Source organism: Ascidiella aspersa, chromosome 3 (assembly GCF_963924565.1).
Source record: "Ascidiella aspersa chromosome 3, kaAscAspe10.2, whole genome shotgun sequence".
NCBI classification, from domain to species: Eukaryota; Metazoa; Chordata; class Ascidiacea; order Phlebobranchia; family Ascidiidae; genus Ascidiella; species Ascidiella aspersa.
Genome location: NC_139449.1, coordinates 26,957,823 through 27,065,372, shown reverse-complemented (window position 1 = coordinate 27,065,372; position 107,550 = coordinate 26,957,823). Strand labels below are relative to the sequence as shown.

General features: G+C 39.0%; 10 protein-coding genes across 11 annotated transcripts; 6 read left to right on the top strand and 4 right to left on the bottom strand.

The window, feature by feature from the left end:
- The first annotated feature begins 9,403 nt into the window (after positions 1-9,403).
- Positions 9,404-14,777, top strand: LOC146161255 (lysosomal phospholipase A and acyltransferase-like). Its single transcript, XM_083384295.1, has 7 exons — positions 9,404-9,640; positions 10,335-10,488; positions 10,675-10,793; positions 11,057-11,161; positions 11,427-11,654; positions 12,775-13,076; positions 13,561-14,777. Exons 1-7 carry the CDS (start codon positions 9,484-9,486, stop codon positions 13,780-13,782), a joined length of 1,287 nt encoding a protein of 428 aa, XP_083240421.1. The 5' UTR covers positions 9,404-9,483; the 3' UTR covers positions 13,783-14,777.
- A 9,254-nt stretch (positions 14,778-24,031) lies between these two features.
- On the bottom strand, positions 24,032-29,306 carry LOC146161254 (E3 ubiquitin-protein ligase Mdm2-like). Its single transcript, XM_083383903.1, has 8 exons — positions 28,910-29,306; positions 28,593-28,685; positions 27,868-28,001; positions 27,522-27,603; positions 27,209-27,301; positions 26,291-26,431; positions 25,849-25,935; positions 24,032-24,983 (listed from the first exon to the last, which is right to left on the bottom strand). Exons 1-8 carry the CDS (start codon positions 28,910-28,912, stop codon positions 24,378-24,380), a joined length of 1,239 nt encoding a protein of 412 aa, XP_083240029.1. The 5' UTR covers positions 28,913-29,306; the 3' UTR covers positions 24,032-24,377.
- Positions 29,307-37,900: 8,594 nt separating this feature from the next.
- Positions 37,901-40,570, top strand: LOC146161253 (solute carrier family 66 member 2-like). The gene is made up of 4 exons (XM_083383384.1): positions 37,901-38,213; positions 38,896-39,029; positions 39,286-39,502; positions 39,711-40,570. Exons 1-4 carry the CDS (start codon positions 38,008-38,010, stop codon positions 39,892-39,894), a joined length of 741 nt encoding a protein of 246 aa, XP_083239510.1. The 5' UTR covers positions 37,901-38,007; the 3' UTR covers positions 39,895-40,570.
- On the bottom strand, positions 40,526-41,826 carry LOC146161252 (uncharacterized). The gene has a single exon (XM_083383382.1). It carries the CDS (start codon positions 41,693-41,695, stop codon positions 40,829-40,831), a length of 867 nt encoding a protein of 288 aa, XP_083239508.1. The 5' UTR covers positions 41,696-41,826; the 3' UTR covers positions 40,526-40,828.
- LOC146161251 (cytochrome c oxidase assembly factor 7B-like) lies at positions 41,722-42,706 on the bottom strand. Its single transcript, XM_083383383.1, has one exon. It carries the CDS (start codon positions 42,587-42,589, stop codon positions 41,828-41,830), a length of 762 nt encoding a protein of 253 aa, XP_083239509.1. The 5' UTR covers positions 42,590-42,706; the 3' UTR covers positions 41,722-41,827.
- A 516-nt stretch (positions 42,707-43,222) lies between these two features.
- Positions 43,223-44,396, top strand: LOC146161250 (RNA 3'-terminal phosphate cyclase-like protein). The gene has a single exon (XM_083385983.1). It carries the CDS (start codon positions 43,261-43,263, stop codon positions 44,368-44,370), a length of 1,110 nt encoding a protein of 369 aa, XP_083242109.1. The 5' UTR covers positions 43,223-43,260; the 3' UTR covers positions 44,371-44,396.
- A 137-nt stretch (positions 44,397-44,533) lies between these two features.
- LOC146161249 (U4/U6 small nuclear ribonucleoprotein Prp31-like) lies at positions 44,534-56,339 on the top strand. The gene is made up of 10 exons (XM_083385982.1): positions 44,534-44,784; positions 46,179-46,361; positions 46,738-46,864; positions 51,340-51,538; positions 52,103-52,246; positions 52,528-52,607; positions 52,894-53,016; positions 53,693-53,908; positions 55,366-55,534; positions 55,904-56,339. Exons 1-10 carry the CDS (start codon positions 44,606-44,608, stop codon positions 56,032-56,034), a joined length of 1,551 nt encoding a protein of 516 aa, XP_083242108.1. The 5' UTR covers positions 44,534-44,605; the 3' UTR covers positions 56,035-56,339.
- Positions 56,340-81,515: 25,176 nt separating this feature from the next.
- LOC146161248 (uncharacterized) lies at positions 81,516-85,225 on the top strand. Its single transcript, XM_083385403.1, has 2 exons — positions 81,516-82,001; positions 83,101-85,225. Exons 1-2 carry the CDS (start codon positions 81,522-81,524, stop codon positions 84,106-84,108), a joined length of 1,488 nt encoding a protein of 495 aa, XP_083241529.1. The 5' UTR covers positions 81,516-81,521; the 3' UTR covers positions 84,109-85,225.
- Positions 85,226-93,792: 8,567 nt separating this feature from the next.
- Positions 93,793-102,397, top strand: LOC146161247 (uncharacterized). Of its 2 annotated transcripts, XM_083384322.1 has the most exons (8): positions 93,793-94,069; positions 94,899-94,967; positions 95,063-95,142; positions 95,361-95,865; positions 97,088-97,171; positions 97,644-97,764; positions 98,256-98,399; positions 100,967-102,397. In XM_083384322.1, the coding sequence occupies exons 1-8, from the start codon at positions 93,918-93,920 to the stop codon at positions 101,084-101,086; spliced, it is 1,275 nt and encodes a 424-aa protein (XP_083240448.1). In that variant the 5' UTR covers positions 93,793-93,917; the 3' UTR covers positions 101,087-102,397. The 2 variants fall into 2 exon arrangements, with proteins under 2 accessions (XP_083240448.1, XP_083240449.1); XM_083384323.1 differs by lacking the exon at positions 94,899-94,967.
- Positions 102,398-104,144: 1,747 nt separating this feature from the next.
- On the bottom strand, positions 104,145-105,407 carry LOC146161246 (neo-calmodulin-like). Its single transcript, XM_083385796.1, has 2 exons — positions 105,017-105,407; positions 104,145-104,505 (listed from the first exon to the last, which is right to left on the bottom strand). Exons 1-2 carry the CDS (start codon positions 105,311-105,313, stop codon positions 104,329-104,331), a joined length of 474 nt encoding a protein of 157 aa, XP_083241922.1. The 5' UTR covers positions 105,314-105,407; the 3' UTR covers positions 104,145-104,328.
- Between the last annotated feature and the right edge of the window lie 2,143 nt (positions 105,408-107,550).

Genomic DNA, 107,550 nt, shown 5'->3' with positions numbered 1-107,550 from the left:
CGAAGATGCAACTCCAACGGCGTCACATTGAAGTTCAATCGCCCTTCTCTCAGTCACTTTCGCAAGTTGTGTTGCAAGTCCATTTCCGTGATAATCCGGTCGAACGCAAACTGTTCCAAACTCTAAGATCGTGTCGTCATTTTTGCCAAGCCATGCTTGTTCGACTAATGCTAAAAAACGAAACGTTCGCCGGAATTTTTCTGGTACTTCGTCTACTTTAATACTTGGTACCTTTTCTCGTATTTTGTTGATGCAAAGAGCTACGAGTTTTGAAGAAGATTTTTCACGAAATCCGTAAGACGCTTTTAGTTCCAGGGTAGTTTCCAAGTCTTCCATATAGTATTTGTAAATATCCTCACAGTAGCTGCGCGTGAAATTAGCCGATCGAAAAAATGGCGATTTTAAATGATTTTCACAAACAAACTTTAAGATTTCTTGAGATTCGTTGGCTTTCAATTCAACCAACGATACAGCGTTCATCTTGTTTTTTTTTTAATTGTAGAAATTAATATTAGAATTTAACCTTATTTCGTTGTACAGTAGGCTATATAGGTCCTGTCTATAGAACAGACAAAAATCTTAGGTAAAGTAAAGCTAGTCATTGAGTATTCATATGAACTCCTATCAATGAAGCCTGACGTTATACCAGACAAGTTGTTTTTGCAGTAGACGCTTAAAAAAACATGGTAATATTAATCACGTAATAGGTGCATATACCCGACGTCGTGAACCCAGGAATCCAATGCTGCACAGTCGCCTAACATCAATCCAAATAGACCCCCGAGTCCGACCCCGGCCCCCAAAAATAAACACGAAACTTTTCCTATCAAGTTGCCGACTCCATCGAGTCCCTAGTCTGGCCCCGACTCTACAGCAATTATTCCAGCTATTTACTTAACTTAAACAGGGTGGATATACAGCAATCCATTCCAAAAGGATTGTATAACACAGTGCTTTTCAACCGGGTGTATCGTACAACCCAGGGTGTACCATACTTTTTAAAGGGTGTACAACTTTGACGAGGTGTAAAGGGGTTTACCAGACAGACTTGGACAACTAGATAAATCTAGTTTTCTAATTCCATGATTAGAGCAAAAAGCGCTAATTCTAATTTTTACCATTCACGTTCTTATTAGAATAATTTTTGAAATTTTATTTTTTGGGAATTTGGTAATTGTAATTCTAATCTAATTTGAAAAAGCTAAAATAAATCTAGTTGTCTAAGTCTTGTGACGTGACTTTGTCGCTATTCGACATAAACGGTGTTAATGTAAGCAGTTTTGCTTTACACGATTAAGGTGTGCCAGCACAAAATAATAACTTAAGGATATCTTAATTAAAAGTTTGTGACACACTAGTTAGAGCAAAATATGGTTGCCCTAAAGCAATTTCAAAAGCCTACAACTGGAATGTTTGTGGTGCTCCGCGGGTCAAAAACCAAAGCACACCCAAAGCAAATACTTAAATCTCAGTGAAAAAAGCGATTTTCATTCTTGTTCGCTTGCCCATGAAGATCAAAGATTTTCTGCTCTGGTTGAAATTAAAACCCAAAAAGAAATTCTATCAAGGATGTTTATACGCTTATGAGAGAAGCACTCGAAACAAGGCTACTGCCTCGGTTCCTTCAACTGACCGAAAAAATTAACAGCAACCCTCACTTCAAATGACTGATGAAATTTTATATTTGTATATGCTACGGATTTGCTATACTTCAGCCGTGCTTGTACTTATTTCGATTAGGATTACTACAGATTCGGTGTATTGCGTGGACTGGGGTGTATCAGTTTTTAGTAAACGTAAAAAGGGTGTACCATTCCGAAAAAGGTTGACAAGCACTGGTATAACACACCCAAAATATTTCACCATATGCCATTCCACCTTACAATTTACACTATATGTGGTTAGCAATTTGATTCTGCGCATGCGCAGTTCAGACTTAGGACTCGCTCTACGTGGTCACACATGAATCCCGAGTCCGTAGTCCGATTCCACAACGCCATGCAGGAACTCGTGAATGCCGCGATCGCCGGTCGTAGTCGGTCTGTCGTATCAGAAAGCTTTTATGAACGCGCAATACAAGGACTGAGTGACGAGTTAACGGCGCAGCCATTTAGTTTAGCAGCGCCCAGTAGTGGTTTCATTATCAACTGCACGTGCATTCGTGCAACTTTCTAATTTTATTTGTTTCGTTTCCGCTTCGTTGCGAAAAAGCATTGCCTACACAAAGAACTCTGAATAGAAGCGAAAGATATTCTTCTACCAAGAGTTTTGGATGGCAAAACTATATTTGGAGAGACTAAATTAGTTATACCCAAAATTTATACAAAAAAAGTTCCTCCATGACATTATGTCAATCAGCATATCTGAAAAACAGTAAATTATGTGCATTTAGCATAAATCTAGGATGCCTATTTTAAATTAATGGCATGGCTCAATGGCAAAGCATGTTTAATTAACAGTAAAACGAAAAAGCCGAAACCCAAAACTTGGTTTAAATCTTGTCTGTTAAAAATACTATTTTATTCCAGGGCATCATCGTAGCCTACAGCATGGGGTCGCAAATAATTTTTTGCACGACTCAAAATAATAGTCCTAAGGTTGTACCCCTCAAATATTTCGCGGGTTGAAACATAATTCAGATTCGTGAGAAGCGCTAAACTTTTTTGCATTTTAGTAATGAAAATAGGCAAAATAATCTGGGGAATAGGACGTAGACACGTTCGTGTTTTTTTTGCTTGAATATTAACTCAAACAAGACAAATCTATATTACATTTATTGCAACCAATCATGAATCACAAGTAAAGTATAAAGCGTTCGTTCCAGCGCCGAATGTTGGGATCCATGTAATCACGTTTTACAGAAAGAGCGTGCTTTTCACAACACGTGGATGGGCTTGCAACTGGTTGGGGAGGTCGAAATGTACAAGCAAGCTTCTACCTCCTGTTCTTTAGCATCATTCATCCTGTATAAGTGCGGGGTTCGACAGCACAGTTGACGAATATCTTCGTATGTTATCAGTAGGGCCCGCAAAAGTCAATAAAAGTTAAAATTTTTTAAGGAACTCGTCTGTCCACGAAACAAAGAATAAAGTTGTTTTCAGCACCTAGGGGACTGTTTCTAAGAAGTTTATAGGTTAAAATAAAGTAAAAATTTGCAATAAAGTTAAAATTTTGTAATAAAGTTAAAATTTGTCAAATTATGGCATTTGACAAAGTTTTTGTGTTTCTTGGGAGTAATTTTTTCTAAAAATCGTCGTGGAAGCATTGTAAATTGGGAACTGCGACACAATTAATCCATATTAACCCATAAAAGCAGTAATATGTCACAATGCCCACTAGGATCAGCAGTAACTTTTATCGCAAATTGTCCATTGTTTATTCATTGTTACGTATTTAAATAATTCTTATAAAACAATTCCTCTTCATAAACGTGGTCTTTTCGAAGATTAACAGTTTGGATTTTAGAAATAGCCTACTAACATTGTGTAATACAAAAATGCCTAAGCAAGCTAGATCGTCTTCAGCAAAAGTTAGACAGATCTGTAGAGATTTTCCTGATGAATTTAATGCAACTCCCGGAGGTGATTTAAGGTGCAATTTTTGCGAGGTCTTAGTGAAGTTCGATAAAAATCATTTTGTTGAAAGCCACAGGAATAGAAAACGCCATCAAGCTGGATTGGAGCAAAAAAAAGCATCGCAATCAAGGCAAACTTTTATTGAACAAGCCCCAACGAAAAAATTTACTGACATGGTAGTTTCTGCATTTTTATCCGCTGACATTCCTCTGCATTTATTCATCGCTTAATCATCCAGCTTTAAAATCCTTGTTTACCACTGCAGGAAAGAATTTGCCTTCTGAGACTGCTGCTCGAGCTAGCGTTGCCACGCTAGCAAGGCAAAAAGAAAATGAAATCCGTGATTAAGTATATGATAAAAAAATTTTCATGGTCGTATAGATGAGGCGGATGTGGCTGGGCAAAAGTACATCAACGTGCTTGTAGGAAGTCTAAAAACTCCTACTCAAACCTTCCTGATTGATTGTCTTGCTCGTGATGGTAGCATTAACAGCAGAAGCATTATTCACACTGTGGACGATGTTTTACGACAACTCGGTACTAAGCGTGAACATTTTGCTTTGCTTTTGACGGATGCTGCGAGATACATGATTCTTGCCGGCAGGACACTCAAAGAATTTTATCCCTATCTACTTCACGTCACTTGCTTAGCACACTTACTGCACAACTGCGCAATGCGAGTGCGTGCGTACTTCAAAAACATAGACGAAGTCGTAGCAACAGTAAAGGCGGCAACAGTTAAAAACAAAGACCGGTCCAAAGATTTTCGTGATGCCGGCTTACCGCCGCCTCCGTTACCTGTGGTTACGAGATGGGCAACCTGGCTTAGAGCTGCTTTTTACTACAGTGAGCACCTTCCTGCTGTTCGTGCCATTGTAAACAACTGGGCAAGCGGTGGAATTTTGGTCACCAGGGCAATGGAGGCTATAAACGAAAATCAGCTGGCATCAGACCTTGTCCTTCTTTCAAACTATCAGTCGCTTACAAACAACGTCGAACTCTTGGAAGCTAGTGACTGCAGCATGGAAGAAGCATTCAAGGTATTAAAAACATGCAGTTTCACGAGGATCCCTGTTCAATTCGAGATTACATCGAGCAACGGTTAGCCAATTCAGGTGTGGAAACAATAATGTGCTGTTCAAACTCGAGCATTCCACCAGCCACTTATGCGTTACTGCAAAAAGCTCAGCCAACATCAGCTACAGTTGAACGCTCATTTTCTATGCTTAAAAAGCTATTGAGAAAAGACAGAAATTTCAAGCCTGAAAATGTTAAAAATTACGTGATGCTGTATTACAATAAATAAGTTGAAACACTTTTCTGTAGTGATTTCTTTATAGCCGCGTGAAGGGGGTTACACTACTTCATCCCTGTTTAATTTGCTGTTTATTATAATTTACCATGTGGAGAAAATCGAAGCAAAGTGCCCTTTCAACAAGGACAAAATAACACAAGCTACCTAAATTTATCGCCAAAAAACACGACGCACTTTTGATAATCCATAAAACCCCTTGACTTTTCGACATAATATTACGCTTGGGTCTGAAATCGACGTAATATTATGTTTGGGTAACTGTTATCAATTCAAGGAAGAACTGTAACTGTGGCCTCTACAAACAAGCAATTTCGTATAAAAATGGCCCTAGTTATCAGCGTTCGGTCGTCGGGTCACTCGCCAACTAAATCCAGCAGTACTAGTGCCAGGACGAAAAAGTTGGAATCCGCTGACTGTAAATTAAAGAAGAGTTTTAAGCGATATGTAATATCGAATCAGAAAACTTACAACTGAAAATAGTTTTACCTTCACGTTTATAGTCGACCGCATGGAGCCGGAGACGCATGAGACCAGGTTGCACTTGCGACCAAGAATAAGTTGCAGCGATGCTTAGGCTCGTCCTGAATTCGAAATATCTTCTTCCTTGTTAAAACTCTCTGCATGTTTGCTATTTAATCTTCCTCTTTCTTCCTATCGGTTTTGTTATGTTGTAAAATGTTGAAGACGCTATGGGAATTGGAGACTTAATTTCAGGCAGCGCTTCAAGCGCACCAGTGAAATTTTTCGGTTTAATGTGATTTTTAGGCTTCGAAGCTTAGATATAAGTCGTCGTGGATTACTTGGTTTGCCAAGGCTTGCTGGCGACCGTTTAAACATTAGAGGAAGTTAGATGCTTTATGAGAGCTGATACCAGTAGACAATTTAGAGGTTTGCTAACCTTCATCGATGTTTTGATTGTGACCGGTGTCCCAAGTTTGGAGTGACATCCAGCAGCAGCAAGTATTTCTGTGTTGGATGATTTCCCAAGATTTGCAAGGGAGGACAATCTATCCTCTGTGTCCTCTCATTTGTTAAAGCCTGTCTTCTGTGCCATCGCTATGCGTCCACTTTTAGTTCCTCTTCGTAATACCGATTCAATCCTCTTCAGTCGGGGATTGACGGACGCTTTCTTCCTTTGGTAGTTTGTTAAGGGCTTTCATAACATCCGGAAATGTACTTTTTCTCGGTGTGCCCCCAAGATTTGAAGGAAAGGAAGATTTGTTCTATGTTGAATTTTTATGATCTGCCTTCTTCGCGATTCGCTGTACATCCACATTGCCCTGTCCTGCCCACCTCCTTCTCATAGAATCGCCTTGAATCGTTGTAGCGCGCTACTGTTTATGTGCGCCATAGATTGGTCATTCCTGCTTTATTCATCGCACTGGGAAACAGTTCGTTGATTCCATTTATATAGCGTACCTTTATGATTCTGTCATAGTCTATCTCACGGGTGCCCAAACTACTGCCAGCGCCCTAATGATTGCCCCCAATATGCACAAAATACAGTTGAAATGCTGTCGGATACAATTCTAAACTAAATTTTGATGAAATTATAAGCTGAACGAATATTTTGATAAAGCTCTATTCTTTTCTTTAACAATTATTTCGTTTAATCAATTTAATAAAGTTTGACACAAAATTTTATATCCGACCCTCGATCGTCAATACTTGGACTTATCAAGCCCTTATGAAGAAAGTTATGTGACCCATGGTCCATGTAGTCTTCATGTTTAAATGTGGCATATCTCAGTTGGGATTAGGGTTCGGTTTGAACATACTTCAGATTTATAAACATATAGTAGGCAACGTAGGGTTAGATTTATAGAAAAAAAAGCATGCAACTAAGCCACAATTAAAGGGTAGGGCACATAGCCAAAAACGTTTCATTTTATTTTTACTCTCTCGCGTCGTTTGAAGTGCAGGTTCTTTAATGTGAGCGTACAGCATTTATCAAAATAACAACATACAAAATTTATTATATTTGGTAATTTATAACTCATTTACCTTTGCACGAGGAAACATCTACCCTTGAAGAGTATAATGAACACCATCACACTGAGCTGACGAACAGCAAAATGCTGTTAAAAGCCATGTTGGTCTTTAGTTCTTTCGCTGTATAAGGAACCACTGAATAGAAACATTTCTGCAAAGCCTGAAAATCCTTCGAATGATGCTTTGGTTCGATTTCGAACTTAACGGCGAACAATCCATTGAAGGGTGCAAGTAGTTTTGAGTCCATGCGAAAAAAAACATACTTTCGCTTCTGCCTTCTGCCATTACCTTTTGTCGTTTACGACAAAAAGCATTCAACAAATGTGTAAAAATATTAAAAAATATTTGCTTTACTAAAAGGCCATTGTTTTACGTCGCTTATTACGTAACAGAATCTTTGAAAAACTTGCCTAAATCGAATAAACTTTTTGATAAATGTAACCTAACAAATATAATACTATAACACCAAATCGTCTTCAATACCGTAATTAAACAATTCAAATTTCACGTTCAATTCACAAATGTGGTTAAACATGGGGTATTGTTGATTGAAAGATTAAAAGTAATCAGACATGAAGTTGTGCGCTGCATTCAAAAACCTGTCATATGTTATGTTTTAAATTGACATTTTGTATTTAACACTGACTGGTTAGTACTATATAATGAACTTATTCTTGCTTATATATTTTCCTTTTATAACAGGCCGGTCATGTTTGTCTGTCCCTCTATAGTCTGCCATTGTCTTTCATTCTAGTTCTACCCCCGATTAATCGAGTAGTGAACGCACTGTAATAATTACTGGCATATTGGGTTGTAATACTTTTCGGTCGTACGATCCTCGGTTGTGACCCCAGTAAACTCTACTATGGGGCGCGCAGGGTAAGATCCAGAAGATTCGAGGAAACGTGAAAAAAGTCCAAAGATGGCGTCACGAAGTTACGCCATGCCCTGAAAAACATGTTATCCAATCAGAAAAAAGCGCCTGTTGTATTGTTTAAGACAAGTTGACAAAACCTTCGCTTTTGATGATGCAAAGAATAACACGTTTTTATTTCATTTACGTAGTTTCCTTGAGTCCCGTCGTGTTTTACAATATTAACTTGAGATAACGTTTTCAGCTCAAAAAAAAGATTTCTCTCGTTATTATATTTTTTGTTATTAAAACCAAAAGACTTAGTGCGTTAGTTGCTTAAGCTTTTAACAAGACTTTTACGCGAGACGTTGTATTTATTTCCCAAAAAAATACAATAGCCATTGAACATGCTGAATTGCCGGTTTAAAACAGATTTTGCAACAAATTGCCCTACGAGACCTACCTTCTTGATTGTTATTGCAAACATTGCGCCCGAAAAATGGCAACAGAACCTCACATTTAATGAGGCAAGGTGTGAGTTATGTAGCCCCAGCCTACTATCAGTGTAAAACTAAAAAAAAATTCAAGCTCCGCGCGAAACTTCTGCTGTGTTCCACTTTTGTTAACTTTATTAGCACAAAGTCTCTTTGAGTGCCATTGCATGCTTTCAAGTGATCGAAGGTATAGCAACCCTATTTAACTATAATTTTGCTAACTTATAGATAAACTATAAAAGTCATAATTGGATAACAGGGGGACTCAAACTTTTTTGCGCGAATCCATAATGTTTTTGCAATATTGCCGTTGTATTGTGTGTCGTCACATCTTTTGAAACGCGATAACACAAAGTTTAAGTTTGCGCTTGACACTTTTATTTGCGCTCGACATCACAGTCTTACAACAGCTGAGTAAATGCTATCACAAAACGTGCACGAGCAATTTGTTGTGTGCCCAATGCAAAAAGCCTTCTGAATTTACAGTTTAGCGCCAATTCAACCAATTAAACTTAATTTTTTTTCGACAACAAACTTCACTATTATCAGGTTGTCTTAGTGATATTTAATTGAAAATGCCGAATTGCTTTTTGCAGGCATACAGGGGGGCGCAAGGCACAGGAAAATTACCAAAGGTGTCGAAAACTATTTACAATTTCTGTAGGGTGCCGCAACGGCGCAACCAATAAGGTTGGGAACCACTGCTTTTGTTTCGATAGTGCTCAGGTCGTGATAATTCTATGGTCAAAAACAAACAAAGCATTGATGAGCCGCGATTGGATGCTGACAAATAGGCTGGTCAGACCGTTTTCATTCAAGCGTGGCGCGAAAGGTTACTCTTGGTCATCAGAGAAAGGAAAAGCGTACAGAGAGAGAGGTTATTACTGTTCATTTCTTTCAGTAAGTCAACAAACCGAAGAAATGCGTTTGCTTTTTTCTGCCATTCTTTTCATCCGAGGCAGATGTTTACATGGTTACGAAAAAGTTATATAACAAATTTAAAACTCAGTGTTAAGAGAATCAGGCAACCTTAGAAATAAAGTTTGTGAGAAAGTATAACTATTTAGATGTTGTTTTGTTTTTTTATAGCTAGGTGATTGTGTTAATGAGATAATGAGGTATTACACAATCTTTGAAGTGGTATTATTTTGATGAGAATCTTTACTTTCAAAACAAAAATTGTTTTCTGTTTTTAAGGTTATTTTAGGACGCCAGTTAAGTTTGACATTTTGAAAAAATAAATACCAAAAATTAATGGCAAGAGAGATTGCAATTTGTTTCTTTTTTACACTTTTCCTGCAATGTTTGTTTTTGATCACTGATCAAACTAGAATCTTTGAAAAGCCTCCATATTGGAAAAATGTTGTGTGCAAGTCTCCTGATTGTTATCACCGCAAACCTGTTGTGATGGGTATGTATAAGTTTGATTTATTCATAAGCAAGATATTTTAAAAATTGTCGCTAGTCTAGATCAAACAATTATTAAATCAACGCACAATATTTGATTAGGTACAACTAATTTATGGAATGATGAATGGTCGGAGTGGTCGGAACGCTCACAGTTGACCCACCTTCACCCAAACGCTAACCCCCACCCTAACTCAAATATTGTGCGTTGGTTTAATAATTGTTTTAACGGGGTAACACTTAAATTAGTGAGTGTTCCGACCATTCCGTAAATTAGTATTACCCAGTTAGCGTTTGGGTGTGGGTGAGTCAAGTATTGATATATTTGTATTTATTACTATTCTTGACCTACCCAAACCAAACAGCCAACCCACGCCCTAACCCAAATAATAATGTGCATTTGGATAGGATTCTAGACCAGCCAAAAAATTCTCTAAACCGGATTTGCAGGGGGATGTATTTCCCAAAAAATAAATATTTTGGTTAGGGGTGGGCCTTCTTTAAAGCTACTTAACATAAAGTAAGTTTTTTAATTTTGCAATTTTTACCGGTGGTTGTACTGTGATATGACACTAAACAACAATATTTAGCAATACGTCTGAACTGCAGCAAACTAATTACATGGACTATATAAATGTATATGTCTTACATATTTAACCAGTTTATTCCATCAATTGATTTATTCTTATGCTTTGCAGTGCCAGGAGTTCTTGGAACCCAGCTTTTAGCAAAACTGGATAAGCCTAGTGTTACTCATTTTTATTGTGCAAAGCATGCTGATTGGTTCAGCCTCTGGTTGAATCTTGAAGAACTATTACCAGATGTTGTTGACTGTTGGCTTGACAACCTAAGGTACAAATTATTATTTGGCTTGAAGGTTTATACAGGAAATTTTAAAGGTGTAACTGGGTAAAAGTTGGTGTTTCTACCTTCCCTTGACTAAAAACACTATATTCTTAGGCTTTAACCTTTGCTACACTTTTCAAATAGAAATATATTGTAAACAAGGTTTTAAAAAAACAATTTATTGTTTTTTAGAATGTTATACAACACAACCACAAGACAAGTTACGAACAACATAGGCGTACAAACACGTGTTCCAAAGTTTGGTTCCACAGAAGGTTTTGAGTATCTCGACACTAATCATTATGAAGTTGGTAGGTTGTTTCACAAATACTTTGTTAGACATGGTTCTGTTAGTATCATGTTGTTCTAGGTTTCAAAATAAATTTCAATATCGTTCATAATATGCTTTATGTTAAATGATATAAAATAGACATAAAGATATCTGTGTTTTTGTTTGTACACCTAATGCTAAGCCTAATTATATGGTCTTATAACATAAAAATGTCTGATTGTTTCACTTTGTAGACCGATATAGACTCAAGTTATGTAAATTTGCAACCTAATTTTTTTCTAGGAAGCGATTACTTTGCACCACTGGTAAACTACCATATCAAGAAGTTGGGATACAAAAGAGAAGTAGACTTGTGGGGAGCACCGTTTGACTGGCGTCTTGCACCTGGTTAGTTAATGTTAAGTTTAAAGGGTAGCTGGTTTAATGTACAAACAATCGATTTTAACTGGAAAATATACAGTTTAGACATCTTATGAATTTTCAACAAATATTAAAAAAAGTTGTTTATATAAAAAAATGTTAACACTTAAAGTGTTAAATTTATATTTTTCTTAGTATCAAAGTGCACTAAGTATTATTTTCTACTAAACTACGATATGCTTGTTGATTTATTGTGAAAATCATTTTTTTATTGCAAAAACCATTGTTTTAGCTCAGCATGAAATCTTCTTAAAGAATCTGACGCTCTTGGTAGAAACGGCGTACCAAGCAAATAACAATCAGAAAGTGGTCATTATGGGCCATAGCATGGGAAACATGTTCATCTACTATTGGCTGAAAAAACAACCCGAACAATGGAAGAACAAGTTTATAGATAGTTTTGTATCAATTTGTGGACCCTACCTTGGCTCTGTGAAATCTATCAAGGCAGTTACATCAGGTTTGTCACAGTGCTTTACTTACTATTTTTTGTATAAACAATTGTTTCGTAACCTTTTTTACCTCGTGGTACACCTCTAGACCTCTAAAAATGTGGCTGCACACCTGATAAGTGATGCCAGTTATGAATATTTAGTTATACCGGAGTTTCTTATGATTTGCTTTAAAAAGCTTTATTACACAGCCTACACAGGCCATAGTTGTGCATCTTAACCACCGTGGGCAATTATAAAACATAAGTGCCTTATGTTTTTGAATATTACTTCTTTTCCCCACTGAACACCTAGCAACCTTTCATGGCGTTCCTGTTGAAAAGCACTGGTTTAAACTGTAAACAAACAGTTTTTGATTTAAACTTTAGTCAACTAAAGTCACCTGTTGGTGATTTGTAACTGCTTTCTACTGGATTTCAAATAGCATATTTTAGTTTAAAACTGATTGGCTATATCATTTTTTTTGTGGCAATGATTTATTATAATTTAAAATGGTAAGTACTGGGATGAACCAGGCCTTTGGCCAAATAAGTCCACAATAGCGCTTGCATATGACTTGTTTCCCACCAATACAAGATCTACATAGCGGCACTTTATAGTATTATGCAATAAAAAATAAATAAATATGTATGTATATAATACATTATATGTATATAACACATATATAAATTAAACACATATATATAAAGTAATAATTATAAAGCGTTTATCATTGTGTTTTATCATTTTCGGTTCGATGTAAAACTAAAAACTTTCCATTCGCCGATCCCTTATCACTGCTTCGAGAACCCCAAACTTTGATTACCCCTGGTCCAACGCATTTTGTAAACCGACGAACAGTGTTTTTTTTAAGGTGTTTTGGGAATTTCTCCAGCAGTTTCCCAAAATTTGGACATAGACACAGTGTTCCAAAATTTTGGGAATGCGTCTGTTTTGTTGCATGAGATAGAACCTGAAAAATTTGTTCTGTGATTGTGCACTGCCAGTAGCCTAATAAATAATTCGTTTAAGCAAATATGGCTATTTTTGGTATTTAAATAAAACACTTGCGGTCTCTTAAAACTACTTAGCGGTCACCAAAACCAAACCTTAAAAACACCCTGCACTCGAATGTGACGCTTTTTGCAGGCGAGACGGAGGGTCACGACTGGGCGCTGCCTCGACTCAAGCTGCGCGACGCTGTGCGGACCGCTCCTGCCTTCCCCTTCATGTTCCCGCGTCCGAACCTCTGGCCCAAGGACAAGCAAACGATCGTTGTGACCGTTGAGCGCAACTTCACCGTGTTCGACTACCCGGAGCTCTTCAAACGCATCGGATGCAAATGGTGCCTGGACCTTTGGCTTGACAACGGCAAGACCCTGGGCGCGGTGTCCGAGGCGCCGTCTGTTCCCGTCCACTGCATTTACTCGTCACAGGTGCCAACTGCCGAGGTAAGCATTGGCCGAACGAATTTTGGTGGTATTTTTGTAGATTCTGGTCGTTTTATATGTCAATTTTTTACCGAAACTGTGCCCAGGTTTTTTTATAGATTGCCTGTTAACGGTGGTTTGTTGATGTTGTTGGTGGCGGTGCGGAAATGACGGGGTTTTGGCGAAACTTGCTGCGATTACTGACGAATCAAGGTCGCTTTTATATTTAAAGCTTGTCTTGGTTTGCGGCGCCTTTTTTGTTTGCATCGTATGACGTTTAGGGATTTTTTTCACGAATAAAATATTTCGGCTAAATCCCAGTAAAAAATTACGTAAATTGCCTTAATAAACTCCCGTCAAGTCGTATCCAAATCGCTTATTTGCAAAAAAATATTCGGGAAGATCTTCTTGTAATAAATCGAGTTTGCTTGGACAACGCGATCAGCCAAAATTTTTCATCACATATTAACCTAAAAAAAATTAAAAAAAAAAAAAATTTGAACAGACGCTCCTGTACGACGAGGACATGTTCCCCGACCAGTCTCCCAGTCTGGTGGACGGCAGCGGCGACGGCACGGTTAACATTTGGAGCGGCTCGGCCTGTCTCCAGTGGCGCCAGGGCCAGACGCAGCCGGTTCACGACGTCGAACTTCCCGGCAACTCGCACGTCAAGATCCTCTGGAACTCGACTTTGCACGAGTACATCAAGGGCGTCGTGCTCACGTGACCCAGTGACCAGGTGCCCAAAGTCGTTTTCGCTCCGTTGTTTCCTTTTTTTGTTCGTTCTCTCGCTTTTAGCCTTAATTTCTCTTCGCTATAAACGCCGCGGTCGCTCGGTTGGAAATTGCGAATACCTCACTTTGCGAACACATATAACTACACAAGTGGAATATTTTTCAAAAAAATCTAACTGATGACGACCTGTAATTAGGGTGCTGCTGATTACGGTAAGATGATTACGTATAGTTAAGTTTTTATCTTCCTTAATGTGTTTAAAGTGTGTTTTTCATGTTATCGATTTCTTTTGCGCACTGCCGCGCAAAACACACTCTACAAAGCCGGCCTTGGGAATGTGAAAATCATTCACTTACGTAACACAACCCAGAGTCGTAACGTTCATACAAATATTGAAATCGACGCTATGTGGATTTAAGCACTTTTTTCACCGACACAAACCCTATTTAACGTGTACTGTACATACGTTAGTATAGTTTTATTGTCTGATTAGTAGAAAAGCAATTACTTTTGTACAGGGATCGAAAATCGTCGTAAGGCCGTCTTTGCACTCTTGCGGTCAACCGATAATCATTTTCGTTTAATTCCACAGACGTTCATTCGTTTTATGCAATTGTTTTCTCTTTGTTTGGTGCGTCAGGTGTTATCTAGCCGCTTTGTTTGGAATTCGTCACACCGGCGCACCAACATTTTGCGCTTAACTGTGTTCTTTTGTTGCGAATTCAAGATGTGCGCGCGCCTGTCACAAGGAGAAAGGGCTTTAATTGCAGCCCGAATCGTCACCGAAGATATCATTAGATTCTCTTTTTTAAATGATAGGGCGTCGTTTTGTTTGTTTGGGGTTTTGAGGATTTTTCTCTGTCTCTCGAGTTTTACAGCCTGGTGCGTTGAGTATATATTTTAATCATATGCTTTTGCGCTGTGTGCGAATCTCGTTTATTGCAAACGATACCCCGTTGAAATCCCCATTGTATAATAAATCGTCAATTACAATTTTGTCGATTTAATGTGAGTTACAAACTGGTCAGTTCGTATTAGAAGTAATTTGCTACACGTTTGTTAGCCTTATTTACTGGTTGTTTCTGACAGCCTGCGTCTATAGTTTCCAACTCCCGAAAACTGCGATATACACACTGCTCCATCATAGTAAACTAAAAAAAATATTTTGGGATATATTTGTTTGTCCAACGTTTCGGCTAACTATTAAAAAAGCCTTTATCAGGTAATGGCACACGCGGCCAACAGAACGCAAAGTAGAATGCCACAAAAAGTAAAATAACACGAAAGTAAAATGTGTGTGTCATTCCCTGATAAATGCTTTCTGAATAATTAGTCGAAACGTTGGACAAACAAGTATATACCAGAAGAACTTATTTTAGTAGTGCCCAATCATCATACAGCATTGTGTCAAGCCCGGCCCACTACTAAGTCCGGTTGACCCAAAGTTGCCCTAGATTCTTGTTCACAGATGACGAGCTGTGCCATGCAAGCACGATTGCACGTGTCGTGCTGAATTGACAGTTACATAACTACTGCGACAGACTTTGCTCGAGTTAAAATGCAAAGCCGCGCTTTTCATATTCATCATTAACAGTTACGCCAGCAACTGTAGCGTTGCTTTTGTTGACATTACGGTATGAGCGAGATATCCGTCCCGCTACGTAGATCCGTGTGCTATTGTTTGGCTTTAAATCTACAGCCTGGTGTATTTACCAAGCAGCCGCCGACGTATGAATCAGCAAATATTGTTGTGTTTTAGCGGCATAACTCGATACTTCTCAACAAAGGGAACTGACATGATAAAATCATTTTGTCACGTCGTTACAAAGGATCGTTATATCTTGGGGTTTTGCAGCAAACATTTTTGCTGTGTCAATTAAAGCTACTCAGGGACTTTACAAACTGACGGCATACAGTAAACCTGGGCTCGGCCACCTATGACCCGCGGGTCAATTAACTCTTACAAACTGGAATGAGGCTATGCCTTTGTTTTTGGCTATTTTAACCTACCAAAAACAAAAATATGCGCCTCCTGCAACCATTTTTCATTTTTTAATATATCTTTATGCAAGTGGATTTTATCAGTTTAAACGCGCCGTGCGCATAAAAACTCTCTAAGTGAAAACTATATTACATAAACCTCTCCTAAAAATTAAAGTTTTCCGGACTTAATCTTACTAATTTTATTCGGATGCTCTCCGTCGTTTATAAAAAAACGTATAACGGCGAGCATTCTGTGCGTAAATTTTGTGTGTCCAATGGTTCTCGACTACCTAATTTATTTCATTTCTACTTCAAACCAAACAAACGTGTTTTTGCGCTTCACGTGTTGCTTTCGACTTAATGGATGTTAGATTAGTTTTTAGTTGGATAAAAATCTATATGCACCAACTTAAGGGTTATAAAATGATATGCTGTTTAAAACTAAGTGGAAATTTATTACGGCCCGTCAAGAACTTGCAGATTTCGGTTTTGTACGCGACTATAGCAAAAGGTTGCCAACCACTGGCACATCAACGGTTCGCGATTGTTACTCGCATGCAATTAAGCAAAGGTAGCTCAATCCTATCAGGGTTTCGTCGAAACGACGCTTTCCGCCCTTTGCATTGTTGCCAGCTTTTAAGGTTAGAACGTCATCCTTTGCCAGACTTTTGTTTTTCCCTGTGTTAATTTGTCTCCTTGACACCCTTCGGTGAAATTGTGCCAAAGCGATTAAAATCATTTGCAGGCCTTTTCCTGTAAATGCAGGCGCTGAATTACTAGACAAGGCGCGATTTCCTTTTGTTGTGGCCTCTAAGTCGGGGACAATACTTCGGTTTAGCAGAAAAGTTGCGATAACCTCTTAACGACGTTTCTCCAGTTATTTGGTGCAGCTGTTTCTCGCCATAACGAATCTGTCAAAATACGCACATATTTTTACAGACACTGACCACATTTTCACAGGCTCGTGGTTTTCAAGCAAGCTTTCACCAACAGAAAAAAACAAAATACGTTCTGTTAAGCAGAAAAGTTGCGATAACCTCTTAAGGTTGACGTAAACTGTCGTAAGATTGTATAATAATATTGAAGGGTATTTTCTCCGAATTATACAGGGTGTGACTAATATGCGACGAGAAAAATCGATTTTGAACATTCAATTTATGGATGTCAAACAAAATTTGGCAACGGCCAAAATTAGTGGCATGTTTTTATAAATGTAGATATACATAAATACATTTCTGGAGCAACACATGACGCGTCTTATAACCATTTATTGTCCGGAAGTCTGATTCACGTGATGTCACGTGTTTGATACGCAAGAGTGTTGCGTAACAGAAAAAGTCTGAAAATATGGCAACGGCAGAACTTTGTTGTTCTGCAGTTATATCTCTCGTGGCATATTTTTTATAGCGGTATCAATTTACAACGATACTTCGGGTATAGAAAATAAAAGGAGAACAAAAGCAAATGAGGCGTTGCTGAAGTAAAAAAGCTTAACGAGTGGTATCATTTTTGAACCTTTAAAGAGTTTTCTTTAAAATGTCCTATCTTGGTAGTATATCATATTTAAACATATTATACAGCAAAGCTCAGTAACAGGTTTTACGTGCGAATTAGCCTCATCTAAAAATCGTCTGAAACTTAAGGATCGAATACAACAACAACCCCGGTTTAAGCTCGCTTTTTTATTACAAAAATCGCCCACTGCGACTGTGCGAGTTCGGCGGCGTTTCTACAGAAGCGCGTTATGAGTCGAGTTACGAGCAATCGATGGCTCCACGACCCCTCTACAGGTCGCACTCCCTCGGCGCCTTCTTGACTTTCTTTTTGACGTATTTGCGCCTCGCCGTGCTCAGTGACGTCGGCACCACCTTGCTCTGGCGAACCCGGAACTGTCGCTCGCAGTGCTCAAGCCACAAGGTGATCTCGGCTGCGAGTCAAGCATAGAAACGTTATACACAAGAAAAACAGACACTGATCATGATACAAGTAGTACGCCTATAAATATTTACATCACCCAAACAATGAGGTCAATTTCGCCTTTTTAGTGGCAATTTTAGTGTTATCAAAAGACTATTTATTGTTTTTAAAAAAAGACCAATATTAGACCTATAGTTTTAAGTGAATAACAGTGTTGTAAACAAGACTTTAATCCCAAGTCAAGTCATTTTCAACGAGTAGCCAGTTGATTCCAACTCAATAGTTACTTAACCTCATAGCTATACCAAGTCTCATAATTTCCACCAAAATACATTTTAAACTTACAACATCAGTTAACACGATACATTATGTACAGTATTTCGCATAAAAAACACAAAAATGAAACAAATAACAAGTTATAAGATTTTTACATTTAATAATCACTATACACTTAATTGACTTATTTCAAGTGAAGTAATTTTGCCCACAATACATAAGTTCGATCATTGGAAACAGCGACTCAAGTGATTTTTTTATTCAAGTCAGTATAAGGGTCGTAACTTGATGTATGCGCCATATATTTGAATTCCACCTTTCTAATTTGTTTTGAATTGTAACAAAATGTAACCAGCCTAATTTTTAGTTCCTAAATATGGTAAATTTCGGTGATGTTTTACGTATTTCAGGCACCAATTCATATAAACGTACCGTAGCCTACCATAAAGTTATCACTAATGTTTAGCAATCTGAAAAAATGTAATCTTTTCAACTACTTTGAAAAGTTATCTAAAGTTATCGTATTCACGTCGTCTTTCCTACGTTAACCTATATATACGTTTTATTCTAATTGCTAAAAAATACTACAATAGTGATAGAATAAGTGCGGACTGCGCTTAAGCATGAAACTCGACAACAAAGTTAAACAAAAATAGTGATTATGAAAAGACATATTTTTCTACAAGAATTTACAGAATACAAAATAGGCGAAACTTGCCGTGCTGTAAATGACGTGTTGTTCGGCGACAGGTCAGTAAATATACAATCATTATATCCACCAACCAGCAGAAGTTGTTATAAAAACGCGAGATTACTTTTTTTAAAAAAGAAACAAACTTGCATTCAAAATGTACGCATTGCTTTGTCAGCGTTTAGTTTTGCTGAAAAAAAAAATGCGCACCAGAGTTACTCCTAGTACACCTGGACGAATAAGTACAGAATGAAATACTTGTTGTGGCACTGGTATCGCCATTACAGAAGCACATACACAGGGCTACAAATTTAGATTCGTCATGTTAATTAATGAGACGCCAATGAAGCCATTAAAGGGTCTGAAAATTACAAAAAACTCAATTAAAGCTGTGGACTAGTTATCTTACATAACGTAACTTACATAAAAGATATACCGGGAGCCTTCAAGGAGATAATTAAAAACCTATCAACAAATTAAGGTTTTTTTAACCAGGGTCAGTTGTTTCCAAAGTGGCCCTGCGGACATTTGGCGACCGGAAGGAATTTTAGCTGCGAATAAAACTTTTAGGCCCTGCTCGTACTTCCCACTTATTTTTCAATTCCCACCTATTCCGTTGATCTCCATGTCTTATTTCCCGCTCTAGTGGCACCTTTTCCAATGTAAAAACTAACATTTCCGTTAGCTTTCCTATCCGCCCTCCTCCACCTATTTTTAAACTCCCACCTATTCCGCTGGTCTCCTCCGCCGAGTCGGCGATCCCGTTGCGGATGACCCGGACGATCTCGGACACCTTATCGGCGAATTCGTCCGCCTCCGCCTCATCCTCTCGCGTCCACTCCCGAGAGGAGAGGAGGGGGAAGAGCGCCAGGTCGGCCAGGAGCGCTCCGAACTCGAACAGCGCCTTGTGCCACTGCTGCTCCTTGGTCAGCTCCATGCAGTAGAGAAGGTGCTCATGCAGCTCGCCGCCCGGATCGATGCTAACCTGCGATTCGGCAGTGTTTTAAAAAAGTCATTTTGAAATGACTTCAGCACCAGTCAAGTAATTTGAAAAATAACTGAAATACAAGTCAAAAAGTATTTTGCAAAAATAACAAGTCAAGTCCCAGTCCAAGTCACCGGTTGACAAGTCAATTTCAAGTCGTGTCACTGGCATAAAAGTAATCTGTTAAACCATTAAAATTGGTAAAGTCGTCCGATTATGAGCAACAATTTAACTAAGAAATAACATAAACGCAATATACAGCAATAAAATTGTTCGATGTACACAACTTGAGATAAATTTTAATGAAAAACAATTAATTTAATCCCAATACATTTGACAAGTTGACTTTAGTCCAGGTAAAGTCATTTGTCCAAAAGACTTAAGTCAAGTCAAATCATTCGGGTCAAAAGACTCAAGTCATTTGAAAACGGTGACTGAAGTGCACTTTAATTAAGTCACTGACTTAAGTCATTTCAACACTGCGATCGGTGTCAAATTCAGTGCTATATTTGCTTTAGGAGCAAGGTCGACAGACTGCGCGTTAAAAAATTCTGCACGAGACTTATATGACAGAATGGGCAAAGCAAACATACCAACACTGTCAGACTGCTGTAGAACCGTTTATCATACCAACACTAGGCCTATATTTACAGTACCCTAGTATCGCACTTATTCAGGCCCTCAGCCCTAAACCCTCCAGTGTGATCCACTCACGTGCGGGCTGGTGGCGTTAATAAAGGCGGCAGCTTCCCAGACCTCCCTGGCCGCCCGCAGGTTGAAGGGACGCGTCTCGGCCAGGTCCCACTCGATGTCCTGCGGCAGCTTAGCGAAGTAGCGCGCCACGGCGTCCGGCTCCCTGAAGCTGTACGCCTGCCGGTGACTGACCGTCGACGCAAAGAACGACACGTCGGTTCCGGCCAGGGGCGCCCAATGCACCGCGCCAGCTTCTAAAATGCGTTGAAAGCGGCTGTTGTTTAATCCGATATCGACAGAAGTAATTTCGTCATTCAGTCTAACATGACAATACTTTTATTTTTAAGCTCGATAAATGCTTTATATGTGATAAATTAGGAAAGACCGAGGTACTGAGCTATACTGCTTTTGTTTGATGTAGATAACGATTTAGCATTGATTGTAAACTGTGTTTGATAAACAAAGTAACGCAACGTGTTTATTTTAGATCGAAAACCAATACTCCGATATCTTTAAAACTAAAATTTGATAAAATATGAATTCTACGACCTTTTGTCGTGAATTGTCTTACCCCAAACGATTAGCGATATAAGCTAATTTACGGTGCCTTTTGAAAATGAAATTGTATGTTTGTGTAGCAAAAATAATTTGACCAAAGCCTTTAACCATGAAAAACAAAAATGCAACACTGTCAGGCCAGATAATGTACCAGAATGTATCAAGCAGTTGAACGTGGGGTTGACTTCCAGAATGATCTGCGACATAGCTTCCGCTTGTTGGTGCAGGTCCAAGTGCGAGAGATTCGGAACCGATATGTACAACGCCTGGAAAGAAATGTTTGAATCGATTGACGAGCAAATTATACGCAGAAAGAAATATTTTAAAAGCCAAGGCAACACAAACCCTTACGAAAGGCTTCAATAGCTATAACACAGACAAAAAACAAAAGGTAGCCAACTCAAGGATAAAAACGAATATATAACTGCGACCTAGGATAGGAATTACAAGCATTCTTAAAAAACGTCCCCGCTTTCAAATCCCTTCAGTGAGACAGCTGTAGAACCGTTTACTATTAGTTATAAGTTTTCGGAAAAGAACGGTGTTAGTCTAACGAGCCACACCTTGTGCTGTGGAACTATATTAGAATAAAACTAAATAAACGGGGTCCATTTAAAAGGAACTATATTAGAACCAAACTAAATAAACGGTGTCCATGTAAAAGTGTGTTTTTACTCTCTATATTTGATACGCTATGTGCAAACACGAATACCTTCACATTCGTCATCTTTTTTCCCGATTCTTCGGAGACAGCCTTCCAATATTGGTTGATGACGCACTGCTCGTGCTCCAGGAACGCACACGCGTTAGGGTTCACGGCTGACGCGGCTACGTACAACGTCATGCTCTTGAGCGCCGCATGCGGACGCTTGCGACGCCGATAGCCGATCGCGCGCCACAAGTGCGACATCGGGTGGTGGTGAGGTGTTTCCGCAATGCATCTGGATCGTGAAAACGCGTTTGTTTTTTCGTTATTTTATTTAATTGTCCTTGAATGAGCTTTAACTTCGATGAAGACTAACTCTCTCATCTCCAAACTTATAATAAATTCCTGTTAATTAGTAAGGTGTTGATGCTTTTCTTTGATTGTTAGCGTATTTAATCTTTTGTTTATATATTATCTTTGTTAATAATATTTAAAAAACAGCTTTTCTGGGATTTGTAATTCTTCAAGACTATATTTTCCATTTTATCGTCGAATATTATTGATCAATTTTTATCATTTATCATGTTAAAACGTTACATCGCGTGTTCGAAACACTTACAGCTGAGAGTGCTTAATCGCCAGCACAGGATTGTTTTTGAGCAGCTGACAGAAGGCGATTCGTTCGTGAACCAAACCTCGCACGAATAACACAGCGGCAATGGGGAGATGCTCTTCGGAATCGGTAAATGTTATAGTCTTGAAAAAATTGGCGAAACGTTAAGCAGTTTGCTTTTAATTAGCGCGCTATAAATGTAACAGTTGCTTTACCGTATTAACATCTAACTTAAACTTAATCTCTCATTAAAAAAAAAACTGGTATTTTCTGTCAGCGATCTTTCTTAAATCCGCGTAACCATTTCTGTATTGCGTTGCCCTATTTAATGTATTTATGGTTCGTTTTCATCAGTTTTTGCGATTGGCAAAAAAGACAACAAATTAGTATATATATACCTGTATAAAAAGTAGGATACTTTTAAACCTGGCGATTGCTATCCCGTACTGACCGTTGAGAAGCAAGCTTTGCGCTTCGAAGAGTAGGGGCAGGCAGTCCACCAACGCAATGGGCGGTAGCATTTTCGCTACAAGGTAAACATATTGTAAAGTAAATAGCAATGCGGATTTTTTAGCCAAGTTTTCATGTTGAGCAACACAAAACGAGCTAAATATTTATAAATTATCCGACAGCGTTCACTTACCTAGCGAAAACCGCAGAATCAGGTTTTCTAATCGAGTGATATCATCCGATTCAAGAATTGATCGAAAGAGGCACCAATGCTTCTTTTTCGCATCATTCTCCAACTTTGTATGGACAGAGTCGCTGAATATGTCGCGACATACCGGCGCTAAAGGGGTCGTAGTACTGCTTACCAAAGCCATTTTCACAAATATATTCCCGTGAGCTTTAAAACGAATTTCAGCTCTTTCATTTCATTTCTGTTTGCCGTTGTTTGGGCAAGTTGGTTGGCTTTATGACGTCATTATCACGGAAATGCCATGCTACTGTTTTTGTTATATTGTAGATCAGGGGTCGGAAACCTTTTCACCTAAGGGAGCCCTAAAAGCGGAATACTTTTGGTTGTATTTCGATGAGAGTCGTATATAACCTGTTTCAACATCTACTTTAGATTGAAACAAAATGGTGATTTGAATGAAACTGTTTGTTCTGTTCTTATTCAAAATACTGGGCATATTAAGCGTGAAAAAGTGCATTGGCTATGTTTAGAAAACTTTAATTACAGAATGTCATGATACTAACATGACCTTTGGAACAATAAGAGATTTCGTCAAACGGACTATAACAGCCACCAATAGAAATAGAATTCGCGTGAAGCGCTAAAAAAGTTGCCACTCGTCTTGTTTTATAAAATTAAAAGTACAGTTTAGAAAGAAACCATGGCCGCGTGTAGTTTTATTCACATCATGCTAGCAAGATTGCTTTGTTTTATCTGCGGGCAAAATTTCCTCATCAAAAGAGCCATATTGGGTCACCAAAAGAGCTATATATGGCTCGCGAGAAATAGGTTCTCCACCGCTGTTGTAGATAACACAATTTACAAAATATGGGAAGTAGCCTACACTGACACTCCTATCCCATAGTGATCCCAGTACACCCTTGGCCGGGTCTTATAGCAAGAAATGAAGTTTTGTTTAGTTTTCAGTTCAATACAACACACTAAAATCTCCCAAGCATTACCAGCAAAACATCTTGATTCTGGAGATCATAAATCGCCTTAGGCAAAAACAGTCTGGCATATAGAAATGTTCAAACATGTTGTGTTAGGATTTCAATGCCGAATTTTTTACTTAACGAAGCAGTACCATATTCGCTGTTTTAAATATATTGCACAGTAAAGGGTGTACAATACTTAAAAGTTGCCCAATGCATTTAGGCAATTCACATCAAAAAAATGTTAACCAAAGCAAGAGTGCCATTCGTTGCCTAAGTGGTAATAATGATTTGTTCAGATCGCATTACCCGCTTCACTTAGTTGCATTCTCCGGAGAGTTAAAACTACATGAATGGCGTTTAACGTCTGTGATTTCGTTTCCTTAAACTAGGCGCACCGCAAAATCTTACAGCGCGTCCAGTTTTCCAAATCCTGGTAGTCAGCACCCGACAACTTAATTCTAGCTGAATTTATATGAACTTCATTAAGCAAATTTTCCAGAAGCTGTCAAAACGGAACGGTTCTTATGTGCACTGTTTATCAGTAAAACAACGTGAAAGAACGAAATAATCAACGAAAAAGTAAGTACCGAATACGAAAAAAACGACGCCTAAAACTGCACGATAAAATTCTTAATAATCAGCACGATGGGCTGTCGGCAAACCGGACACGCCTTGCCGCGTCGTCGCAGCCGCTTGGCGCATTTGTAACAGCAGAACTGGTGTCCGCTGTTGCCGTGTACGATGGTAGCGTTGTTGGGGTTGTTGCGGCAAATATTGCACAGCCCTGGGCAACTCGAGTCAGTTGACATGCCGCTAGAAGCACTGTCCAGCCGCGAAACATCGGAATCGGTGTCGAGGTGCGTCTTTTTCGCTTGCGGTTCGCCGAATGTCACGGCTTCGGGCTTGTGCGTGTCCTGTGCGAACGGCAGAATCGGGGTGATTTGCGAAGTCCCGACCAGCATGCTTTCGGCGAAGTTCGCTGTACGACGAACGCCGTCCGGCACGTCAAGGCTACGAGAGCGGTCGAGTTTATCCGGGTCACTAGGGTCGTTGCAGCGAGCGGATACCGGGTCGGTGAGGGAGCGGCGCAGGGGGTCGCCGGGGGGCAGGGTGTCGTTCGCGTTCACCCAGCCCTTACGGTGCACCCAGCAGCGCTGGCAGTAGCCGAAGGTGGGTCGGTTTGGGGTGCCGCATTCGTGACAAGTCCAGTGTTCCTGCGTTGTGAGGAATGAACTTCGGTTAAACACAGTTCAAAATGTACACGCTGCATGGTCAAGAAGAAAGCTGTTATATTTTCCATTGGCTCTTTGACTTAAAAAAGTTAAATACTGGGTAGAAATTAGTGGTTGGCTATATTAATATGCAGTAATGGACAAGCTGGTCTGTTTTCTACAAGCCTTTTGACTAATAAAAGTTTTTTTGCACACTAGGAAAACCAAATAATATTAGTGGCACACTTCCAACAAAACAGTAATATCATGACTTGACAATTTTTCTAATTACACAGCCAATAAGTGAATACTTTATTATCATCAGTTATCTTATGGAAAATGTGAAATAAGTCTTGACTGCTAGCCTGTAGGCCTATTTGTAGTACGAACAATTTATTTTCCAAAGCCACAAAAAGTTTCGCGCTACACCACAATTTGAGAATCACTGGTATAAATAACTAATGCGGTACCAAATTGTAGCGTCAGTTAATTACTACTGATTTACAATATTGCTGGAATTAGCTATTTAATTTATTATTTTTATTTTATAATTTGCAAATGGTGAGAACGATTTATTGCACGACCCAACTGCTGTTCAGCCATTATCTTATATAAATATAGTAGCAAACCAACAAAAACAAACAATACCCAGACCTCTTTACAAAACAACTGGCAACGATCTCGGACACATTTCAGAGCAGTCTAACAAAGAAAAATGTTATTTGCTAGGTGATGTCGAACGAACATAAAACAAACGTAAAATAGTCCTAAAATAAAATAGAACCCTTTTTAGGCATTGTTAAGGTATTTTTGTTTAGTAGGGGATGTTTACTAATAAATAAGGATTTTTAAACTATCAATAACTCACATCCAGCATAATGTCAGAATCCATGCTGAAGTCGGTTGTAGTTGTTTCTTCATCAGTATCAGATTGAAGTGGTATAAGGTTAAACATCTGAAAAAAGAATCAATAAACATTTTTTAAATCATTATCTTATTTAAAAACACTGAAACCTTTAAAAGTACAACAACAGGGTTGCCACATGATTTTCCAAAAAAATGTCAAAGACAGGAATTTTACCACCTAATTTCTCGACATTTTTAAATTTAAATCAAAAACAAAACAGCATAAATACTATGGTCAACAGTCAACACAATACCACATAGTTTAATAATTGTGTTTACAACAGAATTTTTTTTAGCTGATCACAAAATAAATTCACAACTTTTACAGATTCTAAGATGGCAAACCTCAAAAATAAGGTATTTAAAAATAATCAATGCAAAATTATGTGTTATGAAGGGCATACATTGGGGTCCTCGTCCTCCGAAGAAATTGGTTCTGTAGCATCAGATTCTGCTTCAGATTCACTGTACACCGGTTCATACTCCAGGGTGTCTTCTCTATCGGTGTCATACTCACTGTCTTGTACTCCAATAGTTTCCTTACCCTAAAACACACAAATACTTGATTAACCAAAAATGTTTCCACTACAAAATGGAACCATGTCTAGATATACATAAGTCATACTTTGTTCAAAATTCCAATTTCCTTAATCTTACCCGATTAATCTTACCCGTTGCAAAAAAAAATTGTATTGATTGAACAACATAACATAAATACATACATACATTTATATAGAGATTACCCTGATAAATAAAACACTATTAGAAAGGTATAAAGTTTGTTGGTCGCTAGAATTTTGATATTTTGACACCCTGGCTTAAGAATCAAACAACACTGGTCATGTCAAAGTATATAACAAGATACTTTCTTTCTGGATATCTGGTACTGAGAATAGGTTATAAGTGGAACCATGGAACAAAAACCATCCATCCATCTGATGCCAAGGTCATGTCAAAGTCAAGTTGTTTTTCTGTAAATGGTTGGTAGAACTCAAGAGTAATGTCAGTCAAAAATCAAACATCAGAGGTGAGTTTGTAGATTTTTTTTCTTCTTTTTTTTTGCTCACCGCAAAACAAGGAGCTTATTTTTAAACAAATAATCTAGCAAATTTTAAATAGTAATGAAGAAAATGGATCAAGTATTTATAACAGGGTTTTCATTAGGGATACACAACTGCCTGCTAGTCAAGACCAGCTCTTCTCCATTGAGTGGCTGTTTTTCTTAAAACTCAAATTTGTACTAATTAAATTGTACTGAGGCATTTATAAAAAACCTAGTGAAACCCTGTTAAAATCCAGTAATCCTAATAAAAGTAACTTACAGCATAGCTGCCAGCATCAGTTTCGTCATCAGTTTGACGGCGTGTGCGACTCACAAAATGCCACCACGGTAACTCATTTGTACTGGACTCACCCTGCAACAAAAAACACAAATAGTATTTGTTGTGCTTAGAACTGGAAAAATAAAAGAAATAACTTATCTAATATACAACAATCAACAGTAAATGCGAGATTTTTTGGCGCTGGTCTAAATCCTAACACATTTGTCTATATTTAATTTTCCATATATATTTATTGCAATATCAATTTTGACAACACGTTTCAGTACTGGTAAAAAAGTGTTAGGGTCTTGACCTGTTCTTGAACTAATTTTGTAGTGGATATTTCCTTCTTTGTCGCTGGTACAAGGCATGGAAACACCAGCTTCCAAAGATTTCTGCGCAGAAATCATGCAATAAGCAAATTTATACAGCAGAAAACTTGTAATGTGTTTTCCCATAAAACCTGCAACCCAAATTCCTGTATGTTACACTAGTGGGTTGCACTTTTACCCTTTGGTGCACCCTATTGGCCATCACCAGATTTTTTGGGCCATTCAATCGCAAGATCTCATTAAGATCTTTCATACTTTTCAGACGGGATAACTTGTAAATGTTATAAAAAGCAGAAGTTACCATATAATCAAAAAAACAACTCCTACTTGAAATCAGTGACGGTAAAGCTTTTTACTTGCAAGACTTCTCCTAGGAGATCTGACTCGCAGCATATGTTGCGTTTATTGGATGGGTCATATAATTGCTGTTTCTCAATATACTTGCCGAGAAAGTAAACAACCTGCAAAAAAAAAACAAGTTTAAAACAAATGTAAAACAAAAATAGGACTACAATTTGTCTTTTTTACGGATTTTTTCACTTTCTAGAAACGGGATAAAAAATGAAAATTCAGGAAAATCCTGACAAAATGTCAGTGTGCTAAATTACATCAAATTATGATGTTGAAAATTACTTTATAGTAGCTCCAAGCATTTAAATAAGTTCACTTGAAATGTTCTTTAGTATTGCTTCTGCAATCTTATACAAGACCTTCTTGTATTTAAGGCTACACCCTAATTTGTTGTATATAGAAAACAAGGACATGCAGGGCGCATTTTTAGTGGTAAAATAAATCAAATTAAGTTTTTCCGCTGGTAAGCGCGAATAAAGCAACTCAGGCAACGACTTTAAAAAGTTTGAAAATTTTTTTTTCTTTATATTAGTCAAGAATGACAAGTTTTTTAAAGTTTTGTTATGTTGTCGAATAACCAGGATTATAACAAAACATCCCAAGATTCAGATCATTATTTCGAGGGAAATCCTGGAAATGTTCAGTTGAAACATTCTTGGAAAGGAGCTGTAATTAGGACATTCCAAGAATTAATATTGAACCTGCTCAGCAGTGAAGAGTTGACCCCTGGCTCCTCCCATCTGAAGTATTGCTAAAAGTTTTGGCCTTGTGTTGAAATACTGTTGATTTGTTGTCTGTAGAAACAAACAATATTTGAGAATAGATTTTGGTGCCCAGCAGAACAACACCCTAATCATGAAGATTTTTAACAACACTCATTTTTTAACTAAGTATTTATTCATGAAATAAAACAACATTATTAAGTATTTATTCATGAAATAAAACAACATTATTAAGTATTTATTCATGAAATAAAACAACATTAAACAGTAAAATCTAAAATAAGCCAACTTCTTACCATGGTGAACAATTGATCAATTGTGCAAAATAAAGTTGAACACTGTTTATCAGTCTTTAGAAAAAATAAACACTGATGGATACATAAAAAAAGACAACTTTGTATTTAATTAAAACAAAAAGTAAACAAACAAAATACTATTTTAGATTCAATTTTAGGACTAGCAACCGGCGGACATAACACTGGGAAGTCCCTAAAATGTACCGCTGTGGTACTTTTTCCGTCTACAGCAGTATATACAAGTTGGCCGACGACGAAAGGCAGCCATGTTTATGGGCCACTTCTGAACAGCCTGTTCCCTGACGTCCTGCACGCTTTTAAACCTCAGGCGCTAAAGGCAAGCTATACATATATCAGCCAGGCGAAACTTGTCCAATAAACGCAACAACTGCATAGTTATCCCGCTATCGTTCTTTATATGGGCTTCAGCGCTATGACTAACAACAGATCTTACACCACGGGCCTGTTCAGCGCGCAATCGTAAATTCCCGAGCTGGCGGACAAGCCCGGGCAAGTCTGACAAGAGGCGTGTTTGCGCACCACACAGCAAGCGATTTGCGCTCACAACGATCTAGGCGTTTAAGCTAGCACGGTGGAGAAGAACCTACACGAGTACGCGTGTGCCGGACGGCGGTCTTGTCAGGACTTGCTCTATCACTTGCCGCCCGCTGTAAATCGGCGGGATCGGCATTTCATAGAAACTTCAGCATAGGCTTGTTAGCGAAATGCGGAAAAGGCGTGACATCAGTATATTGCTATTAACATTTTTACGAGCTTTTTGGTTTGATGCAAAGTTTACAATACACCTTTTTCAGAAGTATATTAAGTCCCGCCAATGAGTAGGAAAATGCCGGGCAAGGGATAAATGCTATTTTCCGGGTTTTACAAAATATTTTTTGATGAGTATGGTGGCAACCGAAAGGTCTTACTGAAGTTACTCCTTTGCTGAAATAAAAACAACTTAAAGAAGCATGCCTTCTGAATAAATTACCCTACTTGCCGATTTTTGCCTGGGGCAAAACGGACCCCCTGGCGGGAAAAAACAAACTCCAGTAATAAAATATAATTTAATTGCCTTATGTGGAAATGCCGGATCGATTTTTGTTGAGGGGCGCATACAGAGATATTTTCACAAAGTTGCGTCACAATGTGACGTCATAATACAAGTAATGATATACATGGCGCCATTGGTTGAAAATATTTTACAAAAGTAGGCCGCGTAAGGCCGTACAAAAACTGCCTTAGGCCTACATTTCTCTTATGCCAGTGCTTTCCAACCTTTTTCAGTTTGCAACCCCCTTTAAATGCAAGTTTATTGGGCGACCCACAATGAGATATGCCCAAACGAATGAAAGACAAATTAATGAGAAAAGATACAATGTGTAGGCCTACGAAACTTGAGCTGGCATATAGATCAAGTCGAGGCTCGATTGGAGACAAGCAACTTTTGTGACTATAAAAAGAATCAAACAAAATTAGAGAGTTCGAATAAATTACATTAACCCTTGTTTAGCAAGAATAATTTAAAATGTAACTAATTGGAAATAAGATTAACATTTACATAAAGCCTGCACCTTTACTACAGGCGTACGTACTGAAATACTTAATGCGACACAATAGCCTACAGCAGGGGTTCTTAAACTGAGGTCCATGGACCCCTTGGGGGCCGTGAACTAATTTCAGGGGGTCCATGAAGGCCAAATTAAAATATTAGTGTACGTTTAAAAAGTAATCAAATTAAAAAAAAAGAGTTTAATTAAAAATAAAACGTTTTACCACTGAATGTTAGACTCCTTTTCACTTAAACCATCAGCATTTTTCTGACAGGCTATTTGATTGTGACGTCAATTTATGAGATTTTTTAATAATTTCTTGCCTACAGGGGTCCACGTGAAGCAAAAAATAATTTTAGGGGTCCGCGGTAAAATAAGTTTAAGAACCCCTGGCTTACAGTATCTAATTGGTACATATTTGTTACATTGTTGCTTAAAGGTTACGCAATGATAATGCAATATAAAACCCTAATTACTTATCTTTAAAGTTAAAAAATCCAACTGTCGGATTAACAAATAGGTCCTTATCTATAAATTAATCAGCAAAAAAGTAACTTCGCCTTTACTTGAATTTTAGTAACAAACGCATAATTTTAGCCTACTGTTCTATCTTTATATCAACATCCCCAAAACACATTTTCTCCCCTCCCTGAATTGTGCAAAATCTAATCTGCCTAATTTGTGGTCACGAAAATAATTTTGACGATAGTCACTGTTGAGTAAAGAAATTAACGCTGCCACATTTTCGTTAACGCGAAAAGTGAGGAGCCCGATTTGCCCCGCTTTCACCTATCAATTAAAATTCATTGGTCCCTGGTACTGTTTTTCTATTTTATATTTTGTTGCGTAATAATATGAAATGGTAAGTTGAGTCTAATACTCAAGTAGTTATTTAAAAACAATTAATAATACATCGTCACTATTTACTATTTCTTGACGTTCCCTAGATTAGAGTGGCCTATAGCAGTGGTTCTCAACCTTTTTTAGCTTACGGACCGGTAAAATTTTAAAACAAATTTTGCGGACCAGTGGTCCTTCAAAAATCAAAATTAACCCAAAATGCAAATATGACAAAAGTATAAACTTAAAAGCAAAGAATGTAAACTTAAATTCAATGAGTTTTTCACATACAACTGGTCCTAAAATTTAAGACTTACACGATCTGTAGCCTACTTTTAAACAGTTGGGCACAACATTTGCATTGTGTCGTACGACGTACGATAAAGTCCAAAGTAGACCATTAACTCTTTGTTACGTCACAATGTTGCAAATTACGAAGCTGGTGAAGTTCTAAATTTGTTTGACAAGCCTTGAGCATCTTGCACAGGGTTTCTCAACCGTGGCCCTCGGCGCCCCTAGGGGGCCACAGAGCTGTCAATGGGGGGTCACAAGCATAAGTCTCTAGCAATGTCGTGGTATTGCAAAACCTGTGTCACTATTTTTATTTTTTTTTAGATAAACTCAAACTTAGTGTTAAACCTTCTTTAGCCTATAACGCATTTTTTCTTACACGATACTACTTGCTATTCGTGAGATTTGCAACAGTCGATGTCAAGCTTGCTATTCTTTATCTGCTCGCCGAATTGCCAAACATTGTTACGTTACATAAACTAACATCTGTGTTTTTCTAGTTCACTCAGTATTAACCATACTTTCAGAGAAGTTTACTATGGAAAGTACGTTTTTACACAAAGCATAAACAAGGTTTTATGTTATCGAATTGGCAAATGGTGTGATAGTTACATTTTATTTGGCTTCACAAAAGTAAGACGAGACGAAAGTGATTGTGCGCAAAGTGTGCACTGCTCGGTAGTGAGGTTAAATGCGATATTACGACCCTCCAAACTTAAAAATCATTGTGATAAAAAGCATCCCCGAAGAAAGAATGATGATGCCGACGTTATTTCTGCCGAAAGAATACGATTCGACCAGGAAGCGACTTTACCTGATTTCGGATTTTAAGTGCAATTAATTGTTGGCTTTCGTTCAATGGAAGTGTTTTTTATTAACCTGGTGAAATTAAATAAGTGAACACACGTTAAACACACTTATAGCTATTTTTTATAGTCGGTGGGCCACGAGCATTAAAAGCCTTTCGAAGGGGGCCACGAGGCACGAAAGGTTGAGAACCTCTGATCTTGCATTTTGTAGTTGAGATTTAAGATTGTAATATATTTGGCGGACCAGCAGAAAAGTTGACGCGGACCGGTGGTTGAGAACCACTGGCCTATAGCCTACCTGGTTCGGAAATTTAGTATTGAGGTGCGCTTTTTGCGTTTCGTTTCGCTGCGTATAGGCTATATTATAATGCACGTTTATAATATGCACTGTTGTGGTAATTATTTCTTTATTTAAACCCAGGAGTTACTTTATAGTCTCACCGAATGTGTATTACCTCCTAAGGCTGTGGTTCTCAAAGTATGGGTCGCGTAGGGTCAAAAAATGAGACTGGTGTAAGCGGTAGCCGCACAGTTACTTTACTTTTTTTAGAAGATTATTCGGCATTGGTCTAGAATCCTACAACAGCGTTTAAACAATTACTAAATTGCCGCACAATGTTTGAGTTAGGGTGAGGGTTAGCGTTTGGGCGTGGGTGGGTCAAGCATTACTATATTTACTAACCCTAATGCTAACCCGCACCCTAACCCAAATGATGCGAGCTATAGTTTCGTTTCTTTTGATGCGAGCTATAGTTTCGTTTCTTTTGATGCGAGCTTTAGGTTCGTTTCTTTTGATGCGAGCTATAGGTTTGTTTCTTTTGATGCGAGCTGTAGATTCGTTTCTTTTGATGCGAGCTATGGTTTCGTTTCTTTTGATGCGAGCTATAGTTTCGTTTCTTTTGATGCGAGCTTTAGGTTCGTTTCTTTTGATGCGAGCTATAGGTTTGTTTCTTTTGATGCGAGCTATAGGTTCGTTTCTTTTAAAGCGAGCTATAGGCTCGTTTGTTTTGATGCGAGCTTTAGGTTCGTTTCTTTTGATGCGAGCTATAGGTTTGTTTCTTTTGATGCGAGCTGTAGGTTTGTTTCTTTTGATGCGAGCTGTAGGTTCGTTTCTTTTAATGCGAGCTATATAGGTTCATTTTTTTCGATGCGTGCTATATAGGCAGGGTTGCAATACCGTGCTTTTCTAAGATTTGTGCTTATTTTTGGGTGCAGTGTCTTAGAAAACACAAATGTGCTTATCTCTAAGAAACGTGCTTATTTTAGAGTTTTGTGCTTAGTTTGTCTTATTTTAGTTTTTAAAAGCGTTCTTTGTCAATTCTTTTAACATTGACGGAGGAGTGAGAGACTTCATTTATTTATATTTACCAAGTTCTTTAACCCAGATTATAACAAAATGCATTAAATCACATAATAACAATGGATTGTGATTGTTTATTCTAAATCTAAAAAGTACATCGTAGCCTATAGAAGTGTGGTAGCTTGCTTTAGCAATCAAGTAAACTTTCGGCTTGACGTTAGGACTGGCATTTGTGTGTCAGTACAGACAAAATGTTATTAAGAGAATAAGTCTGCATAAGCCCGTTTTTGGTGATAAACATGAAAATGAATTTTTTAATGTCAAACCAAGTCGAAAGGAAAAGAGCTACGATCATTGCTGTTATTGTGATTGTAAAATCAGCGCTGAGGCTATGGAAAACTACAAAATCGCTAGAAGCATTACAGTAAAATAGTAAATCATTCAATAAATAATTTTATTACAAACCAAACTCCGCCAAGTGAACTAAACTTAACTACCAGGCAGAGTCAGCTGCAGGCGTTTTATGCTGCCATGCACCACGGTTTAAAACAGGGGTCGGCAAACTACGGCCCGCGGGCCGGATCCGGTCCGCCAGTGAAAATTATCCGGCCCGCGACCTGCTTCACAAGCTGGCAGTGGACACGGCCAATCGGCCATGCCTCATATTTTTAACTATGTTAAATAGAAAATTGCAAAAAAATTCGCGCGAGTCGTATTTCCCTTCCCCTTTAGGTATATTTGCGTTTTTGAGAGGGCTTCTCAGACCAAGGGCGACGTGCGCATGGTAGCTATATCGAAAAGGAAATTATTTGTAGCGTGAAACTCTCTAAATTAAATTTTCATTAAACTTAATCCATGATTTTTTTGCTGTTGCATTCCGTCTTTTATGATAAAGGAAATCCATTCAGGCACGCCGAGAACTTACTGAGTTTGGTTTGGCCCGCGACTAGAAAAAGGTTGCCGACCTCTGGTTTAAAAGGTGTACAAATGCGCTCTGACTGCGCTTTGACGCAAAAAAGTTGACAAAGCTTGCATTCCATATTGGTGGTTAACTTGCCAATTTCAACCAAATAAACGCATTTTGTCGCGCTTCGCGCGATTAAGGTACGTTTTGCGCATACAAAAATAGCTGTTTTTCAAGTTTTTATTTTATTTTAGAACGTTATTCCTGAAAGCATGGATTTCACCCCCGGAATCCTGGTTCTGCCCTTGGTCTTCAGTAGCGTGTTTCTTTTTTTGTCTGAGCAGATGGCAACCCTGTATATAGGTTCGTTTTTTCGATGCGAGCTATAGTTTCGTTTCTTTCGATGCGAGCTATAGGTTCGTTTCTTTCGATGCGAGCTATAGGTTCGTTTCTTTTGAAGCAGTGGTTCTCAACTTTTTGTTCTCGCGACCCCTTTTGAGTTTTCGATAACTTTCGCGACCCCCCAATTATAGTGTGTGATACATAAACCTGAGTAAATAAAAAAAACATTTTAAAATTGGCAAAATTCGAATAGGAAAAAAATCTAGACTAGGATTGCATCAAAATTTGGCTAAAATGTGCTATGCACATTGCACAACAAGCTAAAGTTACGGTTTGAGCCAGCAGGGTTGTCAGATGATGGGTTAAATATTAGGACACTGTTGGTGTGAAATTCAGATATTTTAGGTCAAATAATTTTAAGCATGTACCTAGTGCGGGAGTAAAAAGAATCAATGGAGGTAACTGTTCTTGGTGAGCAACCAAAATTCCTTACAAATTTACAAAAAAACGGTTAGTCGTTAACGGTAGTCCAATAATAAAGCTTTTTGTAAATTCTATTTCCTTTTGCTAAAACGACAACACCAAAATGTTATTACCTGAATTCTGTTGATGTTTTAGAAAAGGCCATGTAAAAGTTATGATACCCTGACAAGTAGAAATACTTTGCCTGTCACCTATTGTAAACCTAGCACAAATTTTATTGTAAGTTGGCCTAAATTTAAATTTGGTACTAAAGTGCCCTATACTTCACCTGACGCTTTTATGCTGCACAGAAAAATTGTCGAAATACGCCACATAATCGCGCGAAGCGAAAATATTTTTGATTTTTCGTTGGTAAAGTTGGTATAAACAATTTTGAAGGCCTCTTGAGCCCGTGGATTTACTTCATCCCACAAAGTTTCAAATAAATTCGGCCAAATAGAACAGAAAGCTTACTGTCCTAATAATTTAAAAACCGCCGGACACAGCAGTTAAAATTAAGACAATTTATCGTTTTTGGCCCGAATTTTGTAATTTTGACGTCATAAACGCTACAGATTCACTGCAGCAAAAGCCACACAAAGACAAATGTTATAGACTGTCGTTGCTTTTGTGCATTCTATACTGCTAAACTTTTGGTTCATATTGCTTGTTTCTTATGAAGTTTTTCTTTATCAAACACTACACGGCGACCCCCCCAGACAAGCTCTTGCGACCCCCAGGTTGAGAACCACTGTTTTAAAGCGAGCTATAGGTTCATTTATTTTAAAGCGAGCTATAGGTTCATTTATTTTAAAGCGAGCTATAGGTTCGTTTCTTTTGATGCGAGCTATGGGTTTGTTCCTTTCAACTATAGGTCATTATTGCAGGTAGTATTGTTAAAAGTTAAAATCAATCCTTTTTTGTAATAATAAATCTTTGTTTCATAGAATTGTGGAGAGTATCTGGTTGTTCTATTTCATGCATGTCAGAAAAATACATTTTTTTGATGTTTGAGGCTTGGGTCGTGAGATGTTCATAGAACTCCGATTTGGGTTGCGCTCAAAAAAGTTTAAGAACCACTGCCCTGAGGGGTGCACCATCCTTGTGGGTGCGAGCCACTAATATATCCGCTTTTTCTGTTTTACGTTTAATGATCCGAAAATCTACACAATTGTATTACGGTATCATAAGAATTGAAGTCTCGTTCGGGTCTTTATAAGCACGATTGGCAAAGCTAATTATTTACCAGGGTTAATAATTACCACGGGCTATATAGGTCGACCAGTCTGCTAGCAAATTTGTTCAGGGCCCCTGCTCTCAAATCGGCTGCGGGATTACAATGTTGCAACTCGCAGTATCGCGTGTGATGTCACACCTTTGGCGATTGCACTCAATATTGTAAAAGCATCAACAAGGGGTCCGGCAAACGATCGGCCGCGTAATATCTTGACATGTTTACATAACCACACAATTTAACTTTTTGTTTATGTAAAACACGAATGTATTTTGTATATAGTTATAAAATTGCCAAGGTGGCTTAAACCTTTTAATCTATAGCAGGGGTGGGCAAATGCATATGTTGGAAGAGCCATTTGCAGAAAATACAAGCACCAAAGAGCCTCAAAATTATTTCAATACTAAAACGGTAAACAATGCAAGGGGCCGCAGTGATAACAGAATTGTAATATAACAAAATGGAAATAATCAACATAGTAATAACGGTAATAGCAAAATAACACGCACAATATTTATTAATATCAGTCTTTTGTTAACTAACTCTCGGACTCTATGTCTCGTGTAACGTCATAAACGAAATACTGGCCTAAATAAAGAAAAGAAAAAGAGAGAAACGTTTCTAAACGGTATTCTTGGTAACCTTTACAATTTTTTTGAAATTTTACGAATCAACTAGAAGAGCCACAAAACACATGCCGGAGAGCCGCATGCGCCTCGCGAGCCGCGGTTTGCCTACCCCTGATCTATAGTTTTTGCAACGTGTTTAACAATACGAACATAAAACTACCAACAGTATTCTACAAGCAGGAGCGGATCTACGATTTTTTCGTTGGGTGGCCATGAAAAAAATATTCTGGGGTGACAATAAAAAGTTACGTCAGTTTTTTGTAAAGATATGGTAAACCTTAACATTTTTGGCATTAAAACACAGAAAACGCTCGCGTGCAGCATAAAAATTCCCTTTTTACAATGTTGGCCGTCCAAATGTTGATTTAAGCGCAATAATTCCCAACTTGAGGGTCGTGTCCCTGCCACTCGCGTTAAATCCAGAAAAATAGTAAATTTGTTCTTGTTTATGATTTTACGTAACAATCCATAAAAACAGCTGATTGCGATTCGCTTCGTTGACTATCAATAATTGGCTTACGTCAAAGAATATTGTGAAACTCAGTCGGTTGTAATTGATGAGTGTACTTCAGCAAATAATGCGGTTTTCTATTTTTACTTTAAAGAAAATAATGAAATGTAGTTTGTTTACAGACTAAAATAGAGGACCTTCACTGTGTTTAACAGCACTAAAGCCTAACAAAAGTTATCGTAAATGAATTTTGATATCTGTTTGTAATCTAAAAAATGATCTGATGGATAGTTCGTTGAGTTTCTGGAGCGCAACAACGATTGTGCAAAATGTAGTGAAATGGATAGCATCTGGAGCGATGGTTTTCGGAGGATTAGTACCCTACATTCCACAATATCGTGACATCAAACGAACAGAAAACTCTGAAGGGTTTTCCACATACGTATGTCTTCTGCTTCTGATTGCGAATTCCCTTCGAATACTTTTTTGGTAGGTTTGAAAATTGTTTTAGGGTGCCATTTGCGCATTATTAGATTTATAGATTGATCCAGAGCTAGACTTTTTTAAATTTGTGAAAATGTGGGTGTGGGGATAAATATCAAAACATGGCTCTTATTATTTAAATTTGAATTTATTTATGCCATTCGTATTGTGTTTTGCTCACTTATAGTATTTTGGGCGCTGCAAAATGTTAAAAGCAATTTTAAATATGGCACGGGTCATACCTATAACTAATAATTATTCTATCACTATTATAAACCGTATCAAACAAACAAACAAACAAATGCTGCTGACCTAAAATACATATATTCAAAGTATCATTTATATAAACATGACAGCTGTCAGGTTCAAAATTATCATTATTTTATTGATTGTTGTTTTTTGCACTGCACAGAGTGATTTCCAATATAACATTAAAAGCCTCCTTTGTGATATTTAGTAACTTATTTTTCTAAAACGTCACTAGGGCTGGTTTGAATTTTTTGAAGCCTATAGAAGGGGGACACCTTGCAAAAAAGAGAACCATTGTTGTAGGTATAAATTTCATGATATAAAAACCCACAAAACAAAAAAAACTTATTATGTTTGCACATTGCGGGTAAAGTAAATGATATTTTTTTACAGTTTATGGTTACACTTTACACTTATTTCTTGATTATTCTCTTTATAGGTTTGGTCGCCATTTTGAGCTTCCTCTTCTTCTACAGAGTATAATTATGATTCTGACCATGATGGTCATGTTGAATTTGTGCATTCGGGTACAAAACAATCATGATTTAAGTAGCAGAAGAAGAGCATTTATAGGTAAATGATGTGACATGGGTTGCAGTTTGAATAAAAATCAGAGATTTACCTTAAAAATATAAATAACACTGTCAAGTCATTAAAAATATTAATCAAAAAGATCTATTTCATAACCCTATTTTATATGGAATATCAATTAATATTGTGTAGTTTGATTCACATCCTAAGTAAGTAGCTGCAAAAATTACCTGTCTTTTTAAAGGCAAATTAAAATTTACATTAAAAGTTTTATCAAGATTTTCATATATTTTGTTAGATTTTGAATGGCGGTTCTTCTGGAAATGGAATCGATTTTCCGATTACGTCCAAGCAGTCCTCTTATTTGCAGCTGTAGGAAGCTACCTCACCTATGTTTTCAATGAATCTGTTATTTACATTGAAACAATCGGATTTCTTGCTGTTTTTATTGAAGCAATGCTTGGTGCACCCCAGTTTTATAGAAACTATGAAAACAAATCAACATTTGGTATGAGGTAAGAACGGGAATATTGGCAAATACTTGTTTTTCAAAATTTCAGTTCCTATTTGTAAGATCGCAATAGTAAAGTGCGCATTTCTTTATTGATCTTTGTCAAACAAATCAACTTATCTTAAAACAACGATAACACTTTATTTTCCCATTAATTTATCTTGTTCTGTATTTTAGTTTGGGACTTACAATAGTGAAAATATTTTTTGCAGTGTACAAATGGTTCTTATGTGGACCAGTGGCGATGTTTTCAAGTGTACATACTTTATTGCCAACCATGCACCTATACAATTTCTGGTTTGTGGTCTTTTGCAAGTCTGCCTGGACATAGCAATACTGTTACAGGTTTGGTATTACAAAAAATATCCCCAACCAATCAGAAAAGCAGCATTGTGATAAAATAATTTTATGTGAAGCGTTTATGGCCAGTTATGTTTTTTTCGCTTTTATGAAATTGTTTAGCAAAAAATGTATTATTATAAATGCAAGTCAGACCTTTTTGCGTGCTGCTGATCGCTTTTTATTATGTGTGATATGGCTAGTGCTTTGACATATTGTACCTTGTTTTATGTTTCTTTTAACTAGCTGTGGTACTAATATTGCATGTTTAATCATCATAAATTTAACCAGAAAATTATGCTTAAACATGAAGCATTAAACTCTATACAGCTCAAGTCAAAAAAGTATATTTTATAACCATTATTACACCTGATTAATAGATGTTTCAAAGGCAATGAAAACAATGCATTTTACACATATACTATTTTTTCAATTTTGTCCTTTCTATTTCCTCAAACTCTTTATAATAATCAACATGTTTTTCATTGAGGAAAGTTGGCATGCTCGTTTTTAAGCAAAGACATATTTTTATATGTTTTAATGGATACAGGTACAGCTGGTGTCACTAAAATTATGTGCCTTTTATTGTTTACATGTTACATTTCCATAGAATGACTCTTTTTGAATACTTTTGTTGAGCAAATAAAGTGTGCCTTCTTAAATTGACCAGACCGGATACTTAAGAATATTTGTTTTTTATTGTATAATCCATGAAAAGTAAATTCCATTTAGCACTCAATAGTGATGACTAATGTTTTATGTAGCAGATAGATACATAAATACCCAGCAAAAATAGTCCTATATTCAAGTTGTGGTCAAAATCCACTACAATCTTTCTTAAAAGAAAAAAAATTATAAACAGAAAAAAACCTTTTTAAACTTAAAACAAGTTATTACTTTATATTTGGGTTTGGCTGGAATGATAAAACCTGATGAAATTCAATATACACCTAAATTTAACTTGTGTTAAGGTTAAAGTACTTATTTTTATCTATTCCACACAATCTGGCAATAATAATGGATGCAAGTTTACAAGGGCTGCAGATATAAGAACAAGGCGGTCAATGTAACGGAATTCATTGATATTTTGTGAAAATATGGCAAAAGTTTGCAGTTTATCTATGGCCTTCAGAATGGCGTGCTTAACATAGGAAAACCCCATCATATCATTTATATGCTTAATTGTTTGTGAAAACTTTACTCCACGTTGTCCAGATCTTGTAGCAATGTGAACTTCCCCAGTTTTTAAGTCTAATATACGGTCTTTTGATCTAATATTTCGAAGGAATGTTTCATCTTCCAAGAGTGATATCGATGCAAACGGATCTACGTTAGACACATGACAAATTGACCCACTACTTGTAAAAACAACTGCAACTGTGAGGGATAACTTCACTGTAAAGTACTTTACAAAATAGTCAATTGGTCTTCCTTCTTTTGGGGGCCATCTTATTAGTCGGAACAGTGAATCTTCAAGTTGGGGCAGCCACATTGATAAAACCTCAGTGACATTGGTGCCGCGAAACAGAGCTCTCAAGTAGACATCTGGAACATGTAGTTTGACCTTCATGAGAGTTAACAGCAACTGGTTAGCTGGTGAAAGTGGTTTTCGCTGGGAGTGGGGAACATTAATGCTTTCAACCAATGAAATAAAAATTCCATATGAGCTACAGCCAGTGAGGTATTCCACAGTTTTGTCATCCACCTCGAAGAGCTTGTGACCCCATCTGTGCTTTTGGATTCGCTGATGAAGCTTCAGGTTTTCTGTCTTTAATTTATTTAAATGTTCAAACAGAAAATCATTTTGCTTTTGGAGCATCAGCACCACATCATCACTCAACTCCAAATTAGAAGCCATAAATATATTTAATTGTCTATAATTTGTTTATATTTTGTTGTTCTACATAAAAAAAAACATGTCAATCATAGGCAATTTGACCATTAACATATTGTAATTAGATCGAGTAATATTTTAAACTAATGCTTTATACTATTTATCACCAAAGCTTAATGAGGTATTGCCTTCAATTATTTCCCTACTTTTTGCAGCAAATTCTGCGGCCTTTTCATTGCATTTTTGTACACCATCACCTCTAGCATACATTATACTCAGGTTATGACAGCCCCTTGAATCACCAAGGTCACAACACTTTTCGGCATACTTTGCTGCGAGTGTAAAGTTCGAACATGTCGTTTCAAATCCTTTGATATAAAGCTGACTCAATAAATTGCATCCAACAGGGTCATTCAGTTCACATGCTCGGCTGTATGCGTTCACAACTGTGTTGCCCAATAGTTTGCTGGTATCTTGTTCTTTCCGGCCATCCAAGTTTTGTAAAGCATCTATATACTTAGGGCGGTTTTCCTTGTCTTGGCTGAGAAGCATGCCCATGTTACAGCATGACGAAGCTATTTTGTCATTTTTGCCGTGATCTGAGTAGCAGTCTTGCTGGCACCCCACGTAGTAATGTTTAAACGCTTCCAACCTGCTTTTTTCCAGGCCACCCCTCCCAAGCATATGATACTGTCCAGTTTTAAAGCAGCAAGGGGCATTTTTAAATTCTTTGCAGCAGTTTTTGTATACGGTTGCTGCTTCCCTAAACCGTTTTCTTATGGTGTCGAGGAATTCCCCTAGTCGATAGCAGCTGTCTTCGTTATGTTCCTTATGGCATCCAAACATAAATTCTGTTTCGGTGTTGTTAAGGTGTTCTTGCACTTCTTCTTCATTTGTGAAATCAATTAAACCCGCCATGACGAGTTTTATAGTTTTACTGAAACATTAAAAATAAAACTACAATTGTTAGAGTAAAGGAGGCTAAACTGGGAATTTTAATATAAGAAAAACGGTTTACTCGCTTAGTCGCTTGGTTCAGCAAAATATTGCCATCTGTATTCTGCCGCATGATTTCGCTATAAACAATAACAAAATGCTCACGTGCGTTTTCGTAATCCTAATATAACAATAACAAGGACGGTGTATTTTTAACATACAACATAAAAATTAAATGCATCACTTAACAGTAATTATCAGTTATTTGACAAAGAACTAATATTAGTGGCCTGCGACTAACATAACTAATTTTTTAACTAATGGCAAAAACGGTGTTGAGCAAACACTCTGTAGCATAGGATTTAGAGAAAAGACTGCGTTTGGCATGCGTACAACTGTAGTATACACAGTTTACACACACACAGTATAATGTAGATTTTGGTGTGTTACACGAGTTTTAGGTGTACGTTTGACGGCGGCTACGACATTAAGACCGTTTGTTATTACTTGCAGTTAAACAGCATGAAACCACTTAAACTGACTCACGTTGTGCTTGGTTTTGAAAAATAACCTTTGTTAAATTTTATATTTTATGTTTATTGACAGAAAAACAGTTTGCAATTGTTTTTTTGAGATAATATTCCCTTTTAAATATGTCCGTCGATCTTGATTATGAAGGGTGTAACTTTCTGCGACAGCGTCTAATTCTTTCCACTTTAAGTGGCAAAAGTATAAAAATTAAGAAGATTCGCCACAAAGACGAAAATCCCGGACTGCAAGAGTTTGAAGGAAATTTGTTGCGTTTGTTAGACACGATAACCAATGGCACAGAGATGAATATTAGCGTTACTGGAACCACTTTAATTTACAAACCTGGTATATTGCATGGTGGCAAGTTTGTTCATGAATGCAACAATGATCGGGCGATTGGGTATTACCTGGAAGTTTTACTTTGTCTTGCGCCTTTTTGCAAGACGCGGGTGTGTGCAACACTACAAGGTATTACTAATGATCAGCACGAAAGTTCAGTTGACTACTTCAAAGACTGTACTCTGCCACTGTTGCGACAATATGGGGTGATTGGTGACTTGGAGATCAAAATAAATAAACGTGGCAGTGCTCCTGGCGGCGGCGGGGAAATATTTTTCCAGTGTCCAGTGGTTAAGAAACTGCGTTCAACACAATTAATGGACTTTGGGAAAATAAAACGCATCAGGGGTGTGGCATATACAACTAAAACGTCGCCGCAGTGTGCGAATCGACAGGTCACGGCAGCACGCGGAGTGCTTAACAACTTTCTTCCAGACATTTACATCTACACTGATGTTTCAAAGGGTGCAAAATCACCAGGTTTCGGCATTAGTCTAAACGCTGAAACCACAACAGGCAATGTTCTTGCCTCACAGGCATGCTCTGTTCCACGGAATGCTGATGCTGACCCTTCTCTCCCAGAGGATGTGGGACAGCAAGCTGCCAATTTATTAATAGAGGAGATTTACAAGGGCGGTTGTGTTGACTCCAGTAACCAGCATATAGCGCTGCTCTTAATGGCTCTTGGAGAGCAGGATGTCAGAAAGGTGATGTTCGGGCCTCTCACTCCATACTCTATTCAGTTTCTACGTCACCTGAAGGACTTTTTTCAAGTTGTCTTCAAGTTGGAATCGAAACTCGACTCCGAAGCACTTGAACAGGAGGAATACACCAGGGTGTTACTAACCTGTGTTGGATTTGGTTTTTTGAATTTAAACAAAGCAACTCGGTGAAGCGTGCACCCCATCAAAACTTATGGTTTCTCCTTTTATTGCAAAATCACTTTTTTTAGAAATTAATTTGAAAATGGTGCCTAAAATTGTGTTGCTAAATTTTATTAATTTTTGATATAAAATCCTAATTATACAATGTTTTTCCTGGACTACTAAATGCATTAAGTATTGCATCACAAACTGTTTGAAGCTTTGAATTAAGGAAATAGTTTAAGTGTATTATAAACCAGCCACAATGTCTTTGGCTGACGAGCTTCTGGCAGACTTGGAAGAGGCAGGTTTAGAAGGTGATGAAGTTCCAGCAGAAGCAGTAGATGAAGATGACGTGGAGGGAATCGATGACATTGACGATGTTGATGCAATGGACACTGGACAATCTGATGGCGACCCTGACAGCATCACTAGTGTGGCAAGGTACATTTAGTTAAAAAAAGTCTTTTTAGTGTTAAAACTTTTTTAACATTTAAAAAAAATGTTATTTTCCTTGGCTTAGCTTTTGTTTTTTCTACATCAAAATATTTTTTGCAATGTAAAGTTACTTATCACAGTTAAAATAAATAAACTGACCCACGGTTTTTTAAACTAACCTTAATTAACACCAGGGTCGTATCCAGAAATCCAAACAGGGTGGGTCCCGAATTTACAACTTAGGGAATTCCCCGTTTTTTGTCTGACGTTAATGACGTGTTGAAATAGTGACAAATATGACGTCGTAAAATAGCGATTGTAATGACGTCATAAGTATTATCAGAAACAGCCAATTAACGTCCAGCAAAAGCAAACTTTTAAAAGCAAAACACACATGTGCATCGCCGACACTCCTGCCAGGCGCCAGCTGCGAAACCGCTTATTGTGCAATCGTTAACTTCAGGAGAAAAACGAAAACCAGATAGTGAAATATATGTGTAAACGAAGATTGTTTTCCCCGGTGTATTTGATTAGCGCAACATCTGCATAAACGCCACTTCAATAGTTAAATCTAGTTTTTTTTGTTTTGTTTTTCGAGTCCAGACCTGGCGAGCGAACTGAGTGCGTTTTTTGGGGGAAATATGTTTTTGGGGGAATAACGCCATTTCTTTTAAATACCTTGCAAGGTTTTATAACATTGCCGAAAATAAAAATAAAAAAAATGTTTAAAAATATATGTCCAATGTTTTTGAATATGTTTTCCGTTTGTCCGCGACGCACTTGGCAGCCTTCCACGGCGCAACGGTAGAGAAGCGCTGATCTAGTTCAAAAGACAGCTTAAAAAAAATACCGGACGTAGAAAGAATTCGCGCGAACGCAAAAATTTTTCGCACGTACGTAGTTAAAATAGTCAAAAAGTATTTAAAATGGATTCGTGTAGAGTTTGTCGAAGGGGCAGCGGGCCCTAGGAATTACAGAGACTGCTTGATTGATTGTTATTAATTGTCGAACACACACTTGCTGATTAGCCAACCCGAACGAATAACAAAAGGCGAAAGAGAATAAATATCCTGCGTTTACGGTCAACCAAATCAAGAAACGAAAAAGGCATTTTGCGTTTGATTTTGGTTTCGCATTAGCAAGACGCGTAACCCAATTACACTGAAAAAAACATGGGTCCGAACCCCCACCCCTCCCCTGGATACGCCACTGCTTAACACTATTATGAGCTGAATAAAATTGCTTATACTGTTTACAGCATCTTATGAAGCATTTTTTAATATTTTTCCAGTCATATGGAAAAACTACCAGTTCCTAGGGATAATTGCCAACTTAGTGTTAATAACTCTTAATAGGATTCTAACTAAAGTTTATACCCTTATATTGCTCCTTGGTTTTAGATTAATAAGCACAGAACAGTTCAGCCAGGTGATGGCAGGCATAAAAAAGTATGAGACCTCTAATGAAGATCGAGTTATGTGTGGAATGGTTGAAGCTGACCCTGAATACAAACTCATTGTGGAATCCAACAATCTCACAATGGAGATCGACAACGAAATCAACATCATTCACAAATTTTGCAGGTGCAAACACCAGTGTTGTAATGACTTGACTTAAGTGACTGCTTTTACATGACTTTACTTGACTTGACTTAAGCCTTTGGGCAAATGACTTCGGGTTAAAATGAGGTAATTTTTGCAAAGCATCTTTATTTAAATTCGGTTAGAAATCCTAATTTTCTTCATAAAACAATTTACAGTTTTTTGTTATTTTTTAATTGAGTTTTTACTCATATTTAAACTAGTTTACCAATTTTGGTAGTTGAACATTAAATTCTTATGGCAAGGACTTTGACTTTGCTATACAAAAGTTCTGTTAAAAACATTACCCTCTTTTTAAAACCAGTTTTAAATCAAGTTAAGGTTCTAAAAGTTATCTTTTTGTTACTTATATTTTTAGAGACCATTATTCCAAGCGGTTTCCCGAGCTTGATTCCCTTGTTCCTACTCCACTTGAGTACATGCGAACCATCAAACAGCTTGGGAATGATCTGGAGCAATATAAAAACAATGAGGAACTTCAACAGGTTTGTCACATTTGATTTAAATTATTCACATATAACTGATACTCGAATTAAAATTTTTACCAAAAACAAATGTTCCAATAACCTATTTGTTTTTTAAACATCCAGTTATAGTTAATTTATGCTTACTTCTCAACTGTACTCATATGACATACCATTTATAACAATTACAGAAAAGGTTGCTTTAGATCAGGGGTAGGGATGTTCAAAGTAGAATCCCAAGGTATTCTAGAATAATAGGTTTCGAATCTAAAATAACGAATCCAGAATAGCGAATCCTAGTATATTTTTATTAAATTATTTAACCTCGATTTTGTTTGGGGAAGGGATTAATCTTAATCTACCCTACAGGGCCCACAATCACAGCAATAAATCACCCAAACAATTTTCTAACATTTGTACATTATAATTAAAAAACTCTCTCATATGTTTAACATTCTTAACAACTGTCATCTGAAGCCGTTCTGTAAACTGTAATATGTCAACTGTCCAGGTTGTGTCCAAAACTTATATTTTTGCCAATAGTGAGAAAATGCAACACTCCACACAGAAGTCTTAAGCAATTCGGTCCTGATTTTGAAAGCATTGTTAAGTCTTATTGCTTCTTTTTTGACTAACATGATCTGTTATACAGTCAAATGATGTACTGCAAAGAATACAAAGTTATTATTGACATAACGAATTCTTGACAATTACGTTGTGCATAACTGCATAACTTCCCTGAATATTGGCCTAAAGTTGACCTGAAGTAACCCCATAGCGCATTTTGTGGACGGCCAGTACGTTTTGCAACGCTATGTTGCTTTTGCAACTTAACGCATTTAGGGAAATTGCGAACTCCACACCTGACATTACACGTTAGCCGCTCGCCCAATAACGCTTGATTGACACTTAATTATTAGACGAACGTTATCGCGAGACACGGTAATTGGTCGCCCGAAAAAACGCTGACACTGCACTACGAGGTTACATTTTAAGCAAGCACTGTAAATTGGTCGCCACGGCGACAGGCCAACTTACCACACGCGTTTGTGCAATTAGGCGCAACAATCCGCGGTAAAACATTAAATTATATCGGTTCCAATTACCCGAAATAAATGGCAGAATTGGATTCGATATTCTACTTTGAGCATCCCTAATCAGGGGTCGGCAACCTTTTGTACGCAGTGTGCCAGTTTATGATTAATGTCAAAATATTAACAACTCGCGTGCCAAACATTTTTCTTTTTTTTTTATGTTTGGTTTAGCACTGGCAATCAGGGAGTTGGTTAAAAACAACCCGAGTCCGGACGAATATGAGATTTCGTCGCGTCCCGAGTCCGACTCAGCCTCAGTATTTCACCAATTTACGTAACTAAATTAAGGTGGAAATTCCGCAATCCATTCATAGGGTCATGGAAAATATGCCACGAGCATATGCTATTCCACCTTAACAATTTACAGTTTGCTGCCTTACACACGTCGGACTCGGGTAGTTTTATACTGGTTTTACTACAGTCCCGAGTACGACTCAGCAGCCCTGCTGTGATATGACATCTAATTTACGTATCTTTTTTGAAATATACTTCGATGCCTTTAAGCCGATACCTAGGAGGGTTAACTATCAGTTTCGCTTTTGTTGGTTTCTCAGTCGCACAACAACACACCTGCTTACTTTTAATGTAGAACAGTGGTTCTCAACCTTACTGACCGGTAAAATTTTACAACAATATTTGCGGACCGGTGGACCTTCAAAAAATAAAATCAATCCAAAATGTAATTATGACAAAAGTATGTAACTTAAAGCAAATAACGAAAACTTCAATGTAATGAGAAATTTGCTGCTGTCTTAATGATATCACACGTGTTATACGTGGTTCGTTTTTCACGTACAACTGGTCTTAAAGTTTAAGACTTAAACAAGTTGTAGCCTACATTTAAACAGTTGGGCACAACACGTGCAGTCGTGCAGCATTGTGACGTACGATATGTCCAAAGTAACGATTAACTCTATGTTACGTCACAATGCTGCAAATTACGGAACAAGTTATGAATTTGATGGACAAACCGCCTTCAACATCTTGCTTTTTGCAATTGAGATATAAATTTGCAATATATTAGGCGGACCGGCAGGAAAGTTGAAGCGGACCGGCGGATGAGAACAACTGATGTAGAATGCCCTACTTAACGTTGTAAACGTTACGCCAAATGTAGGGCATTGTGACGTAATACGAACGGTTAGTGGTAAACAACAATTATAACGCCCACAAAAAATAATATTAAATACAACACAGTTAAGACACTTATTTGTGACACGAACCGGCAATGTGTGCACTGTGCAGGGTTTGGTTTGGGTGACCGCTAAGTAGTTTTAAGAGACCGCAAGTGTTTCATTTAAATACCAAAAAATAGCCATATTTGCTTAAACGAATTATTTATTAGGCTACTGGAAGTGCACAATCACAGAACAAATTTTTCAGGTTCTATCTCATGCAACAAAACAGATTCGCCATCCCGATCCCATCCGCCAGCTTCCATTTCTTCGTTGTTTGCAGATTTCCAACGCCTTCAATGCTCGCACTGTCACTGTTCGTCGGTCCTTTTTTTTGCCACTTCTCAGCTATCTTTTGTGCATCCTCGTCAGTGAGCTGCTCCGGACCGTTCATCGAAATGTTGATTAGAGCATTCAGGGTGATATCTAGTAGCCTATTTCGTTGCTTGGTTTTAACACGACATAGAGTCGAAAATCCTCGCTCTGGCCAGGCGGTTGCTAGAGGAATTGACAATGCAGCAAAGTCGATGCAGCTCTGGAAACATTTGCTGGAATACGTTGTCTCGAGCAATTTTGCTGCAGACATCACCGGGATCTTGGCAGAACTGAAATTCTGGCATTGTCATTCTATCTTTCAACGTTTGATAGTCATTTAGTACTTAAGCAGCGAGAGATCATCATTCCCATAAAGCTGGCGCTGAGGGGTATCAAGAGGAATCTCATTAGTATCAAAGATTCGAAAAGCAGAGAGTACCTCAGGCTACGGGAAACGTTCTTCGAGATTACAGAGCAGTGCCTCACAGTATGTTTCTGTTGTGAATCGCAGCAGTTTAAAATCATCTTCAAGAAATGTATTTTGAGATCTTGGTAAAATTTTTGAAATCTTCTACCAGTCAAGTTTTCGGCTGTTTAAAACTTGATCTGAATTGGCAATGCTCCTAATAGCTCTCAAATAATCTATTGAAAGTGCCGACTGCATGTGAGAAAAGTGAAAACTACCTTTTTGAAACAACAATGATAACTTGTTGAGATGAACCAAAGCAGCATTCAGCAAGTAAAGGGAGAAAAGAAAGCGTTTGGAGCAAATTAAATGAAGAATACCAACTGCTGTGCAATCTTTCTTCTCGGTAGCAAAATATTGGAGCGTAGCGTGTACAGCAGGCAGTTCTGCTTTCATTGCGATTACAGCCTGACCATGAGATAGCCAGCGAGTACGGCAGGCTAATTTTCGCGCAGACGAATCAACATCAACAGTTTGCATTTCTTGTAGTTTTGCGGTCTTGAGCTTCGGTTAAGTTACGTCACAAACAATTTTTAAAACTAAACGTCAGGTTGAGTAAATACGTTTATGACATCATAAGCTTCATAATATTCAGTTTAAGTCAGAGAAGAGTCCAGAAGGAACAGAATTAACTCGAATATAGGTTTCGCAAGAAAGGCAATTATTACGTTATTTCTGATTTCAAAGGTTACTTTAGGACAAACATTAATCTCTAAAGATGCGGTACAAACCTAGGCATTTAAACTACATACAATCAACGCAACATAAAATGAATTATTCGACAAGTCACAGCTTAAATGATTGTGACAGCGACCAAACAGCCTGCCCAACACGGCCGCCAAACAAGTTTGCTGCACAATCAAACAAAGTGTGCTTGTTGGCTTCTGCTTGTTATGTTTCCACACGTAAAAACTGATCATTATGCGCAATAATTCAGAAATAAACATTGACGAGTATCGAAGTTGCACTTCTTTTGTGAATAACTCTTTGATTCAGCTGTTAGCTGTACCTCCACTTATCCTTTTTTCCGGACGTTAACTATTGATCGTAGGCTATATTCGTATCATCGACAAGACATAGCGAGAAACAACCATTACTTTTCTACTGTAGTTGCAACTTGCAAGTCCAAATTTTGGGAAACCGCTGGATAAATTTGGGGGACCGTTTCGGTACCCCAAAACACCTTAAAAAAACACTGGCACTGTGTAACCATTTAGTTAGCGCTAGTGTTTAGTGATATAATAGCAATGGTAATGATGTGGTAGTGATGTAATGGTTGCACTTTCTTAGGTGATATAACGTGCGCGTTAAATCAATTGGCGTGCCATGCAAAATCATCTTGCGTGCCACAAGTGGCCGACCCCTGCTTTAGATCATACATAGGTAAAATTTTTACTGAAAGTGCTTTAGTAAGAGCCAATTTTCTTTAAATCTTTGTTCTCACAGGTTATTTCCAATGCCACCATTATGATTGTGAGCGTCACTGCCTCCACTACGCAAGGTCAAGTACTTACCGAAGAGGAGTTGGCACGGATCTTTGAAGCTTGTGATATGGCTGAAGATTTGCTGAATGCCAAAGTGGCAATTTTAACCTACGTCGAATCTCGGATGTCATACATTGCTCCGAATCTAACTGCTATCATTGGTAAATCAAAAATTGTCGTTTTAGTAACTGGCAATGTTATCTTTGAAATTGTATTTTGTCGTACATCAAATAGATGCATGGCATATGTTTTAGTTCTATTTTGCCAAAATTACTATTTGTGCTTTTTTTAAAAATCAGTAGTCTTGTATAAGCTGTAGAGATCGACCGATATCACTTTTTGGACGACGGACAGATACCAATACCAATTTTTTTCATATTCCTAAAATATGGCTAAAATTTAAATAAAATTCAAACAACATTTCCTCATATTTCGCATGTTAACTTGGCAAGATGCTAAACAATTTTTTTTATGCGGAAAAAAAGAAATATATTTATCATATGTTCGTAGAAAAATATCAGCCCAAATATTGGTCAAAATTTATAGTTACAGATATATTGGTAAAAGCAAAAAGTCAGATAATATTATCGGTAAACCGATATATAGCATCTCTAATAAATTGTTGTATTTATTACAAATAAACAAAAAAAAATTTCGGAAGACTGTTTGGTGAATTTAATTGTTAGACATTTTAGGTGACTTCCTCTGTTTTTTCATTGCAATAGGTGCAACTGTTGCTGCTAAGTTGATGGGAGTAGCTGGTGGCTTGACTTCCCTCACAAAAATGCCAGCTTGCAATATTATGCTGCTTGGATCGCAGAAAAGAAGTTTGGCGGGATTCTCCAGTACTGCCATTAACCCACATACTGGTAAGATATATATACAGAGCTTGCTTATGTTTATGACCTGACCTTAAATTATTTAAAAAAAAAACAATCTTATGGTTTATTTGTCACATATTTAAAGTTTTCATTAAAATGTACCACACAAGTCTTTGTTAACAACTTTTCAACTGCCAATTTGTCATGGAAAGGGCACAACTTCGTACAAATTAACCCTAAACCATCATTGAACTAACACATAATTTTATAGCAAACTTGTGTACAAATATTTTGGCCAAGATCACAAATTAGATTTGTTATATTTTCAGGTTTCATATACTACAGTGATGCAGTGCAGAGCATGCCATCAGACCTAAGGCGCAAAGCTGCACGATTGCTGGCATCTAAAGTAAGGCTACTTTTACACACGTTATGCTAATTACAGTTAGGGTAGTTCTACAATACACCAAAATGGGTTGAATACTGGAGTGGTCATTCAAAAGGGATAACGCGTTCTGAGAAATAGGGTTTGGATGTGTGCAGAGTTAATCAATTTATAAAATTGTCATTGTATTAAAAGGTGGAACCTTTTAAACCATCGCGAAGCAGAACGTGTTTTACCCCGTTTTCATACTTTCATCTTAATGTTCTGGTTGTAGTGCGTAGAAATGTATGCATTTTCTCCTTCACATTAGATCACGCTTGCTGCGCGAGTCGACAGCTTTCACGAAAGTCCTGACGCCGACATCGGATTCAACCTGAAGGAAGAGATAAACGCTAAGTTTGAGAAGTGGCAAGAACCGCCTCCCGTTAAACAAGTAAACAAATTGTCGAGAATACAGTTCACCAAACCAATTGTCGAGAATACAGTTCACCAAAGTGTCAAACCAGAAAACATCTAGTGAAAGTGTCATTTTTATTATTTTTTAAATAGTGTGTAAACCTTACACGAATTACGTATTTAGTCGAATTCAGTTGGTCCGTCCAAGAACCAACTTTGAGTGATATGCATTGATATTTTATATTTCACATAAAAACCGACACTGGTTCATTTACAAATAATTAAAAAACAACCCTTTGTTTTTTCCAACTCTAACAAAGTGGTGTGAACGGTCCTAAGAATTTCATTAAAAACCCAAACGCGCGACATACCTGAACAATGCATTTTGCTTGAATATGGTATGTCTACTAGGCCTTTCTTTGTTTAATGTTTCGCAGTTCAACAATTGGTGAACCTAAAAAGCCGCGCGCAGGTTTATGTAGGTTGACTAGTCGCAGCGTGCCGAAATATAGAATGCGTAAAGGTAGTTAATGCTGACTAGTCGCAAGTCATTTTTTAAATGACACTGTACAAACCCGGGCTCCGTCACTACTGGTGTTCTTACACAAGCCTTTCGACTTCAACATTAACTACCTTTACGCATTCTATATTTCGGCGCTGGTTTAGAATCCTACCACAGCGTTGAAAACAATTCCTCCTCCTCCTGTTGCCAGGTGAAAGCGCTCCCCGCTCCCGTCGATCCGGGACGCAAGAAGAGAGGCGGGCGGAGGTACCGCAAGATGAAGGAGCGACTCGGTATGACCGAGATGGCCAAGCAAGCGAACCGGATGAATTTCGGCGAGATAGAGGAGGACGCTTACCAGGACAGCATCGGTTTCTCGCTCGGACAACTTGGCAAGTCGGGAAGTGGGAGAATCCGCGGTGCTCAGGTAAGACATCCAGCTGTCACTTACAAGGGTCCCAGCTTTTTCAATAGCCAGTTTTGAAAAATGGAAAATTCTTACTTTAGTGGGAGTAGGGATGTTCAAGATATATTATCGGATCCTTAGATTCGGATCCAAACTGGATAATTGGAACCGATATAGTTTTTTCGTGAAAGAACTACTGTGCTTGCTTTAAATGCCATGCGCCGTCAGCGTTATTTTAGGCGTCCAAATACTTGCCGATAACCTTCGCCTTACTAATTAAGTGTCAATCAAATATTATTAGGCCAGCGGCTAACGTGTAATGCCAGGTGTAGAGATTAGAAATTAAGTTTAGCATGAGTGTGTTGTTTGAAAAGCACAGATTAGAAAAAAACTTGACACCGAAGTATAGTGCTTGGCATTTGTTATGTCTTAATTAGAGTGATTTGGACCTGTTTTGTTGCTTGTCTAGTAATTTGCTGCCGCTTCTTGTTGATTTTCTTCGTACACGATATAGTAATAAAATCAAAATCTAAATTACTCCATTGTAGCAAGATTGCATCAAAGTGGAATTTTGTAGGCCTTCAAGCGTTTTCATTCCGGGCCATGTTCTTATGTTTAGACAACGCTTAGATCAGGAGTGGGCAACGTGCGGCCCTTTTCCATTTTTTGTGCGGCCCTTCACCTTCTTCCAGCTATTTTTCCCTAAATAAGGCTATGAGTGTGCACCATGTTGGGACTTTTGCTCTATCAGTTTCATGTTTGAAGTGCGATGTAACCAATGGGCTACACTGCTGCACTAAAGCAGTTGAACTCGAATGGGAAACATCTATTACGAAACAATCTTCATTCATAAAGTTTTACTTGTGTCACGTTGTTACGATAAAGAATTGTTTTGCAACAATTACACTTGTCTGGTACGTTCAAGGTGTAACAGACTTTTGCCACTCATATATATTGACTGAGATATTATGTTTTAACAGCTGGTTTTGAATTAAGGAGCCCTGTTAATTAAAAAGGCTTCATTGGAATTGTAGGAAAAGTTATTTCCGAATCCACAAGTAGACAGCACTGGCAAAACTGCCGTAGTTGCAGCCCAATAGCTCATTAGTTTTTCTAGTAAAAGCTGAAAATATCAATTGGTGTTTATTTGATGTGCGGCCCTCCTGTAAGCATTACATTTCCTAACTGGCTCTTGTGTTAAAAAGGTTGCCCACCCCTGGCTTAGATAGTGTTTACCATTTCAAATAAGTCATCAAATGCGTTGCGTGGGCTACCATAAATGCTAATTGGAGCACAACTGGGCGCGGTGTCATGTCATTTACTTCAACTTCAAAGTGTTCATGAATAACAACATTTTTTTTAATTTAGACCTTTGGAAAGGCAATATGCCGCCAACCTAAAAAAATAGCTGCGCGGTTTGATAAAATGACACCGCACCGAACTGTGGTACAGCGTCTAACTCCGCCTTCTCCGTACAGGTGGACAACAAGACGCAAGTGAAAATATCGAAGACCCTCCAGACGCGATTGCAGCGCGCCAACCGAGCTGGCGGAGTCTCAACAGCCGTCGCGACCTGGGGAGGGAAGTCCACCGTCAAGGACCGCGGCTCCGGAACAGCATCGTCCGTCGCCTTCACTCCCCTCAAAGGTTGTCGGCAATTGTTTGTTTTCATCTTATGGCGCTTTTGGAAATAATATAAGCTATAGTACCTCCTAACCTGGGGTATGGGGGATTGCGGACTTACATTTTTTTTTTTCCAAGTAAAAAAATATTATCACAAATTGGCGAAGCTTCGAACTTTTTTGACAAGCAACCGCATATTCTAAAGTTGTATACTGATAAATGTTGATAATCCGTCAGGCTAATTATACACCTAATATTGCTCTAGTCTACGACATTGATATATGCCCTCAGGTCTAATCATTATAAACCTAATGCCAGTTACCCACGGCTTTATATTTTGACTATTTATGAGTCAGTTTTCCCATAAAAACTAAATCGCATCTTCTTCGAAAGGCATCGAAATCGTCAATCCGAACGCTGCCGAGCAAAAGGCCGAGGAAGAGGACGGCTGCAGCACCTACTTCTCCAACATGTCGTCCTTCGTCAAACTCGCACCACGAAACGTCGTCACCGGTGGCAAGTGAAGAACGAGCGTGAAAATCTGCGTCGTGAAAGGACGCGTCGATTGAAGGGCGTCACGCGAGGGCGCCGTTGTTGCGCTCTACGCAGAATTTCAGAAGGGTCCCCAAGCAGTGCGAAATCGCAAGTGATAACTATTATTTTTCAATATTTGTGTTCCCGTTAAGCGGCGAAAAAATTGTGCGAAAAGCAAACATTTTTGTCTTTTGTTTATTAGAATATTGTCTTACGATTGGCCAAACCCAATCTCGTTTTGCGTGCGTTGTTTTTGTCACAACGCTCTTTCGTGTCAATTAAATTTAATACCATATTAGACTGTTTTTTAATTCCTCGTGACATTGATTGTTTCGGTGGTTTGCTGGCCAAAATAAGATGATTTTATATTTAAAAACAAATTTAAACTTGTAAAAACAAAACGATTAGCTCTATAACCCAGTGGTTAAACCTATTGCTTTTACAGACCAGTAAGTTTTGAAGGCACGAATCGGTACTCAAACCGCTACATGGAGAATTATTAATAAACAACCGTTAAAAAGCAGCAAAAGGTAATCTATCTGTAAAGATTTACAACATTATTAGTTTGAAATTCTGTCATTTTAGGCTTGAAAATTATATTAGCGCTACACCATATATTAAAGGTAACTTTTCCTGGTGAGCGCCCAAAATCCCTAAACTAATTTGTTCAACATTGTGGAATAATCTTTTACGGTAATGCAAAAATGAATCGTTTAGCAAATCGATCATTCGATTTAAAAGCAGGAAGCAGCCAAATCTTACACTAATCCCTGCAAACTCGTACTCGTAGCCGGAAATTATGATGACGCAACTAAAAGAAATACTTTAGGTAACTGTTAGCTCTCCCAAAGGGTGCTTAACACACTAAAAAGACATACCATTGCGCAATTTTTTTTGGCATTTACACAGCAAAGTTGGCAAAAATAGTTTGCCAACTACACAATGAAACAAAATCTTTAACGAACTGGCAAAAAGTTATCGAGAACCACTGCTGTAGCCGACCAACAATAGTGTACGTTAAAAAAGAAAAAAAAACTGCAAGTAGGCAGATTAACAGATACGTGGAAAATTTGTTTCAATAAAATAATTGGCTGTACTGTAGTATTATTTTGAAGCTTTCGCTTTAACACCCCATGCCGTGAATATAAAAGAACACAACACTTCCGAGGGTATCTTTGACACAGTTGCTAAGGTCGGCGTAAATCATTTAGGTTCGATATCGAGTTTAATAAAATGCGCGCTAAAACGACACGCCGCGTTTCCGCAAATTTACAATTTCCCATTATTGTTGTCGAATAAGGCCGCGACATGCAGTAAATCATTCTCGAAGAACAATACCGGCAAAGACAATATTTGCCGACGGGGTTGGGGGTTGAATGTAATCGTTTTTCGAACGATTCGCCGTTGCGAATTACCCAATATAACACAACGCAATCGCATAGCGCAATATTTCCAAGTTGCAAACGAACTAAACGAGTAAAATTGAACGGCCTGTGGTGTTTTGGGAGGCAACCAAATGAAAAACATTTTAAGAGCTACAGCTGTTTTACAGCAGTCGGTGAACTCTTATCGCAACCAAGTTTTTTTAACCTTACAATAAAAGGAAATGTTTTTGAAAAGCAAAAATACAACAAACTGTTTAAAATTGGCTATAAATTTTCTATGGGAAAAAAGTCGAATGTATCCACGAAAACGGATTACGGAAATCTAGCTAAAGCCTTACCGCACTCCCAACGACAGAGCGATTTAAAACCGCCCTGTAAAACATGCTGGGAAAATGTCTGGTTGGCGGCACACCGCAACGGATCCTGTACAGCTTAGGCCACACGTCGAGGCGTTTCCCGTTTATTCTATCGACGTATTTACAACGGCATTTCTTTTTCGGAGGTTTATGACCGTTAGAATCGCCGGGCGGTTCCCAGGCGACTACAATGGAGGCGGGTCGGCGATCAAACAGATTCGTAACGCTGGAGTAGGTACGACGGCGAGCCAAGACGTCGTATAGGCGTCCGGGAGTCAACAAAGCGAGGTATTTGCGATGCTCGGCCTGTCTTAGGGCTGGGATATTGCGCTCGACGACTGGCGACCAGTCGCATTGGGCGACACTCGTTGATAGAAGGTTGCGGAAAGCAAATTGCGGCGACGCATTTATCGGCCATCGATAACGACTCCCGTGTTTGCGCCGATCGCCGCATTTTGACGCGGAGTAGGCTATCACCGCGAGGTCGCTCAAACACCCATCGGCCGCCGCGCGTTTGTTCGAACACAATCCTATCTACAACCGAAACGTCGCCTTACCAATTGGTTCACACAGAAAGAGCGATTAGCATCAATTGTTGTGTTGCTTAGTGAGCTCAATCGCTTTTTATGTTTTCGTAAAGTGTTCGAATTAACTTAAAAAAGGCGAATTTTATATATGTAGATAATATTTGTAAAGCCGTACTTAATGACTTAGGGTAAGAATTTTACTGTGTAATATGCGTTTTCCACTGTAAAACGGCACATTCCGATAAAAATGAGGTCGCGCAACTTTGGAAAAGGGATGATATACTTACGGTAGTGCAGTATAACACCTCTCCGCCCAACGTTGCACTTTTTTACGGGGAACTTTGCGCTTACTGCTCCGAATACAATTTAGATGGGCTTTGACTATATTATGGTTTATCTGAAACGTGGTCTGTTCATATTTATTTCTGCGGATACACTCAGCATTATGGTGAAGTTTTTTACAGCTCGGTGATCGTCTGTCAGTTAACTCGCGGTTATACTAGCTTATCACTACTGGTGATAAGGCTTATCCTGATACAACCGCAAGTCGTGTATACAAGACTGGGGCATTGTACCCGATATCTTAGGCTCAAGGACCAACAGGACCTTTTCTTAGTTGTCATAAAATGCACTTGAGTAGAAGGGTGCGGGTGATAGAAAAATGTTGGTTCTGATAAAATTCCTTCTCGCGTGGTTCACAGCCGCGTATAATATTCAGTATGTACGTCTCCATCGACCATGTGTTGACAAGCAAATTCCAAGGGCCCCTTGATTTGGACAGGTATATGAGACATATAAATACCATTACAAATACTGTTAAGAATGAAATTAAGAAAGAAAGTTTGTTTGGAAATTGTCTTGTCCCACGTTTTACAGCGTCAGTTCGTCGACCAAAAACGTTTTTACTAATAACCTACAGACAATAAATACAACACAATTATAAAAACAAATCTAAAAATATTCGAAACTCTTTTGTGTAACCAGCAAATTGTGTTCAAAAACCCTAAAAAAGTTTTTGATTATCATTAACCGCGACCCAAGGGCCGCGATGCCTCGGCGGCTTTTCGGGTTTTAATCTTTCGGGTAAACAAAGTCTAACTTGAACGCAATCGCACTTAGTGCATTGCGGTAATGCACACTCGCGGTTTTTCCGTTAAGTGGCAGAGTTAAGAAGCGTGTCGGCGATATATCTGGCCGACGCAGTTCAAGGAGTTTTAATTTTGCGCAACGAGGGATTGTAATGTTTACGTCTAAAAATGTTTCGCTCGAGGCACGAAAGAAAGGCCGCCTAAAATTCGCAGATTTTCGCTGCGATAACACTGATTAAGGCCACCAAAATTTTATCATGTTTGGGAGAAGTCGACGACAGCTCGGCCGTCGAAATAAAAACTTCGAACTAATCTAATTTTAAACCGTGAAACATTGTAAAAAATACTTTCGCGCCCTGTCCTGCAGCGAGATACGAAGATTGCGGTCAATTTGTTTGGATCATGAAAACAGATCGCCGTTCTGCATTTTAACCCATTAGACACGGAACGTATCAGCACGCGATTTTTTTTATCTGAAGTGTCGTCGAGCTTTGCATGCTTTAAGACTTTGGCCAGTGACGTGTATTCAAAGAAAACGTGTCGAGGCTTGTTGACATTCTGTGTGCATTAAACGAACCGCACTTGAGAATATCGCCACAGCAATTGCGAGAAGGACCACCCAACTACAAGTATACACGCATCTGCTTCCGGCGTTAAGTCACACGTTGGTATGTATAGTCAGTTGTAGAAACGCCAAGTATGTAGACGGCGCCGGATTTACCTACTTGTGGTCTTTATGCCAAACACATCAGTAGTTCCACACAATTTAAGTAATACAGCGTGTAAAGGTGCTTCAGATATATAATTGCCCTATAGGCGGCAGAGTTACCATATACCGTGCTAACATTTCTTCTTATTTTAGATTACAGTGTCTTATATATTACTAATTTGCTGCTAATAAGAAACGTGCTTATTTTATAGGAGTGTGTTAAGTTGTTTTTTTTTGACCCCATGAATGATATTGTACGTTTATATGTTCGCATTAGGACTGATTGTAAATTTAGGCATGCGGTTGTCATACATATAGTTCATATAATTTAGAGAATAAGGAAACACTTTTCCTGGTGAATACAAAAATGAATCGCGAATGTCCAATAAAAGGTCGTGGTGCGGCGTCCCCAAGCATTCCACAGCAATGCTCCCACAGTCGTCCGTCATTTGGTGGAGGGGAGTAAGCTCGCTTCCGCGTCTAAACATTTGCACAGGCAAGCCACGGCCATCGCAAAGCGAGCGATTCGTTTTGTTGGCAAAGCGCTTTTTCATGTGTGACTTGCAAAGCTGGACACTCACGTTCGTAGTTTACTTATCGCGTGACCTACGCCCTATTGCCTGGATGATGTGTGATCTGCGCCACATCTACTGGACAATGTGTGATTGCAGCGCACCAACTGACCTGAGGGTTCTTGTTTGCCGTTAATCGGCGAATCGTCGTATGTTTGTCGTGGACTTCATGGTATTTAATTCAAGTAGGGTCCAAAAGTTAATCGAATGTTCCACCTAATTCAAACCAATTATTATGATGTAAAGTTTTGCGATTTATGCAGGCTATTAATAATTAAAATGTCATTTTAAATGTTACGCAAAAAGTTCGAGCCGGCAGCTATAAGTTTATGTTATATTTATTTTGTGATATTTAAGAATTAATAGAAAATATATTAAAACATTAGAAATAAACATTTATTTTGTCCAGTAACGCAATAAAGTAAAATTTATGACAAACTGACAAAACTGTATATAAAGGTTTGTGAATTTGAGTTTGCTACATGCAATTTTTTTATTTTGTTAAATTCATGTTAACATTTTTTGTGTATTTATTGTGTCGCGTCGTTCGACACAGAGGGGTTAGAAGTTTGCTTTACATTTTCCAAAAATATTCTTCGCGTAAATAGGCAACGGAGGTATCTTGCAACAAAAGACCCCCAAAAAATCAATTGTGCCATTATTGCTAACCGCCGACCGTCATACAATCGACCTGTACACAGCACCGTTGGCGTCAACGTATCAATATCGGAGGTAAAGTGTATCTTCCTTAATCCTTCAGTCTTCTGCAAACGAAACAAAACGCCAAATGAGGTACGGGTAACGAGCAAGTTCAAGTCCTTAACAAATTACCCTCTCTATTGAGCTGTAAATCTTCAGAGAGAAAATAACTACCCCTGTGTATATTCACCCATGCGGATTTGGACCATTTGGACCACCTTTGCGTTATTACGCGACTTAAAACAAAATGAGAATAGATCTGTGTTTTCTTGCTTTTTAAAGTAGGTTGTAATTGAGTGGTAAAATTCGATTATTTGTGCAATAACCAACAATGATATTTCTGGGTTTTTCGTAAGGGCCACCAAGCCTTATCTTTTATAAATTATTTTCTCAAACTTCGTCGTATTACAAAAAGTTCCAAGACGTGCATCAATTTAAAAAAACGATACGTTGAGATTTTTGCAACAATGGCGCAAAAATTGTGAAGCTTTATAGGTATGACTTTTGTGGGCTTGTATAATTATCCCTCGTCACGGCCTATAGTTGTCTAACTGTACCATAGTTTTAGCAATATATAGGCATAGGAACTAACTAAGGCGTAAAATAGTGGAAAGAATATACAGGATCACTTTTTAAAGTGCCTGTTTTTGGTTTGATTGTAACAACGGTATACGCAACAAAAATGCAGTGGTAGTTTAGATTAGAAAAAACTGTTGTTTGGATAACCATAGCCCCGTAACGCAAAGTTTACCGTCAAACTGAACATAAAGTAACACACTGTCTAAACAAAGTTGTTTACCATTTTTATGGGCAAAAATGCCACCGTTTTCAACTATGGATCGCACAAAAGTCTGGCACATACAACGATAAACGGGTTAAGATTTCATTTACACCTTAAGAAAATAAATTTGCATTAACGCTCAATCGATTTTCGGCCAACTACGCTTTGCAGGTGATTGGCCGCGGAAAGATAATAACGTGACTGAGAGTGAGCGCTTCGAATCAATCAACTGGACGCAAGTCCACTTTGTGATCATTGGCTTTAATCCGGTAATCACTGGTCCTCGTTTCGTTTGCAACCTCACTGAATTTTTTTACTGTCCTCTAAAAAAGGGCCATTACGGTGACAGGTTCCCAACTAGGAATAAGACACTTCGCGATTCATAGGGGGGTTAGACTTGTTATACAAGAGGTATTTAAAAAACAAATTTAGCCTATGGTATTTTAAAAATATAAATGCTACTTTGCGAATTTTTTACGAGAGTTCTGGTATTACTTTTTTGAAAGAAACTAAACTTAAATCTTTTCTGGCAAACCACAAAGTAAATTTTACACCAATCGCAATTTATTTAAGAAATGCCATTCCTGATTTACGTGGTTGTCTAGCAAGCTAACTGTTGCAACCTATACAGAAAATGTCTGAACGATTTGTGAATGCAATGCGAAGTTGCGATACAAAGAAATTTTGTTGCAAAATGTTCAACTTTGGCGTTTTGATCTGCTTATAATTGATGTAATTAAAGCGCAATTTTTCAAAAATCGTGGCGTGTGTTCCGACCTCCCGTATAGTTGCACCCCTGGTCGGGCGAATACAAGGCATAACTCTATACTATAGTAACATCTCACACATGCAGTAATGTTGTTTGCGAGTGAACACGGATTGAAATACCAAAATAGAACAATACGGTGTCCTTGACCCTACTTGACACCTTGTAGCTTGAACGATGTCGACACAAAGACGAAGTGCCGTGTTCCAACAACTAGAGTCGGGCACTTGAAGGCTGGCCAAGAACGTTTCGTCATCCCCTTCAACGGCCAACCGCGTGGAGGCCGATCTGTGCGGTCTAAACGTTGATGATACGTTGTAGTTATCAGCAGCACGTGTAGGCCTGTACTCTTGGGTCTGTACGGACGCTTGCTTTCTCGCTTATCTCAAATAAGTCGGTGGTTGACGTTAATTGTGGGCCGGGAAATGTAAGGTTAGTTTGCCGAAGGAAATTGACCGGTTGTAGAGACTTGCAGCGTTCAGAAAAGCACGATGATTTTGATTTAATGAGGCCTACAACTGATGGTCGCATGTGAGTTGCTCTGATCTGCGGCATTTCGCAGAATGGCTGTTGTTTGGCTGTAAAAGGTAAAAATGACCTTGTAAAATGCCAATCAACTTACCGCCTGGACTTTGTTGACTGGTAAATGCACTCGAAAAAAGCAAAACCTGTGGCCTAATTAAATCTTGTTGTACACCGGATCAAACGTTTCCGCTAAATGGACACATACATTTTTTGATAATAAACTGCGTTGTTAATTTGAGAGGCGTAGTCGAAGTTGGCGTTTTAATCGTATACGTTGATATTTTGCCTGGATCGATGTAGGTCGTTAAGCAGCATCACCACCAGACTATATACGTGCCTACACTCTTAGCCTACCTTGCTTTTCCGCAGCCTATTGAGGGTAATCATCAGATCACTTGAGGCTTCTGTCGGCACGTGATGGTTCTGCGAGCGTGATGCTTTTTCTTTAGGAGAAATTTCTTGCTTTTGATTTTGTCGGCTACTGAGTGATCCTGCTTACAAGTCTCGAGTAGCACCGGAGGCTGCAAAACGTGTATTGTGACGCCTTAAGTCGCATTACTGTACACAGTTGAACGAACGCTGTTACAAAGGATAAAACAGAAAGTTGTAAATGCTTGAATGCGGACCACACGTACAACTACATCCATCTTACCAAAAGTGACGTGTTGACGCTGAGCAAGGCTGTTTGGACAAGAACTCTTTTTAGTTCCATTGTTTATTTTACAATTAACCTAACTGGCCAGGTTAAATTAAACAACGGCCGCTTAGGCCATTTCGAATTACATACGTTTCCCAATAATTTGCAACGAACTTGGTGGAGTTTGTGGCCACTTAGAAAGCAAGTCGATCGTTTTTGTTTGATCTCAGCTTATAGGAAATATGCCACTAAACACAACCTTAGCATAAGGCCGATTTCGTGGTTCCTTATGTTAACCGGCCGACTGTGTTGCTTCAGAGGTGTTGGTTGGCTAGGCTCAGTGTCTGGCAATGTCCGAATGCAGATAGCAGCGACAGATCGAACCTGTCAGCAGTTCGTTTCTCCGTCTGTTCGTGCTGACAGTGGTTAAGCGTTAAAGGCGCTACCAGCTCGTTTGATGTTGTGAATAGACGGCGGAGCTGACTAGGAATCGTAAACCTCGCTCACATAGCTTTATGCATATGCATGCCTTCTTAAAGTCATTTGTCCATAAATTATTACGTGCTTCTTTGTGGTTTAGCTGAAGATGCCCAAATATCCGTTGTTACTGCCGTCTTCGAGGACTGTTGTACGGTAAAGATGCAAGCCATTTGACCTTTCCATCCTTAGCGCGTAAGGTCAAAAATGTTGTGAATAACGTAACTGACAAAGTGCTTTTAGCACAGTGGTTCTTAAACTTTTTGTAACGTGGATCCTATAGCAACCTTTTTGGTTTAAGTGGGCCAGGGATGGCATGGAATTTTTTAGAGGTGCCGTCATCAATTGACGTCATGCAAGCAGACTTAAAACGTTCTGTTTGCGATTGATAAAATGTATGAAAATTTTAAATGAAATCAAAATACATTTATGGAGAAAGAGCTAAAGGATTTGTCCACGTACCACTACGGGTCCATGGACCCTATATTTTAAGAAACCATGTCACAGAGCATCTGAAATACTTAAAATGTATACTGTAGAAAACCAAATTGATGATTTGCCGGTAAGATTGGTTGTAAGTGCAATTAGCTTGGCTTTTATTTTTGATCTTCCGACTTTGTAAAGTGCTGGTTGTTGTTGCAATAGTCAGCTAGATCGTGTGTTAGCTAGCGAGAGAATCATATTGTACTACACATTCTTGCGGTTTAAGTTAGTTGTGTTATACCTGTTTAGTACATTTATAAAAGTATTATACGTATTATACGTGCCACATTTTTGCCTTTTTATGATATAAATGCTACCGAAATTTTACGAGAATTCTGGAATAAGCTTAAAAAAAAACTACACCCAAATCTTTCTGGCAAACCACAGAGTAAATTTTCCACCAAAAGTAATTTAGTTAAGAAGTGTCTCCTAATTTTCGTGGTTGTCGAGCAAGCTATATCTATTGCAACCTATAGAAAATGTCTAAACCATTTGATAAAGCAATGCGATGTTGTGATGCAAACGCAATGTTAAGGAAACTCCCTTCTTGTAACAAAACCGTTTCGTGTTAAAGACGGCAATATTTTAGTCTATTTATATTTAAACTTAAACGGAGTGGAACATATATTTCTTGAGGTATTACGCGAAAACCGAAAATAGCTCTGCGCGGTTAAGTTGTGACCCGACAGAATCCAACGGCGTTTATAATGATTTGTTTGCTCGTTCAGGATGGACTCGTGCGTAAATTTACCCAGAGCGAATCATCCCGTCCGCACTTCGTCCCACTGGCGTGCAATTCACCACAGTCCGGCGCCTCGGTAAGACGAGATGTTGGCGCTTGTTGTGGATGGGTTTAGAGGTCAGCGTTTAAAATGTAATTATGATAGTGAAATGGGCAAACAAACGTAAATTGTAAATTTCCTTCAATCTTTATATTATTTTAATGGGTTTTTAAACTGAAATGTGCGTAAAATAGAAAAACATGAAGTAACTCACATGACTGATAGTCGTATTTTTAACCCATTTTAACCGAAAAATCAGGTGTCACTGTAATGTAGAGTGTAGAAAAATTTTATGTTTCAACTTTTTTTCTTTTTCTTTTTTTAAACGAGTTCGCACAACCATGATACTCAAGGTCAGAATTTACGAAATAACATCGTCAGTGTTTGATTATTATAGAAATGTTACTTCTGACATGTGCATACACATAAGATATATATTTAAAATCAATTTCCATAGTTGATGGTGGATTTGTAGGTCAGTTGTGTAGTTTTAACTTCAGTATTATGACTACCTCTCGTACAATCTGCAGTTAGCATCTATATGTTCGCCAGTGCAATATTTGTCAGTCACTCCCGAGCCTCAATTCTTGTATAGTGTTGTTTTTATTAGAATCGGCGCCAGGACTGCGTTGGAAATAGGGATTTCCGATATTTGATATTTCATTCCGACGCCGATACCGAATATTTGGAGCAAAAAATATCGCGATCCGATCCGATCCAAAATGATGTCATTACTGTGGTCAAATAAGGAAAATTGGTTAAACTGAAAATTGCAATTGTAATAAATTTCAAGGTATTTGGTGGAAATTTTCTTTTGCGCTAGGAATCCTTTATCTTCTATTTGTAAGGTAACAATATCTTGAAAATTAGCCTTCAAAAGTAGAAAACTCTACGTTAATAACACAGCTGTTATAGGCGCAAATTAATTTGGTATCGGATCGGGACATACCACCCTAGTATCGGACGAGTACCGATACTCCCACTTGGCATCGGGTATCTACTGCGATCCGATATAATCATACATCACTTGTTGGAAACGTTTCGTCTGTTCGGCGGTTTCGCAATTGTTTGGCCAGGTTCGGATGCGTGGAAATCCTCGCCGCACTGTCAGTCGATGTCCGGTGCGGCCGGGCGATATTTATTGACGGCAATTTAGCGAACAGAATTCTGTCGGGTTAATTCGTGCCAGCGCGACGCGGCGGTGTTTGTCCCCAAAAAGTTTGCGCGCCCGTGATTCGTGGTTCGTGCCAAATTGAACCGGCCAACGACAAACAAATGGACGGTTTGACACGGGCGTTGAGCGTCTGGCCGAAATCTATAGGGTCATTTGTTTGGTCAGGCTACATTAAAAAAGGGTTGCTGATTTAAAACCAACATTTTTTTTCGTTTCAAACAAGTTGTGTTGTGTTACATATTTATGCAAGGCGGGACATTGCGCTCAACAGAGAAGATGACACAAAAGCCTATGGCAACGACAAAACACAAACGTAAAAGGCGATGAATTAAAGTGGTAAAAACCCATAGAGTAAAACGTTTTTTTTTTCGTATGTGTTCGTTAGTGAGGGTTCAGGTACCTCCGGGCTGATGGGGTTTTCAAGTAAAACGGTGTTACGGTTTTAGGTAAAAGCGGACCGCATACGGAACACACGCGACAATGTGTGTTCCTCTATCCTGGCGTGCTTTTACGAGGGCTGCTTTAGGCGGCGACGAAAGGCTGGCTCCATATGCAGTCAATTCAAATGCGATCCGACGATTGTAACAGGAGACGTTAAAACGTTAGATTCCCGTCTCGTTTCACGCGCGGGCGGCACAGGTGCGAGATGCCGGGTTTATGACGCCCGACACATCGCCCGTAAAATTTCTCCGCCGTCAGATGTTCACTAAATGCAGCGCGCCAAGATAGCAAAGCGGCGTAAGCGGTTTTAATGGAATTCGGCGCGCGCGGGCACCTGCCCTCTCGCGGGCGCTGTCAGGACGCGGACGGGCGCCACATAAAATCTACCGCCTTAATCCTGTTGTCACAAGATCTATCGGCGCCCGATCGCGCGCGGTTGGCGAATTTCCTCGCCGGCCACGCACCGAACACAAACAGCAACGCGCCGACAAGTGTTTTTTGAATATAGATTTTTTACCAGAAACGCCGGCCGCGTTTTTCGGAGCCGGCGTTTTTTTTTTCGAAGCGTTTTTTACGTCTGAGTCTTTTTTGACGACAGGCGAGGTCGATTTAGCACGGGCAATTTAGCGAAGCTTAGAGTTGTCTATACGTATTTTTTTGACCTGTAAACAGCTATTCGTCATTTTAATTTACTTCGAGAAAAAGAGCTGTAAAATATATATTAACAAATATTGTTAACAACTAATCTTGATACACTTATCTAAAGTCTCGTATTAAAGCTTAATTGTTAGTTTGTATGTATAGTATCTTAAGCCCACGCTATATCAGAGGAAGGTCTAAAAAGTGTAATTTCGGATTCCGATACTTTTCCTAGACATTTCTCGACCAGCGCAGGTGTAAGGTTATACGTCTCTAAGCACTGGAAGACATTTTCAGTATGAAAAGTGCACTATATGTTCTGTTTAGGGCCTAAACAATTAGTGAAGTTAAAAGGGGAAATCAAGAAAGAATTACGAAATATATTAGAATAATGCTCGATTAGTAATACGGTTACATCAAACCAAATGATATAGTAGTATTATTAATTAAACCAAGAAAGAAAAGTGTCTGAAGCAAGTAAAATGAAGTCTATTTCCTAAAAGCTTCAGTTATAGCTAAATTATTGTAAAGGTGACGACTGACAGCGTAATGCCTGTGTTTGGATTCAGCGCAAACCACCCAGCGAGTTTCTGCCGTTCACGCAAAAATAACAGGCGCAAAATCCTCGTCGCTCGATCGCTTCGGCCAAATTGTTGCCTTTCGCCGGCGCGCTATTTACGTGTTGACATTCATTCCACCGAAAAGCGCACGGGGCCAAGAGAAAATAATCCGTCGAGCGGCAATTCATAAAGCGACGATTTTCTTCGCTTTCGAAGGCTGCCCGGTAATCGGCCCGACGTCGAAGCATGATCGGCGGCCGAGATTGAAACGAGGGGATTTGCAGTCGCGCTTTGCCTTTCTAAAGGCGACGGCCCGAGCCCCGTCAGTGCTCGTGCGGTCCACGAGCCTTAAGCGTTGACGACGATTCTTTAGGCTGTTGTGTGTGCGCTTTAAACAGAGATCCCGTGTGAATTTGCGTTTTTCCGCCAGTTAGGAATGCGACGGCGTTTTGCTTTGGGTGTCGTACAGTACGCAAGCCGTTCTTGCTGTTGTTGTGACTGTCGAGGGCCGCCCGGTGTTTGTTAACAGTCGAAGCGGCTCAACCTGGGATCGGAGCCTGCTAGGCGGACTCGTGTTACCAGCAGAGAGCAAAGAAGTTGAGAGCGACATTTTCGTGCTGTGAGAGTTTCTGGTAAAAAAAAAACGTATCGGTGGTTATTCCAGATATTTTATTATAGGTTGAAAACAAGCTGCTCTTCTATTTCAAAATCAGGTACTAAGGAAGTAGTATTGCTGAGGTCTGTTAAAATAAACAATTAAGGATGTAGTATTGCTGAGATCTGTTAATGGGTTAAATAACAAACTGGGCCCTCGGACAGGTTTTTATTAGAAAAATCTTAGGATTTAGTGTTCTTAAGATTTTATTAGAAAAATAAAAGCCGTTATGCCGCGTGCGTTTTTCACAGGTCAGATGTTTAGTGACATATATTTGGTGCATCGACTGAACACAGGCCCATCGTGCACTTTTTGTTTCTACAGGATGTGTATTAGATTGCGCTGAGGGTAAACTTTTCGTGACTTGAACGCTAAACAATGCGAGAAACCCCACACATCAGACAATGCAACTTAGTGATGTCGACATAAACTTTAATTTTTTTTTGTAGTAATGCGATATTTGAAATACCTTTGATAAAGTTATAAACGAGGTTTGATTAACCCGTACCTTAATCCCGGTAATTTCTTCGTCTCCGTCAACTGGCCTTGGAATAAAAGCACACGTCTCTCCATCTTGTCCTTTGCCAGTAAATGCCTCGAAAATTGCTTGTTTAGTTCCGCTTGCGATCAGGCAGAAAATCCAGACGAAAATCCCGCTGCTCTAATGTGGTAATTGAAAAAACCCAAAATAAACTGACATTTTGCCCAAGGTCGATTTTTTTCGAATTTGGTATGACGTATATTTAGAGTAAAGTAGTATGGATTTGATCCGCTGACAGTATGCTTTTTCAGATTATCCTGTATCGAGTTTTTTCTGTGTGCATATTCGGCATTTTTTTACGGTCCGCACAATACGTTTTAAAACGTGAAGATGAAAACACAGACGCAAACTTGTCTGACGTTCGTTAGGTAACACGAAGATTAAACGGCATTTTATAAACTAAAATCCCGAAGGATGCATGTCAACAGCCCAGCGAAGACATGACTTTACTCACATTTTCCATGTCAACAGCCCAGCGAAGACATGACTTTACTCACATTTTGACGCGCTGGATCAATCACAATCTCTCCTTTATTCGTTTTAATACGCGCGACACTGTGCCTATTTGCTTACTGGTAATTGATAACAATAATCGAGCCCTTTTGGGGCCTTTCTGATCATGTCAGTCAAGGACCATTGGGTAGCTAATCCCCATGCGCTTCATTTAAGACCGTGATTGGCCAGAGTTTGACCGGATGATTTTCAATAACAGGTGTGCAAATAGCAAAGAACATTGTCCGACCCCAGTTGTCCCAACTCGCCCCACAAAACAAATACGTTTTTCGGCTTCTATTAATTCGCACTGCGCTACTGTGCGGTGCTGTTTTTAGTTGTCTACTTTACACTTTACAGTCCATCGATAATGCATTGTGTTTAACCCATTATACCGCTTGGCTGCAGCTTATCTAATGCTAAGGAGCCAAAACTGCGAATCAGAGGTTATTAATGATCCTTGCCTAAACAAGCGTCTTATATTGTCAGCAAGTGTTAGTATGTGCGATTTGCAATAACCTACTATGCACATCCATAGCCCACCCACGTTCTTATAACAGCCAGTCGCTGAAATAATGAGCCTTTTATCGCTGTGTTGCAAATACAAACATTTCGTTTGGCAATTTCCGCAGTTTTGTTTAGTATTTACAAATTCCAAAAAAGGAAAGACGTTTAAAAAACTTGAGACGCACAAGGCAACGTTCTTAAGTGGAGCGACCTTTTTTAAAAATACAACAATTCCCGTACACATGTCCGCGGCCGGTTTAATAACCTTTTAAAACTTAGAACCGCCGACTTTTAAGTGGAAAGGCGGCACCGCAGACTTGTACATAACAATTATTGTTCGCTGGCCCAACAGGCCTTTGTTTGAGTACCACACGAGTGGTTGGTGAACGTTATCGGCGTAGCGTCGAGTAGTTGTAGTAGTCGACTCAGTCGTTTTCAAGGCTAAATATTTTGTGATTTTGAGGGATAGCGACATAGTGAAGTAACTGTTGTTTTCCTGATTGCACAAGAAAACAAAACAGGTGTTGTTCTTATGCTGTTAAACGCAATAAAACAGCTTGCGACTTTTCGGAAATTGTCATTCCTTTTAAAAGATTAATTTCTATAATTTAATTGTGTTTACTATAGTTTGTAACGTAAACCACGTTGATTACCAAGCTGCAACGAAGATGTGTTATAGTTATCCACTCCAGGATATACTTTCTTTATAACCAATATCAGTACAGAAAATAAAAAAAGTATAGAAGCAGTAATCAACTTTCTTATTTCATGTTTAGCCGTATTTTTTATTATGTTTAATTGCTTCTTTATTAAATGTTTAGATTTAATTTTGTCACATAGACTTAATTAAAATTGCCCAATAAGTCACTGTGTCGTCTGTTTGCCTTTCTCGCCTTTGTTTTCGTATGACATTGCAATGTCATCATTTCCTCGTGCAAGTGTAGGACTATAGTTTATCTTGCGGTGCAAATTTGTCATTATTGCGCTCTGTGGGTGGGTTCAGTAGTGGTGTTAACACTGTGGCATATGACGTTCAAGGGCCTGTTGTTTTCTGTTGTTCTGTTTCATCATAACTTGAGCCGAAGTTTACTGTTTAAGATAACGGCGCCCGACTATGAAATTTTATTTGCTTTCTCATTTCTTTAACACATTACATATTCCATACGAACGCAGCCAACAACAGTAAAACTGTGATGGTATGCATTATTTTATGTTTCATGGCATCACCCCTGCAACATTCAGTACAACAATCAATCTCTTCCATTAAAATCTATTTTATTGTTTGTATTTGGTTCATCTGGTGGTATAGGTCAAAGATTGATTGGCGAAAAGCAGCAAAAGTGGTTGATTGATCAGCAATAACTAGGGCGATCTTTTAACAGAGCCTCACTATAGAGTTTTATCAGTGCTTTCCTTATCGACGATGTGGAAAACAATTGGCATGCGTTATGTGCAACGCGTCACGTCAACTTTGCCTGGCTGCATATATACATGCTAAGCATTTATGTACGTCATTTTAAACTTAAAATTTACGTAGGCTGTTGTGTATATTGGCGCCAGGGCACTAAAAAGTGTGACTATGCGGCGCCTGAACGTGGTAAACTATGTCCAAGAGCGAAATTCTGCGGTTGCTGATAACTGCCTGTTGCGGTGAAATAATACGAGGCCCCGCAGGCGTAACTACTTGAGTTTTGAGCGATTTTTTTAAGTTTTGCGGCGTCCTACTCTCTGCAGACCTCATTTTCTATTTCCAGCGAGCCAGGAATCAACCCGGCGAAAAAAACATATTTGCTTTTCAATATTTGATAATGAGTGTTCGACACCACGTCAAATATTTGTCCTTCGGCGAAATTCGATTACGTTTTTTTTTCTGTTTAAAAAAGTTTGCATCACCTCGTGATGGATTTCTAGTTGGGGCGATATCGAACCTCCAACGACAAACATTAGCAGGTCGACCCGAGTTCATCACGATTTAAAACAAAAAATAAAATACGTTTGCGAATTCTAAAAGGTTAAACTTACATTTCGTGGCCAGTTTATGTGCGACTTGTGCGTTTAGCGGAAACCATTTAGAGAAGAAACAGGCGAATTCTCAAAACCTCCTGCTGTTGTTACCGACAACAGGGTATTGGTTGTCGAGCGAGGCAAATTGTGACGAGTATTTTGCTTAACAATAAAGGGGCGCACTCAATTCAGTTCTGCTTGTTTGTTTGCGATTGAGGGGCTCTTGTAACGCCGGGAGCCCGTCATCCGAAACAGCCCTATATTATTATCGCCCCATATTAGCCTCGTTACGAGTGTGGCTGGAGGGTTGCACCTGTGTCGGTATACGCTACCGTTGACGTGTCCCGCCCTTGTGTATAAGATTTCCTGCTCAAGCGAAAAGGCTTGAGCTGTTTGAAACGCCATGATGTGGTGTTGATTGTGCGACAAGTTGTTACATTGCACCCGGGCGCGCTACATGTGCCACTCGAAACGACCAAGTGATTTGTTGACTTTAAGCCTTCATTGCTGCAATCGAGAGGGCCTCGGTCTGTCGGGTATGACAACAGGAATAGCGGGTAGTTGTACGTGCGAGCCATTTGCGGTTGCCTAAAGTTTCGCGAAATACGACCTCGCCTGCCGGTGAGCGCTTCGGAAACAACCGCGCTTCGTCTTTTTTTCCCGGTTAATCGAAAGACGCGTGACGAAGAACCCCATCGTGGGCACCTGCGTTGAACGCTCGTTAACGTGCCAAAATTCCTGTCAGCTTCGACTGCCCCAGTGGCTGCCCGAAACGCGACGATGAATGACGTTTCCGTTGTGGAAAAACTGCCCGCGAGCCGCGACCGCTCGCGTTACGAATGCGCGAAATTCACACACAGAAGAAGGCGGGCCGCGCTCCGCTCTCTTCAGCCCCGTGCTTTGCTATGCACCGCAGTAGCCTGGACTGGCAATTCGCGCAATCGACAACGCGCCAGAATGGTTTATTGTTGCTCGTTGTGCTGGCTGGCTATAGGGTGAATAGGGTGGAAGTCCACTTCGAAAAACGTGCGTTGCGTTGCACCAGACCATCAGACGCGTATAGGTATGAGGCACAGCGTTCGCAAGGGACTGTCCACAGCTGCTTTGTCGTTGAGCTGATTATAATAAGCTTAGTAGTTGGAAGCGCAGGTAGAGACGTATTTGACATTGTAGGGAGTTCCGCGTTTTGCCAGGTTGTGTGCTTTGGGTGTTTGGTTTAACTGACAAGTAAAACAGCGGAACTCTTGAAAATGCAAGTACACAAGGTTTTTTAAACATCGTTGGAACGACGTTTACATAGCAAAGCGTAAGTCCAACCACTGAACAAATTAAATACTTAATACTAAGTACCTTATTCTGTTGTTTTCGCTTTGTCGAAGCTTTGAACCCTCGTTATACAAAGTTGTAGCGTTTAATGGGACAAATGTTCTTATCACTGATAAATGTAGCACTTTTTAATTTTCAAATTTTTTTGAGATAAACGACTATCAACTGACAAAAAAATTTACGCAGGCAATAGTTTTACGGTGGTGCTGCAGCTTTTCGTTAACATTCAACAGTATAAAAAAGGTACTGCGGTGTCTAAACTGTGTACACAACACAATCAGTAGGCTCATCGAGTAATTAAGCAGAGCTTTTCTAAGAGGCAAGTGACCAGTGTTGCCCATAAGTTCTAATTACAAGGAAACGGGCCCAATCCGACGCTGCCTTATTTTTGATTTGCAGGTTAAAACCCTGATGCCCGATTGCAAGTGTATATGTAAGTGAAGTCACAGAAAAACTGTCGCAAATTGTTTCGGTGGTTTTAAACATTACGCTGCTGCGTAAAATGATTAATCGTGTTAATTTATTTTAAAAAATTTAAGAGATGTCATTGGTTGTTTTCGAAGGAGAGATATGAACCCCTCCGTCTTTCATCCCGAGTGGCACAATAACACAGCAACGATGTGGAAACTGAAATCCTAGGGTTTAAAATTTTACCCCGAAAAACAGTTATCTTAGTCTCTCCTGATCATGAACGATGTTAACTCCGTTGGACGTCCGAAAAACCGCCTCTCGCAAATTTGTGTTCGGCTACATTACGTCACCGAACCGCAAGGTTACCGAGCGCTAAAAAAATGCGCACCGCCCCCTCGAAAAAACCTCCGACACGAGTTTATTGCTCGGTATAAGGCCACGAGCGCTTTGCAATCGCCCCAGATAACCCCTGTCGACTTGAGGTGCCAGGTTTCACTTTCGCAGTGTGCAAAGTGGCCCTTCCTCGCGTGTAGATTGTTACTCGGGTTACTTGTCATTCAGCGGGTTCCCGATGTTGTTTTTACGTTTCGATTGAAGCCGTTTGTTTGCGGGCGCGTAGGGTTACCCGGAATCTTGGCGTGTTGATCCCAGTAAATTGCCAATTCTCAGTTAGCACGGTGCCGAAATGGCGGCAACAAACGCAGCGGTTTTGAGGCTTATTGAAAAGCGCACAGTATCCGACAATAATAGTATTATAAAGAGACGGCTTAATTAAAGAGAAATGAAATAGGCCTACCATATAGCAAACGGCCACAATTGCGAGCTTTGTTTGAATGGTAGGGTGCGAATTTTTACGAGAAACACAGAATGCGTCAGACGTTATTATCCTGTTGTTTCGGTACTTTTACTGAAAATGCACATTCGAATAGATTTATAGCAGAATGTCACGTTATTTTCAATGTCAAGATAACCTTTAGTCGGGGAAATTTTGTGCGTTTTTAGAGAGTTTTGCTAATTATTAAAATCGTATGGGCACCTGTGAGGCGAAATGGCGATTTATTCTAACTGCGTGCTGGTGAACCTAACCCAGGCCGCCTCAACCACTTTTGCGAAATAATACGTCGTCAGCGTGCGGTCCACGGGCGCACCTTAGCGAAATATTGGGCTTTCTTTCATTTGGACCTTTACACTTCCGAGTTCGTGTGTGGCGTGATTTTTGTTTAAACGCGCTCAAATCGGTTCCATTAACGCTTCTTGCGCTTGTATTCGAGTTAGACAGATTGGCTTTACGCCTTTATATTATTTCCCGTTGATCTCATGCTACAGAACAGGGAGTCGAACCGTTTGACTTTTCCCGTTCAGGTTCGGTTCGGGTTTAAGGATTTTTTTCGGAAACCGGTTCAGTTCCGGTTTCGGTTTCAAACAATTTAAAAGTTCCGGTTCAGCTCCGGTTTAACCATTGTTATTTCAAAATCGGTTCATTAAGTTCCGGTTCGGGTACCATATAAGTTGCGTTAAATCTAAAAATGTGGGTGAATAAACGTATAGAGAATAATCTTTGAATTGTAAGTCATTTAAGCTAAGTTACGTGACGTATTAAAAAAACACCAACTCATTATTGAAATATCTAAAAAATAAAGATAAACGTTTTATTTAATCAATATTCATACTTTTTACATAAAATTTTGAATATGGCGTAACTTAACTATGTAAAATACACATTGGGATGTCATGCTGGAGTGAACCGCTTTGGTTTACAGGTTCGGGTTCGGTTAAGGTTCATGTTCTTTCAAATTATTCGGTTCAGTTACGGTTCGGCTCCTTAAAATCTTACAAAAAGCGGTTTAGGCTCGGTTACGGTTCGGAAAAAATTGACCCAAAACCGGTTCATAAAGTTCCGCTTCGACTCTGCTACAGAAACGTTTATGAAATCCACGTGGCCTCAAACATTACTAGATCCGAAATAGACTCTATTTCCGCACGTATAGATTACCTGGTGTGGCGACCACATGAAGACTTAATTTGAAGCACGAGTGACGTCATTTGAATTTCCCTCTACAACTAGCCGCAAATCCTGAGGTAATAAGTGGCCGCAAGTTTTGAGGTAACGTTGGTTACAGCCTATAATATCTTCTTTTTCGACGCCAGGTAAAAACGTTTGATGTCAGCAGATATGGGTTTGCTTTAACTGTATCGCATGGGATCAACGGGTTGAGCCTAATCTTTCGGGAATTTAGCTTTGGTTTGTGGATTTAGCTACTGCGGACAAATTCTTGTCGTGTCCACTATACATTTGTCCAGGCACAGCGAGTCATTTTCTTTTAAAAGAACCATACTGGTGCCATTTAAATGGCTTATGTGCTTAGGAATTTGTAACTTCTTGAGGATATCGTTGGTATTTATCACATAGAAACATATATACATGCTTTCGTTTTACGAAGTATTTTTCAGTAGAAAGTTGTAGCATTTGGCCGACATTTTAACCAAATATCATTTTAATTAAAAAAAGGGTTATTGCCGTTTCGGGCTTTGGGAATTGTAATTCCTGCCCACGGGCATTTTTGGACTATAAAAATAACTTGTAGAGGTTTTGTGGCTTCACGGATCCCGGACTATAATCTCGTAGTGTTGCGTTTAAAGAAGATTTGTGTTTTTTACCAGTTGGCGCAAAGCAATGTTCACCGCAATCCAACTTTTCACAACGGCATGTTAGGCCCACAACATTAATCCTTTAAACCGCCGCATGTTCAATTAAAGGTTGTGGTGGTGCTTGTTTCGGGGAGATTGCGGTCGCACGTTTTGCAGCTATGATAACCTTTACCCTGATCAGCAAATGCGTTGCCGCCACAAAATTACCGCGATACGACGCTGTTGAGTGGATATCTGTTCAACGATAGCATTTTATCTGACCAGAATTGTGCACCCTTACCTCTTCAGTCGATAGATAACATCGATTGCAGTGTCAAATAGGCACGCTTATTTGTGTAGGCATTTTAAAAATGCGAAATAACTCTAAAAATGCATGTTGTTTATAAAACCCAGAAAATAAAACAACCTGGGTACTGGGTATACGTTAATTGTGTAGCGTGTTTTGATTTGCGAGATTTTTCTGAAAGTTATTTTTTGTCAAGATTAATCTAAAGGTCAGTTTAAAGTAGCCCTTTCCTTTATCTGGATGAGCATTACATTTATCCTATAAAAAATGAATTATACTGGAGCCGTCTTTACTTGACATTCCGCCTGTTAAACGGGACGGTGGAAACCGCATAAAAACAGGCTGAGAAAAGGAAGTCGGTGTCGCCATTGATGTGGCCGTGCACAGTAGCCTGAAAGGTGAACTCCGCAAACAAATCCACTGTTCGTTCGATGTACGGCTAACCGTCGAACACTTGTCAATCACAACGCGGGCTCGAGTCGAGCTGTTCTAAACGTTTGATGTTTTGTACACTTTTGCGCACCAGCTATAGGTGCACAAGGATATGTCAGAAATCCCTCCATCACGGCTGAAGAATCGAAAGCGGACTTCCCAATCGAGTTTGGCGCAATGATTGCGGGAGTTCGTATATAGTTGTCAGTGTTGACTTCGCCTGATCCCAGAGTTCCCGCGAACGTCACAGGTGGAGGCACAGACACTTTTAAACCAACAAATACCAAGAACGTAGAAATATGTCGTTAGATAGAACCACGCGCTTACGTCGTGATGTGTGTGAAACCTTGTTGATGTTGAAATAGGAAGGATGTTCGCAAACCTGGTGCCTTTCCTTCTTAGTTAACATTCCGTCTGTCAGCTTGGAAGTGTGATTTACTCTGGAAGGATGTTTATGATAGAAGGGCGCTTCTAGGTGTGTTTGTTTTCTTGGAACAGGCAGATATATTATACTTACATTATCTTTTGCGCAACCTATACTTTAGCAGACATTTTAGCATGCAATCAGTTGTTGTGTAAAGGAAATATGCGTTCCTGGTATAGCTTTTCAATTTGTATCAAGCATAATTAATTCAGTGAAATTCATGTTTTAGTTTTGACTTTTACCCGTTCACAGTGCGGCTTCAAACATAACCATATATCGAAGTGGATTTAAACTTTGTTCCGTGACGTAGCTCTGACGCGTCAACAACAAGTCACGAAATGTTCAGTGAGACAAGGAAATCAGGTGATGGGATTTCCTGCTGGAATAAACTGCCATTGATATAAGCTGCCAAACGCGAAACACGTTCACGAATTTCTGGCACAATCGGGTACAAGGTCAATAATATATAAAAAAACTTTCCGCTTGAATACTAGCCAAGGTAATCATTTTAACTATTATAGATAGCTATAGGTTTGTACGTTTTCCAGCCTTTATAAAACTGTGGATCTAGCAGTCTAACTTAGTGAGAGGAGGTTTCTATGAAGGTATATGTACACTAACAGCGGTGATTTACCGGCTTTTGCATTTGACGCAGTGTATTGCAGCTTGGTTTGGTTTTCTCACGATCTAGAAATCCGCGATGTATATACGAATATTCAGTCGTAATCCAACACATCATACAGGGAATTAGGCGCGCGAAAGGTCTCCGCGTTTGTCCCGCTGCTCGTTTTCATGCCTAAAAAGCTTTACTGCCGGTCTGGTTGTCATCCCGGCATTATCCGCTCAAAGATGTTTGCCAAGGCTCGAAAACGTCACATTTATGCCGTTTTAAAGCTGTGCGCCCTAACGCCTTCACGTATCGTGTTCCTCGCGGTTAAACACTGCGCTGGCGTCGGGCCCGCTAACCGGGAAGGACACATCCGCTTTTCCTGGCCCCTTCACCACTTTAATGATGTGTGCTTTGTTACGCAAAACCGAGACGCAACGCAATTCATATATATATACGTTTAAGGAAAGCGCTCGATCTTCGGCGCTGCGACCGCAAATACCGCCTGCTGTCGAAAGCGCGCCGACCTCTGAAAGCCGATAGGCCGGAGACCGATGTCGATTGCACGTATTTGTTGACGAGCAATCTCGAGTGTGCCTTTTCAAGCAGCCGTGAAAGCGACTCGGATCGGTTTGCGCGTCCCCGCGGTTGCCGTTGGCGCGCGTCGAAGCGAGCACTTTTAATCCGGCCCGTCACTTCTGCAGAACCACCGTTACGGCCCGGCCCTCTCCCCCCCTAACCGCGCGATAATCAAGGATATCGATCAACCGGTAGGCATCGCGGCCTCGGCCACTTAGTACTTAGTATTTGAAGGTTCTGTTTGTCGACCAATTATCGCCCACCGCGGCGCGGAAATCACTGCAAAGATCAAAGATTTGGAGCCCGCTTCTTCCATCTTATTTTAAGAGAGTTGGTTATATAGAATAAAGTGCTGGTGTATGTGTGCAGGTTTATGTTCCGCATGCTTGTGCATGCTATGCGCTTGTTTTCCAAAGCTTCTGGGAAAACAAGTAGTTGCACTAGAAAAATAGCCAGGGGTAGCGACCCACTTGAAATTTGATGATTTTTAGGGCCGGGTCACAGAACAGCGTCGATACAAAGCAGCCTTAGATTTCTGTGCGTTTGACTAACGCGTTTAGAAATATTCCCACTAACTCTGAAAACATATAACGGATCAACTGCGCGTTGCGTTGCTTACACTTTACACATGTACATTTATACTGTTTTGAGGACTTTATATCTCTTTAATCACTGTTGTTTTAAGCATATTGCTACGGGGTTGGTCACCAAACAGTTGTAGTTTTAATACTTTATATTGTTCAAGTCTTATTTCATTGTACTTCGCGGATAGCCAATGACAAAGCTTTTAGTGCAATATTTATTAAGGGCCCACTTTATATTTTTACATGAGTACACTTTTTTATTTTTACCTATATAGAGGCATAACTTTGGCAGAACATTTATTTTGCGATAAAATTATATATACTTAATCGCATGTTCCAACAGGTTGTATTGTATATTTCTCAACCTAAATAAAAATTGCTCAAAAAAAGGTCTTGAAAGAGCTTTTCAGTGGGTCCTGGCCTAATAATAATTAAGAAGCACCGCTGTAGCTTCTCCTGGATTTAATTACGAATTACCTCACTTTGTGCAAGTGCGGCGTGTTTGCGCCGAAATTTCCAGGTATTTGCGCCTTGCCTGTTGCCGCGGCAGCTGCGGTCGGCTTGTTTACAGCAAGGGGCACTTCCCCGCATTTCGACTTCCCCCGCCAACCCCCGAACTAGGGATGCGACGGGAACTTGTCTGCGGCGCGCAGATCGTGCTCGAAATTCGGGAAACGCGTCTGCGCTTTCAGCGTCTGCCAACTCGCCGTTTTGTCTGATGCAAAGCGGGTTCGCGTAACCCACAACACGCGCCCAGCCGCCCACGTATAATGCAGTTTTTCCTAATGCCTTTTTGGGGGTGGGTTGATGTGGTTTTAACGTTTTCGGCGGTATATCTGTTTTTTAGCCTGCCCTGTTTAGTCGTACCCTATTCTGTAATTGATTTGCCTTGCGTGGGCAGATAGGTAGTAAGAACTTTGACTCGAGTAAATTATCTCATTGTTTCATAGAGTAAACACGTAGGCGCAAACCGACCTCTTAAAAATGTTCAAAATATCTCGTCACAACACGCGTATAAGTTGGAGTATTTTATAATGCCTCTTTTGGGCTCGTTTGGTGTGGTTTTGACGTTTTCGGTATACCTTGTTTTTACCGTGCTTTGTTTAGCCGTATCCTATATTCTGTAATTTATTTGCCCCGCACTAAAAACTTTTGACTCGAGAGTAAACACATAGACTCGAAGCGTTCTCCTAACGTTCAAAATATCTCTTCAAAGCGAACAGGTCACGTGTCTTGTACATTTAAACCAGGTAAGCAACTTAAGCAAAACGCTGGCGTTGTATTAATATGCAATTGAGCGTCGGTGCATCGGGTCACGGGCTAACCGTGCTTAATTGAATTGTTTTTGCAGGATACCAATAGTTTAAAAGAAACGCAACATGGTTGCAGACATGCGCTGGGTTAGGAAAAAACTGGCGCTTGTGATTTTCCTGGCGGCGCTCACCGCAAACTACTCGTCCGCCCAGAGTAGCCAACTCACTGGCGGCGGGGGCGGCTCAGACCCGTTTTACGGCGAGTACGTAAACGACGAAGAGTTCGACTACGAGTTCGGCGAGGGCGATTACCCGGATGAGAGCGCCGTGGAAGAGTTCGGCGACTCTATAGACGAAGCCATCCGAACGTCGACTCCGACTCGTCGTTACGTCATAGCGGCCGTTTACCTCATCATCGCCGTCACCGGAGTGGCGCTCAACTCGGCCGCCATCGTCGTCTCGCAGCGCTGTGATTCGCTCGAGTACTCGCAAAAAGTCTTCATGCAGAACCTCGCCGTCGCCTGTCTTTTACTGGTCGTGGTAGTATCGCTCTTGGCGCCCTACCGCCTGCTAGAGAGCTGGGTGCTGGGTTCGGCAATGTGCAAGGTGAGGTTGGTCGACTATAGGTTTACTTGGTCCGCAGTCGGATAGGGTTTATGCGCCTCTGTGATGCGACAGAGCCGAACCGAAGAGGACATCGTTCTCCTCAAGCCGAGTTGAAAATTACACGTTTTCTGTCTACCCGGTAATACGCAAAACGGCGATATTATTTCTAATGCAAAATTTCCCAAATTAAAACAGGGAATAATAAAGCTAATTTCAAATTGATATTACTCTATATTCTGGTCGACAATTTAAATTATAGTTTGTACTAAATTTTGTTATTGATACAGTTTACCCATGTCATACTTGACAATGTGCTGGGTTCGGCCATGTGCAAGGTGAAGTTGTTACTCGTGCCTTCTTTGTTTTGAACGAAGTCGTGTTGCTTTTGCATTAGGTTTGGCTTATGAGATCCGAGGGCCGAGACAAAAAGCTCCCCTCAACAGGAAGTGTGTATAGCCTTTCATGGGATAATGCGAAACAGTGTTATATAGTCTAATTCGAACTATCCCAAATTAAAACATGACATATTTAAAGTTGCAGAAATACCAACGCTTCTATTGTTTCTGGTCGGTATTTTAAACAATAGTTTTGTCATAAATTGTGCTATTAGTACAGCTTAACCGCGAATGTAATACTTGGCAATTAAATACTCTTTATCCTAATTGGTTCGACTGCAGCCTTTATAGAAAAAAGACTATTCATTTTTTTGAGGATTTCTCATAACTCTACATAGGTTGTGTCTAAAGCTATGCCTCATATTTTGTGCTAACAACCTGCGATTTATAGTTCTCCGCTGTGTGAGTTTTTGCTCTTTATTGACACTTAGCGGCAAGTTATGCCTAGGCACATAACAACGTATATTATTTCTTTAACTTGAATTTTGAACTAAAAGATTATTGCCGATATTTCTATTGTTCAAACGACTGACATATCAGGCATTCATTTTGGCAAATGGGAAGTTTTTGGTAATTTTTTGGGGGGGTAAAAGCTACTACACATTCCACTTATTTTACATTACCTTTTTTACTTTCTTTTAGTTGGTAAAAAAAACTCGTTTTAAACGAACAACCCTGAAAGAGTTTGTAATTCATTCTTGCAGATTGTCCAAAGCCTCAACGTGCTCTCGCTATGCGCCCAGGCCTATTTCGCGGTGGCGATGTGCGGCGATTATGTTGTGCTGCGCAAGTGGCCGCATCTCGGCGAGATGACGCGCACCTTCCTCGAGATCGGCGCCATAATCTTGGGCTGGGTCTTCGCCCTGGCCTTCTCCTTTCCCGTGCTCTCCTTCACCGAGGTCAGCGACTACTACGGCGTGCAGCGCTGCCAGTTGGTGTTTCCCAACATGAACGACCAGCACTACGATCTACCGCCGGCTGACGATACGTACAGCGGCATCGAGGGCATACAGATTGAAAATGCGACCGACTCCATCGTGGACCTGTCGCCCGGTAGCGTTGACTACGGGTGCAAGGACAGTGGAAACGCGGCTTACCACAAGTGGATTGTGCTGAGCTTCGCGCTCACCTTTGCCGCGCCGGTGTTCGTCTGCTTACTGTTATGGATCGCGAGCCGCGTCTTCGAGACCGACCGTACCGTGTTCGTGGCACGCACTGTCGCGGTTCCCGGCACAGGGCTAACGGCCAGGATCATCAAGCGGCGCCGCAGCAGCAACCAGAAGCCGCCGCCCGCGAGATGCATGCCAGCCGGCGCCTGGGTGTCTCTCATCAGCATTGTGTGCTTCGCCTGCTGGACGCCCTTCTACGTCTACCACCTCGGTCGCATTGTCGGCTGGCCGCTTGACTCAATTGGCTGCTTCAACTTCGAGGACTACAGCTTCGTGCAGGGATTTCTCAGTTGCGCCCTTCTACCCGCCCTAATCGTCGCCTACTCGCGTCCGGTCGCCATGCCGCGCTGCTCCAAGAACGCAACCACCTCGTCGACGTCATCGTTCGCGTCATCGGCGTCGTCGGCCGGCGGTAGCGGCGGCAACCGCAGGTCGACGGCGTCAGTGTCTCCCGGGACGAGCGCCGACGCAAGGCGCTTTGAGGTGCCGCTTTTGCACAGCGAAAGAGCTGGGACCGCGGTGCCTACGACATCGGCCGTTTGATTTTACTTTGCCGCGTTCACCGCGCTCCCGCCTTTTTGCAACTAACATTGCAAGGTTTAGGTCTGCGATGGGAGAGCGAGATTAAAGTGGCCGAACGCCGTTGATTAATCCGATTAAAATCGGTGTCAGAATGCTGAATATACGCACTCATCACACAAACGAACTGAACATGCTTAACGGAAGAAACAACTTAAACTACAGTTAACATATTTTTCGTGAAAACTCAAAAACTCTCGTATTCAGTTGATACAAAAATTGGAAAATGTGATATTACTTTCAATTGTTAAATTGAAGTCTCGTTTGCGCGGAAGGCTTTGTTGTATTTATTTTTTGTTGTGTTGCTCTTTTTTTATTTATGCTACGACAAACTCATGATGTCGTTAGTTTAAGAAGACGATACTAAACTGCCTACTTTTGCATTTATTGCCACCCTTTTTGTCCCCTATCTACAACATTCATTCAATTTTTTGAAAAAAGAAATGTCGTTTTTAGTGTTTTACCTCATTTCCACGCTTTATAAGTAAAGCGATGTGTTTTTGACATGGGTCTGCTTGAAACGATAATGTTATTTCCAATCATTCGTGTACAATATTTTAGGGCTGCATTTAAGCATTACCATTAGAGTAAATTAAGCTTTGCCGTTTGCTTTCCTAAAACCTACCTATTTATTTGCCAGTATTTTTTTCATGTTGATTGTTTTATCGACCATTTTTACCGGTTGTTTTCATTTCGTTTTATTTTTCTATGTTAGAGCAGTTTTTGTTCCTGCTTTGCATCTTTTGCATTCAGCGTTTTTCGTAACGTGCGATATATGGGCTGCCTACCTCCACCGTGTTAACATGTGCAATTTTGTTTTGCCTCCATAAACGCTTTTTGCGCGCAATTTGAGTTGAGCAAAATAAATCGTTTGCTTTAAGGTCGTTTTTGAACCTTATATTGCGGCCGCCGCCCTACAACTCAATGTTTTTGGCGCACTTTTTCACCATTTTTCCAGCGCCCAGGTTTGCTTTTTTGTATATATTCTATTTGTTGTTGCGTCTTACATCGTCGTTTCAAAATCGCATCGTTGAAAACCATTAAACGTGTACTATTTATCTCATGTAGTGTGTATGGAAAATATCAGTCCAATATGTCTGCATAAAAACATTAAATTATAGGTAAAATCGCTTAGTTACCCATTTTCCAACCAAACCGCTGCCAATTTCACTTTCAAACAAGAATCTGTTTGTTTCAACTATATATTAGTTATATTGTGGCAGTATTGACAGTGAAAATTTGTACGTTTTTTTAGTATGGCAATAAAAACTCAATTCAAGCAAAGCATTGTGCGTCGCGTCTAAGAGTAACGGATTTTCAATAATAAGAGCCTTGCAATAAAAACTGGAGAATTTACATTTTACTCAGTTACCTTTGAGGAAAGCCCGTAAAGCAATCATTCGTATTCATTCATTTTTTGCGTGTATAGTGATAATACCTAAGAAGAACCAGCTGTAATAATACCCTTAAAACGCACCATGGAAACAATGATTTGAGCTGTTTAACGACTTTTAACTGTCTGCAAATAATTTTGAGTATCTTTTCAGGCGGCGAAGCACCATTTATACAATTTGTTTAATCTTCTCTAAAAAATCACACTAAGAGTAACACTAGACTCTGCGAACTAAACTCTAATTTAAATCAGATGACAAACCCCTTTTTTCGTCTTCTTGTTAATTCTTTATCAATGAACAGAACGACAACTTATCGGCTTAAAATGTATGTAACATTTATTAAAAAATATTCATGAAATACAAAATAATAAACTTTCAAGCGTATTTTGGTACAGAATGGAATTGTGGTCCGTATGGTTACAGTGATTTTAAAGAGATCTCTCGACTTTTCAAAACTTGAGTGGATTGACTTGCAACTTGTTGGGCATCTTGCAAATGTGCAGCCAAGCTTCCTCTTGTTCTTCCGCCTCATTCATCATGCATATACCTCCCATAGGTGCGGGGTTCGACAGTACAACTAAAGGATGCATTCGTCTGTAATTAGTGGTAGGTCGTCGGGAAACTCGTCAACGAAATCCAGCAATTGTGATTCCAGATTCATCACATTTAATTATTTACAAACAATTTAATTTAATCGTAATTTATTCTTGTAAGAACGTGAATGGTAGTTATGTGTGTGCTAATTTTTATGCTTTTTAATGTTTTTTAGACTGTAAAAATACATACAAGACGTTCCAACCAAAAAATTACAATTGAAATTCTGTGTTTAAGCTGAGAGACTAAAAATGCCGTTGGACAAAGTAGCATTTTTCGTAAAATCCGAATTAGATTAGAATTGTAATTAGACCATTTAAGCAATTCACAAATTAGATTAGAATTATAATTAACCGCATTTTGCTCTAATTTAATGAATTAGAAAACTAGAATTATCTAGTTGTCCAAGTCTGAAGTATTGAATCAGAACGAATGAATGAAAATATTTATCTTTATTTTTCTGATTAGCTGCGGAGCACAAGACATGCATGGGACGAGGTTGAAAGGTTCCGCCAGTTTCTTTATTTTATCCAGAAAATCAACCTCTTTCAAGATTCTTTTCCGCATCCTGGTTGGCTTCCTCGTTTTGCCGACGACCGGGGATTAGGTGCAGCGATGTCCAGGGTCATTTTGAATCCTGAACAACTTCTCCCTTGTCAAGACTCTCTGCATATTTGTTATCCAATCTTCGTTTTTTTTCTTATCCATTTTCACTATAACATGCAAAGTTGTATACTCGTAAATTGGAAACGACTTAATTTTGCGTACCAGTTTTAAGCGCATGTGTCAAGTCTCTCGGTTTAGTATGATGATTGGATCCACAAGGCTTGGGCATCAGTCGTTCTGACTTGCTTGGCTGTCGTAGTTTTGACTGTTTTTTTACCACAACTTGAGTCTTGTGATTGATCGACGCACGGAGTTTTAAGAAAGAGTCACTTTTTCATGGTGCCATAAGGCTGGTTGGTGGGTGAAGTTCAAAAGAAGGACCATTGGGTGTGTCACAAATTAGTATCTAACCGTGTAACCTTTCCTTATGCGTTGAACTTTGCTATGTTGTTAATTGTTTACGAATTGCCTTCGTGTTACGTCATAATGCCCCAAAAGTGGCGTGATGTTTACCGGTTAAAACCGGCCATTCTACATAAAACGTGGCGGTGAAAACACGTGCTTCAGAAATCTAACTGCAAGTTAACACTTCTGGGTATTCAGACTGAAAAAACGTCGAAGTACTTCTCAAAATAACGGGCACATTATTTGTGTCCGTGACAGGGTGCTTTGTTAGATCTGGGTGCAGCTGACAATTTAGAGGTGCTTAATTTCAACGCTGTCTTGATTCTGTTTGGTTTCCGCAGTTTGGAGTGAGATCCAGCAGCAGCAAGTTTTTTGGTATTGCTCGTTTCCCCCAAATTTGACGGAAAGGGAAGTCTGTCTGTTGATTTTTTTAGATCCTGTCTTCTAGGCCAGTCGCTGTGCGACTTGTGTGCTCTTTTGCCTGCTTTGCCAACTCCTTTTCGTAGTATCGCTCCCAATCTTCTTCAGTGGAAGATTGGCGGATGCTTCGTTCTTTTGTAGTTGATTAATAGTTGATTAGTATTAATAGTTCATACTGTTTGACAATCTGCTTTCTGTGCCAGTCGCTGTGCGTGCTCTTTCGCCTGTTCCGCCAACTCCTTCTCGTAATAGCCCTCCCAATCTTGTTTGGTGGGCCCTTTTTTTAAACTTCCTTTATGCGGCAATTTGTTAATTGCTTTTATAATATCGTCAGTGCTGAATTTCGGAATTTTCACAAAAGGCTGCTTCCGTTGGTACCATTTCTGAAGCCAGTATTCGTGTTCAGGGTCAAGGGCTCCTTCCAGTACATCCTCCGATGTAATTTGAATAATCGGTGAGTTTGAGTTGTTTGTGTGCTTACGAGTAAGCTACCGAGTGCTACAGGCTGGGTGGAAACAATCATAGCAGCACTTTTGGAAGTCTGAGTAGACAATGACGCTGAGAGCATGGTACATTGGAATGTCTGAGTCAAAGTGGACACAACAAGTGACTTTGAACTTTTCGATTCCTGTCCAAATGTTTGAGTAGAAAAAGGGGCGGTTGTTGAAGTAGAGGTCTGCGTGGATGCAGGTTTAACAACGGAATGGAAAGTTTGGGTTAGAATTGACTTTAGAATCGGATTTACGGTTTGGATGCGGGCGGGCATAAAACATTTTCTGATGGTCTGCGTTGAAATTGGCGATGCGGCGAACTGCAAGCTTTGGCTGGCGACGGATGTAGATTTTAAAAATTTGGTCTGAATGGAGATAGGCATGATTTCGGGTTTGCTTGTCTGAATACCTGCGTGTGTCATTACCGAGTTGACCGTCTGGGTTGAGCCGGTTTAACGGGGGACTTGGCGGGTTCGTGCAGCGAAGACCTGTTGCATTGCCTTAAATGCGGCCTTTATTTGTTGACTGCTATATGTTGAACCTATGGGTATAGTCGGGTATACTACAGGTGATTGGGTCGAAAGATCCTGTACCCTACGCTGCTTTATTTTAGCCAGAAGAGCATTTTCCTTAGTCGAGACATTCCATTACAAGCAAACCAAGAATATTTCAAACATGTCGGAGTTGATGATTAAATGCACGCGTGGTCCATTGGTCGGGTATCCTGTTTAAAGAAACACAACCATGTCAGCAAGTAACAGGAACGGTTCGCATGGTAGTTTTAGAGCAGATTTGGTAATGTACTTCACGGCGTCAATAGATAGACCTGAAAGTACATAAAGTGGTGTGTAGGTTTACACCCAAGACTAAGGCAACAATCAGTATAAAATCCCAACGCATTTACTTCTTAATCCTACATTTTCGATTTTCTTCTTTGCCGAAATCCAAATTGTCAGTATAACTTATCGTAGTTTTGGGGTGCTTGAATATTTTGTTAAAAAAATATGTCACAATTTGTACAATAATCGTTACAAATGGTATTACTACATTAAAACCTGTATAGCAACGGCTTATATAGAAACAAAAGGAGTAAAGGCATTAACAATAATTAGATCTTTAAATATAAATAAACGTTTGCCTCGTTGGGAAATATGGCAATTTAAAAAAAACATGTTTAATCGCAGTATATTCTGTTATTAAAAACCAGACTATTAAAATATTTAAAGGTTTCAAGACAGACAATTAGCACAACAGTACATCTTTTTTCACCACTTTTTACAGCCCGACATTATAATTTTGTTTAGTTTGTGCCGTTTTGTCTGTGGCATATCTATAGCAGTTGTTATATGCTGGTATCTACAGGTTTAAATGAATGTCGTAGCCTATCCATTGTGTTTATTTTTAGTAGGATATAGTAGGCAAACGTCACATTCAAAAGTTAGGGAGCATATGTACGTACCATAATGTTTTAACTTTTTTATGGAAATTTAAATCTAATAAAAAGCGATATTCAAAACAATCAATTCAGTTCAAGCCTTTTTTAAGGTTTTATTAACCTTCAAGCTTTTTTTAAGTGCTACGATCTTGGTATGCCAAATTCTTTGTAGAAAGGATAAAAACCTAAACAACGTTGCAACTAAAATATCGTAGTTCATAGTGGAGTTTTTTTTACGTGGCTATCGAAACAACAACATGCATACATCTACTACGCTTGTTAACTTGCCATATACCTACTTACCTTGGTACGAGGAAACATCTACTTTCGAAGAGTACAATTAACATACTAGCACTGACCAACAACATGACAATGTTGAAAGCTAGGTTGGTCTTCAGTTCTTCCAGTGAATCCTGGTCCATTGAATAGAAGCATTTCCGTAAGGCCTGCAAATCACTCGCAAGCTGCTTTGGTTGGAACGTTATTCCGAACAACTCATTAAAGGGCGCAAACAGTTTAGAGTCTATTCGAATTAAAATCATAGCTATCGCTTCTGCTATAAATTTCCATCGTTCCCGACAAAAAACATTGAACGAATATGTAAAAAAAATGTAAAAAAAAAACTTGCCCAGGCAAAAAGCCATTGTTTCAAGTCGCTTGTGACGTAACAAAATCGTTGGAAAACTTTACTGAATTTAGTCAACTTTTCGGAAATACCACACCAAGTTTATATTTTTGGTAATTTTAGGGTACTTAGACATGGCAAGAATAAAAGCAGGCACACGTAAGAAACTAAGCGCTGTATCAAAATATTGTCACGCTGTTTTAAAAATTGGCATACTGTATTTTGTTTAGTTTTTTTGGTTTGTCGTTCACACCGACTGGAATTAACACTATAAAGAAAGTACACCTAGTGTGCTATATGTCGCCAACCAAAGCCTCAGAAGTGGTCCGCGAAACATTTCTTAAATAAATAGTGGGTAGAACAACAGCAATTTTTCTTGCTATATACATTTGGTTGACTATTGCCTTATGTAAGAAGCAGACAAACAGTTTGGACGAGTGGTTTGACGTGGGCGATATATCCTCCTTGGGACAAAAGAAATATAACAGGGTTCGAACACCGTTTCGAAGGATGTTAACAAAATACCAAGAAATTTTGGAGAAATTTCAACCTTTTAAGCAGCCTTACTATAAATCACAACAAGTTTTTCCAATTTACAACCTTGTAAACTCATTGTTGTTTGTGTGAGTTGTAAAGCCCAAAGTAACCTATTAAATGTGAGACAACACCAGTCAATTACTGAACAGATTTAGCTATAACTCCATCATAAACTTCGTAATTTCCAAAGACAAATAAAAGGTCTCCCAAGGACACTGAAAATGCTCAAATATGCTCAATTTTATATATATTTTGTTATTGCTCAGTTTTGGCATATTTTTGTTATTCATAGCTGAATAGTGAGTATGCAAATAATTAAAAAGAGGTAATTAAACTATTAGTCCTAAAAATACTTCCATTCTATTTTGTGTTTTATTTTGGCGTAACAGTCCTCTTTTAGTGTGGGGAAGATTTATTGATCTAAGCCAGTGTTTCTCAACCTTTTTTACTTGGGGGCGCACGTAGAGACATATGGAAACCTGGCGACGCACCTTACGAGCGAAGCGAGGGCGAACTTTTTGAGGTGTACCGGTATTTGTTTTAAATTGGTGTCAATTTTCATTATGGGCTTTATAATTGCAAATCTTTGAAGGATCGCCTTGAGACCAAAATTGAAACAACATCTACTTCGGAACAAAATACAGTTAGGAATAAGGCGTAAATATGACTAATACCTTATAGTCGTAATAATGACGAAATCGGAATCAGATCTAAATGGCAAAAATAAGGCCTATACCACCTTTTATCTAACCCCAAACTCCACCCATAACTATCACTAACTTCCCTGATATTTTCAACCCTAACCCAATTGAAGCCAAAACAGGGGCAAAAAATCCGGGGCCAAAATAGCGGCGCCCAAATGGCGACAACAAACGGCCAATGTCAGACAAGTGGCCCCCAAACATCCCATACCCTTTCCCTACAGTCTTAGCATTATTTTATCTATTTAAGTCTTATTCAGATTAATTTTGGACTTATTTTGACATGTTTAGGCCTTATCTAAACTATTTTAGATCTTATTCTGTCGTGATTACAGCGAATTGGGCGTTATGATGTCGGTGGTCTTAATACCATGGTGTTATAGATTATTTAAGATATTGCTACTTTGTAGGTCTTGTTACGTTTTCTACCTGGAAGTACTATGAAATCAATGAGCTTAATGGGAAAGTAATATATATATATCTAATATATACCTATATATATATATATATATATACAATTATACATATATATGTTAGGCATATTAATTTTTCTTCTGTTTGCTCGCGGCGCACATGGTAGCCTTCCACGGCGCACCAGTGCGCCGCGGCGCACCGGTTGAGAAGCGCTGATCTATAAGCGCAGGGAGTCGAACTATTTGATTTTTATGGTCCATGTTCGTTTCGGGTACAAGGATTTTTCGAAATACGGTTCAATTCCGGTTTCGGTTCAGAACGATTTAAAAGTTTCGGTTCAGCTCCGATACGACTAACTTTTTCGGATGCAATATGAACGGCGTTAAAACTAATGTAGAGTATATTGAATGGTAAAGTTTTGCGACTTATTTAAAAACAAGCAGCTCGTTAGTGAATTTCTGAAAAATAGAAAGCAAAGCTTTAATAAATATTTATTTTTTGTCACTAAATTTCGAACATGACGTAACTTGAAATACAAGTCGTGGCGTCAAGCCGATGTGAACCGTTTTTTGACAGGATTGGTTAAGGTTCAGGTTGTTTTAAAATGTTCGGTTCAGTCCTGGCTTGGCTTCTTAAAATCCTACAAAAATAGGATTAGGTTCGGTTACGGTTCAAGAAAAATTGACCAAAAACCGGTTCATAAAGTTTCGTTTTAGGGCCGATTCGACCCCTGCTTTAATATGACTTATTTTGAACACGCCGGTTAAAAGAAACTGTAATTTCTATATGGTATTTTAATTAAACATGAAAAAAAAAAACAGCAACCAGCACGCAAAAACTTGAGATGTATGCAATATGAATGCATCTGTCGTAAACCTTTGGATTGGGCGTTCAATTTTAGATTAAAAATAGGATTTTTTTTTTTGGGGGGGGAGGTATTTTAAAGAATACAATACTGTTGACAGTCCCTTAAATCAGACATGATTTTAAAATTAAGTTCATAGAAATCGTAAAAATGCATATTTTAGTTTAAGGGGTGCGGGGGGGTGCTGGTTGATTACGGGTTCGTCAATTGCGGGTCACGTTAACCAAAGATTTGTCAGTACTTTAAAATGTCATTGACCTATATCTATCAAACGTTAATACACCGCTAAACACCCCGATTCTCCTCTTGGCTTTGCCAACCCGTAATGCTTTTGTTTTTCATTCGTACGGGGTAACACTAATTTACGGAATGATGAATGGTCGGAATAGTCGGAACGCTCACTAATTTACGGAATGGTCGGAATTGTCGGAATGGAATGAATAGGGCCAAAACTAATTTGATGAATGGTCGGAACGGAATGAACTGTCGGAATGGAATGAATGACGCTGTAGAAGCAGAATGAACTCTCGGAATGAAATGAACGAAGCTGTAGGAACAGAATGAACTGTCGGAATAGAATGAACTGTCGGAATGGAATGAATGACGCTGTAGGAGCAGAATGAACTGTCGGAATGAAATGAATGAAAGCTGTAGGAACAGAATGAACTGTCGGAATGAAATGAATGAAAGCTGTAGGAACAGAATGAACTGTCGGAATGAGATGAACGAAGCTGTTAGGGTTAGGGTTGGGGTTAGGGTTAGGGTTAGCTTCGTTCATCTTATTCCGACAGTTCATTCTGTTCATACAGCTTCGTTCATTTCATTCCGAAAGTTTATTCTGTTCCTACAGCTTCGTTCATTTCATTCCGACAGTTCATTCTGCTCCTACAGCTTCGTTCATTTCATTCCGACAGTTCATTCTGTTTCTATAGCTTCGTTCATTTCATTCCGACAGTTCATTCTGTTCCTACAGCTTCGTTCATTTCATTCCGACAGTTCATTCCGTTCCGACCATTCATCAAATTAGTTTCGGCCCTATTCATTCCATTCCGACAATTCCGACCATTCCGTAAATTAGTGAGCGTTCCGACCATTCCGACCATTCATCATTCCGTAAATTAGTATTACCCATTCGTACGTTTGTTCAGTGACAAACTGACAGCGGCCACAAGTTCCGGGTAGGACTGAAAAATTAAAACCTTATGTGAAATCACTGAAATTTAAAAACAAATGACCTGAGTATCGACTGCATTATCACAATACCGCTCTCAATTATAATAGATAGAATGAAACTCTTCAAACTCTTATTTGTTCGTATTTTGTCAGTTACGCAATTATACATAACGAAAAAAATGAAAAAAATAAGAAGACTTTCAGTTCATTTAAAGAAAAAGACACAACATGGTGAAGAGCAAAATAGCCACCGGACTGCTGAAAAGTGAGTTATATTTTACAACAAGAAAATGGGAAACTAAGTTATAAAAAGGGAACCAATTTTTTAAATACATGTTATAGTTATAGTTTTTTAGTTAATAATAGCTGTTTTAAACCCCAATCAAAGCTTCAATTTTATTCCACGGATCCATGCTTTGCAAAGATATTATCCAGTCTGCATGCTGTAGTGGGATGGGGTAACACTAATTTATGGAATGATGAATGGTCGGAATAGTCGGAATGCTCACTAATTTACGGAATGGTCGGAATGGAATGAATAGGGCCGAAACTGATTTGATGAATGGTCGGAACGGAATGAACTGTTGGAATGAAATTAATGAAGAACAGAATGAACTGTCGGAATGAAATGAAGCTAACCCAACCCCAACCCCAACAGCTTGGTTCATCTCATTCCGACAGTTCATTCTATTCCGACAGTTCATTCTGTTCCTACAGCTTCGTTCATTTCATTCCAACAGTTCATTCTGCTACTACAGCGCCATTCATTCCATTCCGACAGTTCTGTTCCTACAGCTTCGTTCATTTCATTCTGCTCCTACAGCGTTCCGACCATTCATCATTCATTCCGTAAATTAGTGTTACCTGTGGGATGTGCAGTACATTTCTCAAGGAATTTGTGCACACACCTGAATTGGCATATCACGCACTTCAATATATTAATATATTACAAAAAATTGTACTACGATTTACAACCTAAGGTGTGCACACACCTTTAAATAAATCTTCCATGTGAACCTGTGGTGTAAAAAATTACAGGAAAATTTTTGCCCGCAATTACTGATAAACATTTGTGTAATTTTTTATTATTACAGTGTATCTGTAGAAAAGAGTCCGAAAAAAACATCTTTAAAAAAGAAACTTTTTAGCAAACATCGCCAAAAGTAAGTGTTGTTAGAAATCATTAAAGAATGATTTTAAAAATCAAATTTAATAATAATGTAAACATTTGAAATGACGCAATTTTATTATTATGTAGCAAAGAAGTGTTTTCCACTTCAAATGCGAATCACATCTCCACTGAAAAAGAAACTAGACATATAGCCTCTTCACTGCCAGGTGAGCTTTAATACAGATTGTTGTCAGTTTGATGGCCTGATATGTATATTTAGAGTATAAATTGTATGTAACATACTTTTTACATTTATCTGTAAATTTGGTAACATTATTATGGTTGCTGTTCATTGTTGTACTTTTTTTTTGCTTGTATTAAAAATGCTTGCTTAAAAAAGCTATATCTTGCCTTGTGACTAAGTACTTACTTTTGTTTTGAGCAGAAGCAAACAATGAAAATGTGAGCAATAACAAAGTTTCCTCTGCTGGTGACTCTATACAAAGTAATGGACACTCTGCCAAAGCTGTGGTTTGTGAACCCGTCCAGCCACCATCTCCTAAAATTACCTCAAATTATGTGGAATCTCACATAAAAGAAGACAGCCCTTCTCCTGAATCGCAATGTGCTAATGTGTTCGAGGAACCTCTGCAATCCGATTTGTCGCCACAGTGCACCACAACTAATGGTCCTGGCAGTCAGACTGACAGTGAGACTGACAGTGAGACTATTGGTGATGTGGGTAATCAAGCCATTCCACTTCCAACATCAAGCTCAGATATTCGCGAAAAACTGACAGAATTGCACTTACCACAAACCGATTATCAACAAGCAGCAGGCCCCACATCACCAGATATTTTGTCTCCTACGCTAGCTGCCCTAACGCACAGTGTGCTGCCACTTGGAATTGAACGATATACATTGACAAGAGAATTCAAGAAGCTGGCTTTGTATGTATTGTTTGGCTATTTATTTTTTACATTTAAGTAAAAACATCTATTGTATCCTAATGAACTAAATTGCACATGGCAATAGTTATCAGGGCTATGTTTTATTTGCCCACCTTTGTTAAACTCAGGCCTTCTGGTGACAAGCATTTTTGGCGAAAATTCTTCGGTTTTTGGTCACGCCCCTAAGCTTAAATGATGTGCCCGCCTAAGGAATGTATGAACCTTGCCATGTTTTGGCGATAAACAAGGCTATTAACAATTAAATTAGTCAACAAACGTAACGCTGAAGGCGCAAAATTTTTTGTGACATTAAGTCATTAACAAATACATAAGGGACAAGTGAAGGTACAACCTGGGGCCTGGGGGTGTACATACATGTCTGCTTTTCTTGTTTTAAAAGTGTTACATAGATAGCTGTTTTCAGGCAACTTGTGTGAAAACGTGCTGCTCAAAGCCAGATTGAAAAGCAGGAAAAAATATTATTTGGATAAATTTCCAATTTATATTGCTCGAAATAATGATATTTTTAATAAAATTTAATAAAAATTGTCACAGTCATAGGGTAACATGCCCCATAGTATGCATATTAACATGAATAGATTTTTTTGGATAGATTTTTTCAAAACAAAGAAACATAAACCTAGCAAAACCAGGCTAAAGTTCAATAATTTTTTTGCATTTGTGTAATTAAACGACCAAAAATATACTTCAGGCCTTAGGGGGAGAAGCATAGCCTGGTACATCCTTAATATGCCGATGTGAATGTTATACCTGTACATTTAACAGGAATGGGGAATTTAAGTCAATTTAGAAATACTTGCCAATTCAAAGTAAAACTGACAACATGTAACAATTGTATGATTAAAAGTGTGTACTTTTTTAAATAATAAACAGTCTATATGCCTTACACTGGCTTTTTCTCACTAAACATCGTGCTTCACACTACCTTAACTTTTTTCAAAGTGACACAACAAAATTAATTTCTGCCAATTGTAAAATAGATGTGATTAAATGTGTGTGGAAACAACCACAAGGTGTTTTGTAAATTCAATGTTGGAAAAAAATTTAAAAAAAATTTTTCAAATTTTTATTTTTACTCAAAATTTTTTTGGCACCAATTTCTTTGGTTTTCTGGCTGATTCTTCGGCCGACATAGTCGCCAAGTCGCCAGCATTCTGCCATACTGGTTAAACTGTGATACAAGTTACTTTGTCTCTTTTAGGCAAGGCTGGTATTGGGGACCTTTAACAAAGCTTGAGGCAGAGCAAAAGCTGAATGATACCCCAGATGGTTCATTTCTTGTGAGGTATGATTTTGTTAGGCCACAACTCACAATAACGGTATATCTACTATTTAATAGTTTTACCCTTTTGTTTCTTATGCTATTAATTGCTTTTAAGTGTATGTTAGATGCTACATTTTTGTGTTTGGTTGTATTGACCCAGTGCATGTGCACCACTGCAGCCTTTTGTCACGTTTTCCTTGATTTAATTTCCTGTTTCTTAATTTTGTGTTAACTATAGGGACAGTTCAGATGAAAGGTGTCTCCTTTCCTTGAGTTTCGAAAAAAGACAGCTAATAGTGTTCAATACATTTGTCTAAATCTGAGATAAACAACTATATAATGCGAAAAGCGAAGTTCGAGCTGAGCCCAATGCGATAAACTAGGCCTGGGTGGTTAATTATTTAAGCTTGTGTTTACCGTATAGTGCTCTGCAGCCTTTTGTCACGTTTTCCTTGATTTAATTTCCTGTTTCTTAAATTTGTGTTAACTATAGGGACAGTTCAGATGAAAGGTATCTCCTTTCCTTGAGTTTTCGATCCTTTGGTCGCACTCTGCACACAAGAATAGAACACCTGCATGGAAAGTTCAGCTTCTATGAAAACAATAATGCCTCGGTAAGCCAGGCAAACTATACACATATTTTACCAAGCAAGTGTACAGATCTTAAAGCGACACTTTAATTACTTATATTGACAACTTTTACCTTTGCTTCTATACAATTTGTGACAGTTGAATTTAGATATCTTGTTTCATCTGTACAGTACCCATACCTGATAGTGACTTTTTCTACTGTGTTGTACTAAGATCTAAGATTACTTAAATTACTTTCTTTACATATTATTGTTAATATGCTTCCAATTTTCGCAACCAGATTAGTAATGTAATCTATCTATTCTAGTCTAGTTTAATTTGGATTTAGTAGTTTTTTGTTTGTTTAGAAACCATTTTTCCTGCTTTGAAAAAAGAAATACAACAATGTTTAACAAGCACATAGCACTCCAGGCATAAACTGAAACTGTCATACCTTACTCACTACTAGGCAAACAAGTTACAACCAGTCATACGCTTACACAGTTTAACAACTATTTGCTTTCTCCAATCGCAGGACTACACCTCGGTGGTGGCGCTCATCGACGACTCAGTGAAGGATTCGCAGGATGCCAGCGTGTTCTGTTATTCCCGTTCACGAGACCCCTTCTCTTCAACCTACCCCGTTAAACTGGCCTTTCCAGTGTCGCGCTTGTCCCAGGTGGGTTTGGCTTCTTACCAGTTGTCCGTCTCCCCAAAAAGGTTGGGGGGTTTTGACCCCCCCCCCCCCCCTTTTTTTTCGTAAGTGACATTAATTGTTTTTTGTTCGTTGTTGTCAGGGTTTAACTCACGTCCGAAGCTGCGTGCTTTTTAATGTAATTGGGCCACGCGTCTTAAGCCAATGCGAAACCAAAATCAAACGCAAAACGCCTTTTTCGTTGCTTGTTTGGTCGACCGTAAACGCAGGATACTTTTTCTCTTTCGCCTTTTGTTATTCGTTCGGGTTGGCTGATCAACAAGTGTGTGTTCGACAATTAATAACAATCAATCAAGCGGTCTCTGTAATTCATCGGAACCACTGCCTCTTTGACACACAATACACGAGTCCATTTTAAATACTTTTTGACTATTTTAACTACGTAAGTGCGAAAAATTTTAGCGCTTCGCGCGAATGTTTATTCTACGTCTGTTGTTTTACGTTTTAAAGCTGTCTTTTGAACTAGATCAGCGCTTCTTTACCTTTGCGCCGTGGAAAGCTACCAAGTGCATCGCGGACAAACGGAAAACGTATTAAAAAATATTGGATATATATTTTTTAACATTTTTTTTATTTTAATTTTCGGCAATGTAATAAATTTACAAGAAATGCCGTTATTCCCCCCCTAAAAAATCGCGCTTGCTTCGCACGCCATGTGTGCACTCAGTTAAAAAGCTTAAAAACACTCAACTAGATTAACTATTTAAGTGGCGTTTTTGCAGATGTTGCACTAATCAAATAACATCGGGGAAAAACGATCTTCGTTTAGTATTGCATGTGGCGAAAGACGTGCTTGTAATTGAGCATAGTCCCGTACATGGATCTACCAAAATCAATCACATATATTTCACAATCTTGTTTCGTTTTTCTCCAGAAGTTAACGATTGCACACTAAGCGGCCAGGTTGGAAAGTTTGGCCTGCGCGGGGGATATTATCGGGATTTATCCCCCGCGCAGTAGCACTTTCAGCCGCGGTCACAGCCGCGCATTTTATAGAAAATGTGTTCAGCCGCGCAAATCTGACTCGAGCAAACGCGCAAAACTTCAGCCGCGCAAACTTCTGTATGAAACTTAAGCACAAAAAAAATTGGCGGGCCGCATACTGAAGTTGTATAACATTTTTTAACGCTAGTTTATAAGGCGTATATAATATAATGCATCATATAGAATCACCTGCGAAACGCTGAAAACGCACAGTTCGGCGATTTGGTCACGCATCAGTGGACAACGGTCACGTGTTTAGTGACGTCAAATTAGGCAATATCGAGTAATATTGCATATTAAATGCTATACTATCCAGCACACCAACCAAAAATTGCGCAGTGATTCAAGTATTCTATGAACGCTGTAAGTTTAATATAAATTCGCAATTTACAACTTTCGGTAGCCTGATGGTTTATTTTCAGCCGCGCAAGTTCAAGTCGAAATTTTATTTTCAGCCGCGCATTTTTTCAGCTGCAAAACATCTCCCCCGCGCAATATCCAAAGTTTCCAATCTGGCTAAGCGGTTTTGCAGCTGGCGCTTGGCAGGATTGTCGGCGACGCACGTGTGCGTTTTGCGTCTGAAAGTTTGCTTTTGCTGGACGTTAATTGGCTGTTTCTGATATTACTTATTACGTCATATCTGTTACTATTTTATGACGTCATTAACGTCAGACCAAAAAACGGGGAATTCCCCAAGTTGAAAATTCGGAACCCCCCCTTTTTGGATTTCTGAATACGCCCCTGATTACACTTTACAACGGCTTTTACAAAGAAATGTTGATAATCTGCCTGCCTAATGACATAGCGTGGTGACGAAAGTTGTTTGGTGTTCGTGCTGACATTGACAACTGTTTGATCCCAAAACGTACATTTCCGCGAATACTATGTCTGAAGAAGGCTTGTGCCTCCAGCTATGGTCAAAAAATCGTGCTGAAGCGCGATTTCTACAGACACGTTACTGGCATCGAAAAATCACATTCAGTATTTCCAAGTGTCTACTTGTGTCAACTCAAGTTAAAGCGGTTAAAAAGCGACCTTTTGACCGTTTTCTGGCACAGTATGACATCTGCAAAATTAACGCGGAAATTCCACAAACAAACAAAACGATGCACGAATGGGGAATCCCCAACAATTCGCCGATTAGCGCTTGCAACGGCGATTAAACTTTTAGGACTCTCATTTGCTGCAAAAAAATGGGCTCCTAAAAGCAACTGGACGTGTTTAAGTTTGAGACAATGTAAAATATTTTCAATATCTGATTTTACTTAAACTTGATGTTTAATTAATTAATACTCATCGAGGTCTGCTTAATATTTATTAGTTCCGATACATAACTCATTAAAGCAGGATTGCAGCAACACGTTCAACACATTTTCGTGTTAATCACATCTACCTTGACTTAAACGGGCTGGCCAATAGATCGATACGAAATCAGGACTGACATTACGAGAGTTTGCTAAAAGCCCGTTTTGTTTCTGCCTATAGTTTACCATTTATCGAAAGTAACGATGGCCAGCTTAAACTGATTTGTTGATTTGTTTGTACAGGTTCGGTCGCTCCAGTATCTATGCAGGTTCGTGATTCGACAGTTCACCAGGATCGACCACATCGAAACCCTGCCGCTGCCGAAACCTGTCAAAGGATACCTGAACCAGTCGTATTTTTAGCTTTGTTTTGTTAGAGCGTCTGTTTAAGTTAAAAAAAATGGTCGTTGTTTTAGTTTGCGCTTTGCTTCTTTAGTAAGGTCGAAGTTTGAAAATTTTCACGTCGTGTTTTTCGATTACTTCGTTTACCTACTCGGTTTCATATCTTCTAGTTTGCATTTTATGTGATAGCGGTTAGGGTTATCATGTAAAGCTTTTTAGTGTAACGGTCATGGTTAGCGTCATGCATTACGCCAAATCGAACGTGGCTCTACCCCGGAGCTAAAGTGTGCAACAAGCCTCCTAAAAGTTTTTACTTCTCAATAAATAACCGAGGGAGCTGGGCAACCTAATGAAGCACCTATTACGTAACTCTCAAGCTTTAAAGAGATATCGCACTTGTTTACGGGTGTCCACTACTCTTGGAAACACCCATGTTGTTTGCTACAATGTATTGAAATTAAAGGCTCATTGATTTAAACTATTAGTCGGTATTAAGTAGATCGTATTAGACCCCTGTTTTTCAAATGCTGCATACTTCATGGTTTGGCACGCTTTCAGGTCCACTTGGTTATTTTTTTCCAACTAGTAAGAACTGCCATTTACGTTAGTCCAATTGCCCAAATGCGACTGTTGCGCTTTGTTACCGTAATTTCGACAGCGCAGTATATCACCACAATCTCTTTCGATTTGGTGTTCTCACCGAACGACATATTTTTAGAAATCGACATACATGATTAGCTCCAGCGCAAGCATTTCTTTTTTATTCAAATCGAATTCACAGCCCTATGTTTTCAACTTTTAAACCTTAATATGTTTTTAGTCGTTTTTACTATAGCTGTTCTTTTCGCTAGCCTTTCTTTTAATAGGCTTTTCTTTTTCTATGGTGCCCCAATGCAAAAAAAAAAACTTTTACTCAATGCGCCCGTAACGATTTGACGTGCCTATTTTAGCATCTGTTCCAATCACTTTTTTATTCCTGATGATTTTACCCAATTGTTTTCCTCATATGCCTGGTGGTTGCAAAAAAATTATTACTGTAACCTATAATGGTAACTTATTGCTGGCATCATTGTGCTACGAGTATGTACCCGTGGTGATCATTACTCGAAAATTAGCTCTGATAAACGTAACGATCTCGCCGAAGCCTTATGGTCGCGCATTTGATGCATTGTTGACAACGCATGCGTGTTTATTGTTTGCCATTCTCCGACTATTGTTTCGTTGTTATACTCACTGTGGTATACTTGTGTGATGTCATCATTGTAGACTGCAAACTGATGATTCTTTATTTTAGCTCCGCGTCGCTTTTATCTGCCTTCAATAAATTTTTAAATTTTCTTGAATTTTTCTCTATACGGAGGTCCGATGTGTAAGTTTGTGGGGAAGCGAATAGCATGAATAAAAAGCGAATTTAAACGTTAAATTAAAGTTTAATTTTAGTGCTTTACAACAGAGTCGAACCCGCACCAAAAGTGGCTCATTGCACGATGACAGGTGGTCTACTGTCCAGAAACTTATTAAAGCTAGAAATGTTTATCTTATCTGTTATATAAAACATTTTTTTTCTTTAAAACTGCTTACAGTTTCCTATATAATTATTACCAAGTTTGTAAATAACAACTAAAAATTATCCACGAGATTTCAGAGAAGTCCCAGTCAAGTCTTTATTAGTTCAAGTCATAAGTCAAATCAATAATATAAAAAATATACGATATATTGAAATTGGAAACTCCGAATATAAGCAATTTAATTATTCACTAAAAAAGAGCATGTAGCAATCTAATTGGTTAACGTGAAAACTTTAAAAAATAGCTTAATATAATAATAAAATTTCGAATTAAAACACTTCATTTCAACCCGAGACACTTTACTCAATGCCGTAAGTCCAAGTTATGTCAGTTGTCTGAAAGATCTAAATCAAATCAAGTCTTGATACCAAACTACTTAAGTCAAGTCATTAGAAAACAGTTACTTTAGTGCACTAAGGCCAAGTCATTGAAATACTGGAATCTACAATGAGGAAAAGTTGTAAAATTTAGAGCTTTGTCCCTCAATGTACAATCACCCTCGTATTTGGTAAGCAAACCGTTTATGAGGTCACAATTTGGAAGCACTGTTTAAAAATGGTTCGCTCGAATAAATCACTAATTTTTTATTCACCTAGAGCAGTGGTTCTCAACCACTTTTCTTTCGTAGCCCATTTACGTTGCAAAAAAATTCTGTTGCCCAATAATATTTATGAAAAAAAAATTCAAAATAGGTTTGGAACAAAACACAGTAGAACTTATTTCAAAACACATTATTTATTCAACCGTGGATACTTGCGGCTGAACAATAAATTTACTTTCCTTTTTAATTCCTCCCCAAGCCATTAATTCTGTAAAATTAAATATACACAAATAAAACTAAATCTAGCTTTTTTAAATTGGTCTGTGGCCCACCCCAAGTGTTCTTATGGCCCACCAGTGAGCCATGGCCCACTGGTTGAGAACCGACCTAGAGCAGTGGAATTCTCGGCGGCACACCTACAATCATATACTAAAAACGAAGATAAACATATGGGCGCAGCCCAGGACGATTATATTTCGAAAATATTAAAGGCTTCTAATGAGACCCTTAACTTCGTCCGCTGTCACCCAGATATAAACTCTATTATGGGGCTCTGCAATCCAGCATGAAAATAAAAAGCCAGAGATGACGTCAATAAGGTACGTTAAAACTGGACGTCACAAATCTACATATGAACGTGACGTCAGAAGTAACCTTAAAAACACCAACCACTGCGTTTGCAAAGATGTTATCGATTCACGTAAAGTTGTCAAAACTTTTATTTTCGGTTGTTCGATAATACACGCGCCGCTTTTAGGCTGAAACTATGATATTTTACCATAAGTTCAGACAAGGCATGATATACTAATGATCATATTTGTTCTATTGCTTTTTACTATCGCGAGTTTAAATAAGTAGGTTGTGCTTCTGCAAATAAAAATAAATCTAAGCATATTCGCACGAAATTTGTTCGCCGTTTATTGCGTTGTTCGCGATTGAATTGGCAGAGAAACGTAATAAGTTTACATGCTGCTAAAAGAAGGTAGAAAAACAAAACTCTTAGGAAAATTGATAGAAGAAAATGAAACGGAAATTTGTGCCAAACGCAGGCCAGGGTAAATACCGCCGGTCGAGTAAAAAAAAACAATTACAGCGCATTTAGCAATGAGCTGTACCACATCACTTTACGTATTTCGTGAAACCGCCACACCCGATCATTGGGCGCAAATCGCAATCACGAACTCCTGAAAGTCGATCACGCCGTCGTGATTGAGATCGGCGTCGGCCATCATCTCGTCCAGTTCGTCATCGCGCGCGTCACGTGACCAAATGTGCAGCATCTTGCGCAGATCTTGCTTGGTGATGAAGCCGTTGCCATGGGGGTCGAATTTCTGCTCGAATATAGCAGTTTCGTAATTTTAAACGCTTGTGTGCGATTAAAAAATCGAATATCGCACAATATAGGATTTACCTAATTTTGTGACATTGGTATTGCTTTAAAATTTTGTTTAATATCGAAAATAGAACGACTGACTGTGTTGATAAGTTGTCAATTAAATTGGCATGGGGTTTCAAAAAGCGATAAAACAATACAAAAAAATAAAAAAGGCGCAACTTAAATCATTGATTTTTCAAAAACCTAACAAAGACTTCGCCTCAGATCAATGCTGTTTTGAATTGGATCGATCACTTGACTTAAACAAAATAGATCGTTCTACATAAATTTAGTAATTTCTGCTGTTTGGAATTTACCGTTTGCTGCACCTGTCCTGACTTGCAATTAAGCTGTGCAAATCATGAGTTGAACTGGGATTTCAATTGCAAGTTGTTTGAAACGACTTGATTTGGACCTAAACCTTGGACCTAAAAGTAGCTTTAAGTTCGCATCACTACCCATCCCACCTGGTAGGCCGCCCTCAGGTCGTCAAGGGTGAAGTCGCCCGGACATATTAGCTTCACCAAGGCAGCAAAGCAGTCGGGATCGAGTGCTTTACCGTTGTCGCCGCCCTTCAAGCCTGAAGTGAACTCATCGAGCTCCTTCTGCCTGATTGGCATGCCGAGTCGCTGGAATATGGCCTTGAGTTCCTTGTTTTCAAGCGATCCCTTCTCATCGCTGTCGAAGAGCTCGAACATCCCCTGCACGTCCTTCTTCTTCATCACAACCTTGTAGGAAGGAGGGTCTTCCTCTGTCCTTGTCATCGTTTTTTTTCTGGTTACAGCGAGATTTTAAAGGAATCAATTTTTTTGAAATGACTGTAAAAATCCTATAACATAAATCTTTGTTTGCATTTAAAAAAATGCTGGCTATAAAAGTCATAAATCTTCAGCAGTTAAAAAAATTATTAGAACAAAAAACAGAATATTTTTCTATATAAACAACTCCTATATTTCGACAATCACTTAACCTAGATTTCTTTATTTTTTCTCTTTAAGGCAGTGGTTCCCAACCTTGTTGCTGTTGCGACCCTCGTGCCAGGTTGCAAGAATTAGTACGCGACCCCTATTTCTTCTACCTTTGTTGTATATAAGGGTAAAGTTGGCTCAAAAACAAGACTGGTTCACTAAAGCAACTGTCGTTAGCATAATTTTTGGACTGGCACATTATTTTACTCTTATCAATTCGTTTCTTGTTAAGTTTTCGTTCGACAAATAGCCGTGGGGGGTCGCGACCCCCAGATGGGAAACCACTGCATTAAGGTATAAAAAAATCAACCAAATAATTAATAAGCTGACTCTGATTAATGCGGTAGGCTATTATATTAACTAACAGTTTTGTCACAACCCAATGCAAATAACATTTTAAACAATATAACAAAAGTTCATTGATTTTGGTCGTGAATAAAACAAAGAATTAAAGGTTACCTAGGCCTTTCGCTCCGAAATAATTAAATAGCTACACCTTAAAACCCAACTGAGTAAGCGGCCATCCCAGTACACTTTGACTATTTTCGTGAACCCCCGATTGGGTCGCGAACCCATGGCTGAAAACCACTGACTTGAACGTTTCTTTTACGCGTTTCATCGGGCGTGGCAAACTAAAACAAATATCCACGCTGGTGTTTCTTAACTCTTTATACCTCAGGGCGCACCTGTAAATCTTTTGGATATACCGGTCTTTCTCTTTGCTTACAAATTTGTATTACATAGGCATCATAGCGGAATTTATTCAGTGTAATGTGAAATCTATCAGTTAGCCAAGCCAAAATTGAAAGTGCAAAATTACAAAAAAATATATGTTTTATATTTTAGAACATTTTTTTCCATTTTCCTCCAGCGCATTTGGTAGCCCTCTAGACGTATCGGTTATTAAGCGCTGCACAACGCAAAAAATATTTTTATGTGTTTAGCTGGACTCACTGCGTCCGAGCAAAAAAGGTGTAACGTACACTGACCGATTCAAAATATAGGATGTCTTTTTTTCGTGTCTTTTAGATTTAAAGGCCCGTTTCGCATCATGCGACACCAGGTGCGGAAAGCTTTGTCGCCTTTGAGGTGAGTTTGGCGTGGCCCGTAGAACACGAAATGGGACAAGCGACGGCACTACAATTTTGCCAGGAGTTGACTTAGCTTTGCAAATATTCATTTATTAAGATACTATCTATGTATTTTAAAGTGTTACTTCCTGTCCTTCTATTTAGCTGCGTGCTTGTTAAACGAACGTAACCAGGCAAATGTAGCAAAGCGTGAAGCGGTCTTCGGCTTCGTCGAATGAAACAAATTCTTGTATTGTCACACGATGTAGGACCTTAAAAACGAACTGCGTGTCGCTAATTTGGTGTCAGGTTTGCTCGATTGGCTCCATTGTGCTTACGAGCAAACCCCTAATCGAAGATCTGGTAGCACCGTTATTCACTGAAAACACACAATAAGATCTACAACGCAGCAATATCTAAATCAAATCTATAATAGCCTAGTGGAAAGACGAACGAGATAATACAGCCATATACGCAGTAATAATCACGAAAATATAACATTTAAAATCGTCTAAGACCTTAACCTGTCGTAATAGGTCCTAAATTTATTGCAATAATTAGCTAAATAGTCTAAATAACGCCTAAACTATAGGCAGATGGTTAATGAAGATTTGTGCTACCAGTCTGACATCGTCCATTATGGTGTCGACGTTCGTGCACCCTAGTTTATACGGCGCCGTTGAAGCACCGCTGTTCTGATTCCGGATTATTTGCCCCCATTTGTGTGCCAGGAGTGGGTAATGGTTGGGGTTGGAAATTGGGTTAGGCCTAAAGTAATTAGGGGAGTTAGTGATGACGTTAGGGTTGGGGTTTGGAGTTTGGGGTTTAGGGTTTGGTAAATAGTGTATAGGCCATATTCTGGCCATTTCGACTGGTTTAGACGTTGTTACGACTATTAGGTTTTAATCTTATTTTGGTCTTATTCCGAACGTTTTTTTTATCGTACGTTAATGCTGTTCGAAT

What these genes read in the sequence shown, in the direction of transcription:
- LOC146161255 (XM_083384295.1), top strand. Translation starts at nt 9,484, where the DNA reads ATGGCAAGAGAGATTGCAATTTGTTTCTTTTTTACACTTTTCCTGCAA. An exon ending in TGACTGGCGTCTTGCACCTG is followed by an intron (nt 11,162 to 11,426) that starts GTTAGTTAATGT and finishes CCATTGTTTTAG; the next exon opens with CTCAGCATGAAATCTTCTTA. An exon ending in CACAGGTGCCAACTGCCGAG is followed by an intron (nt 13,077 to 13,560) that starts GTAAGCATTGGC and finishes AAATTTGAACAG; the next exon opens with ACGCTCCTGTACGACGAGGA.
- LOC146161254 (XM_083383903.1), bottom strand. An exon ending in CTGATGCTGGCAGCTATGCT is followed by an intron (nt 26,432 to 27,208) that starts GTAAGTTACTTT and finishes TGTGTGTTTTAG; the next exon opens with GGTAAGGAAACTATTGGAGT. An exon ending in ATTCTGACATTATGCTGGAT is followed by an intron (nt 24,984 to 25,848) that starts GTGAGTTATTGA and finishes CTCACAACGCAG; the next exon opens with GAACACTGGACTTGTCACGA.
- LOC146161253 (XM_083383384.1), top strand. Translation starts at nt 38,008, where the DNA reads ATGGATAGTTCGTTGAGTTTCTGGAGCGCAACAACGATTGTGCAAAAT. An exon ending in TCCCTTCGAATACTTTTTTG is followed by an intron (nt 38,214 to 38,895) that starts GTAGGTTTGAAA and finishes TTCTCTTTATAG; the next exon opens with GTTTGGTCGCCATTTTGAGC. An exon ending in AAATCAACATTTGGTATGAG is followed by an intron (nt 39,503 to 39,710) that starts GTAAGAACGGGA and finishes TATTTTTTGCAG; the next exon opens with TGTACAAATGGTTCTTATGT.
- LOC146161252 (XM_083383382.1), bottom strand. Translation starts at nt 41,695, where the DNA reads ATGGCTTCTAATTTGGAGTTGAGTGATGATGTGGTGCTGATGCTCCAA.
- LOC146161251 (XM_083383383.1), bottom strand. Translation starts at nt 42,589, where the DNA reads ATGGCGGGTTTAATTGATTTCACAAATGAAGAAGAAGTGCAAGAACAC.
- LOC146161250 (XM_083385983.1), top strand. Translation starts at nt 43,261, where the DNA reads ATGTCCGTCGATCTTGATTATGAAGGGTGTAACTTTCTGCGACAGCGT.
- LOC146161249 (XM_083385982.1), top strand. Translation starts at nt 44,606, where the DNA reads ATGTCTTTGGCTGACGAGCTTCTGGCAGACTTGGAAGAGGCAGGTTTA. An exon ending in TGCCATTAACCCACATACTG is followed by an intron (nt 52,247 to 52,527) that starts GTAAGATATATA and finishes TTATATTTTCAG; the next exon opens with GTTTCATATACTACAGTGAT. An exon ending in GGAGAATCCGCGGTGCTCAG is followed by an intron (nt 53,909 to 55,365) that starts GTAAGACATCCA and finishes TTCTCCGTACAG; the next exon opens with GTGGACAACAAGACGCAAGT.
- LOC146161248 (XM_083385403.1), top strand. Translation starts at nt 81,522, where the DNA reads ATGGTTGCAGACATGCGCTGGGTTAGGAAAAAACTGGCGCTTGTGATT. An exon ending in TGGGTTCGGCAATGTGCAAG is followed by an intron (nt 82,002 to 83,100) that starts GTGAGGTTGGTC and finishes TCATTCTTGCAG; the next exon opens with ATTGTCCAAAGCCTCAACGT.
- LOC146161247 (XM_083384322.1), top strand. Translation starts at nt 93,918, where the DNA reads ATGAAACTCTTCAAACTCTTATTTGTTCGTATTTTGTCAGTTACGCAA. An exon ending in TTTAGCAAACATCGCCAAAA is followed by an intron (nt 94,968 to 95,062) that starts GTAAGTGTTGTT and finishes ATTATTATGTAG; the next exon opens with CAAAGAAGTGTTTTCCACTT. An exon ending in TATAGCCTCTTCACTGCCAG is followed by an intron (nt 95,143 to 95,360) that starts GTGAGCTTTAAT and finishes TGTTTTGAGCAG; the next exon opens with AAGCAAACAATGAAAATGTG.
- LOC146161246 (XM_083385796.1), bottom strand. Translation starts at nt 105,313, where the DNA reads ATGACAAGGACAGAGGAAGACCCTCCTTCCTACAAGGTTGTGATGAAG. An exon ending in ACCTGAGGGCGGCCTACCAG is followed by an intron (nt 104,506 to 105,016) that starts GTGGGATGGGTA and finishes ATATTCGAGCAG; the next exon opens with AAATTCGACCCCCATGGCAA.